The sequence below is a fragment of the Solanum dulcamara genome, chromosome 2, assembly GCF_947179165.1.
Source record: "Solanum dulcamara chromosome 2, daSolDulc1.2, whole genome shotgun sequence".
Classification (NCBI taxonomy): Eukaryota; Viridiplantae; Streptophyta; class Magnoliopsida; order Solanales; family Solanaceae; genus Solanum; species Solanum dulcamara.
In genome coordinates, this window is record NC_077238.1 from 77,971,245 (window position 1) to 78,086,857 (window position 115,613).

Sequence of the window (115,613 nt, forward strand, 5' to 3'; positions counted from 1 at the left end):
TTGGAGTTCCATTTTTGTATGTTGTGGTGGAGCAATTGGAACATATACTGCACATTCAAATATTCTAAGATGAGAAATGTTCGGCTCCTGAACAAAAGTCAATTGTAACGGAGAGACTTTATGATAACTTTTGGGTCTGATCCACACAAGACTTGCTGCATGCAAAATAGCATGACCCTATAATGAAATGGGAAGTTTTGTTCTCATAAATATTGGTCTAGCAATTAATTGGAAATGTTTAATCAATGATTCCGCTAGAGCATTTTGAGTATGAACATGAGCAACCGGATGCTCAACTGTTATCTTAGTGGACAAACAATAATCTTTAAATGCTTGAGATGTGAACTCGTCAGCATTATCAAGACGAATTGTCTTTATTGCATAAACTGAAAATTATGCTCTTAACTTGATTATTTGAGCAAGTAATCTCGCAAATGTCATATTGTGAGTTTATACTAAGCACACATGTGACCATCTTGTAGATGCATCTATTAAAATCATATAATAATTAAATGGTCCACATAATGGTGAATGAGCCCATATATATCACCCTGTATACGTTCCAGAAATGCTGGAGATTTATTTCCCACTTTGATTACTGATGGTCTAGTAATCAATTTACCTTGAGAACATACAACACAAAAGAATTCTTTAAATTGAAGAATCTTTTGGTTCTTCAAAGAGTGTCCATGTGAACTCTGAATTATTTTGCGCATCATATTAGAACCGGAATGGCCCAATCGGTCATGCCAAATAATACCAGATATTGTATTAACTTTAGCTTTTTTCATAATCAAATAAGAGAAATATTTTTATCTCTTAAAATAGTGTGTTGTGGCACTATCATTAAGACATATATCATCATAATTATTTTTGGATCCAACTGATGACTGAATTTCCATATTCTTCATAAACAAAAGATATATTAGAAGAACGTGAAAAACTAATAACATAAGAAACTTTAAGAAACTGTATTGCCTTAAGAAATATTTTACAAAGGATAACATAATATCAAACATAATAAAAAAATAATAACTATTTTTATCCCTAGTTAGATGATCAATTCTTCAGTTAACATTCATAAAATCTTCAGCTTCCAAATGAGTAATATTTGGTAGATCTTCGAAAGCATCATCTTTATAAGCAAGATTCGCCTCAATATCTTCATATTTATTTGAGGGAGTTTCTTCATTATCATCATTCCGAAAATTCAAGTGTGCCTCTATATTATTATCTCTTCTTTTGAGAGAGGCTTGAAAAAATTTCACAAAATAATCGAGCGTACGACATTCACGTGCCCAATGACCTTTCATACCACACCGGTGGCAAATATTGAATTTACCTCTGGAAGGATTATTTTGAGGAACTTTATTGTTCTCATGTTTATTTCCATCATGATGACGATAATTGCTTCTTCCTCTTCAACATCCTCGCCCACATCTACGATCGCGGCCGCGATAATTATTTTGTCTTCATTCAGACTGATTATTTGTTGCTACAATATTCGCTTTAGGAAATGGAGCAAACCCAGTGGGATGGGCTTCATGATTTTTTATCAGCAAAGTATTATTTTGTGCTAATAACTTCGCAAACGCCAAATTGCGAGATGATAAAAGGTACACATGAGACCATCTAGATGATGCATCTATTAGGACCATAAAATATCTAAACAATCCACTAGATGGATGAATAGGTCCACATATATCTCCATTTATACGCTCTAAAAAGCTAGGAGATTTTATGCCAACCTTCAAGGTCGATAGTCTGGAAATTAATTTGCCTTGATAACAAGCAGCACATGAAAATTCATCATTCGTAAGTATCTTCTGGTTCTTTAACGGATGTCCAGTTGAATTTTCAAGGATTCGTCTCATCATTATTGATCCAGGATGACCTATTCGATCATGTCATAGCACAAATGTATTTAGATCGGTAAACTTCTGGTTTACGATCATATGTGCTTCAATTGCACTAATTTTTGCATAATATAGGCCAGACGACAAAGTTGATAATTTTTTCAAAATATATTTCTGGCCTGAGACACTCTTGGTTATACCAAGATATTCAGTACTTATTTTATTTAGTGTCTCAACATGATATTCATTTTTGCGGATATCTTTAAAACTTAACAAGTTTCATGGGGATTTAGAAGAGAATAGTGAATCTTCTATAACAATTTTTGTCCCCTTAGGCAGAATTATAATAGCTCTTCCGGAGCCTTCAATCATTTTTGAATTACCAGAAATTGTAGTAACATTTGCTTTCATTCTAAGCAAGTTTAAAAACTATTTTATCGTCTTTAAAAATAGCACGAGTTGTTCCACTATCAATTACACAAATATCCTCGTAATTGATTATTGATCCAAACAAAATTTGAGGCATTTCTATATTTTTCTTCAAAAGAAAATAAAGTAAATATTATAATTAATACATGATTTATTACACAAATTTTATTTATTTACATGGACTAAGAAAATACAAACATAATATTTAGTACAGATAAAGTAAAAAAAATAAAAATGATTTAAATATTATTAGTTGTATCAATATTCATATTTTCTTCTGAAAAATTAAAGAAATCTGCTACATCCAGATGCATAGGCTCAATATTATCCTCAGAGATAAAATTTGTCTCTGGATTATTTTCTGCTCTTTTCAAGGACGTCTGATATAGCTGAACCAAGCGTTTTAATGACCGACAACTCCGCGATCAGTTCCCCATACCTCCACATCTATGACATACACTTTTTGAATTTTTCTTCGGTAAGGCTTCTGGCCTTTTACTCTGCCTTTTATATTGTTGATCATTTATCGGTGTCAGCCGAGCATCATGATTATAATTTCTTTTTCGATCATGACCACGATCACGACTGGGCCATGACCTCTTTCGCGTTGGTTATAATTTGTTTGATTCACTTCAGGGAATGGCAAAGAACCAATGGGCCGACTATCCTGATTTTTCATTAGCAACTCGTTGTGGTGTTCTGCAATAAGAAGGTGAGATAGTAATTCAGAATATTTTTTAAAACCCTTTTCGCGATATTGCTGCTGCAGGAGCATATTAACAGGTGGAAATGTGGAGTATATTTTTTTCGAGTTTATCGTGCTCAATTATTTCATCTCCGCATAAATTTAACTGAGCTACAATTCTAAACAAGGCAGAATTATATTCAGTTATATTTTTAAAATCCTTTAATCGCAAGTTTAGCCAATCCTGATGTGCTTGTGGAAGTATGACCAACTTCAGGTGGTCATATCTTTCTTTTAATTTTTTTCACAATTTTAGGGGGTCTTTTAATGTTGGATATTGTAATTTCAACCCCTCGTCAAGATGGTGGCGGAGAAATATCATGGCTTTGACACGGTCCTGATTAGATGTCGTATTGTCATCTTTGATGGTGTCTGTCAGAACCATCGATTCTATATGAATTTCGGCATCAAGTGTCCATGATCAGTAGCCTTTTCCAGAAATATCAAGAGCAACAAATTCAAGTTTTAAAATATTAGACATGTTAAAAAAATAAAATTCTTACCTCTTTTATTACCTTCTTAAAAATATAGCTCAAAGCGACGGAGGCTCATGCTGTTAACGTGTTATAAAATTAACTAACTTGACAATTTAATAAAGGAAAGAGAGTAAGAGAATATAGAAAGAGTAGAAAGGATTTTTCTTTAGTATGTTTCTCCGCTTCTGTATCTTTCATTGTACAGAAACTTGTACAAATTATATAGGCACAGAAAATTGTCAATTTGCCCAAATATCCAAGTGGGTGGGTCCCACCTGAATAGAGACATCCAATACCAATAATGTAACAATAGCAATAGAAATCTGTGTTTTATTCTCTCATTAAACAAAGTGAAACCCCTCAATAGAAGCTTCTACCAAGTTGAATTTTAATAATGTTTGCCTCGTGTTAAATTGCTAAATCATTATCGTTATTATTTTATTCCATTAAAACAAGAATAAAATCAATGAAATTTTGTAGTGGAAAACCAAGTGCTATGTTCACTAGGGAGGATTAAGAGTATAAATTGTTTCCATAAGAATCACTTTTGAATAGGGTAACCGTAGCATCGAAAAATAGAATTGATTAGATTTTATTAAGTTTTATTTATAGTGATCATTTATTAAAGATTGGTTCTGACAATCAAATGATTGAATAATTAAGAGTAATTTACTAAAAGTAACATTGTGTATAAAATATTTTATGTTCATGTTAAATTTGGAGGAAAAGAAACACCTCAAAGAACGTGATATAAATAATTTAATATTAATTGAAATATTAATAATTACTTATACAATTCAAATCCGTGACTTATTAATCACACGCGTAGATTATTGTAACATTGCTTCAAAGCTCTTCTCCATAATTGTCTGATGAAAAATGAAAATTGTATTTCCCTCTCATCCTTCTTTTTTCCTTTTCTTTTTTTACTTTTTTGGCGTGGGGGGGGGGGGGGGGGGGGGAGGGGAGGGGAGGAGAGGTGCGGGGTTAAAGTTTTTGACATATTTATTACTACAAAATTATAATTCAGAAATTGTCGGGGTTTTTTTGGTGTAAAATTTAAGAGTTTAGGTATATATATATATATATATATATATATACAATACAGTATTTGTGTAATATTTCTTGAATGTCTAGCTATTCTTCAACGATACCATAATAACATGTCATATATTGTTATGGTATTATTGAGGATTTAGAAGTTTCACATTAAAGATTGAGGATTGACTTTTTGAAATAGTGATTGTAGGCGAGCATCAGTAGATATGAAGTAATTTCAGGCTTCTTCTTTTTCAACTCAATATAGTTATTCACGCTCATATTATTAGATATTTTCAACGGCAGAAATTCAGATGTATTTGCATATTTGATCTTCGTGTTTTCAGAAGCAATAATTTTAATTTGATTTGAGATTTGTGTGGAATCGAGTGTTGATTTGAATTGGGGAAGAAGAAGCATTGAGGAAGTAGGAGAACTGAATAAGAAGAAGAAGAAGAATTAGGAAGAAGGCAAATTAGGAAAGAAGGAGTGAATCGGAGAAGAAGGAGCACTGGGAAGAAGAAACGAACTTGAGAAGAAGAAGAATTGGGATATGAATTGTATTGAGATATTTATCAGTAATTATTTTATTTTTATGAAGCATGAGCTTAATTTTTTCAAAATAATATTATATCCTATTTGCTTTTCCGTGGAAGAGGCAGGGTGACTAGTTTCCTCTACCCATCATTTCCTTAGTTATTTAGCAACATTAGTTAGTATTTTTCTATTATCTTATTCTTCAATTTTTACTATTCTTGTTGCTTCTTTTGCTTTGTTCTTCTTGCTATTTTAGTATCATTATTTTTTTTCAATCCTACTTTAAATGTCACTTCTATGTAGGAATAAGTTTTACTTATATATTCTGTGTTGCTATTTTAGTATCATTATTTCTTTTAAATCCTACTTTAAATGTCACTTCTATGTAGGAATAAGTTTTACTTATATATTCTGTGTTGATATTAGTGGGTGCATGTTAGGGGGAATTTATGGTATACTAGAGGATCTTATACTTTGTTCTTTTCCTGCTATTAAAATTTATAACGTGTAAAATAATTATAAAATGTTATCTACGAAGTATTGTGTAAAAACTTTTGAGCTTACTTTATTTTTGTCAAAGTGTCTTTTCTAAACGGCTTTGACTACTTTGCAAATCTTCACTGTTTTATTAATAACTTTTCTTCTTTCGTCCATTCACGAGGTCCTTTTTAAGAAAATTAAAGAGAAAAATATAATTATCTAGCGAGAATCGTTTCGATTATATGTTACAATGTCATTATAGATGGAGACTAGTGAACGTAGGAAAGTTTTAGCTTAAACGCATTTGAAATAAGTCAATTCAAATAGACTCTTAGTCATATTTATCTTTATAATAGATCACTTATCTTATTTTTGATATTATATATTCATGTTCCACATGTTAAGGAGATTTACCTGCAGTATTATTTAGATAAATCCATAGTGTAAAACAAAATTATATTTACGTGTATATAACATACTATCAGGGGCGGATCAAGATTGTTGGCAGCTAGTTATAAATGGGTTCGCGTAAATTCAGTAACTTTTGTTCATACTTTATATACTGTATAACAAAATTAACTAAATATTTATAAATATTTAAATGTGAAACTATTTTTTGTTATAATATTAACTTGAAATCGTCATAACCTATAAACTCAAAATCCTCACTCCGCAACAAACATAAACCCTTTTTGAAACACTTATAAATAGAAGCTTACTCCCCAATTGAGCTAAACCAAAGATCTTTTCATAGTGGATCTTGACCTCTGTCTTATCTCTCTATTCTCCTTTTTTCATAAGAAACAATAATCTTGAACAAACATCATTACTCTTTTCATTTTCTTAATATTTTTTTGAAAATATGGTGAAGTTTGTGGAGTGTACCAATTGCCACACAACCTTACAACTCCCTAATGGTGCTCAGTCAATACGCTGCGCAGTCTGCTCCGCAGTGATGACTGACACAACCGGACCTCGGAGGAGGACCCAATTATCATCGTACATGAATAACTATTTCCTTATGTCCGGCCACGGGAGACCCGCGGCCGAACAGAGGATTCAACCCCCTCCAGCTTTTGGCCGGAAGAGGGCTTTGATTATTGGAATTACATATAAAAAAACTAAATATGAGCTCAAGGGATGCATCAATGATGCTAAATGTATGAAGTATTTGCTTGTCAATCGATTCAAGTTTCCTCAAGAATCTGTTATCATGCTCACTGGTAAAATATTTTCTCTTTTATTACTACTTTTTTGACAAATATTCAGATATAGGCGAAGTCAGAATTTTAACTTTATAGGTTCTGAATTTTAGAACGACGACTTCAATCGTTAATAATTGAGCTTAAACTTAATATTTGTAACATATTTTAATGAATTTCTTAACACAAATATACCGTTTGAACAAAAGCTACTTGGTTTGGCCGAACCCGTATCCGTAACGCAATAGATATATATAAAAGCATGTATATGCTATATGGACAGACAGTTTAGTGTTATTTAACATGAATGTTTATTACATGTAGAGAATTATGAAATAAATTTCTTATAACTGATCTGGTCGTGCAAATACTTTTTCATCATATTGTCCTCGATCAGTTCATAGAACTTAAACTCTATCGTTCTGGACGAATATTACTACTTGTGCTGTTAATAATGACCAAATCTTAGTATCTTAGTTGTCACTGTCAGCAGAAGTAGGTCTTGTTTGTTTGAGATATGATGTTTCGAAGCGTTTAATGTCATAATTTATAGTTAATGATCAAAACACATCTAAAGTATCTCGAATTTTCGAGTTTCATACATGAACTATTAGATGTCCAAGTTTTCTATCTGAACTATCACCAACTATTCATCAGAACACATCTTAACTATCCGTTGTTCTTTTTTCCGGCATGAAATATAATAAGATATGAAGTGTTAGCATACATAACTAAAATTCTAAGTGCAAAATAGGATTCCTTGATGCACCTTTCCACTATTTGGTCTGAACTAAGCATCTGATGCATAGAGTACTTAATATGTTAATCTACTTTAGAATTTCATTGAGTTGTCAATTAGCACATTTTAGAATATTTTCCCTCTCAAAATATTACTTTAAAGTTGCCTATAGCTTTCTTCAATCACACAGCTTTAAAGAAAATGAACCACTTTAAAATTTCACATTACTTTGTTCTTCTTCCATGCTTTATATGACTTATCATAGCTTTCTCCCAAAAAGGGAATTGCTTCCAAAGGAGTTGTTAATTCCTTAGACAGACTTCTCTTTTAACAATCATTCGTTATAACAACATTTCACTATAACAGCTAGTTATTTTTTATGTTATGTCATATTATACGTTTCTTATAACAACATTTCTCTATAGCAAGCAAACAATATTCAGACAATGATGTCGTTTTAAGGAGATTTGATTGTATAACCTGTGGAAATGAGATAAGTAGATAACTATGTTGGAGAAGCAACCGTTGATATTTATGAGCTTTAACCGACGTATAACTTTAACACTAAGAGCTATATTAGAAAGATTTCAGTTATATACACTGACAATACTTTTACCATTAGTATAATGAGCTTAAATAGAGTGACATTATCGGCGAGAATTCACATATAACCAACCTCAGTTTATTTGTCATCACTAAGAGCCTGTTTGGATGACTTATTTTAAGTAACTTATAAGTTGAAAACTGCTTATAAGTTATAAAAAAAAAGTAGGTGTAGCCCAACTTAAAATACATCCAAAAAAACCCAATTATTTATTGAAACTTATTTTAAGCACAAAATGACTTTAAGTTGGTCATCCAAACACTAAAAAAAGGTGATGAAAACAGCTTATAAGTAACTTATAAGCCAATCCAAACGGACTCTAAGTGGTTTCTTCCCATTTGCCTTAGCCTTAACTTGGTGGATAGGGTTACCTGGTATTTGTGTTGGTGAGAGATAGCACACACCCCATGTGTTAGTCAAGATGCGTGCAAGATAGCTCGAACACAACGATCATCACAACAACAAAAAAAGAACTTACCTGTGATTATTGATGTTGGCAAAACCTTTTTTTCCATCTTCTTGTCCTATCTATTCCACCAAAACTCATATTAACCAATCCTAACTTCTAATCTTCCATTTTCTTACTTACAGAAGAAGAAAGAGATTCACACAGAATTCCAACTATACAAAACATAAGGCAGGCAATTTACTGGCTTATGCAAGGTGTTCAAGCAGGGGATTCTCTGGTGTTCCATTTTTCTGGTCATGGCTTACAAAAAAGGAGCTACACTTCAGATGAAATTGATGGTTATGATGAAACACTTTGCCCCTTGGACTATGAAACAAAAGGAATGATTGTTGATGATGAACTAAATGCAACACTTGTTAGGCCTCTTCCTCGCGGTGCTAAGCTTCACGCCATCATAGATGCCTGTCACAGTGGTACTATGCTAGATTTACCATTTTTTTGTAGGATGGACAGGTCTGTGACACTACTACTTTTTGTTCTACTTAATGCTCAAATTTCTAGTAGGAAACCCCCTCTTGTCCGAAATATTAGTAGTCGTTTTATGTTTACTCTTATGATTAAGGCTATCAAACATCTTTCTTAAAAAAAAACTTATGCAGAACTGGACGATATGTGTGGGAAGACCATCGTCCTCGATCAGGAGTATGGAAAGGAACAAGTGGAGGAGAGGCTATATCTTTCAGTGGTTGTGATGATCATCAAAAATCAGCAGATACAAATGTAAAATTCACTTTTCCATCTAAAGTTTTAGATCTTCTTGAAATGGAACTTAGTGTAAATCAACCTAAGCAAAGCCAATTGAATGACTTACTACTTGATGACAGAGTTTGTCTAAGGTCATGTCAACTGGTGCAATGACCTTCTCTTTCATCCAAGCAATTGAGCGCGGACAAGGAACTACTTATGGAAGTATTCTGAATGCAATCAGATCTTCCATCCGCAGTTCTGATAGTGATTTAGGAAGCAACATCACCAGTTCTCTTCTCACAATGCTAATTACCGGGGGAAGCTCTGGCTTTGGGATGAGACAGGTAATTTTAACTTAAGAATACATTTACTGATATTGAATTGGTCTTCCAGTGTAAATGGATCATGTCTAAGTTAATTGATCGCTACAAATAGATATTTCCAGGAACAATATACCCAATGTAATCCCACAAAGTAGGGTCTCCCCATCTGGAGAAGGTAGAGTGTATAGAGTGGTATAGAGACTGTTTCTGATAGACCCTCGGCTCAAGAAAAACTGTTCATATTACTCAAAATGATGTTTGAAGTATATATATATCATTGTTTACCTTTTGGTTGCAGGAGCCCCAGTTGACTGCTAATGAGCCATTTGATGTGTACACCAGAAAGTTTTCACTATAACATCTTAAGCAATCTTACACACCTCCTGCTTTCATATAGTTTGGGTGCATAGATACCGATTGAAGTTATCGGAGAGAGAAATAAAGTCTTACTATCAATTCCTTTTGAATAAGGCTACACGCTGCTTCAAGCGTTTGAAACTAAAATCTTTGTTAGCATCTCTTTTAGATTTCCAGTTCTTCAACCTCTGTATTGCTAAATTTACTTAAATTTTCTTGCCTTCTCTTTTCTCTGTCCTGTTTCCTATTCAGAGAACAAATATAACGCTTCTTGGCATAACCTCCTAGAGAATATTTGTGTTTCCATGTAGTGAAAAGTTTTGATACAAGAAATACTTGTATGAACGCACTTCAGTATGGACTACGCGTTTATTCAATGTCGGACAACATTATGTCTATTTCTTTAGCAGACAGCATGACAGGGATAATGTAATAGCATTATTAAATTGAAGTTTAGTGAACTGCTAATTCACTGAGATTTGGTGCTTTACGCAACGATAGGAGACTCTTAAAAATGGTGCTACCACTAATAGAAAAAGAAAAGGAAATCAGTAAACAAAGGCCTCTTTTTGACCTTCAAGTTCACATTGGACGTAGGCAATACTGCTAATTGCTAGCTTTCAACGATAGCGTCATGAGTTCTTATTTACAAGGCAAAACTTGGTTCACGTAACATCAACTCGAGCTAAAATGTTTTTTTTTTTACATTTCTCAAGCCTACAAAAAGGTATATAACTATATATTGTAAATGAAATGCTGTTCAAGGCAATGATTCAAGTAATGCTGGGTTCTGAAACAGATATTAAATGTATGTAAACCAAGGACTACGAAAAGCTCTGTAACGGCAACTACAGAGACATGGAGTGAGAACTGGAAACCCACCCAAAAAGTGCACCCCAAGCTAGAAATTAGGGAGCATGAGAATGCAGGATAATTCTTTTTGAACAATCTATTCTCATTACTGCAGTTTAGCATACAGCTTATATAGCAGCAAATAAGATATGTAAAGAAACCTTGTCCGGAGCATTTATTCAAGTAATGCAGGACTTAAAATAGAAATCATCATCATCATCAGCTTATGCAAAAAGGATGAAGTAGTTTTATCAATCAGACACAAAGGAAAACAGAAAGTTCACCAAGGACAAAGACTGTATTGCTGTTTGCTTAACCAGTGAGGGCAGCATTAAGGGCGCTGTGTACATCAACTCCTATCTGGGCTTCAGCTTTTTCTACATCGGTTGATGCCGTGCTTAGCTTCTGAGTGAACTCAGTGAGGCCCTTTTGAACCAAATTGGGGTCGATGCGATCAAGTGGTACAGCTTCAATAGCAATTATATCCGCAAAAGAATTTGCATGAACAAATGCAAATCCACCACTCACAAAGTACTTGTTCACATCGTTGCCCTCGTGAACTGATAAGATACCAGGCTTCAGCTCAGCAATTGTCGCTACATGCCCAGGTAAAACACCCATCTGTCCTGTCGTTGCAGGGATTATAACCATGTCAACCTGGATATAATGCAAAATGGAGGAGCAGCTTGAATCAGATTTTCAGAGCCATTTGATGCACATTCATCATAAGCATACTATTAAACCTCACACAAGTATTCCCACATAATTGACAAATGTTGAAACATTGAGCTAGAAAATGTTTCTCTGGTTTATTAATAGTCAGCATACAATGTAAACTTAATGAGACTACAGTAAGAAACTGAAATAAATCAGCAGTTTGTGGAGCACCCTCGGAAATTAACAAAATTTTAATAATGACAAGTTTGTCAAAAGACAACAAACTCCACACTGACCAGATTCTTGAGAAATTCAATACCAATTGAACTGCTATATTAAGGTTGTTGCGTTATTGCCTTGTAGCATAAACTGATCATTTAAACCAAGCAAAACCAAATTTAAATATACAAATTGAAGAGCATATTATTAGTTGTTTTTCCCACAACAATGACTGCTAAGTGCTAACTAATTCACTCCTAGAAAAGAAGATTTCATAAGGATTTCTGCATGAAATTACTACTCCCTCTGTCCAAAATAAGTGTCACTTTAGCTTATTCATACTTACAACAACAACAACAACAACAACCCAGTGAAATCCCACAACATGGGGTCTGGGGAGGGTAGAATGTACGCAGACCTTACTCCTACCAAGGTAGGACGGCTGTTTCCTGGAGACCCTCGGCTCAGTAAAAGCATAAATGCATAAAAAAATGTTAGATAAGAATAGAAAATTAAAAGCTTTATGAGAAAAACAACAAACAAATAACGAATAAATGACAAATAAATACAAATAAATAAAGACTAATAACAAATAACGATTAAATAAATAATGAAAGCGTCACAGGTAAAATTGAGTAATCAAAGCATAGAAAGTAATAAATAATAACAGAAATAACAGAAATAACAGAAATCAGAAGTCAAAGCGCAAGAGATCGTAATGCACTACTACACCTATGAATAGAGAAGAATAACGAGACTATGAACTAGCCTTCTATCCTAATGTGGGTCCTCCACACCCTCCTATCTAAGGTCATGTCCTCCGTAAGCTGTAACTGCGTCATGTCCTGTCTAATCACCTCTCCCCAATACTTCTTCGGCCTACCCCTACCTCTTCTGTAACCATCCATGGCCAGCCTCTCACACCTCCGCACTGGGGCATCTGTGTCTCTCCTCTTCACATGTCCATACCATCTCAGTCGTATTTCCCGCATCTTGTCTTCCACCGAGGCCACTCCTACCTTGTCCCGAATAGCCTCATTTCTAATCCTGTCGCTCCTGGTGTGCCCACACATCCATCTCAGCATTCTCATCTCAGCAACTTTCATCTTTTGAATGTGAGAAGTCTTAACTGGCCAACACTCCGCCCCATACAGCATAGCCGGTCTAACCACCACTTTGTAGAACTTGCCCTTAAGTTTTGGTGGCACATTCTTGTCACATAGCACTCCGGAAGCGAGCCTCCATTTCATCCACCCTACCCCAATACGATGTGTGACATCATCGTCAATCTCCCCGCTGCCTTGCATGATAGACCCAAGATACTTGCAACTACTTCTCTTTTGGATGACCTGAGCACCAAGCCTAACTTCAACATCAACCTCTTGAGGTGTCTCACTGAACTTGCACTCTAAGTACTCTGTCTTTGTCCTACTCAACTTAAACCCTTTAGACTCCAAGGTATGTCTCCAATCCTCCAGCTTAGCGTTAACTCCGTGGCGAGTCTCATCGATCAGGACTATGTCATCCGCGAAGAGCATACACCATGGCACCGCACCTTATAAAGAAGGTATAGTTTACTAAATTATACCTATTTATTAGATGTTTCTTGAGAATTGAGCACGATTAAAAAGTAGTTCTTTAGTACAAGGGTATACTTGGAAAAAACATACTAATTTTTGTCTTAAGTTCCTAAGATGACATTTATTTTGGGACAAATATTTATTGCTAAAGCGGCACTTATTTTGGGACGGAGGGAGTAATTAGCAAGAATAACAGCCTGTTTGGATGGGCTTTTAGCTTTTGGCGTATCTTTGTCTTTTTGGCTTAAAAACGAGTGCTTAAAAACACTTTTTTATTTTGCCCAAAAACTTCAAAAGTGCTTAAAAGCTATTTTAACTTAAAACACTTAAAATAAGTCAATCCAAACAAGCTCTAAGATGCAAAAGGCTTCAGTTTGAAAAAACCTTCATGAAGCTTAGATTTGATTCACTTGTCACTGCCAACAAAAATTCCTTTGATTCAATTGATCCCTTAGGAAACGGTATAAAAACAACATCCAGAGTGGGTACTCCTATTGTCCCACTTGACCTACTTAACATTTTAGAATGTCTCCCAAAATGTAAATTATAAATACATCCCATCTCCTATACTCAAACTAGTAAGAGTAGTTTTATTTGTTGTGTGGTCACCCATTTAAAAGCTTAAATTGTTAGAATGGTTGCACTTTGATTTATTTAATTATATCTTCAACAAACTTATGCATGCAGGCCTGATTCTTTTTGATGAACCAAGCACAAAGAGATATTTTTTACGACGGTGATACTTGAACATAGAACCTCTAACTACTCTGATGTAATATTGAGGTGTGTGATCACCATCTAAAAACTTAGGGGTCGTTTGGTATGAATGATAACACCAAATAGTCCCGGGATCAAATTATAGTGCCACTTAATTTGTTGTTTGGTTGGCAAATCCAGGATAACTTGCTCCGGGATTAATAATTAGTACCGGAATAAGTATCCTCCTCTTGGGTGGAATAGTAATCCCGAGATAACTTATCTCGAGATAAAATAGGGGAAATGACAAAAATATATCTTTAAACCCGTTTTATACATCCCTTTTCACATTCAACGTATATTCATATTATTTTTAATACCATGTATCCCACTTGTGGGATTTCACTAGGTATGTTATTGTCGTTTTTGTTTTAATACCATGTTTAATAACATTCACAATCTTTACTACTTATTTTTATGATAATTCTTCATATTTTTCTATTAAGAAATTACACTATATAAATATAATTTTTATTTATTAATTTATTTGATTAATTCTTATGTTTATTTATATTTCTCCACTACTAAATTACATATTATATATTCTTTTAGTATATTCTTTTAGTCTAAAAGAATATATTCTTTTAGTATATTCTTTTAGTTGAAGGGGAGCCTTGGAGTAACTGGTAAAGTTGCTGCCATGTGACCAGGAGGTCACGGGTTCAAGCCTTGAAAATAGCCTCTGGCAGAAATGCAAGGTAAGGCTGCGTACAACAGACCCTTGTGGTCGGGCCCTTCCCCGGACCCTGCGCATAGCGGGAGCTTAAGTGCACCGGGCTGCCCTTTTATATTCTTTTAGTCACTAGAAAGCTTGTATTTTATATATCAATTAAAATGAAAAGTTTAATATTTTACAATTTAAGAGTGATATGTGCTTAAATGAAGAGATTAAAATAATAAATCATCTATTACTTTAACAAATTTAAGATGGAAGTTCTAGTTTTAAGCAATTGGAACATATACTGCACATCCAAATATTCTAAGATGGGAAGTGTTTGGCTCCTGACCAAAAGTCAATTGTAATGGGGAGACTTTATGATAACTTGTGGGTCTGATCCGCACAAGACTTGCTACATGCAAAATAGGATAACCCTATAATGAAATGAGAAGTTTTGTTCTCATAAGTATTTGTCTAGCAATTAATTGGAAACGTTTAATCAATGATTCCGCTAGACCATTTTGAGTATGAACATGAGCAACCGGATGCTCAATTGTTATTTCAGTGGACAAACAATAATCTTTAAATGCTTGAGATGTGAACTCGTCAGCATTATCAAGACGAATTGTCTTTATTGCATAATCTGAAAATTGTACTCTTAATTTGATTATTTGAGCAAGTAATCTCGCAAATGTCATATTATGAGTTTATAATAAGCACACATGTGACCATCTTGTAGATGCATCTATTAAAATTATATAATATTTAAATGATCCACATAATGGTGAATGGGCCCACATATATCACCTTGTATATGTTCCGAAAATGCTGGAGATTCATTTTCCACTTTGATTATTGATGGTCTATGGTCTAGTAATCAATTTACCTTGAGAACATGCAACACAAAAGAATTCTTTAAATTGAACAATCTTTTAGTTCTTCAAAGAGTATTCATGTGAACTCTCAATTATTTTGCACATCATATTAGAGTACTTCAACGGCTCATGGGTGGAATCTTAGCTGTTGTGCTAAGACCCAGAGAAGCGCAAAGTCCCTTGGTTCGATGTATTGCCAGAGAACTATTAACTTCTTTAGTTATACAGCCTCTTCTGAATTTTGCAAGCCCTGCGTGAGTTAATCTCTTACAAATGTGTACCATCAAAATTTAGTTTCTCAGTTTACATAACTTTATCTATATCTGTGATGCTTTCAGCAGCTAGGTTTATACCATGGAATTAGAAGGTTGTATGTTTGGTTATGCATTACTTTGAGAAGAAAGAGCCTTATAGTATAGCTGCTAATTGGTTGTAAGGATCTAAAGTTGTTGATTACTGCCTTACTGTTCAGTAATTGTTACTAGTGAGAACTAAGACTCATTGTACTGCCTCCGCAGTTGGGGGTATTGAGTATATTTTTTGTTTTTTTCATGTGGAATATATTAGATTCAGAGTGGTTGTTTTTGCCTTTTTAGTCATGATATTAAGGTCTGCATAGCTATGAAGTTCTAGTATTTATGTTTAGGATGTCATCAATACATTACACTTGAGCGACATAGACAGCTAGTCCAAAGCTTAGATTGTTCTTTGGTGATTCTTTATGGTTAAGAAAGTTCTTGATGGTTCTTTTTTTCCCGTTCGTGATTCTATTTGTTATTTTCTTTTGAGTACTAAGATGATTGGAAAGAAACAAGAAAGAGGATCTTGATCCCCTCCACCCAAACACCCCGGGAAAAAAATATGAAAAGGAAGAGCGCTGGGAGAGAGGAAAAATGGCTTCTTCTATAGATAGAAGTATGCTTACACTGAGGAAAGTTACTTTTTTTCTCCTCACCTTTTTCCCTTCCTGCCTCAGCATATTTTGACTTTTGCTCTGCTTTTGTTTTCTTTTTCCATTTTTTGTTATTGCAGTTGGTGTTTGATGACGAGGAAGATAGGCACACTGTATATGTTTTCAGCTAATATAGAAAAGTTATTTGAAATGAAAGTTGAAACAATGGCATAAGGCTCAAAGGACTAGTACAATTTACAGAATAATTTTTTAGTCAAGTAGTTAAAATGAACTGTATTTACAATTTATTTTTTAGTGTAAAGAGTCTTTTGTCGAGGATGCTGAATCCATTTTGAAATTTTTGGAAGCCTTGTAAAGCACACAGGGGCCTTTTTTTGTAAATATTGTTGCCAATTGAGTCGTCCTACCTTGATAAGAGTAAGGTCTACATACACTTTACCCTCTCCAGACCCCACATTGTGAGATTTCACTAGGTTGTTGTTGTTATTGTATCATATTAGAACCGGGATGGCCCAACTGGTCATGCCAAATAATAAAATCAATTGAGTTAATAAACCTTTGGTTTACTATGACATGCGTTTCAACCATGCTAATACTTGTGAAGTATAAGTCGGATGAAAGAACAGGTAACTTTTTAAGTATAAACTTTTTTCCCAACGTCATTGTAGTAATGTAAAGATATTCATTCTTTTCATCATTTGTAGTCTTAATATGATAACTATTTTGATGAATGTCTTTGCAACTTAATAAGTTTCAAAGAAACTTATTACAATATAATGCTTCATTAATTGTTAAATTTGTTCCTCCGACAAGTACAATTTTAGCTTTTTCGTATCTTTCAATTAATCTTGTACTACCAGATATTGTATTAACTTTAGCTTCTTTCATAATCAAATAAGAGAAATATTTATTATCTCTTAAAATAGTGTGTTGTGGCACTATCAATAAGACATATATCATCATAATTGTTTTTGAATCCAACTGATGACTGGAATTTCCATATTCTTCATAAACAAAAGATGCATTAGAAGAACGTGAAAAAAACTAATAACATAAGAAACTTTAAGAAACTATACTGCCTTAAGAAACATTTTACGAAGGATAACATAATATCAAACATAATAAAAAAATAATAACTATTTTTATCCCTAGTTAGATGATCAATTCTTCAGTCAACATTCATAAAATCTTCAGCTTCCAAATGAGTAATATTTGGTAGATCTTTGAAAGCATCATCTTTATAATCAAGATTCGCCTCAATATCTTCATATTTATTTGAGGGAGTTTCTTCATTATCATCATTCCGAAAATTCAAGTGTGCCTCTACATTATTATCTCTTCTTTTGAGAGAGGCTTGATAAAGTTTCACAAAATAATCGAGCGTACGACATTCACGTGCCCAATGACCTTTCATACCACATCGGTGGCAAATATTGGATTTACCTCTAGAAGAATTATTTTGAGGAACTTTATTGTTCTCGTGTTTATTTCCATCATGATGAAGATAATTGTTTCTTCATCATCCACGTCCTCGCCCACATCCACGGCTGCGGCCGCGATAATTATTTTATCTTGATTCAGACTGATTATTTATTGCTACAACATTCGTTTCAGGAAATGGAGCAGCCCTAGTGGGACGGGCTTCATGATTTTTTATCAGCAAAGCATTATTTTTCTCAGCCACAAGTAGGCATGTAATTAATTCAGAATACTTCTTAAACCTTTTTTCATGATATTGTTGTTGTAGCAACACATTTGAAGAGTGAAAAGTGGAAAGAGTTTTCTCAAGTAAGTCATCATCAGTGATAGTATCTCCACATAATTTTAACATGGAACTTACCTTGTGGATAGCAGAATTATACTCTGTCACAGTTTTAAAATCTTGAAATCGAAGGTGCATCCAGTCATATCGGGCTTTTGGTAACACTATAAGTTTTAGTTGGTGATATCGATCCTTCAAATTAGTCAATAATTTAAGGGGGTCTTTCACAGTTAAATATTCATTTTTTAATCCTTAATGAATATGATGACGGAGAAAAATTATGGCCTTTGTTTTTCTTGGTTTGATGCTTTATTTTCTTGTTTAATAGTATCACCAAGACCTTTAGCGTCAAGGTGAATTTTAGCATCAAGGATTCATGATAAATAATTTGACGTGATGACAACTGATATAGAAATTAATTTAGAAATAACAAAGACAACTAAAATAAAATTTCTTCAGTAGATATACCTGATATAGAAGTTAATTTGTTTGAAGAAAATTAGAGTTTCGTGCTCATAACGTGTTATAAAATACAGTAACTTAACAAAATAAGAAGGAGAGACTAAGAGAAAAGAAAGAGAAAATTAAGAGATGTATTCGTCATTTTTTCTTTGTGTATCATATTTTTACATTGCAAAGTATGTAATTTATAGACAAAACAAATAATGGACACAAGTGGACAACCACCCCACTTGTTCTTTAACCGGAAACAATTTTATCTCAGAAAAATTAGAAAACATTTTGTGTGCAAAAAGTTATAGCTGTTATAAAATTAATTAACTTGACAATTTAATAGAGGAAAGAGAGTAAGAGAATATAGAGAGACTAGAAAGGATTTTTCTTTCATATGTTTCTCTACTTCTATATCTTTCATTGTGCACAAACTTGTGCAAATTATATAGGCACAAAAAGTTGGCAATTTGCCCAAATATCCAAGTGGATGGGTCCCACTTGGATAGAGACATCCAATACCAATAATGTAACTGTCACGCCCCGGGAGGGTACCCTAGACGTAACCGGCACTCAGAAATTATTTCTGGCTCCCAAGCGAACCACATAGCCTGATCACACATCCGTTCCTTCATTCAATCAGCGGAAGATAAAAAAAATAAAGAGAATATTCGGCGGGCAACTCAAAACATCAATCTAACTCAAAGAATAAAGGTCGTGGGCCAACATTCAACTAAAATATTTGTCATTTAAAGATAGTTTGACAAGAATAACTCAAGGATAGAAATACACAATCGACCCATCACTATCTAGTCTATGAAGCCTCTATCACTGCTATCTAATTGGTGTCAATGACATGTTCATGGCTACCTCAAATAAAAATGGAAAGGGCTAACTTAACGCAAGAATAACAAAAGCGGTGTCCTCCGAATGTAGGGGAGGACTCACCAATACGCTGAGTGTGAATAGATCCCCAATGGTGCTCCTATTGACAATCTTTTAAACCTGTCTCTACATCATGAAATGATGCAGGTCCAAATGGACGTCAGTACGTGGAATGTACGAGTATGTAATAGGGCAGAATGAAACAAATCTCAAGGAAGACTAGCATCGATCCGAATATTTTAGATCAGAAGATAAGAGAGACTCACATAAGACGTCATAAGTCTAAAGTAAGAATACATTTCTAGACAAAGACCAATCACACATCATACAATCCAATCCAATCATACACAATACAGTTCAATCAAATCATATATCATCCGATTCAATCCAATCATATACAATCGGTTCAACCCGATCATATACGATCCGATCCAATCCAATCGTATATCCTTCCATTAAACCCAATCAACATATCATCTAATCCAATCCAAGTCCAATCGTACACTATCAAATCACAATTCATCTAATCTAATCTGATCAATGTAATTAACTCACAATCAACTCAAGGGGCTCAACTCAATAAATATGAAAATTAAGTTATGCAATGTCTTATAACTCAACTCAATCATCTACAATCACAATCAAACTAATCAGATCAAGCACAATCCATTCAATTGGGAGTTTTTCTAACCGACAACCATCACCATATGAGCGAGTGATAGTACAACAAGCCGACATTATTGTCGCATCCGTTCATACCTTGCCAGGGTATGAACGTATCAACCAATCATAGATTCAATCCAACCAAGTCCTATAATGTTAGGACAAACATTTTGGGGAAGCATCCGACTTTAACGGTTCAATCCCCTCCTACGTTTGGCGACGTAGTTATTGGGTTCGAGTATGGACTTTACTCTTACCCAATTAGGTGCTCGATACTCCTCCCAAGACTCAATATGCTCATATCTATCAGGTGAGTAAGATACTCATTTAGTCTCATTGGACTCTTTTCAAAACTCAACTCAAATCTGGTATCATTGGACCTTTTTTTAAATCGACTCATCTCAAATCATCAAACTCTTCCTTTAAAATTTATGCAACCTCAACTCAATCTCAAAATCGATATTTTTAAAGTAAAAATGCTCAACTCATTTATAATCAAAATACTCGTGTTCAAAAATAATTAAAAGACTCCTCAAACTCCACTCATGCTTAAACCTTTTTTAAATCATAGATGAAAATAATCATTTCTTAAACTCAAAAATAGTGTATAAATAGTTTATGCAAAAATGCTCACAAATCATTTATTTAAAACTCCTTCTCAAAAGATCCTTTATTTTCAAAATACTCATAAGACTCCAATCAACTCAGATTATGCAAATCACATATCACATAATCACATTAGACTCCAATCCGCTTCATCACATAACATCCTCATCAACATACATCTTCATCAATCATTCAAGTCATATTAAATAATCACCATTCACATCATCACTCACACCATCATGTGAATGAAACATGAATCCATACTCTCAACAAAACTCAACTCAAGAATATCGTCAATACCTATAAATCTATTACAAAGATACATTTGTAGTCAATAATATGAAAATTAACTATTTAGTAACTCAAGTCATTAAAATCATCAATCAACCATTAGTATCTAAAAACATTCCATAGTTTAGGGAAAACTTTCAAGGAAACCTTCCTAGAAGGTGCAACTCTTTCACAACTCCTAACCAACATATCTATGGGCATATGGAAGAACTCAATCCATATTTTAGGTTAGCCTTACATACCTTGTGAAGGCTTTGAAGAGACCTTGATGTTAGACCTTCAATGGGAGGCTTGAATCCTTGAAACCCTTGAAGGCACCCTTTGTTGGAGATGGATTTGGAGAAGAAGAAGAAGAAGAAGAGAGCGAAATTTTTAGGGCTTTTTAGAGAGAGGGGGGACTGAAAAATAGTCCCAAAATGTTCAAGTATAGGGTATATATAATTAGGGAAAAGTCCAAGTTGCCCCTCTTTAAAAATCTAAAAAATTGGGCAAAAACCTTACTGGTGCTATAGTGGCGTGTCGCGCCACTGCAGCGCCAAGCCAAAATAGGCTTAAAACCCTGCACATCTAATAGTGGCGCATCGCGCCAAGCCCCAAACTACTGAGGATATTTTCTGGCGCTATAATGGCGTGGGGCGCCATTGGAGCGCCAAGCCTAAATTTCGCCCAGGCCTGAAATTCCTGCAGTACTAGTCTGTAGTAAAATGGCCATAACTTTTGACTCCGAACTCCAAAAATTACAATCTTGGTGGCGTTGGAAAGAAGACTCAAAGAAATTTAATTTGGTAGGTTGTGGGCCACAAATTCTTTATATCCTAGGAGATATGGTCGTTTGAAGTTGACCCTTATACTAACTCGTCCAAAAACTTAATCGATTGGAGTTCTTTGCACTCGACTTGGTGTTAGAGATCCCTTATGACCCCTAAACACATCTAACACACTTCAAATACTTAGGAATTAATCCTAACTCATGTGTAGAATTACAAGTCCTCCTATCTGAGTCTATCCACACGTGAAGAAATATTCGAGTCTTTGCGAAAAAAATTCCAGGGTGTCACAGTAACACTCCCCTTTGGATGTCAAATTTTTTTTTTACAAGAAATAATATACATAGTTATTGTAAACATCCATAAATATTGTGCCTCATTAAAACCTTACTAAAAAAACTCAGTGGGAAAAAGCCTAGTGAAGGAAAAAGAGTACACAAATTTGGTAATACGCCTTGAGTGCTGCCTCATTAAACATCTTATGTAACACCCTTAAAATCTTCCCTAAGATTTTGACCCTTCTTGTATATAGATAGGGTTAAACTCGAGTATTGAGGAGTGTATGCATGAGCTAGGATGAGTCCCCGAGAAATTTAAGGGTGTTAGAGGTGATGGGGGGTCATAAAGGACCCCTAGGACCAAGCTAAGTCCAAAAGATCCGTCGTGGCTAAGTGTTAGGATGAGTTTGTATAAGGGATTGACTTTTAACGGCCTTATCTTTTGAAAGACGACAATCTGGGTGGCCCACGACCTATCAAATTAAAGGTCGTCGAGTCTTCTTTCCAATGCCACCAAGAATGTAAATTTTGGAGTTCGGAGTCAAAAAATATGGTGATCCTAAGATAAACTGTCACGGCGGGGATTTCAGGCCTGGGTTGAAATTCTAGGAAAAGGCTTGGCGCCCGAGTGGCGCGATGCGCCACTATCGCGCCAGAAACATGCCTCAATAGTTTGGTCCCTGGCGCGGCACACCACTACGAGGTGTGCAGGGTTTTTCAAGCCAAATTTCCAGAACCCAGAAAATATGGCCTTGGCGCCGTAAGGGCGCGACGCGCCACTATCGCGCCAAGAACATGCCTCAGTAGTTTGGTCCTTGGCGCGGCGCGCCACTACGAGATGTGCAGGTTTTAGGCGTAATCAGCCTGGCGCTGCAATGGCGCGATGCGCCACTATCGCGCCAGAAGCATTTTTCCCTATTTTTAGAACGTTTTGAGAAGGGGCAATTTGGGAACTTACCCAAATTATATATGTATCACCCTAGGCCAATTTGGGATCATATTTTGTAGCCCTCACTCTCTCTCTAAAAGCCCTAGGAGTTTTCCTCTCTCTCTCTCTCTCTTCTTCTTCTTCTCCATTTCCAACAAGAAGAGTTCCAAGAGCTTCAAGATTTGAGTTCTCCATTGAAGACCCAACATTAAGGTTTTCTTCAAATATTCATTAAGGTATGTAAGGCTATCGAAAATATGGGTTGAGTCCACCCATGTGCCCTACTCTTGCTTTGAGGTTAGAGGTCCATGAGACTGGAGTTTCTTGGTATGGCTTGTGTTTGAATGAGTTTTGTCTCCTATTAATTTGACTTTATTTGTGTTGATGTTGTTGAGCTAAGAGTTTCTAAAACCTTCATATTAGTATGAGTTGATGGAGATGAGTTATTACTATATTTTGTTGATCTCTTTAACCATGTGATTATGTTGCATAAGTCAATTACCTTAAATATGCTATTTTATTTGAATTGTGGGCTAAAGCCATAGAGTTGTAATGAGTCTCAAGGAGATGTCATAAATATTTATCTAAAAGAGGCTTGATTGAGTTAATTAGAGGATAGAATTGACGAGTGGACAAGGTCCTAAAAGAGACTTGCCATTATGACTTAATTGAGTTGAAATGAGAACAGAATTGATGAGGTGGCAATGTTCCACATGAAACTAGCCATGAAGGCTTGTTTGAGATGATTGGAGAGAGTTTTATGAGCATGGAGTCATGGGAGGAGTATCGAGCATCGAAGCGGGTGAGAGTACAGTCCATACTCGAACCCCAGAAACTACGCCGCCAATCTAGGTGGGGATGGAACCGTTAAAGTCGGATGCTTCCCATGGGATCGAACCATTAAAGTTGGATGTTTCCCATTTTTATTATCCTAAAATGATAGGACTTGACTAATCGATGGTATCCATGATTAGGGAGATGTTCATACCTTGGCAAGGTATGGACGGATGTGGCAACGACGTCTAATTATTATACTATCACTGGCTTTAGGTCTTGATAGTGCTCCGAGTCAGTTGAGTTGAGTGGCTTATGAGTTGGTCCTGTCTAAACTACTTCTTATTAGACTTAGGATACTTGACTGAGTTGCTATATGCTTATGAGTTGGTCCTGTCTAAACTACTTCTTGTTAGACTTAGGACACTTGATTGAGTTGCTATATAATTATGAGTTGAGATCCTGAGTTGATATTGATGTTTTTTGATGTTTGTTTCATCCGGCCATATTACATAATCGTACATTCCACGTACTGATGTCATTTGGCCTGCATCATTTCATAATGTAGAGACAGGTACTAGAGATCATCAACAGGTGCATCGTTGATTTATCTACACACTTCCAGTTACGTGGTGAGTCCTCCTAGTTTCCGGAGGATCTTGAGTTCTGTATATAGCTCTATATTATCTTCCTTATGTTGATTGTTGGTAGCTATGGACTTGTCATTGGCACCTTCTAGACTTTGATAGAGGCTTTATAGACTAGAGTGTGGGGAGGTTGGACCGTTATTTTGAGGAGTCCTATTGTACCTATTTTGTTGAGTTGAATATGTTTGGCCTTCGGCCCCATATTGTAAATGACATGTTATGATTGAGCTTTCCCTTGAGTGTATATGACTAAATGATAGAGTGATTGAATCAGGTGGTTCGCTTGAAGGTCAGAAATGGCTTTTAAGTACCGGTCACGTCTAGGGTACCCTCCCGGGGCGTGACACCTTACCAGGAAAACCCAGTGAGACAAAACTTTGGTTAAGGAAAAAAGAGTGCATCGCTTATCTTACTCCCCCTGATGAAAACTTCATTTTATATTTTGGAGATGACGCATTCCAATATTATATCTTAGTTTCTCAAATGTTGATGTTGATAATGCCTTTGTGAAGAATAATTTTGGTGAAATATGTTTCGTTTTGTCTCTTTTTATGAAGCCACCTTTCAATTGAGTTATGCACGCGGCATTGTCTTTGAATATAATTGAGCTATGCACGCGGCATTCTCTACTTGCTTCATGATTTGCTATTATTTCAACATGATTTGAAGAAGTAGCAACAATAGACTGCTTTGTAGACCGTGATCATGTAGCAGTTCCTCCGTGTGTAAATAGATAGCATGTCTAAGATAGAATTTTATGTGGGTCTGATAAATAACCTACATCTTCATAACCAATAAGGTCATGACAATCTTTGTTAGTATAAAACAAACTCATATCAATAGTACCTTTTAGGTATCGCAAAATATGTTTGATAACGTGTCAATGCCTTCGCGTTGGGAATGAACTATACCTTGCAAGCAAATTAACAGAAAATGTTATATCAGGTCCGTTAGTAAGATACATAAGTGCACCAATTGCACTAAGATATGGTACTTCAGGACCAAGAAGTTCCTCATCCTCTTCTGCAGGTCGAAATGGATCTTTTTTCACTTCAAGTGATCGAACAACTATTAGAGTACTTAATGGATGTATTTTTTCCATGTAAAACCATTTTAAAATTTTCTCAGTGTAGGCAGATTGGTGGACAAAAACTCGTCTGCTAAATGTTCAATTTGCAGACCCAGACAAAGTTTTGTTGTTCCGAGATCTTTCATCTTAAATTCTTTCTTTAGCTATTCAATCGCCTTTTGGACCTCTTCAGGGGTTCCAATGAGATTTATGTCATCAACATAAACGACGAATATAACAAACTGTGATTTCATTTTCTTAATAAAAATACATGGACAAATAATATCATTTATATAGCTTTCATTTATTAAGTACTCAGTAAGGCGATTATACCACATACGCCCTGATTGTTTCAGACCATATAATGATCTTTGTAGTTTTATTGAGTACATCTCCCAAGACTTATCACATGCTTCAGGAAATTTTAATCCTTTTAAGATTTTCATGTAAATTTCATTATCAAGTGAACCATAAAGGTAAACTGTAACTACATCCATTAGATGTATTTTAAGATTTTTATGTACAGCTAGACTGATGAGATATCGAAATGTTATTCCATCCATATTAGGTGAATATATTTCTTCATAGTTGACCCCGGGTCTTTGAGAGAATCCTTGTGCAACAAGGCGTGACTTGTATCTTACAATTTCATTTCTCTCATTTCGTTGTTGCACAAAAACTCATTTATAGCCAACTGATTTCACACCTTCAGGGGTTTGGATTATAGGTCCAAAAACCCCATGTTTAGCAAGTGAGTCTAATTCTAATTGAATTGCCTTTTAATATTCTGGTCAATCATATCTACGTCGACATTCTTCGACAGATTTAGGCTCAAGACTTTTACTATCTTGCTTGAGGTTAATTGCAACATTATATGCAAGAACATTATCCACAATAATTTTCGATCGATCTAAATTTATCTCATCACCGATAGAATTTATTGACAGTTCTTCATTCACTTGAGTCTCGGGTTCACTGATTTCTTCAAGAATATCAGGATTACTCAAATGTGACCTTTTTTAGGAGGTTCTTGTGTAGTATCATCTTTGTTATTCCTCATACTTCTCTTTCTAGGATTTTTATCCTTTGAGTCCAACGGTCTACCATGTTTCAGATGTGTTTGGGATTTAGAAGCTATGATACTAGTAGATGGTCCTTTGGGGACATCAATTCGGATAGGCACATTCACTGCAGGGATATGTGACTTAGTTATCCATTTTAAATCAATAAATACACCTGGCATTTGATTTTCTATTTTCTGTAAGAGGATGATCTTCTGGACCTCCTGCTCACATGTGCAGGTACGTGGATCAAAATGAGATAGTGATGCAATTTCTTTTTCGGGTTCCTTTTTCTCTCTCCCTAATGGAGGGAAAGTTGTTTAATCAAACTAATAATTTGCAAATCGAGCAGTGAATAAGTCTCCAGTCAACAGTTCAAGGTATCGAATTATGGAGGGTGAGTCAAATCCAACATATATGCCCAACCTTCATTGAGGTCCCATCTTTGTACGTTGTGGTGGTGCTACAGCCATGTATACCGCACAACTAAAAATTCTTAGATGGATATATTTGGCTCATGTCCAAATATTAATTACGATGGAAAGTATTTATTATAATGCGTCGGTCGGAGCCGTACAAGTGTTGTTTCATATAAGATAGCATGACCCTAAACAGTAATTGGCAATTTTATTTTCTTTAGTAGAGGTCTCGCTATCAATTGTAGGTGCTTTATAAATGACTCTTCAAGGCCATTTTGAGTATGAACATAAACAACAAGATGTTCAATTTTTTTCCCAATTGATAAGCAATAATCATTAAAAACTTGGGATGTAAATTCTCCAGCATTATCAAGACGAATAACCTTAATTGGATAATCTGGAAATTGCGCTCTCAATCTTATTATTTGTGCTAACAACTTTGCAAATGCCAAATTGCAAGATGATAAGAGGTACACATGAGATCATCTAGATGATGCATCTATTAGGATCATAAAATATCTAAACAATTCACTAGGTGGATGAATACGTCCACATATATCTCCATTTATATGCTCTAAAAAGCTAGGAGATTCGATGCCAACCTTCAAGGTCGATGGTCTGGAAATTAATTTTCCTTGATAACAAGCAGCATATGAAAATTCATCATTCGTAAAAATCTTCTGGTTCTTTAACGGATGTCCAGTTGAATTTTCAAGGATTCGTCTCATCATTATTGATCCAGGATGACTTATTCGATCATGTCATACCACAAATGTATTTAGATCAGTAAACTTCTGGTTTACGATCATATGTGCTTTAATTGCACTAATTTCTGCATAATATAGGTCAGACGACAAAGTTGATAATTTTTTCAAAACATATTTCTGGCCTGAGACACTCTTGGTTATACCAAGATATTCAGTATTTATTTAATTTAGTATCTCAATGTGATATTCATTTCTACGGATATCTTTAAAACTTAACAAATTTTATGGGGATTTAGAAGAGAGTAGTGAATCTTCTATAATAATTTTTTTCCCTTTAGGCAGAATTATAATAACTCTTTCGGAGCATTCAATCATTTTTGAATTACCAAAAATTATAGTAACATTTGTTTTCATTCTAAGCAAGTTGAAAAACTATTTCTCGTCTTTAAAAATAGCATGAATTGTTCCACTATCAATTACACAAATATCCTCGTGATTGATTATTGATCCAAATAAAATTTGAGGCATATCTGTATTTTTCTTCCAAAGGAAATAAAGTAAATATTATAATTAATACATGATTTATTACATAAATTTTATTTATTTACATGGACTAGGAAAATACAAACATAATATTTAGTACAGATAAAGTAAAAAAATTTAAAAAATAATTTAAATATTATTAGTCATATCAATATTCATATTTTCTTCTGAAAAATTAAAAAAATCAGCTACATCCAGATTCATAGGCTGAATATTATCCTCAGAGGTAAAATTTGTCTCTGGATTATTTTCTGCTCTTTTCAAGGACGCCTGATATAGATGAACCAAGCATTTTGATGACTGGCAAGTCCGCGATCAGTGCCTCATACATCCACATCTATGACATACACTTTCTGATTTTTTTCTTTGGTAAAGCTTCTGGCCTTTTACTCTGCCTTTTATATTGCTGATCATTTATCGGTGTCAGCCGAGCATCATGATTATAATTTCTTCTTCGACCATGACTACGACCACGACTGGGGTCTTGGCCTCTTTCGCGTTGATTATAATTTGTCTGATTCACTTCAGGGAATGGCAAAGAACCAACGGGCCGACTATCATGATTTTTCATTAATAGTTCATTGTGGCGTTCAGCAATAAGAAGGTGAGATAGTAATTCAGAATATTTTTTAAAATTCTTTTCGCGATATTGCTGCTGCAGGAGCATATTCGCAGGTGGAAATGTGGAGTATGTTTTTTTCGAGTTTATCTTGCTCAATTATTTTATCTCCGCATTAATTTAACTGAGCTACAATTCTAAACAAGGCAAAATTATATTCAGTTATATTTTTAAAATTCATTAATCGCAAGTTTAGCCAATCATGATGTGCTTGTGGAAGTATGACCAACTTCAGGTGGTCATATCTTTCTTTTAAATTTTTTCACAATTTAAGGGGGTCTTTTAATGTTAGATATTGTAATTTCAACCCCTCGTCAAGATGGTGGTGGAGAAATATCATGGCTTTGGCACGGTCTTGATTAGATGTCGTATTGTCATCTTTGATGGTGTCTGTCAGAACCATCGATTCTATATGAATTTCGGCATCAAGTATCCATGATGAGTAGCCTTTTTCAGAAATATCAAGAGCAACAAATTCAAGTTTTAAAATATTAGACATGTTAAGAAAATAAAATTCTTACCCCTTTTATTAACTTCTTAAAAATATAGCTCAAAGCGACGGAGGTTCATGCTGATAACGTGTTATAAAATTAACTAACTTGACAATTTAATAAAGGAAAGAGAGTAAGAGAATATAAAAAGAGTAGAAAGGATTTTTCTTTCGTATGTTTCTCTGCTTCTGTATCTTTCATTGTACATAAACTTGTACAAATTATATAGGCACAGAAAATTGTCAATTTGCCCAAACATCCAAGTGGGTGGGTCCCACTTGAATAGAGACATCCAATACCAATAATGCAACAATAGCAATAGAAATCTGTGTTTTATTCTCTCATCAAACAAAGTGAAACCCCTCAATAGAAGCTTCTACCAAGTTGAATTTTAATAATGTTTGCCTCATGTTAAATTGCTAAATCATTATCGTTATTATTTTATTCCATTAAAACAAGAATAAAATCAATGAAAGTTTGTAGTGGAAAACCAAGTGCTATGTTCAGGGAGTATTAAGAGTATAAATTGTTTCCATAAGAATCACTTTTGAATAGGGTAACTGTAGCATCCAAAAATAGAATTGATTAAATTTTATTAAGTTTTATTTATAGTGATCATTTATTAAAGATTGGTTTTGATAATTAAATGATTGAATAATTAAGAGTAATTTACTAAAAGTAACATTGTATATAAAATATTTTATGTTCATGTTAAATTTGGAGGAAAAGAAACACCTCAAAGAACGTGATATAAATAATCTAATATTAAATGAAATATTAATAATTACTTATACAATTCAAATCTGTGACTTATTAATCACACGCGTAGATTATTGTAACATTGCTTCAAAGCTCTTCTCCTTAATTGTCTGATGAAAAATGAAAATTGTATTTCCCTCTCATCCTTCTTTTTTTCTTTTCTTTTTTTATTTTTTTGGCGTGGGTGGGGGGGAGGGGAGGAGAGGTGCGGGATTAAAGTTTTTGACATATCTATTACTACGAAATTATAACTCAGAAATTGTCGGGGGGTTTTTTGGTGTAAAATTTAAGAGTTTGGGTATATATATATATATACACACAATACAGTATTTGTGTAATATTTCTTGAATGTCTAGCTATTCTTCAACGATACCATAATAACATGTCATATATTGTTATGGTATTATTGAGGATTTAGAAGTTTCACATTAAAGATTGAGGATTGACTTTTTGAAATAGTGATTGTAGACGAGCACCAGTAGATATGAAGTAATTTCAGACTTCTTCTTTTTCAACTCAATATAGTTATTCACGCTCATATTATTAAATATTTTCAACGGCAGAAATCCAGATATATTTGCATAGTTGATCTTCGTGTTTTCAGAAGCAACAATTTTGATTTGATTTGAGATTTATGTGGAATCGAGTGTTGATTTGAATTGGAGAAGAAGAAGCATTGAGGAAGTAGGAGAACTGAATAATAAGAAGAAGAAGAATTAGGAAGAAGGCAAATTAGGAAAGAAGGAATGAATGGAGAAGAAGGAGAATTGGGAAAAAGAAACAAACTTGAAAAGAAGAAGAATTGGGGTATGAATTGTAATGAAATATTTGTCAGTAAGTATTTTACTTTTATGGAGCATGAGCTTAATTTTTTCAAAATAATATTATATCCTATTTGCTTTTCTGTGGAAGAGGCAGGGTGACTAGTTTCCTCTACCCATCATTTCCTTAGTTATTTAGCAACATTAGTTAGTATTTTTGTACTATCTTATTCTTCAATTTTTACTATTCTTGTTGCTAAAACTATTTAGCGCAACCTTCCAAGCTTTCCATCCTGTTCTCGGGCGCTTGCATTATTTATCTTTGTTTTGTTCTTCTTGCTATTTTAGTATCATTATTTTTTTTCAATCCTACTTTAAATGTCACTTCTATGTAGGAATAAGTTTTACTTATATTTTCTGTGTTGATATTAGTGGGTGCATGTTAGGGGGAATTTATGGTATACTAGAGGATCTTATACTTTGTTCATTTCCTACTATTAAAATTTATAACGTGTAAAATAATTATAAAATGTTATCTACGGAGTATTGTGTAAAAACTTTTGAGCTTACTTTATTTTTGTCAAAGTGTCTTTTCTAAACGGCTTTGTCTACTTTGCAAATCTTCACTGTTTTATTAATAACTTTTCTTCTTTCGTCCATTCACGAGGTCCTTTTTAAGAAAATTACAGAGAAAAGGATAATTATCTAGCGAGAATCGTTTTGATTATATGTTACAATGTCATTATAGATGGAGACTAGTGAACCTAGGGAAGTTTTACACTATTTAGAGCACGTTTGAATGGGCTTATAACTTGGGTTATTTTTGTCTTTTTGGCTTAAAGACTTTTTTTTCGCTTTATCTAAACATTATAAAAATGCTTTAAAATTATTTTAGCTTAAATGCATTTGAAATAAGTCAATCCAAACGGACTCTTAGTCATATTTATCTTTATAATAGATCACTTATCTTATTTTTGATATTATATATTCATGTTCCACATGTTAAGGAGATTTACCTGCAGTATTATTTAGATAAATCCATAGTGTAAAACAAAATTATATTTACGTGTATATAACATACTATCAGGGGCGGATCAAGATTGTTGGCAGCTAGTTATAAATGAGTTCGCGTAAATTCAGTAACTTTTGTTCATACTTTATATACTGTATTACAAAATTAACTAAATATTTATAAATATTTAAATGTGAAACTATTTTTTGTTATAATATTAACTTGAAATCGTCATAACTTATAAACTCAAAATCCTCGCTCCGCAAACATAAACCCTTTTTGAAAACACTTATAAATAGAAGCTTACTCCCCAATTGAGCTAAACCAAAGATCTTTTCATAGTGGATCTTGACCTCTGTCTTATCTCTCTATTCTCCTTTTTTTCATAAGAAACAATAATCTTGCACAAACATCATTACTCTTTTCATTTTCTTAATATTTTTTTGAAAATATGGTGAAGTTTGTGGAGTGTACCAATTGCCACACAACCTTACAACTCCCTAATGGTGCTCAGTCAATACGCTGCGCACTCTGCTCCGCAGTGATGACTGACACAATCGGACCTCGGAGGAGGACCCAATTATCATCGTACATGAATAACTATTTCCTTATGTCCGGCCACGGGAGACCCGCGGCCGAACAGAGGATTCAACCCCCTCCAGCTTTTGGTCGGAAGAGGGCTTTGATTATTGGAATTACATATAAAAAAACTAAATATGAGCTCAAGGGATGCATCAATGATGCTAAATGTATGAAGTATTTGCTTGTCAATCGATTCAAGTTTCCTCAAGAATCTGTTATCATGCTCACTGGTAAAATATTCTCTCTTTTATTACTACTTTTTTGACAAATATTCACTTGTACAGTTAGAGGCGAAGTCAGAATTTTAACTTTATAGGTTCTGAATTTTAGAACGACGACTTCAATCGTTAATAATTGAGCTTAAACTTAATATTTGTAACATATTTTAATGAATTTCTTAACACAAATATACCGTTTGAACAAAAGCTATTTGGATTGGCCGAACCCGTATCCATAACGCAATAGATATATATAAAAACATGTATATGCTATATGGACAGACAGTTTAGTGTTATTTAACATGAATGTTTATTACATGTAGAGAATTATGAAATAAATTTCTTATAACTGATCTGGTCGTGCAAATACTTTTTCATCATATTGTCCTCGATCAGTTCATAGAACTTAAACTCTATCGTTCTGGACGAATATTACTACTTGTGCTGTTAATAATGACCAAATCTTAGCATCTTAGTTGTCACTGTCAGCAGAAGTAAGTCTTGTTTGTTTGAGATATGATGCTTCGAAGCATTTAATGTCATAATTTATAGTTAATGATCAAAACACATCTAAAGTATCTCGAATTTTCGAGTCTCATACATGAACTATTTTTTTTTACTTATAAGTTAATTTCAATTTATAAGCTGATTAAAATAAGTACATCCAAACAAACTCAATTATTTATTGAAGCTTATTTTAAGCACAAAATGACTTTAAGTTGGTCATCCAAACACTGAAAAAAGGTGATGAAAACAGCTTATAAGTAACTTATAAGTCAATCCAAACGGACTCTAAGTGGTTTCTTCCCATTTGCCTTAGCCTTAACTTGGTGGATAGGGTTAGCTGGTATTTGTGTTGGTGAGAGATAGCACACACCCCATGTGTTAGTCAAGATGCGTGCAAGATAGTTCGAACACAACGATCATCACAACAACAAAAAAAGAACTTACCTGTGATTATTGATGTTGGCAAAACCTTTTTTTCCATCTTCTTGTCCTATCTATTCCACCAAAACTCATATTAACCAATCCTAACTTCTAATCTTCCATTTTCTTACTTATAGAAGAAGAAAGAGATACACACAGAATTCCAACTATACAAAACATAAGGCAGGCAATTTACTGGCTTATGCAAGGTGTTCAAGCAGGGGATTCTCTGGTGTTCCATTTTTCTGGTCATGGCTTACAAAAAAGGAGCTACACTTCAGATGAAATTGATGGTTATGATGAAACACTTTGCCCCTTGGACTATGAAACAAAAGGAATGATTGTTGATGATGAACTAAATGCAACACTTGTTAGGCCTCTTCCTCGCGGTGCTAAGCTTCACGCCATCATAGATGCCTGTCACAGTGGTACTATGCTAGATTTACCATTTTTTTGTAGGATGGACAGGTCTGTGACACTACTACTTTTTGTTCTACTTAATGTTCAAATTTCTAGTAGGAAACCCCCTCTTGTCCGAAATATTAGTAGTCGTTTTATGTTTACTCTTATGATTAAGGCTATCAAACGTCTTTCTTAAAAAAAAACTTATGCAGAACTGGACGATATGTGTGGGAAGACCATCGTCCTCGATCAGGAGTATGGAAAGGAACAAGTGGAGGAGAGGCTATATCTTTCAGTGGTTGTGATGATCATCAAAAATCAGCAGATACAAATGTAAAATTCACTTTTCCATCTAAAGTTTTAGATCTTCTTGAAATGGAACTTAGTGTAAATCAACCTAAGCAAAGCCAATTGAATGACTTACTTGTTGATGACAGAGTTTGTCTAAGGTCATTTCAACTGGTGCAATGACCTTCTCTTTCATCCAAGCAATTGAGCGCGGACAAGGAACTACTTATGGAAGTATTCTGAATGCAATCAGATCTTCCATCCGCAGTTCTGATAGTGATTTAGGAAGCAACATCACCAGTTCTCTTCTCACAATGCTAATTACCGGGGGAAACTCTGGCTTTGGGATGAGACAGGTAATTTTAACTTAAGAATACATTTACTGATATTGAATTGGTCTTCCAGTGTAAATGGATCATGTCTAAGTTAATTGATCGCTACAAATAGATATTTCCAGGAACAATATACCCAATGTAATCCCACAAAGTAGGGTCTCCCCATCTGGAGAAGGTAGAGTGTATAGAGTGGTATAGAGACTGTTTCTAATAGACCCTCTGCTCAAGAAAAACTGTTCATATTACTCAGAATGATGTTTGAAGTATATATATATCATTGTTTACCTTTTGGTTGCAGGAGCCCCAGTTGACTGCTAATGAGCCATTTGATGTGAACACCAGAAAGTTTTCACTATAACATCTTAAGCAATCTTACACACCTCCTGCTTTCATATAGTTTGGGTGCATAGATACCGATTGAAGTTATCGGAGAGAGAAATAAAGTCTTACTATCAATTCCTTTTGAATAAGGCTACGCTGCTCAAGCGTTTGAAACTAAAATCTTTGTTAGCATCTCTTTCAGATTTCCAGTTCTTCAACCTCTGTATTGCTAAATTTACTTAAATTTTCTTACCTTCTCTTTTCTCTGTCCTGTTTCCTATTCAGAGAACAAATATAACGCTTCTTGGCATAACCTCCTAGAGAATATTTGTGTTTCCATGTAGTGAAAAGTTTTGATACAAGAAATACTTGTATGAACGCACTTCAGTATGGATTACTCGTTTATTCAATGTCGGACAACATTATGTCTATTTCTTTAGCAGACAGCATGACAGGGATAATGTAATAGCATTATTAAATTGAGGTTTAGTGAACTGCTAATTCACTGAGATTTGGTGCTTTACGCAACGATAGGAGACTCTTAAAAATGGTGTTACCACTAATAGAAAAAGAAAAGGAAATCAGTAAACAAAGGCCTCTTTTGACCTTCAAGTTCACATTGGACGTAGGCAATACTGCTAATTGCTAGTCTTCAACGATAGCATCATGAGTTCTTATTTACAAGGCAAAACTTGGTTCACGTAACATCAACTCAAGCTAAAATGTTTTTTTTTATATTTCTCAAGCCTACAAAAAGGTATATAACTATATATTGTAAATGAAATGCTGTTCAAGGCAATGATTCAAGTAATGCTGCGTTCTGAAACAGCTATTAAATGTATGTAAACCAAGGACTACGAAAAGCTCTGTAACGGCAACTACAGAGACATGGAGTGAGAACTGGAAACCCACACAAAAAGTGCACCCCAAGCTAGAAATTAGGGAGCATGAGAATACAGGATAATTCTTTTTGAACAATCTATTCTCATTACTGCAGTTTAGCGTAAAGCTTATATAGCAGCAAATAAGATATATAAAGAAACCTTGTCCGAAGCATTTATTCAAGTAATGCAGGACTTAAAATAGAAATCATCAGCAGCAGCAGCTTATGCAAAAAGGATGAAGTAGTTTATCAATCAGACACAAAGGAAAACAGAAAGTTCACCAAGGACAAAGATTGTATTGCTGTTTGCTTAACCACTGAGGGCAGCATTAAGGGCGCTGTGTACATCAACTCCTATCTGGGATTCAGCTTTTTCTACATCGGTTGATGCCGTGCTTAGCTTCTGAGTGGACTCAGTGAGGCCCTTTTGAACCAAATTGGGGTCGATGCGATCAAGTGGTACAGCTTCAATAGCAATTATATCCGCAAAAGAATTTGCATGAACAAATGCAAATCCACCACTCACAAAGTACTTGTTCACATCGTTGCCCTCGTGAACTGATAAGATACCAGACTTCAGCTCAGCAATTGTCGCTACATGCCCAGGTAAAACACCCATCTGTCCTGTTGTTGCAGGGATTATAACCATGTCAACCTGGATATAATGCAAAATGGAGGAGCAGCTTGAATCAGATTTTCAGAGCCATTTGATGCACATTCATCATAAGCATACTATTAAACCTCACACAAGTATTCCCACATAATTGACAAATGTTGAAACATTGAGCTAGAAAATGTTTCTCTGGTTTATTAATAGTCAGCATACAATGTAAACTTAATGAGACTACAGTAAGAAACTGAAATAAATCAGCAGTTTGTGGAGCACCCTCGGAAATTAACAAAATTTTAATAATGACAAGTTTGTCAAAAGACAACAAACTCCACACTGATCAGATTCTTGAGAAATTCAATACCAATTGAACTGCTATATTAAGGTTGTTGTGTTATTGCCTTGTAGCATAAAGTGATCTTTTAAACCAAGCAAAACCAAATTTAAATATACAAATTGAAGAGCATATTATTAGTTGTTTTTCCCACAACAATGACTGCTAAGTGCTAACTAATTCACTCCTAGAAAAGAAGATTTCATAAGGATTTCTGCATGAAATTACTACTCCCTCCGTCCCAAAATAAGTGTTACTTTAGCTTATTCATACTTATTAAGAAAAATAATAAATAGAAGGTATAGTTTACTAAATTACCCCTATTTATTAGATGTTTCTTGAGAATTGAGCACGATTAAAAAGTAGTTCTTTAGTACTAGGTATACTTGGAAAAAACATACTAATTTTTGTCTTAAGTCCTAAGGTGACATTTATTTTGGGACAAATGTTTATTGCTAAAGCGACACTTATTTTGGGACGGAGGGAGTATTTAGCAAGAATAACAGCCTGTTTGGATGGGCTTTTAGCTTTTGGCTTATCTTTGTCTTTTTGGCTTAAAAACGAGGGCTTAAAAACACTTTTTTATTTTGCCCAAAAACTTCAAAAGTGCTTAAAAGCTATTTTAGCTTAAAACACTTAAAATAAGTCAATCCAAACAAGCTCTAAGATGCAAAAGGCTTCAGTTTGAAAAAACCTTCATGAAGCTTAGATTTGATTCACTTGTCACTGCCAACAAAAATTCCTTTGATTCAATTGATCCCTTAGGAAACGGTATAAAAACAACATCCAGAGTGGGTACTCCTATTGTCCCACTTGACCTACTTGACATTTTAGAATGTCTCCCAAAATGTAAATTATAAATACACCCCATCTCCTATACTCAAACTAGTAAGAGTAGTTTTATTTGTTGTGTGGTCACCCATTTAAAAGCTTAAATTGTTAGAATGGTTGCACTTTGATTTATTTAATTACATCTTCAACAAACTTATGCATGCGGGCCTGATTCTTTTTGATGAGCCAAGCACATCGAGATATTTTTTACGACAGTGATACTTGAACATAGAACCTCTAACTACTCTGATGTAATATTGAGGTGTGTGATCACCATCTAAAAACTTAGGGGTCGTTTGGTATGAAGGATAACACCAAATAGTCTCGGGATTAAATTAAAGTGCCACTTAATTTGTTGTTTGGTTGGCAAGTCCAGGATAACTTGTCCCGGGATTAATAATTAGTACTGGAATAAGTATCCTCCTCTTGGGTGGAATAGTAATCCCGGGATAACTTATCTCGAAATAAAATAGGGGAAATGACAAAAATATCTCTGTTATCATGCTCACTGGTAAAATATTCTCTCTTTTATTACTACTTTTTTGACAAATATTCACTTGTACAGTTAGAGGCGAAGTCAGAATTTTAACTTTATAGGTTCTGAATTTTAGAACGACGACTTCAATCGTTAATAATTGAGCTTAAACTTAATATTTGTAACATATTTTAATGAATTTCTTAACACAAATATACCGTTTGAAAAAAGCTAATTGGTTTGGCCGAAACCGTATCCGTAACGCAATAGATATATATAAAAGCATGTATATGCTATATGGACAGACAGTTTAGTGTTATTTAACATGAATGTTTATTACATGTAGAGAATTATGAAATAAATTTCTTATAACTGATCTGGTCGTGCAAATACTTTTTCATCATATTGTCCTCGATCAGTTCATAGAACTTAAACTCTATCGTTCTGGACGAATATTACTACTTGTGCTGTTAATAATGACCAAATCTTAGTATCTTAGTTGTCACTGTCAGCAGAAGTAAGTCTTGTTTGTTTGAGATATGATGTTTCGAAGCGTTTAATGTCATAATTTATAGTTAATGATCAAAACACATCTAAAGTATCTCGAATTTTCGAGTTTCATACTTGAACTATTAGATGTCCAAGTTTTCTATCTGAACTATCACCAACTATTCATCAGAACACATCTTAACTATCCGTTGTTCTTTTTTCCGGCATGAAATATAATAAGATATGAAGTGTTAGCATACATAACTAAAATTCTAAGTGCAAAATAGGATTCCTTGATGCACCTTTCCACTATTTGGTCTGAACTAAGCATCTGATGCATAGAGTACTTAATATGTTAATCTACTTTAGAATTTCATTGAGTTGTCAATTAGCACATTTTAGAATATTTTCCCTCTCAAAATATTACTTTAAAGTTGCCTATAGCTTTCTTCAATCACACAGCTTTAAAGAAAATGAACCACTTTAAAATTTCACATTACTTTGTTCTTCTTCCATGCTTTATATGACTTATCATAACTTTCTCCCAAAAAGGGAATTGCTTCCAAAGGAGTTGTTAATTCCTTAGACAGACTTCTCTTTTAACAATCATTCGTTATAACAACATTTCACTATAACAGCTAGTTATTTTTTATGTTATGTCATATTATACGTTTCTTATAACAACATTTCTCTATAGCAAGCAAACAATATTCAGACAATGATGTCGTTTTAAAGAGATTTGATTGTATAACCTGTGGAAATGAGATAAGTAGATAACTATGTTGGAGAAGCAACCGTTGATATTTATGAGCTTTAACCGACATATAACTTTAACACTAAGAGCTATATTAGAAAGATTTTAGTTATATACACTGACAATACTTTTACCATTAGTATAATGAGCTTAAATAGAGTGACATTATCGGCGAGAATTCACATATAACCAACCTCAGTTTATTTGTGATCACTAAGAGCCTGTTTGGATGACTTATTTTAAGTAACTTATAAGTTGAAAACTGCTTATAAGTTATAAAAAAAAAGTAGGTGTAGCCCAACTTATTTTTTTTGACTTATAAGCTGATTTCAACTTATAAGTTGCTTAAAATAAGTACATCCAAACAAACCCAATTATTTATTGAAAGTTATTTTAAGCACAAAATGACTTTAAGTTGGTCATCCAAACACTGAAAATGGTGATGAAAACAGCTTATAAGTAACTTATAAGCCAATCCAAACGTATTCTAAGTGGTTTCTTCCCATTTGCCTTAGCCTTAACTTGGTGGATAGGGTTACCGGGTATTTGTGTTGGTGAGAGATAGCACACACCCCATGTGTTAGTCAAGATGCGTGCAAGATAGCTCGAACACAACGATCATCACAACAACAAAAAAAAGAACTTACCTGTGATTATTGATGTTGGCAAAACCTTTTTTTCCATCTTCTTGTCCTATCTATTCCACCAAAACTCATATTAACCAATCCTAACTTCTAATCTTCCATTTTCTTACTTACAGAAGAAGAAAGAGATACACACAGAATTCCAACTATCCAAAACATAAGGCAGGCAATTTACTGGCTTATGCAAGGTGTTCAAGCAGGGGATTCTCTGGTGTTCCATTTTTCTGGTCATGGCTTACAAAAAAGGAGCTACACTTCAGATGAAATTGATGGTTATGATGAAACACTTTGCCCATTGGACTATGAAACAAAAGGAATGATTGTTGATGATGAACTAAATGCAACACTTGTTAGGCCTCTTCCTCGCGGTGCTAAGCTTCACGCCATCATAGATGCCTGTCACAGTGGTACTATGCTAGATTTACCATTTTTTTGTAGGATGGACAGGTCTGTGACACTACTACTTTTTGTTCTACTTAATGCTCAGATTTCTAGTAGGAAACCCCCTCTTGTCCGAAATATTAGTAGTCGTTTTATGTTTACTCTTATGATTAAGGCTATCAAACGTCTTTCTTAAAAAAAAACTTATGCAGAACTGGACGATATGTGTGGGAAGACCATCGTCCTCGATCAGGAGTATGGAAAGGAACAAGTGGAGGAGAGGCTATATCTTTCAGTGGTTGTGATGATCATCAAAAATCAGCAGATACAAATGTAAAATTCACTTTTCCATCTAAAGTTTTAGATCTTCTTGAAATGGAACTTAGTGTAAATCAACCTAAGCAAAGCCAATTGAATGACTTACTACTTGATGACAGAGTTTGTCTAAGGTCATGTCAACTGGTGCAATGACCTTCTCTTTCATCCAAGCAATTGAGCGCGGACAAGGAACTACTTATGGAAGTATTCTGAATGCAATCAGATCTTCCATCCGCAGTTCTGATAGTGATTTAGGAAGCAACATCACCAGTTCTCTTCTCACAATGCTAATTACCGGGGGAAGCTCTGGCTTTGGGATGAGACGGGTAATTTTAACTTAAGAATACATTTACTGATATTGAATTGGTCTTCCAGTGTAAATGGATCATGTCTAAGTTAATTGATCGCTACAAATAGATATTTCCAGGAACAATATACCCAATGTAATCCCACAAAGTAGGGTCTCCCCATCTGGAGAAGGTAGAGTGTATAGAGTGGTATAGAGACTGTTTCTAATAGACCCTCGGCTCAAGAAAAACTGTTCATATTACTCAAAATGATGTTTGAAGTATACATATATCATTGTTTACCTTTTGGTTGCAGGAGCCCCAGTTGACTGCTAATGAGCCATTTGATGTGAACACCAGAAAGTTTTCACTATAACATCTTAAGCAATCTTACACACCTCCTGCTTTCATATAGTTTGGGTGCATAGATACCGATTGAAGTTATCGGAGAGAGAAATAAAGTCTTACTATCAATTCCTTTTGAATAAGGCTACGCTGCTTCAAGCGTTTGAAACTAAAATCTTTGTTAGCATCTCTTTCAGATTTCCAGTTCTTCAACCTCTGTATTGCTAAATTTACTTAAATTTTCTTACCTTCTCTTTTCTCTGTCCTGTTTCCTATGCAGAGAACAAATATAACGCTTCTTGGCATAACCTCCTAGAGAATATTTGTGTTTCCATGTAGTGAAAAGTTTTGATACAAGAAATACTTGTATGAACGCACTTCAGTATGGATTACTCGTTTATTCAATGTCGGACAACATTATGTCTATTTCTTTAGCAGACAGCATGACAGGGATAATGTAATAGCATTATTAAATTGAAGTTTAGTGAACTGCTAATTCACTGAGATTTGGTGCTTTACGCAACGATAGGAGACTCTTAAAAATGGTGTTACCACTAATAGAAAAAGAAAAGGAAATCAGTAAACAAAGGCCTCTTTTGACCTTCAAGTTCACATTGGACGTAGGCAATACTGCTAATTGCTAGTCTTCAACGATAGCATCATGAGTTCTTATTTACAAGGCAAAACTTGGTTCACGTAACATCAACTCAAGCTAAAATGTTTTTTTTTATATTTCTCAAGCCTACAAAAAGGTATATAACTATATATTGTAAATGAAATGCTGTTCAAGGCAATGATTCAAGTAATGCTGCGTTCTGAAACAGCTATTAAATGTATGTAAACCAAGGACTACGAAAAGCTCTGTAACGGCAACTACAGAGACATGGAGTGAGAACTGGAAACCCACACAAAAAGTGCACCCCAAGCTAGAAATTAGGGAGCATGAGAATACAGGATAATTTTTTTTGAACAATCTATTCTCATTACTGCAGTTTAGCGTACAGCTTATATAGCAGCAAATAAGATTTGTAAAGAAACCTTGTCCGAAGCATTTATTCAAGTAATGCAGGACTTAAAATAGAAATCAGCAGCAGCAGCAGCTTATGCAAAAAGGATGAAGTAGTTTATCAATCAGACACAAAGGAAAACAGAAAGTTCACCAAGGACAAAGATTGTATTGCTGTTTGCTTAACCAGTGAGGACAGCATTAAGGGCGCTGTGTACATCAACTCCTATCTGGGCTTCAGCTTTCTCTACATCGGTTGATGCCGTGCTTAGCTTCTGAGTGAACTCAGTGAGGCCCTTTTGAACCAAATTGGGGTCGATGCGATCAAGTGGTACAGCTTCAATAGCAATTATATCCGCAAAAGAATTTGCATGAACAAATGCAAATCCACCACTCACAAAGTACTTGTTCACATCGTTGCCCTCGTGAACTGATAAGATACCAGGCTTCAGCTCAGCAATTGTCGCTACATGCCCAGGTAAAACACCCATCTGTCCTGTTGTTGCAGGGATTATAACCATGTCAACCTGGATATAATGCAAAATGGAGGAGCAGCTTGAATCAGATTTTCAGAGCCATTTGATGCACATTCATCATAAGCATACTATTAAACCTCACACAAGTATTCCCACATAATTGACAAATGTTGAAACCTTGAGCTAGAAAATGTTTCTCTGGTTTATTAATAGTCAGCATACAATGTAAACTTAATGAGACTACAGTAAGAAACTGAAATAAATCAGCAGTTTGTGGAGCACCCTCGGAAATTAACAAAATTTTAATAATGACAAGTTTGTCAAAAGACAGCAAACTCCACACTGATCAGATTCTTGAGAAATTCAATACCAATTGAACTGCTATATTAAGGTTGTTGCGTTATTGCCTTGTAGCATAAATTGATCATTTAAACCAAGCAAAACCAAATTTAAATATACAAATTGAAGAGCATATTATTAGTTGTTTTTCCCACAACAATGACTGCTAAGTGCTAACTAATTCACTCCTAGAAAAGAAGATTTCATAAGGATTTCTGCATGAAATTACTACTCCCTCCGTCCCAAAATAAGTGTTACTTTAGCTTATTCATACTTATTAAGAAAAATAATAAATAGAAGGTATAGTTTACTAAATTACCCCTATTTATTAGATGTTTCTTGAGAATTGAGCACGATTAAAAAGTAGTTCTTTAGTACAAGGGTATACTTGGAAAAAACATACTAATTTTTGTCTTAAGTTCCTAAGATGACATTTATTTTGGGACAAATATTTATTGCTAAAGAAATGGGAAGTTTATTCTCACAAGTATTGGTCTAGCAATTAATTGGAAACGTTTAATCAATGATTCCGCTAGACTATTTTGAGTATGAACATGAGCAACCGGATGCTCAATTGTTATTTCAGTGGACAAACAATAATCTTTAAATGCTTGAGATGTGAACTCGCCAGCATTATCAAAACGAATTGTCTTTATTGCATAATATGAAAATTGTACTCTTAACTTGATTATTTGAGCAAGTAATCTCGCAAATGTCATATTATGAGTTTATAATAAGCACACATGTGACCATCTTGTAGATGCATCTATTAAAATTATATAATATTTAAATGATCCACATAATGGTGAATGGGCCCACATATATCACCTTGTATATGTTCCGAAAATGCTGGAGATTCATTTTCCACTTTGATTATTGATGGTCTATGGTCTAGTAATCAATTTACCTTGAGAACATGCAACACAAAAGAATTCTTTAAATTGAACAATCTTTTGGTTCTTCAAAGAGTATCCATGTGAACTCTCAATTATTTTGCGCATCATATTAGAGTACTTCAACGGCTCATGGGTGGAATCTTAGCTGTTGTGCTAAGACCCAGAGAAGCGCAAAGCCCCTTGGTTCGATGTATTGCCAGAGAACTATTAACTTCTTTAGTTATACAGCCTCTTCTGAATTTTGCAAGCCCTGCGTGAGTTAATCTCTTACAAATGTGTACCATCAAAATTTAGTTTCTCAGTTTACATAACTTTATCTATATCTGTGATGCTTTCAGCAGCTAGGTTTATACCCTGGAATTAGAAGGTTGTATGTTTGGTTATGCATTACTTTGAGAAGAAAGAGCCTTATAGTATAGCTGCTAATTGGTTGTAAGGATCTAAAGTTGTTGATTACTGCCTTACTGTTCAGTAATTGTTACTAGTGAGAACTAAGACGCATTGTGCTGCCTCCGCAGTTGGGGGTATTGAGTATATTTTTTATTTTTTTCATGTGGAATATATTAGATTCAGAGTGGTTGTTTTTGCCTTTTTGGTCATGATATTAAGGTCTGCATAGCTATGAAGTTCTAGTATTTATGTTTAGGATGTCATCAATACATTACACTTGAGCGACATAGACAGCTAGTCCAAAGCTTAGATTGTTCTTTGGTGATTCTTTATGGTTAAGAAAGTTCTTGATGGTTCTTTTTTTCCCGTTCGTGATTCTATTTGTTATTTTCTTTTGAGTACTAAGATGATTGGAAAGAAACAAGAAAGAGGATCTTGATCCCCTCCACCCAAACACCCCGGGAAAAAAATATGAAAAGGAAGAGCGCTGGGAGAGAGGAAAAATGGCTTCTTCTATAGATAGAAGTATGCTTACACTGAGGAAAGTTACTTTTTTTCTCCTCACCTTTTTCCCTTCCTGCCTCAGCATATTTTGACTTTTGCTCTGCTTTTGTTTTCTTTTTCCATTTTTTGCTATTGCAGTTGGTGTTTGATGACGAGGAAGATAGGCACACTGTATATGTTTTCAGCTAATATAGAAAAGTTATTTGAAATGAAAGTTGAAACAATGGCATAAGGCTCAAAGGACTAGTACAATTTACAGAATAATTTTTTAGTCAAGTAGTTAAAATGAACTGTATTTACAATTTATTTTTTAGTGTAAAGAGTCTTTTGTCGAGGATGCTGAATCCATTTTGAAATTTTTGGAAGCCTTGTAAAGCACACAGGGGCCTTTTTTTGTAAATATTGTTGCCAGCATTGAGCCGTCCTATCTTGGTAAGAGTAAGGTCTGCGTACACTTTACCCTCTCCAGACCCCACATTATGAGATTTCACTAGGTTGTTGTTGTTGTTGTATCATATTAGAACCGGGATGGCCCAACTGGTCATGCCAAATAATAAAATCAATTGAGTTAATAAACCTTTGGTTTACTATGGCATGCGTTTCAACCATGCTAATACTTGTGAAGTATAAGCCGGATGAAAGAACGAGTAACTTTTTAAGTATAAACTTTTTTCCCAACGTCATTGTAGTAATGTAAAGATATTCATTCTTTTCATCATTTGTAGTCTTAATATGATAACTATTTTGATGAATGTCTTTGAAACTTAATAAGTTTCTTTGAAACTTAATAAGTTTCTTTATATAATGCTTCATTAATTGTTAAATTTGTTCCTCCGACAAGTACAACTTTAGTTTTTTCGTATCTTTCAATTAATCTTGTAATACCAGATATTGTATTAACTTTAGCTTTTTTCATAATCAAATAAGAGAAATATTTTTATCTCTTAAAATAGTGTGTTGTGGCACTATCAATAAGACATATATCATCATAATTATTTTTGAATCCAACTGATGACTGGAATTTCCATATTCTTTATAAACAAAAGATACATTAGAAGAACGTGAAAAAAACTAATAACATAAGAAACTTTAAAAAACTATACTGCCTTAAGAAACATTTTACGAAGGATAACATAATATCAAACATAATTAAAAAAAAAACTATTTTTATCCCTAGTTAGATGATCAATTCTTCAGTCAACATTCATAAAATCTTCAGCTTCCAAATGAGTAATATTTGGTAGATCTTCGAAAGCATCATCTTTATAATCAAGATTCGCATCAATATCTTCATATTTATTTGAGGGAGTTTCTTCATTATCATCATTCCGAAAATTCAAGTGTGCCTCTACATTATTATCTCTTCTTTTGAGAGAGGCTTGATAAAGTTTCACAAAATAATCGAGCGTACGACATTCACGTGCCCAATGACCTTTCATACCACATCGGTGGCAAATATTGGATTTACCTCTGGAAGAATTATTTTGAGAAACTTTATTGTTCTCATGTTTATTTCCATCATGATGACGATAATTGTTTCGTCATCATCCACGCCCTCGCCCACATCCACGGCCGCGGCCGCAATAATTATTTTATCTTAATTCAGACTGATTATTTATTGCTACAACATTCGCTTCAGGAAATGGAGCATCTCCAGTGGGACGGGCTTCATAATTTTTTATCAGCAAAGTATTATTTTGCTCAGCCACAAGTAGGCATGTAATTAATTCAGAATACTTCTTAAACCTTTTTTCACGATATTGTTGTTGTAGCAACACATTTGAAGAGTGAATAATAGAAAGAGTTTTCTCAAGTAAGTCATCATCAGTGATAGTATCTCCATATAATTTTAACATGGAACTTACCTTGTGGATAGCAGAATTATACTCTGTCACAGTTTTAAAATCTTGAAATCGAAGGTGCATCCAGTTATATCGAGCTTTTGGTAACACTGTAAGTTTTAGTTGGTGATATCGATCATTCAAATTAGTCCATAATTCAAGGGGGCCTTTCACAGTTAAATATTCATTTTTTAATCCTTCATGAATATGATGATGGAGAAAAATTATGGCCTTTGTTTTTCTTGGTTTGATGTTTTATTTTCTTGTTTAATAGTATCACTAAGACCTTTAGCGTCAAGGTGAATTTCAGCATCAAGGATTCATGATAAATAATTTTTTTCTGGAAATGTCAAGTGCCACAAACTCGAGTTTTGATAAATTTGACGTGATGACAACTCATATAGAAATTAATTCAGAAATAACAAAAAAACTAAAATAAAATTTCTTCAGTAGATATACCTGATATAGAAGTTAATTTGTTTGAAGAAAATTAGAGTTTCGTGCTGATAACGTATTATAAAATACAGTAACTTAACAAAATAAGGAGGAGAGACTAAGAGAAAAGAAAGAGAAAATTAAGATATGTATTCGTCCTTTTTTCTTTGTGTATCATATTTTTACATTACAAAGTATATAATTTATAGACAAAACAAATAATGGACACAAGTGGAGAACCACCCCACTTGTTCTTTAACCGGAAACAATTTTATCTCAGAAAAATTAGAAAACATTTTGTGTGCAAAAAGTTATAGCTGTTATAAAATTAATTAACTTGACAATTTAATAGAGGAAAGAGAGTAAGAGAATATAGAGAGAGTAGAAAGGATTTTTCTTTCATATGTTTCTCTACTTCTGTATCTTTCATTGTGCACAAACTTGTGCAAATTATATAGGCACAGAAAGTTGGCAATTTTCCCAAATATCCAAGTGGGTAGGTCCCACTTGGATAGATACATCCAATACCAATAATGTAACACTCCCCTTTGGATGTCAAAATTTTTTTTTTACAAGAAACAATATACATAGTTATTGTAAACATCCATAAATATTGTGCCTTGTTAAAACCTTACTAGAAAAAACTCAGTGGGAAAAAGCCTAGTGAAGAAAAAAGAGTACACAAATCTGGTAATACGCCTTGAATGCTGCCTCATTAAACACCTTACCAGGAAAACCCAGCGAGACAAAACCTTGGTTAAGGAAAAAAGAGTCCAGCGCTTATCTTACTCCCCCTGATGAAAACTTCATTTTATATTTTGGAGATGACGCATTCCAATATTATATCTTAGTTTCTCAAATGTTGATGTTGGTAATGCCTTTGTGAAGAATAATTTTGGTGAAATATGTTTCGTTTTGTCTCCTTTTATGAAGTCACCTTTCAATTGAGCTATGCATGCGGCATTGTCTTTGAATATAATTGAGTTATGCACGCGGCATTCTCTACTTGCTTCATGATTTGCTATTATTTCAACATGATTTGAAGAAGTAGCAACAATAGACTGCTTTGTAGACCGTCATGATATAGCAATTCCTCCGTGTGTAAATAGATAGCATGTCTGAGATCGAGTTTTTATGTGGGTCTGATAAATAACATGCATCTTCATAACCAATAAGGTCAGCACAATCTTTGTTAGTATAAAACAAACTCATATCAATAGTACCTTTTAGGTATCGCAAAATATGTTTGATAACGTTTCAATGCCTTCGCGTTGGGAATGAACTATACCTTGCAAGCAAATTAACAGAAAATGTTATATCAGGTCCGTTAGCAAGATACATAAGTGCACCAATTACACTAAGATATGGTACTTCAGGATCAAGAAGTTCCTCATCCTCTTCTAGAGGTCGAAATGGATCTTTTTCCACTTCAAGCGATCGAACAACCATTAGAGTACTTAATGGATGTGTTTTGTCCATGTAAAATCATTTTAAAATTTTATCAGTGTAGGCAAATTGGTGGACAAAAACTCGTCTGCTAAATGTTCAATTTGCAGATTCAGACAAAGTTTTGTCTTTCCGATATCTTTCATCTTAAATTCTTTCTTTAGATATTCAATCGCCTTTTGCACCTCTTCAGGTGTTCCAATGAGATTTATATCATCAACATAAACGGCGAGTATAACAAACTCTAATTCCATTTTCTTAATAAAAATACATGGACAAATAACATCATTTATATAGTCTTCATTTATTAAGTACTAAGTAAGGCGATTATATCACATACGCCTTAATTGTTTCAGACCATATAATGATTTTTGCAGTTTTATTGAGTACATCTCCCAAGACTTATTACATGCTTCAGGAAATTTTAATCCTTCTAAGATTTTCATGTAAATTTCATTATCAAGTGAACCATAAAGGTAAGTTGTAACTACATCTATTAGATGTATTTTAAAATTTTTATGTACAGCTAGACTGATGAGATATCGAAATGCTATTCCATCCATAATATGTGAATATATTTCTTCATAGTTGACCCTAGGTTTTTGAGAGAATCCTTGTGCAACAAGGCGTGACTTGTATCTTACAATTTCATTTCTCTCATTTCGTTTTCGCACAAAAACTCATTTATAGCCAACTGATTTCACACCTTCAGGGTTTGGATTACAGGTCCAAAAACCTCACGTTTAGCAAGTGAGTCTAATTCTAATTGAATTGCCTTTTGCCATTCTGGCCAATCACATCTACGTCGACATTCTTCGACAGATTTAGGCTCAAGACTTTCACTATCTTGCATAAGGTTAATTGCAATATTATATGCAAGAACATTATCCACCATAATTTTCGATCGATCTAAATTCATCTCATCACCGGTAGAATTTATTGACAGCTCTTCATTCACTTGAGTTTCGGGTTCACTGATTTCTTCAAGAATATCAGGATTACTCAAATGTGACCTTCTTCAGGAGGTTCTTGTGTAGTATCATCTTTGTTATTCCTCACACTTCTCTTTCTAGGATTTTAATTCTTTGAGTCCAACGGTCTACCAAGTTTCAGATGTGTTTGGGATTTAGAAGCTATGATACTAGTAGATGGTCCTTTGGGGACATCAATTTGGATAGGCACATTCACTGCAGGGATATGTGACTTAGTTATCCATTTCAAATCAATAAATGCACCTGGCATTTGATTTTCTATTTTCTGTAAGAGGATGATCTTCTGGACCTCCTGCTCACATGTGCGGGTACGTGAATCAAAATGAGATAGTGACGTAATTTCTTTTTCGAGTTCCTTTTTCTCTCTCCCTAATGGAGGGAAAGTTGTTTAAGCAAACCAATAATCTGCAAATTGAGCAGTGAATAAGTCTCCAGTCAACAGTTCAAGGTATCGAATTGTGGAGGGTGAGTCAAACCCAACATATATGCCCAACCTTCATTGAGGTCCCATCTTTATACGTTGTGGTGGTGCTACAGCCATGTATACCGCACAACCAAAAATTCTGAGATGGGCTATATTTGGCTCATGTCCAAATATTAATTGCGACGGAGAGTATTTATTATAATGTGTCGGTCGAAGACGTACAAGTGCTGTTATATGTAAGATAGCATGACCCCAAACAGTAATTGGCAATTTTATTTTCATTAGTAGAGGTCTTGCTATCAATTGTAGGCGCTTTATAAATGACTTTACAAGGCCATTTTGAGTATGAACATGAGTAACAGGATGTTTAATTTTTATCTCAATTGATAAGTAATAATCATTAAAAACTTGGGATGTAAATTCTCCAACATTATCAAGGCGAATGGCCTTAATTGGATAATCTGAGAATTGCGCTCTCAATATTATTATTTGTGCTAACAATTTTGTAAACGCTAAATTGCGAGATGATAAGAGGTACACATGAGACCATCTAGATGATGCATCTATTAAGATCATAAAATATCTAAACAATCCACTAGGTGGATGAATAGGTCCACATATACCTCCATTTATATGCTCTAAAAAGCTACCAGATTCGATGTCAACCTTATAGGTCGATGGTCTGGAAATTAATTTTCCTTGATAACAAATAGCACATGAAAATTCATCATTCGTAAGAATCTTCTGGTTTTTTAACGGATGTCCAGTTGAATTTTTAAGGATTCGTCTCATCATTATTGATCCAAGATGACCTATTCGATCATCCATAGCACAAATATATTTAGATCAGTAAACTTCTGGTTTACGATCATATGTGTTTCAATTGCACTAATTTTTGCATAATATAAGCCAGACGACAAAGTTGATAAGTTTTTCAATTCTGGCCTGAGACACTCTTGGTTATACCAAGATATTCATTATTTATTTCATTTAGTGTCTCAACATGATATCCATTTCTGCGGATATCTTTAAAACTTAACAAGTTTCATGGGGATTTAGAAGAGAATAGTGAATCTTCTATAATATTTTTTGTCCCCTTAGACAGAATTATAATAGCTCTTTCGGAGCATTCAATCATTTTTGAATTACCAAAAATTGTAGTAATATTTGTTTTTATTCTAAGCAAGTTGAAAAACTATTTTTCGTCTTTAAAAATAGCATGAATTGTTCCACTATCAATTACACAAATATCCTCGTAATTGATTATTGATCCAAATAAAATTTGAGGCATATCTATATTTTTCTTCCAAAGGAAATAAAGTAAATATTATAATTAATACATGATTTATTACATAAATTTTATTTATTTACATGGATTAGGAAAATACAAACATAATATTTAGTACAGATAAAGTAAAAAAATTTAAAAAATGATTTAAATATTATTAGTCGTATCAATATTCATATTTTCTTCTGAAAAATTAAAGAAATCAGCTACATCCAGATGCATAGGCTCAATATTATCCTCAGAGATAAAATTTGTCTCTGAAATTATTTTTTGCTCTTTTCAAGGACGCCTGATATAGCTGAATCAAGCGTTTTGATGACGGGCAGGTCCGCGATCAGTGCCCCATACATCCACATCTATGACATACACTTTCTGATTTTTTCTTTGGTAAAGCTTCTGGCCTTTTACTCTGCCTTTTATATTGTTGATCATTTATCGGTATTAGCCGAGCATTATGATTATAATTTTTTCTTCGACCATGACTACGACCACGACTGGGGACTTGGCCTCTTTTGCGTTGGTTATAATTTGTCTGATTTACTTCAGGGAATAGCAAAAAACCAACAGGCCGACTATCATGATTTTTCATTAGCAACTCGCTGTGGCGTTCAGCAATGAGAAGGAGAGAAAGTAATTCAGAATATTTTTTAAAACCCTTTTCGCGATATTGCTGCTGCAGGAGCATATTAGCAGGTGGAAATGTGGAGTATATTTTTTTTGAGTTTATCGTGCTCAATTATTTCATCTCCGCATTAATTTAACTGAGCTACAATTCTAAACAAGCAAAATTATATTCAGTTATATTTTTGAAATCCTTTAATCGCAAGTTTAGTCAATCATGATGTGCTTGTGGAAGTATGACCAACTTCAGGTGGTCATATCTTTCATTTAAATTTTTTCACAATTTAAAGGGTCTTTTAATGTTGGATATTGTAATTTCAACCCCTCGTCAAGATGGTGGTGGAGAAATATCATGGCTTTGGCACGGTCCTGATTAGATGTCGTATTGTCATCTTTGATGGTGTCTGTCAGAACCATCGATTCTATATGAATTTCGGCATCAAGTGTCCATGATGAGTAGCCTTTTCGAGAAATATCAAGAGCAACAAATTCAAGTTTGAAATATTAGACATGTTAAGAAAATAAAATTCTTACCTCTTTTATTACCTTCTTAAAAATATAGCTCAAAGCGACGGAGGCTCATGCTGATAACGTGTTATAAAATTAACTAACTTGACAATTTAATAAAGAAAAGAAAGTAAGAGAATATAGAAAGAGTAGAAAGGATTTTTTTTTCGTATGTTTCTCCGCTTCTGTATCTTTCATTGTACACAAACTTGTACAAATTATATACACAGAAAATTGTCAATTTGCCCAAATATCCAAGTGGGTGGGTCCCACTTGAATAGAGACATCCAATACCAATAATGTAACAATAGCAATAGAAATCTGTGTTTTATCCTCTCATTAAACAAAGTGAAACCCCTCAATAGAAGCTTCTACCAAGTTGAATTTTAATGATGTTTGCCTCGTGTTAAATTGCTAAATCATTATCGTTATTATTTTATTCCATTAAAACAAGAATAAAATCAATGAAAGTTTGTAGTGGAAAACCAAGTGCTATGTTCACTGTTCAGGGAGTATTAAGAGTATAAATTGTTTCCATAAGAATCACTTTTGAATAGGGTAACCGTAGCATCGAAAAATAGAATTGATTAAATTTTATTAAGTTTTATTTACAGTAATCATTTATTAAAGATTGGTTCTGATAATCAAATGATTGAATAATTAACTAAAAGTAACATTATATATAAAATATTTTATGTTCATGTTAAATTTGGAGGAAAAGAAACACCTCAAAGAACGTGATATAAATAATCTAATATTAATTGAAATATTAATAATTACTTATACAATTTAAATCCGTGACTTATTAATCACACGCGTAGATTATTGTAACATTGCTTCAAAGCTCTTCTCCTTAATTGTCTGATGAAAAATGAAAATTGTATTTCCCTCTCATCCTTCTTTTTTTCTTTTCTTTTTTTATTTTTTTGGCGTGGGGGGAGGAGAGGTGCGGGGTTAAAGTTTTTGACATATCTATTACTACGAAATTATAATTCAGAAATTGTCGGGATTTTTTTGGTGTAACATTTAAGAGTTTGGGTATATATATATATATACACAATATAGTATTTGTGTAATATTTCACAAATATTGTTATGGTATTATTGAGGATTTAGAAGTTTCACATTAAAGATTGAGGATTGGCTTTTTGAAATAGTGATTGTAGGCGAGCACTAGTAGATATGAAGTAATTTCAGGCTTCTTCTTTTTCAACTCAATATAGTTATTCACGCTCATATTATTAAATATTTTCAACAGCAGAAATCCAGATGTATTTGCATATTTGATCTTCGTGTTTTCAGAAGCAACAATTTTTATTTGATTTGAGATTTATGTGGAATCGAGTGTTGATTTAAATTGGAGAAGAAGAAGCATTGAGGAAGTAGGAGAACTGAATAAGAAGAAGAAGAAGAATTAGGAAGAAGGCAAATTAGGAAAGAAGGAGTGAATCGGAGAAGAAGGAGAATTGGGAAAAAGACACAAACTTGAGAAGAAGAAGAATTGGGGTATGAATTGTAATGAGATATTTGTCAGTAAATTTTTTACTTTTATGGAGCATGAGCTTAATTTTTCCAAAATAATATTATATCCTATTTGCTTTTCCGTGGAAGAGGCAGGGTTACTAGTTTCCTCTACCCATCATTTCCTTAGTTATTTAGCAATATTAGTTAGTATTTTTGTATTATCTTATTCTTCAATTTTTACTATTCTTGTTATTTCTTTGCTTTGTTCTTCTTGCTATTTTAGTATCATTATTTTTTTTCAATCCTACTTCAAATGTCACTTCTATGTAGGAATAAGTTTTACTTATATTTTCTGTGTTGATATTAGTGGGTGCATGTTAGGGGGAATTTATGGTATACTAGAGGGGATCTTATACTTTGTTCTTTTCCTACTATTAAAATTTATAACGTGTAAAATAATTATAAAATGTTATCTACGAAGTATTGTGTAAAAACTTTTGAGCTTACTTTATTTTTGTCAAAGTGTCTTTTCTAAACGGCTTTGTCTACTTTGCAAATCTTCACTGTTTTATTAATAACTTTTCTTCTTTCGTCCATTCACAAGGTCCTTTTTAAGAAAATTAAAGAGAAAAAAATAATTATCTAGCAAAAATCGTTTCGATTATATGTTACAATGTCATTATAGATGGAGACTAGTGAACTTAGGAAAGTTTTACACTATTTAGAGCATGTTTGAATGGGCTTATAGCTTGGGTTATTTTTGCCTTTTTGGCTTAAAGCATTTTTTCCCTTTATCTAAACATAATAAAAATGCTTAAAAATTATTTTAGCTTAAACGCATTTGAAATAAGTCAATCCAAACGGCAAACGGGCTCTTAGTCATATTTATCTTTATAATAGATCACTTATCTTATTTTTGATATTATATATTCATGTTCCACATGTTAAGGAGATTTACCTGCAGTATTATTTAGATAAATCCATAGTGTAAAACAAAATTATATTTACGTGTATATAACATACTATCAGGGGCGGATCAAGATTGTTGGCAGCTAGTTATAAATGGTTTCGCATAAATTCAGTAACTTTTGTTCATACTTTATATACTGTATTACAAAATTAACTAAATATTTATAAATATTTAAATGTAAAACTATTTTTTGTTATAATATTAACTTGAAATCGTCATAACCTATAAACTCAAAATCCTCGCTCCGCAATAGACATAAACCCTTTTTGAAACACTTATAAATAGAAGCTTACTCCCCAATTGAGCTAAACCAAAGATCTTTTCATAGTGGATCTTGACCTCTGTCTTATCTCTCTATTCTCCTTTTTTCATAAGAAACAATAATCTTGCACAAACATCATTACTCTTTTCATTTTCTTAATATTTTTTTGAAAATATGGTGAAGTTTGTGGAGTGTACCAATTGCCACACAACCTTACAACTCCCTAATGGTGCTCAGTCAATACGCTGCGCAGTCTGCTCCGCAGTGATGACTGACACAACCGGACCTCGGAGGAGGACCCAATTATCATCGTACATGAATAACTATTTCCTTATGTCCGGCCACGGGAGACCCGCGGCCGAACAGAGGATTCAACCCCCTCCAGCTTTTGGCCGGAAGAGGGCTTTGATTATTGGAATTACATATAAAAAAACTAAATATGAGCTCAAGGGATGCATCAATGATGCTAAATGTATGAAGTATTTGCTTGTCAATCGATTCAAGTTTCCTCAAGAAACTTTTTGACAAATATTCACTTGTACAGTTAGAGGCGAAGTCAGAATTTTAACTTTATAGGTTCTGAATTTTAGAACGACGACTTCAATCGTTAATAATTGAGCTTAAACTTAATATTTTTAACATATTTTAATGAATTTCTTAACACAAATATACCGTTTGAAAAAGCTAATTGGTTTGGCCGAAACCGTATCCGTAACGCAATAGATATATATAAAAGCATGTATATGCTATATGGACAGACAGTTTAGTGTTATTTAACATGAATGTTTATTACATGTAGAGAATTATGAAATAAATTTCTTATAACTGATCTGGTCGTGCAAATACTTTTTCATCATATTGTCCTCGATCAGTTCATAGAACTTAAACTCTATCGTTCTGGACGAATATTACTACTTGTGCTGTTAATAATGACCAAATCTTAGTATCTTAGTTGTCACTGTCAGCAGAAGTAAGTCTTGTTTGTTTGAGATATGATGTTTCGAAGCGTTTAATGTCATAATTTATAGTTAATGATCAAAACACATCTAAAGTATCTCGAATTTTCGAGTTTCATACATGAACTATTAGATGTCCAAGTTTTCTATCTGAACTATCACCAACTATTCATCAGAACATATCTTAACTATCCGTTGTTCTTTTTTCCGGCATGAAATATAATAAGATATGAAGTGTTAGCATACATAACTAAAATTCTAAGTGCAAAATAGGATTCCTTGATGCACCTTTCCACTATTTGGTCTGAACTAAGCATCTGATGCATAGAGTACTTAATATGTTAATCTACTCTAGAATTTCATTGAGTTGTCAATTAGCACATTTTAGAATATTTTCCCTCTCAAAATATTACTTTAAAGTTGCCTATAGCTTTCTTCAATCACACAGCTTTAAAGAAATGAACCACTTTAAAATTTCACATTACTTTGTTCTTTTTCCATGCTTTATATGACTTATCATAGCTTTCTCCCAAAAAGGGAATTGCTTCCAAAGGAGTTGTTAATTCCTTAGACAGACTTCTCTTTTAACAATCATTCGTTATAACAACATTTCACTATAACAGCTAGTTATTTTTTATGTTATGTCATATTATACGTTTCTTATAACAACATTTCTCTATAGCAAGCAAACAATATTCAGACAATGATGTCGTTTTAAAGAGATTTGATTGTATAACCTGTGGAAATGAGATAAGTAGATAACTATGTTGGAGAAGCAACCGATGATATTTATGAGCTTTAACCAACGTATAACTTTAACACTAAGAGCTATATTAGAAAGATTTCAGTTATATACACTGACAATACTTTTACCATTAGTATAATGAGCTTAAATAGAGTGACATTATCGGCACCAACCTCAGTTTATTTGTGATCACTAAGAGCCTGTTTGGATGACTTATTTTAAGTAACTTATAGCGGGAGCATTAGTGCACCGGGCTGCCCTTTTTTTTTTATAAGTTGAAAACTGCTTACAAGTTATAAAAAAAACGTAGGTGTAGCCTAACTTTTTTTTTTTGACTTATAAGTTAATTTCAACTTATAAGCTGCTTAAAATAAGTACATCCAAACAAACCCAATTATTTATTGGAGCTTGTTTTAAGCACAAAGTGACTTTAAGTTGGTCATCCAAACACTGAAAAAGGTGATGAAAACAGCTTATAAGTAACTTATAAGTCAATCCAAACGGACTCTAAGTGGTTTCTTCCCATTTGCCTTAGCCTTAACTTGGTGGATAGGATTACCTGGTATTTGTGTTGGTGAGAGATAGCACACACCCCATGTGTTAGTCAAGATGAGTGCAAGATAGCTCGAACACAACGATCATCACAACAACAAAAAAAGAACTTACCTGTGATTATTGATGTTGGCAAAACCTTTTTTTCCATCTTCTTGTCCTATCTATTCCACCAAAACTCATATTAACCAATCCTAACTTCTAATCTTCCATTTTCTTACTTACAGAAGAAGGAAGAGATTCACACAGAATTCCAACTATACCAAACATAAGGCGGGCAATTTACTGGCTTATGCAAGGTGTTCAAGCAGGGGATTCTCTGGTGTTCCATTTTTCTGGTCATGGCTTACAAAAAAGGAGCTACACTTCAGATGAAATTGATGGTTATGATGAAACACTTTGCCCCTTGGACTATGAAACAAAAGGAATGATTGTTGATGATGAACTAAATGCAACACTTGTTAGGCCTCTTCCTCGCGGTGCTAAGCTTCACGCCATCATAGATGCCTGTCACAGTGGTACTATGCTAGATTTACCATTTTTTTGTAGGATGGACAGGTCTGTGACACTACTACTTTTTGTTCTACTTAATGCTCAAATTTCTAGTAGGAAACCCCCTCTTGTCCGAAATATTAGTAGTCGTTTTATGTTTACTCTTATGATTAAGGCTATCAAACGTCTTTCTTAAAAAAAATACTTATGCAGAACTGGACGATATGTGTGGGAAGACCATCGTCCTCGATCAGGAGTATGGAAAGGAACAAGTGGAGGAGAGGCTATATCTTTCAGTGGTTGTGATGATCATCAAAAATCAGCAGATACAGATGTAAAATTCACTTTTCCATCTAAAGTTTTAGATCTTCTTGAAATGGAACTTAGTGTAAATCAACCTAAGCAAAGCCAATTGAATGACTTGCTACTTGATGACAGAGTTTGTCTAAGGTCATTTCAACTGGTGCAATGACCTTCTCTTTCATCCAAGCAATTGAGCGTGGACAAGGAACTACTTATGGAAGTATTCTGAATGCAATCAGATCTTCCATCCGCAGTTCTGATAGTGATTTAGGAAGCAACATCACCAGTTCTCTTCTCACAATGCTAATTACCGGGGGAAGCTCTGGCTTTGGGATGAGACAGGTAATTTTAACTTAAGAATACATTTACTGATATTGAATTGGTCTTCCAGTGTAAATGGATCATGTCTAAGTTGATTGATCGCTACAAATAGATATTTCCAGGAACAATATACTCAATGTAATCCCACAAAGTAGGGTCTCCCCATCTGGAGAAGATAGAGTGTATAGAGTGGTATAAAGACTGTTTCTGATAGACCCTCGGCTCAAGAAAAACTGTTCATATTACTCAAAATGATGTTTGAAGTGTATATATATATATATCATTGTTTACCTTTTGGTTGCAGGAGCCCCAGTTGACTGCTAATGAGCCATTTGATGTGAACACCAGAAAGTTTTCACTATAACATCTTAAGCAATCTTACACACCTCCTGCTTTCATATAGTTTGGGTGCATAGATACCGATTGAAGTTATCGGAGAGAGAAATAAAGTCTTACTATCAATTCCTTTTGAATAAGGCTACGCTGCTTCAAGCGTTTGAAACTAAAATCTTTGTTAGCATCTCTTTCAGATTTCCAGTTCTTCAACCTCTGTATTGCTAAATTTACTTAAATTTTCTTACCTTCTCTTTTCTCTGTCCTGTTTCCTATTCAGAGAACAAATATAACGCTTCTTGGCATAACCTCCTAGAGAATATTTGTGTTTCCATGTAGTGAAAAGTTTTGATACAAGAAATACTTGTATGAACGCACTTCAGTATGGATTACTCGTTTATTCAATGTCGGACAACATTATGTCTATTTCTTTAGCAGACAGCATGACAGGGATAATGTAATAGCATTATTAAATTGAGGTTTAGTGAACTGCTAATTCACTGAGATTTGGTGCTTTACGCAACGATAGGAGACTCTTAAAAATGGTGTTACCACTAATAGAAAAAGAAAAGGAAATCAGTAAACAAAGGCCTCTTTTGACCTTCAAGTTCACATTGGACGTAGGCAATACTGCTAATTGCTAGTCTTCAACGATAGCATCATGAGTTCTTATTTACAAGGCAAAACTTGGTTCACGTAACATCAACTCAAGCTAAAATGTTTTTTTTTTATATTTCTCAAGCCTACAAAAAGGTATATAACTATATATTGTAAATGAAATGCTGTTCAAGGCAATGATTCAAGTAATGCTGCGTTCTGAAACAGCTATTAAATGTATGTAAACCAAGGACTACGAAAAGCTCTGTAACGGCAACTACAGAGACATGGAGTGAGAACTGGAAACCCACACAAAAAGTGCACCCCAAGCTAGAAATTAGGGAGCATGAGAATACAGGATAATTCTTTTTGAACAATCTATTCTCATTACTGCAGTTTAGCGTAAAGCTTATATAGCAGCAAATAAGATATATAAAGAAACCTTGTCCGAAGCATTTATTCAAGTAATGCAGGACTTAAAATAGAAATCAGCAGCAGCAGCAGCTTATGCAAAAAGGATGAAGTAGTTTATCAATCAGACACAAAGGAAAACAGAAAGTTCACCAAGGACAAAGATTGTATTGCTGTTTGCTTAACCAGTGAGGGCAGCATTAAGGGCGCTGTGTACATCAACTCCTATTTGGGCTTCAGCTTTTTCTACATCGGTTGATGCCGTGCTTAGCTTCTGAGTGGACTCAGTGAGGCCCTTTTGAACCAAATTGGGGTCGATGCGATCAAGTGGTACAGCTTCAATAGCAATTATATCCGCAAAAGAATTTGCATGAACAAATGCAAATCCACCACTCACAAAGTACTTGTTCACATCGTTGCCCTCGTGAACTGATAAGATACCAGGCTTCAGCTCAGCAATTGTCGCTACATGCCCAGGTAAAACACCCATCTGTCCTGTTGTTGCAGGGATTATAACCATGTCAACCTGGATATAATGCAAAATGGAGGAGCAGCTTGAATCAGATTTTCAGAGCCATTTGATGCACATTCATCATAAGCATACTATTAAACCTCACACAAGTATTCCCACATAATTGACAAATGTTGAAACATTGAGCTAGAAAATGTTTCTCTGGTTTATTAATAGTCAGCATACAATGTAAACTTAATGAGACTACAGTAAGAAACTGAAATAAATCAGCAGTTTGTGGAGCACCCTCGGAAATTAACAAAATTTTAATAATGACAAGTTTGTCAAAAGACAACAAACTCCACACTGATCAGATTCTTGAGAAATTCAATACCAATTGAACTGCTATATTAAGGTTGTTGTGTTATTGCCTTGTAGCATAAACTGATCATTTAAACCAAGCAAATCCAAATTTAAATATACAAATTGAAGAGCATATTATTAGTTGTTTTTCCCACAACAATGACTGCTAAGTGCTAACTAATTCACTCCTAGAAAAGAAGATTTCATAAGGATTTCTGCATGAAATTACTACTCCCTCCGTCCCAAAATAAGTGTCACTTTAGCTTATTCATACTTATTAAGAAAAATAATAAATAGAAGGTATAGTTTACTAAATTACCCCTATTTATTAGATGTTTCTTGAGAATTGAGCACGATTAAAAAGTAGTTCTTTAGTACTAGGTATACTTGGAAAAAACATACTAATTTTTGTCTTAAGTTCCTAAGGTGACATTTATTTTGGGACAAATGTTTATTGCTAAAGCGACACTTATTTTGGGACGGAGGGAGTATTTAGCAAGAATAACAGCCTGTTTGGATGGGCTTTTAGCTTTTGGCTTATCTTTGTCTTTTTGGCTTAAAAACGAGGGCTTAAAAACACTTTTTTATTTTGCCCAAAAACTTCAAAAGTGCTTAAAAGCTATTTTAGCTTAAAACACTTAAAATAAGTCAATCCAAACAAGCTCTAAGATGCAAAAGGCTTCAGTTTGAAAAAACCTTCATGAAGCTTAGATTTGATTCACTTGTCACTGCCAACAAAAATTCCTTTGATTCAATTGATCCCTTAGGAAACGGTATAAAAACAACATCCAGAGTGGGTACTCCTATTGTCCCACTTGACCTACTTGACATTTTAGAGTGTCTCCCAAAATGTAAATTATAAATACACCCCATCTCCTATACTCAAACTAGTAAGAGTAGTTTTATTTGTTGTGTGGTCACCCATTTAAAAGCTTAAATTGTTAGAATGGTTGCACTTTGATTTATTTAATTACATCTTCAACAAACTTATGCATGCGGGCCTGATTCTTTTTGATGAGCCAAGCACATCGAGATATTTTTTACGACAGTGATACTTGAACATAGAACCTCTAACTACTCTGATGTAATATTGAGGTGTGTGATCACCATCTAAAAACTTAGGGGTCGTTTGGTATGAAGGATAACACCAAATAGTCTCGGGATTAAATTATAGTGTCAATTAATTTGTTGTTTGGTTGGCAAGTCCAGGATAACTTGTCCCGGAATTAATAATTAGTACCGGAATAAGTATCCTCCTCTTGGGTGGAATAGTAATCCTGAGATAACTTATCTCGAGATAAAATAGGGGAAATGACAAAAATATCTCTGTAAACCCTTTTTATACATCCCTTTTCACATTCAACGTATATTCATATTATTTTTAATACCATGTATCCCACTTGTGCGATTTCACTAGGTATGTTGTTGTCGTTTTTGTTTTAATACCATGTATAATAACATTCACAATCTTTACTACTTATTTTTATGATAATTCTTCATATTTTTCTATTAAGAAATTACACTATATAAATATAATTTTTATTTATTAATTTATTTGATTAATTCTTATGTTTATTTATATTTCTCCACTACTAAATTACATATTATATATTCTTTTAGTATATTCTTTTAGTCACTAGAAAGCTTGTATTTTATATATCAATTAAAATGAAAATTTTAATATTTTACAATTTAAGAGTGATATGTGCTTAAATGAAGAGATTAAAATAATAAATCATCTATTACTTTAACAAATTTAAGATGGAAGTTCTAGTTTTAAGCAAAATAAGATATAAGTTTTATTTTTAAAATACAAATGGTACCATCATGGGAATGCACACACAAAAATATTTGTAATCTCCTTTATTTTTCTTCTCTACCATCATGCACCATTGTTGTTAAACAAAATTCCAATTCCAGCAGCAGCATCCTCTTCCTCCTCATCACCCTATGAGAGGCTGGTGCTTATCCTTCTTGCTCTTCTCCTCCTAAGAGTCACCCACCCTACACCTTTTTATTGAAGGTAAGATTTTAAAAACCAAAAACCAGCACTAAACTAGTTTTGTACAGAGCACTAAAGGTAAGAAAAAAAGCAAAAGTATATCCCTTTTCGAATCTTGCAGGCATTCTATGAGTTGTAACACAGATTCTGTCTCATTTAAAAGTATTATTTTACAAAACAAAAGACGCAGATGAATGTATATCTTCCAAGTGGAATTGGAATTGGATTTGGCTTTAAAATATCTTAATCAAGGATTGTAAAAGTTGCCTTATTGAATAGGCAATATGAGCTATTCAAGATGAATGAAGGAGAACCGCTTCAAGAGATGTTTAATAGATTCTGATATCACCAATATTCCACCCAATAAACTTTCTTTTGCTTGTCACCTTTCTTTTCCAACATCTTAAAATGTCTGCAGCAGTGTCAGGCATTGCCCAACAAGGGCATAAAAAATGGAAAAACGTGTCATAGCTAGTATGTTACTTGACAGTGTAGAAACAAATGAATGAGTTTCTGGTTGTTCTTCACATAAGTAACATCAAACAGCAGCAAATGTCTTCTTTTAAGGTTGCTCCATGTTAAACAAGCTTCCTTAGCAAAAATCCATGGAAACAAGCCACCCTATCTTGTAAGGCGCTTTTGTCTACAGTAGTTGCTTCCGATAACATGATCTAATTTATTGATCTTTTCTTGTCAGCATCCTGTAGCAAGAATAAACTGTACAACAGCTTTTGTTTTGTATTATCCAATCTCCATAGTAACTTGTCTTCACTACTAGAGAAAACCTTGCGAAGAAACCAGTGAACTATAGATTCAGCTACTGGGTTCATCACCCAGTCATTCAAATTTCCTCTATATGTTATGTTCCAAGCTTCATTTGTTCTACAATCTTCCAAAAAAACTTCAGTTAACTACACCTATCTGAAAAGATCTTGAAACTGTTACTTCAAAGGCTCATGCCCAATAAGATCATCCTACCATCACCTACTTTGAAACTAATTTTCTCCAAAACTATAGGCTGCACGGATCTTTTTTTAATCAGTACGCAAGAATCTTATACTCTTTTAGATTGCCACCACCCCATGAGTGGTTCTAGCTTTCTTGGCACACCAGTAGCCATCTATCTCATAGTAAAAACTTAAAATTTATTTGGATTAGTTTTTAAGTCTGATTACATGGATGAAACTTACATCCAGCTTCATTTTGGTTGAACAATTTATTTGACTTTATACATTAAATAAGTCAATTTCATTAGTTTCAAGGTGAAGACCTACTTCTTTCGGACATCCAAACTCAAGCACGTATTCAACAACATGACATGTAAGTCAAATCATAGGCCAATGAAACAATACCACATGCTCAAATGATATGGCATGACAAGTCAACATAAAGACCAATCAAAGGCGGCTAAGTGTACAAATAACATGGCTCAACCAATAAAATACAATACTATTACATAGCTTTTGTGATAGATTTGATGATTCAAGCCAACCAATCAAATTGAAGAATTTATCACGAACTAACTTCTTGTGCAACTATAAATAGGAGTCCTCTTAAAGCCAAAGAAATTTGAAAATACATCAACCAAGCCAAGGGAAAGCTGGAGGAGCTCTAAAGAAAAGCATTCAAAATCTTCTTCTACATCCGCAATCTTAGTCAGAGATAAATCCAACAAAGTTCAAGTCAAGATTTCGAGCAGGCGTTTTCAAATCTGTTGTTCATGAAAGTTAATCTTAAATCCTAGTTTGTGGTAGATCTCGTCCTTCCCACAATAAGCCAAGATCCCTTGAATCAATGTTCGTGAGAAGAATCAGAAGAGCTGTAATTTGTAGATCCAGTACTATCCTAGAGATTGTAGCTCGTATCGTCTCTATATAATACTAAATATTGTAATCTGTAACCTTTTCTTGCCTTGAATATTTTGAATTTGTGTTCAACACAAATTTTTGGCATGCCTGGTGGGACAAATTTCTTTTTCCTTTTTTTCTTTTGATGCTTACTTAAGAATGTTGAAAGAGTTTCCCATCCCAGCTTATGGCAAAGTGGTACATGGCATGTTTCGACCTATCCAATCTTTAACAAAAGATGTAAATTGTATGTCTGACATTTCAACTAGTAACAGACAAGTATGTTGAGCATCCATTTCTTGCATTAGCGAATCAGTGTATGAAATGTCCTCTTCTCGCGACTCAGAAAAAAAAGTACACAAGGCATCTGATCCTTCGATATTTGATGGAAAAGTATGTGAGCATCACATTAATCAAGATTTGGCAAAGAAATACGTCAATGGAACAACCTTCGCTTGCAACTTGACAATAAAGTGCATGCGCATGGAGCACCATTTTAGCATGGCTTGACGAAGGAAAATATGGAGCACTCCATTCTTCAAACATTCACCAAGAAGTCGTGAAGGGTTCCATATTTCAAGCTTTGAGGTGAGATGTGCAGAAGTACATAGCATGTCCCTTATTCAAGCTTTCAAGGAAAAAGTACACAAAGCACTCTCTTCTTGAAGCTTGACGGAGAAGTATATAACTGTCTCCTCCATAGGACTTGCCAAGAGACACTTAGGCACCGTTTGATATGGGGATAAGGGATAATAATATTAAGATAAAATATAGGATTATTTTATCCAGCGTCTGATTAGAGGCATTAATTAGTTCCGAAATTATTTATCCCACTATTTGTACTAAATGATGGGATTAGTTATCTCATATCAATGGTGGGACAACTAATCTCAAGGGATAATCCCATCCGTGGGATAACAATATAAAGAGGCGATATGAGTTATGATTCCTAGAATGTCACTAGATCTACAAATGATGTTCTTTGATCTTTTACTCTAGAAAAAAGATTCAAAGGCTTTTGGCTTCTCTTGACTATAACTTTGTTGTTGGATTTGATCACGGATGAAAAGGCATGTTCTTATTTGGAACTTATGTGGCTTTCATTCAGCTTGCTTGATGCATATTTGTTTTTTTTGGCCTTGTGGAGACCCTATTTATAGTTGTAGGACAAAGGAATTTTTGACGAGTAAAATCTTTTTTCTTCAATTTGATTGGTTCAAATGAGTCATCAAACCTATCACAAATGTTATGTGATAAGATTGTATTTGATTGGATGAACCATGTTATCTGAACACTTGGCATTCTTTGATTAATCTTTATGTTGACTTGTCATGCCACATCACTTGCACACTTGGCATTATTTTATTGGCATGTGACTTGATTGGAATGTCATGTCATTAGATACATGCATGAGCTTGGTTCTCCACGTGAAGTGGACACTGAGCTTAAAACTAATAAATTGAACTTATTTAATTTGTAAAGCCCAAATTAAGTGTTCAATCCAAAGATTAAGTTAGACTTAATCCACATATTTGGACTTAAATAATCAAGGTAGACTTATAGCAATATTTCACAAACTTAAGAATGAGCCCATTTGTATGGACTAGTATCCGATCTAGCCAAGTAGACAAGCTTCTGAAAGTCAGGATTCCTTTATTTATTGGCCAACTAAATGGATAGACACTTTAAACTTAGCTTATTTTTTGGCCAACTAGATGAACATAGCCTCAAATTTGGATCCAACTGCTAGTTTGATATTTAAACTTAACCTGTGACAAACTAGACGATTCAACTTGACATGGGTATGTCTCGTGGACACCTAGTGCAAACATGGCAGAATGTTAGTAATTCACCCAAATTTGAGTGTGTGAACCTTTAAAGTTTGTGTTTTACTTCTTTTTTTTGTTCTTGTACATTTCTCTAGCATGCCTCTTTTTCAAATTGAATCCCCATAGCCACTTCATTAATAAACCCTTAGATCTTTCATATACAATCCTCAATTTTTCTTATTCTTGATGAGTGTGTTCCATTTGACCAAGTTAAAGGACTTCCATTTATTATTACGTTGCCATAAGAAATCTCCTCACTTTATTAATTATCTTTGGCAAAGGAAACAAGGAAATCACATAAGTTAGTAAATAATTTAGCACACTGTTAAGTGTTAACTACTAATCTTCCCCAAAGGATATGTATGATTTCTTCCGGCTTTCAAGCCACTTTTCATATCTTTCCAACCCTCTTCGCTATATCCCTTCAACTTTGTGCCTAGAACCTAAAGGAGACCCAAATGCATAGTGGGCAAAGTATCAGACAACCGAGAATTCCAACAAAACTAGCATTGTTTGGCACCTTATTGACCGATAACAGGTTTCTCTTCCATTTAATATGAAGATCATAGTTTGCTTCAAAAACCACTAGAATCAATTGTAAATGACTTAATTGATCTTCTACATCATCACAAAGGGCGAGAGTATCATCCGCATACTATAGGTGAGAGACTTTTCAAGTGGCTTAATTGATCTTCTACATAATCACAAAGGGCGAGGGTATCCGCATACTATAGGTGAGAGACTTTTATACTACATTAGTTGTTTGTTACACTGAATCCCCGTAACCATCCACTTATGTTGTCCACTCTCAACATTCTGCTGAAACTTTCCATCACTAAAATGAATAGGGAGAGGAAATTGGAATCTCCTTGTTTCAGGCCTCTTTAACCAAAATGAATTCTATTTATGATTATAGAGCACTTAACAATGCTCACATAAAAATTCACCCAGCTAATCTACATGCTATCGAATCCCATTTCCTTAAGCATATTGGTAATAACACTCTAATTATAGCCTTCTCAATTTTTAACTTATAAGGACTCCCGGTGTTTTCCCTTATTGTCTTGTGTCTAGGCACTCATTGGCTATTACTTATTGGTGCAACATCCATGTTTCGCCTTCCCCTTATAAATCCATATGTGCATTATCAACCAGCATGTACACCAGGACACCACCTTTTTGAGTCTCTCTGTTGATATCTTTGAGATAATCTCGTAGATGCTCCCAATCAAACTTATAGGCCAGAAATCCCTAAAACTCCACAGCTTCAATCTTCTTGGGAGTTGAGAGCCTTAAGGCTATGAAGGTGGCATTGAACCTCTTTCCAAACCTCTCTTGCTTCAACATCAACGATGGAGTTGGAATCCATCTAAATTTAAGCATGCAAAATCACATTTTTGTACACTTTATGAACTAGAAATCAGTTGAATCTAGATGGAGTATAGTACTCCTTTAATCTATTTAATACTACACTATCACCATTGGAAAGCCCAAACAGCTCTTCTTTTCACTCCAATCTTTTCAAACATTTTCTACATATTTGTAATTTTCAAATCACTAAAATTCTATAAATCCAAATCCAAATTCAAATCGAAAATCAGATGCTTTACCGTCATTCCTCAAGGACTAGTACAGCTCCGATGTTGAGAACGCGTATCACATATCATAAATCACGAAATTCAAAAGGAAGAGTTTACTGTCCATATTACCTCTTTACCAGAGAGTTCAGAAGTATAAGGAAGGACAAAGTTGACAGTGAGCTTAGACGGAATCGACGATGGAGTAGCCGGTCTACGAGCCATGTATGCAGATGGAGTTTTCGGTGGATCCACATTGGGAATTGCTTTCTTCCAAGCTTCCGCAAAGTTGGAATCTACAACGTACTCCGCCTGCAGGTCGGTTGCAAATCGACGGCTCCACCTCATCGTGGTGGCTCTAGCTAGGAATCGAGAACCGTGTCGGAACATTGTTGGGCGAGATTACGCGACGGAGATCGACGGCGATTGTAGAAAGTTATCGGAGTTTAGCTGAAGCACGAGGGTTTGATGGAAGGGCTGACCTTTTGGATCCTATACCGGCCCAAATGCAAGGGAATTTCTAATATTATTTGTTATTTAAAATTTTAAGATAATTTTTTAAAAAAAATCTTCGTACTAATTATTCTTAAAAAATTTCAAACATTTCAATAAAGTAAATACTTAGTAATAAGATTATATCATGAAAAATAATAAAAATAAAATAATCAAAAAAATTCTCCTAATTAATATTTTCTTGAAAAATATGTAAAATGCAAATATATCAGATAATTTAAGACAAAGAAATTAATAAAAATTGATATTATTTCATCCTTTTTATGTGACTATTTTAGTTGGTATAGTGTTTAAGATGTTAATTTTGACTTATGTTAATAAGATAATTAGTGGGAAAAAAACTTCAACAACAACAACAATCCAGTGAAATTTCACAACGTGGAATTTGGAGAGGATAGAGTGTACGCAGACCTTACTCCTACCAAGATAGGACGGCTGTTTCCATGAAGATTTATTTTTATTTTCATAGAAATAGATTATGCCAAAATTTAAAAGTTGAATTGTTTATAATGAATTTAACTAAATTCATAAAAGTGGTAGGCTGGTAGCATAAAAATCGAATCAAGTCAAACATCATTGAACATTCCAAAATGGAAAAGATTGTTAAATAAAATTAAAGAATAATGTCAATACTTTTATATATGACGTCAATGCAAATTTATCTTTCTTTTGAGTTGTTTTTACATTAAAAAAAAGACAACTTGATGAACATATAAAAGTTGATGTATGTTATAAAATAAATTTATAACAAAATTAGTTGACAATTTATGAAGGAGAGGGTAAGCGAAAAGAAAGGAGAACAGAAAAGAGAGGAAAATTAGGTGTGTATTTTTCTTCTCCGTGTATGGCTATTTATAGCCTGAATGAGGAGAAGAGGGAGTAATTTTTTCTACGGTGGATCCCATAATGTGGACAGCAACTACTTCTAACACTCTCCCTTGGATGTCCATGCGTAAAAAAAAAATCTACTGAAAGAACAAATATACATAGTTATTCTGAACATCCATAGACGTTGTGCCTCGTTAAAGCCTTACTAGGAAAAATCCAGTGGAAAAAAACCTAATGAAGGAAAAAGAGTACACACATCTGGTAATACGCTTTGATTGCTGCCTCATTAAAAACCTTACCAGGAAAACTCAGTGGAACAAAACCATGATTAAGGGAAAAAGAGTACAGCGCATATTTTACTCCCTCTGATGAAAGCTTCATTTGATATTTTGGAGATGACGCATTCCAATCTTATATCTTAGCTTCTCAAAAGTTGACGTTGGTAATGTCTTTGTGAATAAATCTGCAAGATTATCACTCAAACGAACTTGTTGTACATCAATATCACCATTCTTTTGGAGATCATGTGTAAAGAATAATTTTGGTGAAATATGTTTCGTTTTGTCTCCTTTTATGAAGTCACCTTTCAATTGAGCTATGCACGCGGCATTGTCTTTAAATAAAATTGTGGGTACTTTTAACATCACTTTTCAGGCCACATCTTTCTTTGATGAACTATATCATTGATCTCAACCACACACATTCTCTACTTGCTTCATGAATTGCTATTATTTCAGCATGATTTGGAGAAGTAGCAACAATAGACTGTTTTGTAGATCGTCATGATATAGCAGTTCCTCCGTATGTAAATAGATAACCTATTTGAGATCGAGTTTTTTGTGGGTCTGATAAATAACCTACATCTGCATAACCAATAAGGTCTACACAACCTTTGTTAGTATACAACAAACCCATATCAATAGTACCCTTTAGGTATCGCAAAATATGTTTGATACCGTTCCAATGCATTCGCGTTAAGGATGAACTATACCTTGCCAGCAAATTAACAGAAAATGTTATATCAGGTCTAGTTGCATTAGCAAGATACATAAGTGCACCAATTGCACTGAGATATGGTACGTCAGGACCAAGAAGTTCTTTATCCTTTTCTAGAGGTCAAAATTGATCTTTTTCCACTTCAAGTGATCGAACAACCATTAGAGTACTTAATGGATGTGTTTAGTCCATGTAAAATTATTTTAAAAATTTCTCAGTGTAGGAAGATTGGTGGACAAAAACTCGTCTGCTAAATGTTCAATTTGCAGATTCGGACAAACTTTTGTCTTTCCGAGATTTTTCATCTCAAATTCTTTCTTTAGATATTCAATCGTCTTTTGGACCTCTTCAGGGGTTCCAATGAAATTTATGTCATCAACATAAACGATGAGTATAACAAACTCTGATTCCGTTTTCTTAATAAAAATACATGAAAAAATGACACCATTTATATAGTCTTTATTTATTAAGTACTCACTAAGGAGATTATACCACATGCGCCCTGATTATTTCAGACCATATAATGATCTTTGCAATTTTATTGAGTATATTTCTCGAGACTTATTACATGCTTCAGGTAATTTTAATCCTTCTCGGATTTTCATGTAAATTTCATTATCAAGTGAACCATAAAGGTAAGCTGTAACTACATCCACTAGATGTATTTCAAGATTTTTATGTACAACTAGACTGATGAGATATCGAAAAGTTATTACATCCATAACAAGTGAATATGTTTCTTCATAGTTGACCCCGGGTCTTTAAGAGAATCATTGTGCAACAAGGCGTGTCTTGTATCTTACAATTTCATTTCTCTCATTTCATTTTCGAACAAAAACCCATTTATAGCCAACTGGTTTCACATCTTCAGAGATTTGGACTACAGGTCCAAAAATCTCACGTTTAGCAAGTGAATCTAATTCAGATTGAATTGTCTTTTGTCATTCTTGTCAATCACATCTACGTCGACATTCTTCGACGAATTTAGACTCAAGACTTTCACTATCTTGCATGAGGTTAATTGCAACATTATATGCAAAAACATTATCCACCGTAATTTTTGATCGATCTAAATTTATCTCATCACCGGTAGAACTTATTAAAAGTTCTTCATTAACTTGAGTCTCGGGCTTACTGATTTCTTCAGGAATATCAGGATTACTCAAATTTTAACCTTCTTCAGGAGGTTCTTTCGTAGTATCATCTTTATTATTTCTCACGTTTCTCTTTCTAGGACTTTTATCCTTTGAACCCAATGATTTACCACGCTTGAGGTGTGTTTGGGATTCAGAAGCTATGATACTAGTAGATGGTCCTTTGGGGACATCAATTCGGATAGACACATTCACTGCAAGGATATGTGACTTAGTTATCCGTTGCAAATCAGTAAATACATTTGGCATTTGATTTACTATTTTCTGTAAGTGGATGCTCTTTTGGACCTCCTGCTCACATGTGCGGGTACGTGGATCAAAATGAGATAGTGATGAAACTTTTCACGTAATTTCTCTTTTGGATTTCTTTTTATCTCCCCCTAATTGCGAAAAAGTTGTTTCATCAAACCTACAATCTGCAAATCGAGCAGTATATAAGTCTCCTGTCAACGATTCAAGGTAGCGAATTATAAAGGGTGAGTCAAACCCAACATAGATACCCAACCTTCGTTGAGGGTCCATTTTTGTACGTTGTGGTGGTGCTACAGGCATATATACCGCACAACCAAAAATTTGTAGATGGGCTATATTTGGCTCGTGACCAAATACTAATTGTGACGGAGAATATTTATTATAATGTGTCGGTCTGAGGCGTACAAGTGCTGCTGCATGTAAGATAGCATGACCCCAAACAATAATTGACAATTTTATTTTCATTAGCAGAGGTCTGGCTATCAATTGTAGGCGCTTAATAAATGACTCTGCAAGGCCATTTTGAGTATGAACATAAGCAACATGATGTTTAATTTTATCCCAATCGATAAGCAATAATTATCAAAAGCTTGGGATATAAATTCTCCAGCATTATCAAGGCGAATAACCTTAATTGGATAATCTGAAAATTGTGCCCTTAATCTTATTATTTGTGCCAATAACTTCGCAAACGCCAGGTTGCGAGATGATAAAAGGCACACATGAGACCATCTAGATGATGCATCTATTAGGACCATAAAATATCTAAACAATCCACTAGGTGGATGAATAGGTCCACATATATCTCCATGTATACGCTCTAAAAAGTCAGAAGATTCAATGCCAATCTTCAGGGTCGATGGTCTGGCAATTAATTTGCCTTGATGACAAGCAGCACATGAAAATTCATCATTCGTAAGAATCTTCTGGTTCTTTAACGGATGTCCAGTTGAATTTTCAAGGATTCGTCTCATCATTATTGATTCAGGATGACCTATTCGATCATCCCATAGCATAAATGTATTTAGATCAGTAAACTTTTGGTTTACGATCAGATGTGCTTCAATTGCACTAATTTTTGCATAATATAGGCCAAACGACAAAATTGGTAATTTTTCCAAAATATATTTCTGGCCTGGGACACTCTTGGTTATACCAAGGTATTCAATATTCATTTCATTTAGTGTCTCAACATGATATCCATTTCTGCGAATATCTTTAAAATTTAACAAGTTTCTTGGGAATTTAGAAGAGAATAGTGCATCTTTTATATTAATTTTTGTCCCTTTAGGCAGAATTATAGTAGCTCTTTCGGAGCCTTCAATCATTTTTGAATAACAGAAATTGTAGTAACATTTGCCTTTTTTTCTAAACAAGTTGGAAAAATATTTCTCGTCTTTAAAAATTGCATGAGTTGTTCCACTATCAATTACACAAATATCCTCGTAATTGATCATTGATCCAAATAAAATTTGAGGGATATCCATATTTTTCTTCAAAAGGAAATAAAGTAAATATTATAATTCAAACATAGTCCATTACACAAATTTTATTTATTTACACGGATAAAAAAGATATAAACATATCATTTAGTACTGACAAATAAAGAGAAAATTATTTAAATATTATTAGGCTTATCAATATTCATATTATCTTCTGGAAAATTAAAGAAATCAGCTACATCCAGATGCATAGAATCAATATTATCTTCAGAGATAAAGTTTGTCTCTGGATTATTTTTTGCCCTCTTTAATGATACCTGATATAGCTGAACCAGACGTTTTGACGATCGGCAAGTCCGCAATCAGTGCCCCACACCTCCATATCTATGACATATGCTTTCTGAATTTTTTTTGGGTAAAGCTTCTAGCTTTTCACTCTTCTTTTTGTATTGCTGATTATTTCTCGGTGTCAGCCGAGCATCATGATTATAATTTCTTCTTTGACCACGACCACGACTGGGGTCATGACCTCTTTCTCGTTGATTACAATTTGTTTGATTCACTTCAGGGAGTGGCAAAGAACCAACAGGTCGACTATCATGATTTTTCATTAGCAACTCGTTGTGGCGTTCAGCAATAAGAAGGTGAGAAAGTAATTCAGAATATTTTTTAAAATCATTTTCACGATATTGCTGCTGCAGGAGCATATTTGCGGGTGGAAAAGTGTAGTATCTTTTTTCCAGTTTATCTTACTCAGTGATTTCTTCTCCACATAAATTTAACTAAACTATAATTCTGAATAAGGCAGAACTATATTCAGTTATATTTTTAAAATCCATTAATCTTAGATTTAACCAATCATGATGTGCTTGTGGGAGCATGACCAACTTCAGGTGGTCATATTTTTTTTTTAAGTTTTTCCACAATTTAAGGAGATCTTTTAATGCGAGATATTGTAATTTTAGCCCCTCGTCAAGATGATAGCGAAGAAAAATCATGGCTTTGGCACGGTCTTGATTATATGCTATATTGTCATCTTTGATGGTGTCTGCCAGACCCATCGATTCTAGATGAATTTCGGCATCAAGTACTCATGATGAATAACTTTTTCCAAAAATATCAAGAGCAACAAATTCTAGTTTTGAAATATTAGACATTTTAAGAAAATAAAATCTTACCCCTTTTATTACCTTCTAAAAATATAGCTCAAAGCGACGGAGACTCGTGCTGATAACATGTTATAAAATAAATTTATAACAAAATTAGTTGACAATTTATGAAGGAGAGAGTACGCGAAAAGAAAGGAGAATAGAAAAAAGAGGAAAATTGGGTGTGTATTTTTCTTCTCCGTGTATGGCTATTTATAGCCTGAATGAGGAGAAGAGATAAGGAAGAGGGAGTAATTTTTCCTACAGGGGTCCCATAATGTGGACAGCCACTACTTCTAACAATGTGGGTTTTTATCTCCTTGTAAAATTCCCTTGCCCCTTCCATATGTGAGGGCAAGAAAAGGAAAAGTAGAACTTTGAGCATAAAAAATATTCTTTGCATATTTATATTTTATAAGATGCAAGATACCAAGAAGAAATAGAAATTCATTTGGTGCATACAACTAATATCGCTGACTACAACTGCTAAAATATTAACAAAAACACTTAACTGCTACGATATTACCAAAAATGAATAAAACTGATGACAAGGAAAATTCGAAGTACTACAGAGAACCAGAAGGGAAATTAAGTTTGTTGTTGGATTAACAAGGCTCATCCAGATGAGTTTGCTTACGCCCATGAAGGTCTGTTCTCTCTCGCAATATCATTCTTGATCCACTTCTGGATCCTTTTCACAATAAACAAATACTGCCAGAGATACAAAGCCAGGGGAGGGAGGGAGGGAATGTTAGTCAAGACAAGAATCACGTGTTTATTAAGGAGATGACTTAAACTGAAAGCTCACCTGGAATGTTGCGATAAGAGGAATCAGCAATTGGCCCTTATTGTTGGGATTTGGTCCTTCGATCAATTTTTGATCAACCAAGATACCCTTGCTTTCAGTTATGACAACTTCGGTAATAGTTTGGAGTAACCTGGGTATCCAAGCAGTTCCATTCGGCACAATCTGTTGAACAATGCATACCATGTTAAAACAACAACAATGTACCCAGTGTAATCACACAAGTAGGTCTGAGGAGGATAGAGTATACGCAGACCTTACCCCTACCTTTGTGGGGTAGAGAGGTTGTCTCCAATAGACCCTCGGATGCATACCATGTTAACAAACATAATATATAAGAAAAACTTAAGAAGCCAATGCCACACATATCTAACCTTTTCGTCAAGTTCATTCTTGTTACATCTCCCACTGTTCTCAACGCAAACAACAGGAATTGAAGAAGCCTAAAACCAACGAAAGTGTGATAAGTAAAATGAAGGATACTTCTATTAATAGCATCATCAAAAAACAAAACAAGAAGAAGATATAAACATTGTTCCAAGTAGGGTGCTAAGCAAGATGGCATGTTTGCCAGCTGACTGCTCTACTACATCCTCTCTCTCACTAAAACAAACAGTAAAAAAGAAGGCAAAAGATAGCTTTTCACCACTATCATGGTTCCTCTGGTGGCTTCTGAAACTGAAGTTCACGTTATCTTTGCAAATGCAAGTTTATACAATATGTATCTAACACACACACAACACACTGAAAGTCAAAACTTAAACTAGGGTATGCACAGTACACTTTTCCAGAGTGTTTAACAATCCAGTATAGAGACCAAGGTGCTATTCTTGGAGGGGAAAAAACCAATACTAATGATCCATCACCACTCACGGACGCACACACACAAAAGGATGCCACACACATACCATAGGAACACGATGTGCAAAGGTGGAGACGTGATGAGTTCAGAAGATATCATGTAGCAAAGTTGAATGAAACACGAACAAAAAGATGGAATAAGCTCTGGATAATCTGCATAGCTGCTTAACCAGCAGCACCAACTGATATGTAAACATTTTAAATAGACAAATCTTCTCTCGATCTTATTCGTGTTCAATTGAGTTATGCAGCTCTATTGGCACAGAAAGGAAGTAAGTGGAGTGAAATGAAGTGAGATTATCCTAATATGGGGGCCAGGAACAGGGATCTTCGAGTGAAGGGAACTCAAGAGAGGCTCCAGTATCCATATACCATTCCCTTTAACCTGACTAGATAAACTCCAGCTGTTCTTTTGCAAACAGAAACCAATAGAGCACAAAAATGTAAGGTAGATACCAAATGCAATTATGTTGTGCCAAAGAAAATTAGACTCAGGAAAGTGGAACAAGATAGTAAGAACCCTCAAAATCTGCTTCAAGCAAGGAAGAAAGTAGTGATTCTGACACACCTTAATGTCTTGTTTCCTAATTCGAGCTCCCAGGCGAACAATTTTTGAAAGAGCCTCTGATCTTCTCGAAGTGAACTCGTCATGACTCAATCCATCAGGAGGGGAGACTTGAGCATGTGTGAGGACCACAAGTCCTCTATGCCATATTTCCTTGCCGAAACTATCTGTTATGGCCTTCACAATCTGCCTATCCAAATTGTCCACCCTATATGTATCAAGACGATCCACATAAAGCAAAACATCAATTGTTTTGTTCAGGAGGAACCTGCTTGGATCCAGTTACCAAAAGAATTCATTAGTTAGACAGAAGGTGTGTTGAGAGTCAGACAAAGGACCAGACATACCTACCTGACAACTGGAGTAAGAGAAGTTCCGAAATATTTCAGCATGTAAATACTTACCTCTTTATGAGATCAAGAGCCTGGTCATTGACATATCCTCCTTCAACCAGCCCGGGCGTGTCGATAATGTTCAATGTAAATTCTGCCCATGAACGTGAAACCATCACTGGTCTTGGAGTTTCTGACTGAAAAAACAAGAAACCTTATTTCAATGTCCCAAACAGCAAGAAAGCATCTAAGGTTTCATTTTCAACTAAATTCTGTAGCAATATGTACCTGAAATGCACTGACAGCAACTGCTCTTTCCCCTAAAATTGAGTTAACAGTAGAAGATTTTCCAACACCACCTTTCCCCATTACTAGGACTGTCAATGTACTTGCACTCTACAGCAATTGAATATAAAGTAATTGAAAAACATAAAATTTCGATTGCAGAAGGATAATCCACACGTCAGCAGAATAATTGCGCATAAGTCGCATCTGGACTAGAAATAAAAAACATAGATTCAACTGTTCACTCCAGAAAAGAAAGATAGAAATTAGCATATCGGGTAACGAGAAAGACTCTAACCTCCTGCTTCAATTTACTTATCAATTCAAGTAACTTTGATTGAGTGGCCGAAGGAAACTGCTGAAATCCGACCCATTCTCTTATCACCTGAGATGCCATTGATAGCTAGCATGCGAAACAATTCCAGGTTACAACTAAAATCTGATGAAATTAAAGAAGGTACAGTAAGAAGACATGTAGATTGAGCCAAGGAATATCTAAATTAGGGAAATAACTCCAATCAAAAATAAAACCAACCAACTTCGCCTCAATTCCAAACTATTGGGATCCTCATACGAATCCTCTACTTCTAGGCCACTCTAGTTAGACATAATCATTCCAATACCACATAATTTGCCTAGTCGATTGAACAAAGAAGCATCTAAATGTTTTTGATAATCGTGGTGTCTGGGCCAGCTTGCACACACTTTGATTAATTCCACTAGGTACTTGCTACCTCCCACCAGCACATATAAAGGAACAACTAAAGTTAGGGAACTAACTCCAATCAAAAACAAAAAACTAATCTACTATGCTCAATCCCAAACTTGTTGGGGTCCTAATATGATCCTCTACTTTTTGTCTCTTTATTTAGACACATATTGATATCATTCTAACCTTAAATAATTTGCTTATTACCACAAATTATTGTTCCCGAAAACTCACATTTAACCTACTGACATACAAGTCACTAACTAAACTAAACCTTAGTCCCAATAAGTTAGTACAACCTATATGAACCAGTCAAGCATGCAACAAGAATAACTAGGTTTCAGCCCCAAGAAGGTCTGTTCGGCTATATGATTCCCACTTTTTCATATAAACTCATTTTATATAATAATCATAGGTTTGATTTCTAAGTTAAACTATAATCATTATATCAGAAAGTCACCTTTCATTTTTATTCCAACTTTCTTCAACAAAGAAAGTGACTTTACGAGAATATAATTATTAGTTGAGTGACCATCTGAAAATCAACTCCATCATCATACTAAATAAAACAAAAATAAACAACAAATAACAAGAATTTATTCATTTTTATTGATAATCGTGGTGTCCCAGCCAACTTGTGCCAACTCCATTATCGTACTAAATAAAAAATAATTAAACAATAACAAGATTTCATTTTATTTATAACCACAGTATTCAAGCCAGCTTGTGCCAACTCCATCATCGTACTGAATAAAAAAAATTAACAAGATTTCATTTTATTTTATAACTATAATCCCCCGATGTCTGATGTTTGTTATTATCTATTACTTCCACTACTTTCTCTACTTTGATTGCTCTATCTTATTTGGGTTGCTTTCGATACTTGCTTTTCCATAGCGCTTTGAACTTCTTATTCTTCTCTGACTTTTTTTTTGATTTTACTGAGCCGAAGGTCTTTCGAAAACAACCGTCCTACCTTGGTAGGAGTCAGGTCTGCGTACACTTTACCCTCCCCAGACCCCACGTTGTGGGATTTCACTGGGTCGTTGTTGTTGTTGTTGCAGTGTCCGAGCCAAATTACACAAAATACTTGTCACCTCCAACCAATAATATATATAACTCTGTCTACCTAGAGGATGCCTACCACCTACCACCAACAACACATATCATATAACTTTGTTCTACTTAGGAGATACCTACAATCTCCTACCAACTACAATCTCCTACCAACAATAGATATCAGATGATTTTGTCCACCATTATTAGGACATATAGAAAGAAAGCACCTGATATTTTTATCAACCTGACATCTCGTAGTTCTTAACCCACTCCATTGACCACTAGACCACGTCCGTGTGGATGCACAAATAACGAGAATTAGCTCTAGATACACCTAAAATGTTAGTCTTGTGGGATACCATGAAAACAAGTAAAGCTGCAACAAATTACAGGACCCCTTTAAGCAAACTCCTCACCCTAAATCATTAGCAGTACTATATTTAACGAAACATGAGTAATTACAAAATGTTGTGATACAGAAAAGAACAAGAATAAGATAAAATGAAATTTGGGGGATAAAAATGAAAAGCTTTAGAGATCTGAACTCACCAATAGGATTAGGAAAATAGCTATTTGTTTGGGAGTCGGTGTTCTCAGTGTAGTTGTGAATGAAGGGTTTAAGGAAAGAGACTGCTCTACGACGGCCTTATCATTTTCATGTATTGGACCTGTCGTTAGACCCCTACCCACTCCCTTAAGGTGCCACTTTTTTCTCTTTTATCAATCCCCATTAGGTGCACCAACACTTTTAACTTATCAAATAATTATTTAAATATTTTTAAAATTTATATGTCATACAGCATCGTTATAAAACATAATAAGGATGAATTGAAATATTTGATTGTCGATTGATATCAAATTAAAGTGTCAAAATGTGTACTCTCATAATTAAAACTAAATTTAAAATTATTTGTTCATGTATTATATTTTTTAAATTATCATATTTGTGGAGACAAACCAAACAAATGAATGGCCATACCTAAGTATTGGATAGAGTTATTCAAAATCAAACCGAAATTGATAATTTAAATAAAAAAAAGTTATTAATTTTTCGATAATAGATTATTGATTTATCGATAATGATTTTGATTTTTTTTGTTATCCGGTTATCTGTTCTTAACGATTTGAGAAAATTTTTTTAACTGATTAATTGATAACATGACAGTGGATTAATAAATCATATTTATACCATTCAATATATAAAGTTCTTGACTTATGGTTTACTTTTATACTTTTATTTTCGGTTGTCCCAAACTCTCAGTTATTATACAATGTGAGTGTTTGTTTTTGAACAAAATGCAATCCGTCAACTCATGTGCACGATTCATTTGATTTGTTAACTTATTTTTGAGTGATTTTCAATAAATAAAAAAGTGTGTCAAATTTTAATAGTTAAATCAATAATCGATCAAATAGCGATCAATAATTGATAAATTGTTAGCTGATAATCCAATATCTTAATAATTTTATAACAGTCTAACATGTCTATAAATCAATAAATAGATAAACTTCAAAATCAAATCGAACCAATCAATATGCCTAGTATTTGAGGACTTAATTGTCAACAAACTTGAAGGAGGAGGAGGAGGAGATTTTGGATGATGTTAAAAACTGCAAGGGAGTAACGTATTTTCTCTAGTTACCGAAGTTTCACGGTAGGTAGTTGAAATTATCCAAAGGCCAAAATAGATAAAAGGGTAGAAAAGGAAGACAAAAACAAAAAATACAAAAAAGCATGGCAGTTGCAGCCGCCGTGCACGGCGGTTATCTTCCCTCCAAATTCCGCCGCTTCACTCAGCCAACATTCTCTCAAATCAGACCAACGCCGCCACCGCCGCCAATATTCATCTCCACAAACCCTAACGATGTAAACCCAATTCACGTTAGAGACCTCTATTCTGTATGCAACCACTCTTGCCACCGTTTTCCGAAACTGAACTCAGAAGGTAGAGTTGAGCCGGTGGATATCGACAAGCTCAGAAAAGCTTTACTTCATAGCTACGTCGTCGTTTCTGTGTTTACAAGACCCGAATTTGTATCCGATTTGGCGCCGGGTCGGGTATCCGGGTCGGGTGTAACGGGTATTGGTGGAGATTGGATCGGAAAGGTGGTGCCTGTGACGCCGGGAAATGGAGAATTGGTTGGTTTCGGACGTGCTGTTTCTGATTCCGGTTTGACTGCTGCAATTTATGATGTTATGGTAAAATTAAAAGTTGATACACAATTGTGTTTTTTTTTTCTTTTTATGTGAATTGGTTGAATTTTTTGCTTGTAGTTTAATAAAAAGAACGTCTTTATGTGGAATATGATTGTTTTATCGGAAAAGGGTCAAAAATGTGTTTGAACTATGAGAAATACAACAAAAACGAACTCAGTTAGGGGTCATTTGGTTGGTAGAGTGTATTAAAAGAAATAATGCATGCATTAGCTTTGTGTAGCAGTAGTACCTTGTTTGGTAAACTTTTTCAGTCATGGTACACCCTATTGTGTATTGATTAGTGTATTACTAATATATGAAAATTCACGATATTAATGCAGGGAGATTTAATGCATGCATTAGCATGGTTAAAGTCTCATTGCCCTCGGAACATTTTTTACATTTTTCTACCATATTTGTGGAGGGTATTTTGTAAATAATTTTTTTTTAAAAAATTATGCAATGCATTACTAATACACTCTATTAAGCATTATTCTTATACACCCTACCAAACGACCCCTTAATGTATTGTCTAGATACATAAACAATAATCATATTTAGGTCAATTAAGATTAAACAATAAGCATATCTGCTCCTTGTTTGGAGTGTACTTGGGGATGTTTCAAGGTTCACTGCAAAAGTAGCAATAATTAAGTACATTTGAGATTCTTGATTAAATATTATCTTGTAAGGAAATTAAAAAAAAAGAGATCTTTTCAATGTGGGATTTGTCTAACATTTCCCATTTACCTCTTTTTGTACATATATAATCTGATACCATGGGATATTTGTAATCTATGGAGTATTCATGTGATTGTGCTTCAGTAATTTGCAGGTCATCCCTTCACTACGAAAAAGAGGCATTGGCAGGAAGATAGTTCAAAGGATACTAAGGTTGCCATGTTGTCTTCTTTTCGTTATATTCTTATAAGCACATACAGGCAGAGGCTGATACAACCTATAAGTTCTTTACATATAATGTTTTGAAATTTTATAGTGGAACATTAACCCCTCTCTCACTCCCCACCCGAAAAAGGAAAAAAAAAACAATCTCGCTCCATCTTCAGTCTAGCCATGGTTATTGAAGCTTATTTGGCTGTTTACAAGCTAGATTTTGTAGATGTATAATGCTTTTACGAGTTCTCCTTTGACCTTCTTGCTCGATGTTCATAAAGCTCAATTTGCTGGCAGGATTCTTGTGAGCAGAGACATATATGACATAGCAGCTCTCTGTTCTGATCAACAGAAGTGAGTTCATTACTTTTCAGGCAATAAAACTTTACTTGTTGGCAGTTTTTTGTTTGTTCCTTTCCTTAAAATTTGTTATGCTGAAATAAGATGCTTTGCCTTTTGACTCATCCAAGCAACCACTAGAATGGACTAAGAGATATTTGTGTTGATCTAATCATTAGTTTCTTTTTGGCATGCTCTTTATGTCTTTGTTGCGTGAATATATGTTAGCTAACAATTCTGGCATACAACGCAGACATCCTTGTGAAACTGATCCTTGAAACTTTAAACTAAAACTATTTAGCTCAAGAGTGAATTGATTAAAATTCCTAATAGACATTCTTCCATGTTGGAGCTTTTTATCTGATAAATTGTCATATAAGTTCATGTATAATCAAGAAAATTTCCCTTCTGTTATTTTGAAGGAGAAACTTCTATGCTTGTAACTTTTTTTACCATATATTCCCCTAGGCCGTTTTTCAGAGCATGCGGATTTGGAGATGATGTACTAGCATCTACTACAATGATGTATACTAGGTCTGCTTCTACCCACTCAGACGGTGAGCAGATGGTAAAATGTGCTGGTAGAAAGCTTTTGCTGGTTCCATCACTAAGATGGGACCTTAAAATATAATCTCTATTTTCGTGATCAAATAATGCCAACAGAGCTGAAATTTCTTCATGTAACTTCCACGAGACTTCACAACTGCAATTGTCACTGGAATGTTGTATATCAGTTTCTTTTGGGGAGCTTCCTTGTCCTCCCTCGTTTTGTGTTATTATTAGGAATTTATCATTTAAAATATCTGAAGGAAAACATCATAAAGGCCGTGAAGGCAAAACATTAAGATTGTCTTCTACCCAAGAGGGCCAAGACAAAGTTGGACAGAAGAAAGGGTGGAGAAGCTAAAGCTGGAAGGTCATGCATGCTTATATCTGTCATTTTTCAGATGTTATCAATGTGTACAGTGAAGGGGAGCCTTGGAGTAACTGGTAAAGTTGCTGCCATGTGACCAGGAGGTCACGGGTTCAAGCCTTGGAAACAGCCTCTGGCAGAAATGCAAGGCAAGGCTGCGTACAATAGACCCTTGTGGTCAGGCCCTTCCCCGGACCCCGCGCATAGCGGGAGCTTTAGTGCACCGGGCTGCCCTTTTTTATCAATGTGTACAGTAAAATCTCTATTCTTAGGTGTACTATGGAGTATTATTGTAATTGCAGTACAAACATTGAAATCGACCATACTTGTGTATAATTTCATGTACAGACGCCCCCACTTTGTGGGATTACACTAGGTATGTTGTTGATTTCATGCACGGACACAGTTCCAAGGATGAAGTTTTATTCTATAAAGAGCTTAACATCTTCCTTCATGCGCAAGTGGATACAATACTTGACTATTGATCGGTCTTTCCTATGTGCTAATGCACATCACATCACGAGTTAATTTCAAACAGAAAAACGCGCAACCTTCATAGTTGAGATATGTATGAGAAGCAGACTGTTATTTTCAAGATGAAGTAAACAAAAGATCATACATAGCATATTAGGAAACAAAAACTGCAAAAATCAAAACGAATTTACAAATTGCTTGGCATATCAACAATCTTCTTACAGATTCCAAAATTTTAATAGCGCCTTCAAACACAACAATGTTTTCACTCTTAGTCGTTTTATCCACAAAAAGAAGGTATCAATTATAATGCCATGATCAAGAATCAGTATCTGAATCAGATTCCGTCTCCAGCTGAAAAGGATTTACTCTGTTTGTATTGGCTTCTAGTGGAGGAAGTCCATCATCATCACTTGAGTCTTCATTCTCTTCGATTTGTGACACTAGATCTTGCTTTGAGCTCTCTACTGCTATGGATTTGAAGATCTCCGGCCTGCGTAAGAAAGTTTACTGAGCATTAAGCTATTTAAAAATAGTAAGTTCTCTTCATCCTTTTTCTTTTTCTTTTTGGGGTGTTGCAGGGGAGGGGGAGTGAGAACACTAAGCAGTGGTATGACCTTCCAAAAGAGCATATTGTCTTCAAAGACAAGACTCTTTTGCATATATAAAAACTAGGGACTGTCAAGTATGGTCGTACTTGTATCTGGACTCCCGAGAGCCTTTGTGTTGTAATCCGAATGACAACTACTATAACATAACGAACTGAATGGCTTGGTGAAAAAAAGTTCAATATCACCCAAAAAGATGGATGTGAACATACACATTCAAAATTAATTGGATTCTAAAGCTCATGTTTCAGTGAAATAGAGAGTCTATGGAAGAAACAAAACATTGCTTCAAATCAGCAAAATCTGAGTTTTTTCCCAGGTCTGCACATCAATGATCAACAACAACATACCCAGTGTAATCTCACAAGTGAAAATTGGGGAGGATGGTGTATACAGACCTTACCCCTATCTTTGTGGGGTAGAGAGGTTGTTTCCGATAGACCCTGAGTTCAAATCAATGATCCACAATAACATACCCAGTGTGATCCTACAAGTGAAGTCTAGGGAGGGTTGTGTATACAGACCTTACCCCTACCTTTGTGGGGTAGAGAGGTTGTTTGCGATAGACCCTAAGCTCAAATCAATGATCAATCTTTAAAATTCAATATGTGATCAGAAGGTAAGATTAAAAATAGCACTCTCGGAGCAGCTCTTTGAAGTCATTTTTAAAAGAGACCGTGTTAGCAAGACCATTTCATTCTGATCTAAAGAGCAAATATTAAACCAAAAATGAAGGGTGGAAGAAACAGTTCTTTGAATATTAGGTTCTCACCATTCTGCAGACTTCTGAAGCACGCGAACTTGTTCATAATAGAGTACTTTCGTAACAACACATCCTACTTTTCTGCCTGATTCAACAGCTTCCTCTCGCCCGCTCTCATCAACCACAACAAAGTTGCCTATTCATTTAGTTGAAAATAAAATAAAATAGTGAACTGAGAAAACTACTTCACATCATCCACACATATTGAATGACAAAAATGAGCAACACTAAATCAACACATAGATGAATAAATTCCCAAATTCTAGAGGATTATATGTTCAAACCTCGTTTTATCCACATGCTCTTCTGGAATTTAGCTGGAAATATTGCTAAGGAATTTTCACCTTTAGCGTCCATTACCTTCACAATAAGAAAAAATTGAATTTTGAGAACAAGAAGCTCATACCCGTATAAAATATGAAATCTTAAACAGATATCAAAGAGTGAAAGCGATCTGACAATAGAAAAAACTGAAATTTGAGACAAAATGGCTCAAACCCAAATCAAAATAATGCATCGTAAAGCAGATATTAAAGAAAGAACATGAATTTACAATAGGAAAAATTGAATATTAAGACCGGAAAGCTCATACCCAGATTTTAAAAAATGACTTCTTCACAGATACCAAAGAATGAACACGAACTTACAGTAGAATATATTGGAACTCTAAACCAGAAATCTCAAACCAAAATCAAAACAATGCACTGTAACACAGATTTAAAGAAAGAACATGAATTTACCCATGGAAAAATTGAATCTTGAGACCGGAAAGCTTAACAACAAAACAATGTAATCCCTCAAGTGGGGTCTAAGGAGGGTGGTTTGTACGAACCCTTACCCTACCTTGTGAAAGTGGAGAGATTATCTCCAATAGACCCTCGGGTTGAGTAAGTGAAATCATACAAGTGGGGTCGAAATAGGGTATAGTGTACGCAGACCTTACCACTGCCTCACTCGAGTGAGCATATCCAAAATCAAGCATGTAAAGCAGGCCCGGAAAGCTCAAACCCAGATTTAAAAAAAAATGAATTCTTAAACAGATACTTAAGAATGAACTCAAACATACAGTAGTATATACTGAAAATCTAGACCGAAAATCTCAAAGCCAAATCACAATGATGCATTATAACGTAGATATCAAAGAAGAACACGAGCTTTTAAAATAGGGAAAAATTGAATCTTGAGACCAGAAAGCTCGTACCCAGATCAAAAAAATGATTTGTAAAACAGATAATCAAAGAAATAAGAAGAATTTTTACAATGAATTATTTTTTTCATACTTGAATAAGATTGGAACCTCGAAGGTCCACAACCTGCATAACGCTTTGACCTAGTTCAAGGGTAAAATTCTCTTCCTCAATAGCCCTTTTCAAATTCTTCCTCCCTCCTCCTCTCATGGCTACCTTCAATTGAAATTTCCCCTTTTTAGCCTTCTTCTTCTTCTTCCCCAAATTGAAACCACTCTGTAAACCCTAAAACCCTTAGCTTCAAATTGATCTTCTTTTAACCAATTAGTTTGCGATTAATGTACTTATAAATGATTAAATGACCAGAATACCCTCGAAGCCTTTAATCCAATTTTTATTTTTATTTTTAAAAATAAATTAATCGTGTTGTTTGGGTCCATTTTTGCACACTTTAACTAATTTCACGTGAATATTTGTCACCTCCTGCCGGCACCGGCGACTGTTATCAGGTAACTATGTTCATACCTCAACTAATCCCAATGGATGTCTGTTACCTCTCACCATCAACCAAATACTAGAAAATTTTATCCACCAAAATTAGGACAAATGAAAGAAATCATATAGTATTTTTATTTTTTTTAGCATTTGAACTTAAGATTTCATGGTTCTCAATCCATGTCATTACTCATTAATCACAGAGCCATATTTTTAGATATACTTGATCCAATTTTTTCATGTGCGATTGGTTAAAGTTATTGAAAAAATATTTTTTCTTTTAAAAAATTTTTTCTTAAAAATGAAATAAATGACTTTCTTTGATATTAGGAAAATAAGTTTTACAAATGACATTTCACATTAATTATATCATTCTCATCCCCTTCAGCACAAATCATCTTCACCCACTCCCTGAGTCCCATCCCTATTTCCACCCCACCTCTTGAAAATTTTATCTAGATTATATGCAAATAATTCTAAGATAATATTTTTTTTATTTATGTATCAAACACAAAAAAAAATCACAAATTTCCTCAAAAAAAAAATCAAGAAAACATTTTTTTAATAAAAAGATATCTTCCTTAATACAAACAAACCCAAGTACGATAGAGATGAGAGTGTGAGAAAAATTAAGTACGAGAGTCAAATTTTTTAATTGTTGATTCTAATTCGTACATTATTTTTAAATGAAATTTATAATTAATAAAAACATACATAAAAAGTAACAATAATTTCATAGACCTCCCCCGATTTAGCTTCTAATCACTAATCTCTCTTATTATTAACAATATATTATGATATTTTGATTTAAATGTAATACTAGTTATATTATTATTGAAATTTTAACGGATTTTCATTTTATACATCTTTATTCTTACTTTAAAATTTATGAGTATATATTTATTAATAAAAAAAAAATCTTTAAATTTTAATGCATTTCCACAGTATTCTACATTTATGTGCCGTGCTTTCAAAAAATTGCCAGATTTAAATAAATATGTTGTCTAAATTTTTTCTTTTATTTTTACTGATAAAATAATTATTTGATATTCGAAATTGATTGATGAATTAATTTTAAATTTTTATCGTATAATTGAAAATTCTTTGAAGAAAGGTTAATAGGGCCTAGTTTGTTTTTTTTAAATGATTTTCATGGAAAAATTGGCATAGCATAACAACCTTTAGACTAAATTGGCATTAAATAGCCCTCTTTTATTTTTTTGGCATTAAAACGCTTTTTAATATTTATTTTGGCATGAATTAGCCCATTTTATATTCTTAAAAGGTGGAACTAATTTTCTGATATTTTCTCTTTAAATTTGAGAAACGGTTTTCCATTTTTCTCTCATTTTTCTCTTTCTTAAATCTTTCATATGTAGTTCAAATTTTTTCTTTCCTAGATTTTCTCTTCTATTCCTAAATTTGCTTTGTGTTTTCATTTCTAATATAACAATTTGGTTATCCATTGCTATTTTCTCCTCAATTTTTGAATTTGTTCTGTTTATGCATATCTAATGTAACAATTTGGATATCCACTATTATCTACTTAAATTTCTCTTTCATACATAATCTTGCAACTTCTCGTACCTATTAAATTAGAAATTTCGTTATTTGTGGAATTAGAATTTTCAATTTTTTTGGGTGGAAATTTAGGTTCTAACTTTTTTTGTGCCTGATTTTTCTCATCCACATTTGAATTCACTCAATGTATGATGATGTCAAACCGTTGTTTTCTTATTGCGATAACTTGTATTTACTCCACATTCTAAAAATCTTGCATCGTCATTGTCAAAAAAAATGGGGATACTTAATTTGTGGAATTGAAGAATTGTACAAACAAAATTGATAACTATACACATGATTATCCATACATTTGTGCAAAAATCAATCAACTCAATATATTCAAACTCTAAGTGAATTAATACATGAATGCATACACGAATATGTATACATTGAATACATAAATATGTATACATATTTTAATGCATACATGTATACATATATATTGCAGTTCACACCATAAATTTAAATGTATAGAAATAATAATTTAATGAATACTTAATATATTATATATACACAATTGACAATGTATACATGATTGTTTATACATTCGTACAACTGATAGCATAAATTTACATGTATACAATTAATAATCAAATGATTACTCAATACTTTACCTATACACAATCGACAATTATACAATGGAAAAAAAATTGATTCATTAGCTAACAAAATTGAATTTAATTAAATAAATCCGTTGAAATCAATATCTGTTGTAATAATCACCCTTTCCATGAAATAATTGACAAAATTATTTTACTCTCACATTCTCCGCTAATAAAATTGAGTTTGAGAATTTTAAGGATACTAAAAAGTTAACTTCCTTAATTACAGGAGCTAAAAACAAGGAAGAAAAACTAATTCCACGTCTCGTTAATTAATGTTGATTGGTTGCACGTTGTTTAAAAAGCTGAATCTATAAAAATGTTGTTAATTACTTTTAGGCTATTTAGTGCTATGTTTTTGCTCTATAAATGCTAAACAAAATTGGGCTATAAATTGCTAATAATTTATAGGAAAAATTATTTGATTGAGTGTTTTTTAAAAATTAATTATTGATTTTAGCGATATTTTTTATTTATTACCATTTATAGCAATATATAGCAATATTGTGATAAATCTACACTTGTATTAAAAGTGAATTATACATACAATATAAATGTATTATAAGTGTTTTAAAATATATATTATATTTGTGTAGTAAGAAACTAACATAATATATTATAAGTCTATTAAAATATGTGATAAATGTATTATCCATCTATAAAACTTGTATTATATATGTTTTATAAATAGTTCTCTGCAATATGTATTAAAACTCTATTATAAATGTATTATAAGTGTTCAGTAAAATTATTTTTTATTGCTATAAATAATAAATATTTTCTTAATATTGTATATTTACGTAAGTTTCCCTAATTTGTAACAGTTGCCCCGTCTATGATATTTACTTTGGCCCGACTAATTTGTATCAAATTTTTGCACCGCTCTTTTTTTTTATGACCTTTCAATTTTTATCTTCAAATATAATGATTTCAATTTTTTTTTTCATGTTATTTATTTAATAAAAATTAATATGCTAAAATATTTTTAATTATGATTTAATTTCACAAGACAAAGTTTAGAGAACTTTTATTTTTCCGGCATAAATTGTGTAAATTTACAAAACATAAGTTTAGAGAATTTTTGTTAGTTTCGGCTTCGACAAATATTGTGTAGTATCTAATTTGATAGCATAAGTTTAGATAACTTTTTTCTTGTCCGTCACAAGTTTAGAATACTTTTGTTGGAAACTGAAGCTAAACTTTTACCTCCATTGTCAGTTCTGTACGAACTAAGTTACACCTTATAAGACATAATTTATAGGTTATCAGAACTAAGCTTATGCTTTTTAATGTCATAATTTCTGAAAAATTAAGCGGGTTATGCTTTGCAACGCATACCTTTTGTTATATTATGATATAAAAATATAGACCTTTGCCTTGCAGATTTGTTTTTGACTTTTCAATGTCAAAACTATTTCCAATCACTTTTTTATTATTTAAAATACCAAAATACAAAATTTAAAGATCACCATAAAAATTAGGCCATCCATTTACTTGCTGGTAAGTACCCATTATAATCTTTAAAGAGCCAAAAGAAATTGGTTGATAAGGGTGTCATCACATATCCATGGAATGATGTCTTCATTAGTTATACTAGCAGGGGCCAGGGGGATGGTCCAATGTTCTAAGTTGGAGGAGCTGTTTCTAGTTTTATTATAATTATTGGATTATGTGATTTGATTAGTTGTGATTATCTCTGAGTTGCTATAAAATTCTAGAAAGAATAAAGTGATATCAAGCTAAATGTAGAGAACTTTGTATACAAATTACTTCACATATAATATTTACATGCATCTAAGAGTGAAACTTCTATTTATGAAATGTTGTGTAGTAAATAAATGATAAAAAAAATTAACATCAATAAAATATCATTTATATATCAATACTGGATGACGCATTTCACTATGTTGATAGTAGTGTTCACAAGTGATGGTCTTGACATCTGTAGATATTGCAAGTGATGGTAAAAATTTTTACTCATATGACGTATTAAGTTGCCTTATCTAATATGGCAATTACAGAATGCCACAGGACATTATGGGAAAGATCCTTAAGTGTTGGTTTGAAGGAAATATCATAGCCGTATGAGTTCTTTTTTTGTATAAAGCCAAATTGAACCAGCTTATGCTAGTATATTATCCCACATTAATTAGAAAAGAAAAGCTTGCATACACAGCTTCAAAGAAATGGAATAACTATATTAAAAGCTTCCCGCAAAGCCCAAGTTTTCACAAATTTCTTTACTGATAATTCACAACATTATCGTTTCAGCTACATCTCTCAAGCAAAGCTCCATCCCGTCTGGGGCAAAAATAAAATACGTAGTTTGGCTAATATTCCACATAGCAACTCTCTTCTAATCACGTCAACTCAGGATTATGGATAGTAAAACATTGAAATTCAAAGGGAAGTTATTTCTTTTGGTTTATGGTTGTAGTTTTACCTTCTTCTATCTATTTTAGATTTATCGGTCCATCATCTACAGTTTGATAGGTTCAAATGGAACACTGCATGAAATCACTCACGACATGAGCTAGTGTTACTAATTTATCATGTCAATATCAACTAACCTCAACGTATAGAAAATTCTGTAATATTTTCGAATATTTAAGAAAAGTTTGGTCTTGCTTTATGCAAAGTTTCTCCAAACAAAGGGTAATTGACAACTCGAATTTTAGTTGCCACAACCTATTAGAAGATCAATCACAGGACCTTTGGCTGACTCTCGAGTCCTTTAAAGAAATGCTAGTAAGTAGCAACATTAATTCAATGAAGGGCAAAATTAGTAGTTCATGTTCAAGCAGGGGTATCGGAGATCCCATCCTATAATCCTTGCGCATCTTCACCCATTCCTATGCAACAACAATAACAACATACCAAGTAGGATCCCACAATATGGGGTGTGGGGAGTGTAGAGCATACACAGGCCTTACGTCTACCTTAAGGTAGAAAGATTGTTTCCAATAGACCCTCGGTTCAAGAGAACAACAGTCCAAAGCAGAGACCCATTCCCAAGATCGAACAGAAATATAATCCAACTCCGAAAAAGGCAAATCTAAAAGTTAAATGGAAAAAAGATTTCTTTGAAAAAATTTATCAACCATCTATGTGCAAATAGTTTTACCTAAAAAGTTAATAATAGCAAATTCTTGCGCAAAAAATTCTTACATGCTAAAAGAAGTGGTGTCAACTTTTGGGTAACGACGCCCAATTTATATAACCACCACAATCAAAATACCTTCCTTTTTCAATTGTGAACAGTAGATCAAATTAAACTGAGAAATTAAACTATACAATTGGATACAACAATCAAAGATGATTACCAAATCGCCAAATATCAAAAAAAAAAACTACAGTGGTGAACTAACTTCTAATTCAACAAACATAGAAAGCAAACAGTACAAAAAGAAGATACATTACAGATCCAAGTAAACAGAAAGAAGAAAACAAAATATATAACAAAAAGAAAATACAGGAGAAAAGCATAGAAACTTGGGGAAAAATTAAGCAAAAACAGCTAACCTGAACTGTGTAACGCCAAGGGAGATGCCAATTCATTAAACATAGAACCGTAGAGGTAGAACTGTACCTCACAGTAACCAGTTAATCTTTTTTACTGGCCAAAAACCTGTCTCATTGGCAGACTTAAGGAAATTCATTTCACATTGTATTCATTTAATAAAGTATCTTTCTGCTAGTCTTCACCAAGAGAGGGAAATATCTTACGAGCACCAATATAATTCAATGTTTCTGCTGACTCAACAATTGCTCAATGGTAATGTGTAGAGAAGAAAAGATTTAAGCATAATAATGAGAATAATAATGTTTCAGAAGAACAAACAATTGTTACCTTGTCCAAAATTGAAGCTTTCAGCATAGGTCATAGGATGAGCATTTCTTTCCCGTAAAATCGATTTTGTTGCGAATGTCACAAGCAAAAGTAATCCGTTTCTGCAAATCAAAATTAAATGGAGGAACCCAATTATATACAAACCAGAAGCAGCAAAAATCATAAATAAAAGGGAAAAGAAACAGAACTTATGTAATATCTTGTAAAAATTGCTACATAGAACGCTTGAGAACAAACTATATCAAAATTGGGACTCAATCTAAAGTAGTATACTACACCACTGAAACTGAACCCAAATGATCAGTTCGCAACCAAGAAGAACAAAAAAAAGAAAATCCCGAATAGAAAAATGGTCGAAGTGAACATACCAGAACAGTGACCAGCAAATTCCTTCCTTATCTCAGCTTATTAGCTGCGAAACTCAGATCTCCTACAGCATAAATAACAACACCAAATCATACTCAATTGAGTCTAACCGTAAAAATACAAGAAACTGAACAACACCCACTTGAGAAAAACGAAGGAAAAACTCAATTTTCTTAATAAATCTATAAATTTCGATAGAATGCATTGGATAAAGTATTATACTCCTCCACTAAAACCGAACCCAAATTGGCGATACTAAATAAGAACAACAAAAATAGTACTTTGAACGAAGAAAGATTAAACAAAATTCTACAATCTATGAAGAAGAAATTAACTCACCAGAATTGAAAAACAGAGATAATTGCAACCGAATAGAAATACCTTGAATTGAAACCCAGCTTCTATTACCAAAGAGAAAGGAGGAATTTCCGGATGTTTTGTTGCGGTGTCTCTTCAATTCTAGGGTAAATGACACATAGCAATTTGGTATAGTTGAAAAGGCTAGAATACCCTCAAATAAACCTAAATTATCTTCAAGCAAACATGTTGATACCAAATGTGTAACCCACTCTTCTATAATAGTAGAAATATCAGCGGATTTGACAATATAATACAATACAATACAATTTCATTTTTCTTTTCCACTTGTGTCTGGAGCCGTATTGGAGTTCCGACTAAATTCGGATACCTTTGGTCAAGGATGGAGCAGTCCCACCACTGAACCTAGCTTTCCAGGAAATTTAAGTGATAATAATGTACCAAAAGAAAACAACAATAGTTGCTCAGAACTGCATCTAATAATTTTATTGTTTCTTTCAAATACATTGCATTTTCTGTAGAGCAAATTTCTATCCTAGGAATGAGAAAAACACAATGTCATAACATCTTGTAACAATAAAATAGCTCGGCGATCATTCGCATGCATATTGAGATCGCCTTCAAGAAGAAAAATGAAAAAATGTACTAGGAACTACATCATGTCTAAGAGAAGGTACCTATGAAGCTCACTAAATGGACACACTGACTTAAATTTAACAGAACTTCCAGCGATTCTGGCAGTTCACACATGTCACATATGTGGTCATAGGTTCATCCGCACTCCGTGTTTGCATCTGATAGTAGGTGCATTGACTCTTCCTACACCTACCACACTTGAACTTATCAGTACTAGCCTGCACAGGAGCTCCACGTTCACTATTGAATAACGCTTTTTCTTTGATTTTCTCATTCTGCTTTTGCCTTTCTTCGCTTGCCATTTCTTCTGGCGTCAGTTCAGTAATAGTTCGAGGAGGGAACTTCCCTAAAAGGACTTTTCTACGGAAGTCTTGATTGTTTTGATCCTTAATGTTGAACATTATAGACCTGTACTTGAACTTTTGGGCACCATTAGACCTACCCCACTTCTCAAACATTGCAGTCTCTACCTGAACAGCAACTCTATATGGATCACATGCATTTACCTCATTCCTCAAATCCTCGTCCACTTCACCTGAGACTTTGCATAAAGCCTCTGCAAGGAGTTCCCGAACTTTGTCCCTCGCAGAATCCTTGCAATAAATTAGAGCACCCAACTTTGGCGGAGCAGCACTTGCCACATTAGAGCTACTCGTTTCAGTCTTCACAAGATTAACACGTTCAGCCCTTTTCTCAGCAGAGGAACTTTCTGTCTTTAACACATTCATTGTTTCAACTTTAACATCATCAACCCTAGACACCTTTTCAACCTTCACTGACTCTACTCTCTGAGATTTAGTGGCTCCATTAGCAGTAGCACCAGCACATTCATCTTTTACAGACTCCCCATTCACTCCATTGTTCTTATTTTTCAGAGTTTCTCTTACAATTATATTCTTCCAGTTCTGAACCACATCAGATGCCAAAGTCTGGATCTTCTCCCTTGGATGTTTTGTCAATTGTCGAAGACGCTTTCCCACCTGAAACATGTTTCCTTGTGTCAAATAGAGAAAAGGGATCATATGCTTCTCACTAGCATCAAGTGACAATAAGCCTGGACCAAAAACATATAATTGTGTAAAAATCATGTAACGTTAATCAACAGATGTCCAGAAAACCTTCTGAGGAAGCTCTCTTTCTATGGAGGAGCATGACATATATCCCAACTTGAACCCCCTCCCAAACAAAAAACAAACTAGAAAGGAGAAAAGATGACACAAACTACAAAGCATAATTGGAAAGTGATGCAGAAAACATATCTGAAAAAGATCTCTCCCTGTATGGTCGTCGAGAGGATTATCTTTATCAAATTTGTTCCGCTCCTATTTAATTCAAGCGGTTGAAAAATTTCTTAAAAATTTACTTTTTCAGTTTTCAAACTTGATTTTTTTTTCTGAAAGAAAAAGAGAACTTTTCCTACAAAAGTTAAAAAAAATTAGCTTCTTTGAGAAACAAGCAATTTTCCAACCAAACGCCACACAACTCATCTCTTCAGACTTTAACAATGTGTATGTTACCAACTTGAGCGCACATCAATTAATCTATCTCTGCTACCTCACTCTCCCACCAGCAAAGGTTCTGGTAACTCTATTCACCGATTTGGCAGCACCTCAATTAAATCTATCTCTGCTACCTCCCGACTCAAATCAGCAGAGTTTCTGGTAACTCTAATTCACTTAGACCTAGATAAATGGAAGAAACCACCTAGCGTTTTTGCTTCCGCTAGGATTTCAACCCTAATCTCCCATAAACCCTTGCAACTTAATCGTCACACGACATCTTTATTAGGCATTTATCAGTTCAATTTTTTTCGAAGTTCGAAACTTTATAACTGCAACCCTTCTAATCCAGAATCGTTGAATATATACACGATACGCAGAACCTTGTGTATCCGAAATTACGTATCACATTCTAGCTCAAAAATTCAAAAAAAACAAACGTTAAGGAAGAATGTATCATTACCTGTGAAGATACGAGGACTTGATAATTGACAGGAAACTTCTTAAGCTGTTTCAATACATCAAGACACCTACTCTCCTCCGGCGACGAATCCGAGTCACCGGCGACAGCAGCTGCATCAGCGGCTCGCTTCACCGTCTCGAACAGCTCAATCAGCTCCTTCTCCATACTTATATCTCCACTATACAATCAACCGAAAATTCAACAACAAAAAAAAATTAGTAAAATTCCAGAGACATATACACAGAAATTGCAAAAAAATGAAATAACCAATTGATAATTTCACGTACAATTCGTTAAATTTGAAGACGGAATTGAACCCCCCCGCCGCGAAATTTGACAGCCGAGTGAAGCCCTAGCTTTGATTACAGTATTTCTTAATTTATTTTTTTGAAGAGGGGAGGATATAAAACAGATTGTTGGCGGCACGTATGAGTGATCGACGGCTGTAAAGGGAGATTGATGTATGATCTGATGATGGAGGATTGACGGGCGTGGTTTTCAATTTGGGAAAAAATGGGAATAGGTTGACGTGAGAGATTTTGGTCGAAAATATCCTTAAAATATATTTTTTACCACAAGATGTCTTGCAAGTAAATAAAAGTTAATAATTTATATCCTTGTGTTAAATATTATCAAAAAACTAAGAGATATTACAAAAATATGTACATTTCATGTGATTATCATAAAAAAAATTATATATCATTTCATTACCTGCTATAAAAAGTTCTTAAAGAAAAAAGAATATTAAAAATCTTGGACACTAAACAAAAAATATTAGAAAGGTGTGAGGATACATGATTTTATCTTCTTCTCATTTACCAATGGAAAGAAATCGGAGCTTAATTATCTTCACCATTTTCAAAGTCAAATTATAGTTAGATCAATAATTTTTTGAGGCAATCTCATATTGAGGTGATCAAAATTCAGATTATGCCTCGTATTCAAGTTTCATTCTTCATTATTAGAAGTGAAAGTCTCCAACAAACACCGTTTCTAGCAAGTTCAATTGAGAAGAAACATATTTCAACTAACATGCTTTTTAATATTAAATAAGAAGAAAAATAAATGAAAAAAAAACTGTTAATTAAAAGATTTTGCATAATGCTAAACTCAATTGCCGAAAAAGTTCACAATAATATTTTTGGCGTATCTCAAAATAATAAATACGAAGGGGTGACTTAATTTTTGTGGGACTGGTTAGTTTCATGACAAATTCTAGTAGAAGAATGAAAGTTGGTAACTTTTAAATAGTTGGAGGATGTTTTCTGCTAAAAATAATATTTTAAGGATTTAATCTAAGTGTGGAGTATATTTTAAGGATTATTTTGGCCAAAAACTCGTCTACAAGGATAAGAGGGAGTTGCTCGAATGTTAAGAACTCTCACTTTCAACTCAAAAGGACTCGAAGTTATTAGGGAGGGATAAAATAAATAAAATAATGAGGAAAGTATTATGATTTCTGAACGAATTTGGAGAAACAATAGGCACTTGATATTGAAAAGGTTTCGACTTCTAAGTGATGAGAGTTCTTTCAGTTCTTTCATGTTGTCTCGATTAATCTGCATCTTGATCATTTTATTGAATAATTAGATTCCGATTAGTGAGAGCTCTTTCACTTTCTTTGTGTCATCCCAATTGATCTGTATCTCGACCATTTTATTGAATAACTAGATTCTGACTAACGATAGCTCTTTCAGTTCTTTCATGTGTGACTAGTATTTTATTGAATAACTCGTCTTCCAACCAACCAGAGCTCTTTCAGTTCCTCTGTGCCGTCCCTATTGATTTGCATATGAACAATTCTATTGAATAACTAGATTTCGATCAATGAGAGCTTTTTCAGTTCCTTTCTATTGTCCCGAATGATCTCCTTCTCGACTATTCTATTGAATAACTCGTCTACTTAGGTCATTATATATAAGTACAATGAGATAATTTGATTTAATGACCATGTACATTTCTATATTTTGATAATTCTAATTAATTTTTCAACGCGTATGTTGCACGTGTGTGTTGAATTTTTTAGAAAATTTTGAATATTGAAAATTCAAATCTATAGTTTACATATAAGCATAAAGAAGTCAAAGTCAGTCAATGACTTTTCAATACCAATTGTATTCACAATCTACTAGATGAATTCTTCCATCATTCTTAAGTTTTTGATACTTGAATTAATGGGGTATTTTTTATTTTTAAGCGACTAAATTTATTTATCACATTTTCAATATAATTAGATTGACTAATATAAGTTTACATGAACAATTTATTTAGCACTTTCAATTTTGATATTTAGTAGGATATCAATTTTTATAAAATTAATTTTTTTTCAAATGTAATAAATAGAGACCTTTTTCTTTCGATCTTTATTTTTTTTCAAATGTGGTAAATAGAAACCTTTTTCTTTCAATTATTCCTTTCATTTTTCTCTTTTTTAAGCCTACAAAATGATCAATATGGACTAAAGCTTATTTTATGTTATAAAATAAACTTACATAGCAAATTAATTAGAAAGAGAGACAGAAAAAGAAAGAGAGAGTTGAGAGAATTCTGTGTCAGAAGAAAGAAGTAGAAGAGTTGTGTATTATTTCTTCTTCAGTCTGTCTACATTCTCCAATCTCCAAGGCTATTTATAGTCAAGGAGATAAAGAAGATAAGTAATAGATAAATAGCAATATGTCATTTAGTGGGTCCCACTAATGAAAGTGGAACATCCACTGCATTTTGTTCTATCATAACACTCCCTCTTTGATATCCACGTGTAATGTGCCTTATTAAAAACTCTATAAGAAACAATATACATAGTTATCCTGAACACCCATAGATGTTGTTCCTCGTTAAAACCTTACTAGAAAAAAATCAGCGGGAAAAAGCCTAATAAAGGAAAAAGAATACACACATCTGATAATATGCATGAATGTCGCCTCATTAAAAACCTTACCAGGAAAATTCAATGGAACAAAACCTTATTTAAGGGAAAAAATGTACAACGCGTATGTTACTCCCCCTGATGAAAAAACTTCATTTGATATTTTGGAGACAATGCATTCCAATCTTATACCTTAGCTTCTCAAAAGTTAATGCTGGTATGCCTTTGTGAATAAATCTGCAAGATTATCACTTGAACGAACTTGTTGTACATCAATATCACCATTCTTCTAGAGATCATGTGTGAAGAATAATTTTGGTGAAATATGTTTCGTTCTGTCTTTTTTTTTGAAGTTACCTTTCAATTGAGCTATGCACGCGGCATTGTCTTCGAATATAACTGAGGGTACTTTGACATCATTTTTCAGGCCGCATCTTTCTACTATATCATCGATCTCAACCACACACATTCTCTACTTGCTTCACAAATTGTTATTATTTCACGTGATTTGAAAAAGTAGCAACAATAGACTGCTTTGTAGATCGTCATGATATAGCAGTTCCTCCGTATGTAAATAAATAGCCTATTTGAGATCGAGCTTTATATGGTTTTGATAAATAATATGCATCTGCATAACTAATAAGGTATGAACAACCTTTATCAGTATAAAACAAACCCATATCAATGGTATTCTTTAGGTATCGCAAAATATGCTTGATACCGTTTCAATGTCTTCGCGTTGAGGATCAACTATACCTTGCCAGTAAATTAACAGAAAATATTATATCAAGCCTGATTGCATTACCAAAATATATAAGTGCACCAATAACACTGAGATATGGTACTTCAAGACCACGAAGATGTTTATTTTATTCTGGAGGTCGAAATGGATCTTTGTCCATTTCAAGTGATAGAACAACCATTGCAGTACTTAATGGATGTGCTTTGTCCATGTAAAATTATTTTAAGATTTTCTTAGTATAGGCAAATTGGTGGACAAAGACCCCGTCTGTTAAATATTCAGTATGCACACCCAAACAAAATTTTGTCTTTCCAAGATCTTTCATCTCAAATTCTTTCTTTACATATTCAATCGTCTTTTGAACCTCTTCAGGGGTTCCAATGAGATTTATGTCATCAATATAAATGGCGAGTATAACAAACTTTGATTTTGTTTTCTTAAAAAAACACATGGACAAATGACATCATTTATATAACCTTCATTTATTAAGTACTCACTAAGACGATTATACCACATACGCCCTGATTATTTTAGACCATATAATGATCTTTGCAATTTGATTGAGTATATTTCTCGAGACTTAGTACATGCTTCAGACAATTTTAATCCTTCTAGGATTTTTATGTAAATTTCATTATCAAGTGAACCAGAAAGGTAAGCTGTAACTACATTCATTAGATTTATTTCAATATTTTTATGTACAATTAAACTAATGAGATATCGAAAAGTCATTCAATCCATAATAGGTGAATATGTTTCTTCATAGTTGACCCCAAGTCTTTGAGAGAATCCTTGTGCAACAAGGCGTGCCTTGTATCTTACAATTTCATTTCTCTCATTATTTTCTAACAAAAACTCATTTATAGCCAACTGATTTTACACCTTCAGGATTTGGACTACAAATCCAAAAACCTCACGTTTACCAAGTAAGTCTAATTCTGATTGAATTGTCTTTTGCCATTCTACCCAATCACATCTACGTCAGTATTCTTCGACGGATTTAGGCTCAAGACTTTCACTATCTTACATGAGGTTAATTACAACATTATATGCAAAAATATTATCAATCGTGATTTTTGATCAATCTAAATTTATCTCATCACCGGTAGAACTTATTGAAAGTTTTTCATTCACTTGAGTGTCGGGTTCACTGATTTCTTCAAGAATATTAAGATTGCTCAATTCTTGACCTTCTTAAGGAGGTTCTTTTGTAGTATGATCTTTATTATTTCTCACGCTTCTCTTTATAGAATTTTTATCCTTTGAACCGAATGGTCCACCACGCTTCATGCTGTTTGGGATTTAGAATCTATGATACTAGTAAATAGTCCTTTTGGGACATCAATCCGGATAGGCACATTCACTGCAGGGATATGTGACTTAATTATTTGTTTCAAATTAGTAAATGCATCTTGCATTTAATTTGTTATTTTTTGTAAGTGGATGATCTTCTGGACCTCTTGCTCACATGTGTAGGTACGTGAATCAAAATGAGATAGTGATGAAACTTTCCACATAATTTCTCTTTCGCATTTCTTTTTCTCTCCCCCTAATTGCGGGAAAGTTGTTTCATCAAACCGATAATCTACAAATCGAGCAGTAAATAAGTCTTCTGTCAACAATTCAAGATATCGAATTTTAGAAGGTGACTCAAACCCAACATATATGCTGAGGGCCCATCTTTGTACGTTTTGATGGTGATACAGGCACGTATATCGCACAATCAAAAATTCGAAGATGGGTTATATTTGGTTCATGACCGAATATTAATTGTGATGGAGAGTATTTTTATTATAATTTATCGATTTAAAACGTACAAGTGCTGTTGCATTTAAGATAGTATGACCCTAAATAATAATTGACAATTTTATTTTCATAAGTAGAGGTCTTGCTATCAATTATATGCGCTTAATAAATGACTCTGCAAGACAATTTTGAGTATGAACATGAGCAACAGAATGTTCAATTTTTATCCCAATTGAAAGCAATAATCATCAAAAACTTGGGATGTAAATTCTCCAGCATTATCAAGACTAATAACTTTAATTGGATAATTTGGGAATTGCGCCCTTAATCTTATTATTTGTGCCAATAACTTCTCAAACGTTAGGTTGCAAGATGATAAGAGGCACACATGAGACCATTTTGATGATGCATCTATTAGGACCATAAAATATCTAAACAATCCATTAGGTTGATGAATAGGTCCACATATATCGTCATGTATACGCTCTAAAAATCAGGAGATCGATGTCAATCTTCAAGGTTGATAGTCTGGCAATTAATTTGCCTTGATAACAAGCAACACATGAAAATTCATCATTTGTAAGAATCTTTAGATTCTTTAATGGATGTCCAATTGGATTTTCAAAAATTCGTCTCATCATTATTGATCTAGGATGACCTATTTGACTACAAAAATGTATTTAGATCAGTAAACTTCTGGTTTAAGATAAAATGTGCTTCAGTTGCACTAATTTTTATATAATATAGGTCAGGCGACAAAGTTGATAATTTTTCCAAAATATATTTCTAGCCTGAGACACTCTTAGTTATACCAAGGTATTCAGTATTAATTTAATTTAGTGTCTCAACATGATATCTATTTCTGTTGATATCTTTAAAACTTAACAAGTTTTTTGAGATTTAGAAGACAATAGTGCATCTTCTATAAAAATCTTTGTCCCCTTAGACAGAAATATAGTAGCTCTTACGGAGCTTTCAATAATATTTGAATTACCATAAATTGTAGTAACATTTGCTTTTCTACTAAGCAAATAGAAAAATATTTCTCATCTTTAAAAATGGCACATATCCTCGTGATTGATTATTGATCCAAACAAAATTTGATACATATTCATATTTTTCTTCAAAAAAAAATAAAGTAAACATTATAATTTAATTATGGCTCATTATAGTAATTTTAAATATTATCAAGCTTATCAATATTCATATTTTCTTTTGAGAAATTAAAGAAATCAGCTATATCCTGATGCATAGGTTCAATATTATCTTCAGAGATAAAGTTTGTCTCTAGATTATTTTTTGCTCTCTTCAATGATGTCTGATATAGCTGAACCAGATTTTTTGATGACAAGAAGGTCCGTGACCAGTGCCCCATGCCTCTACATCTATAATACATACTTTCTGAATTTTTCTTTGGTATAACTTCTTGCTTTTCACTATTCTTTTTATATTGCTGATAATTTCTTGGTATCAGACGAGCATCATAATTATAATTTCTTCTTCACCACGACTACGACCATGACTGGGCCATGACCTTTTTCTCGCTGTTTATAGTTTGCTTGATTCATTTCAGGTAGTGTCAAAGAACCAATGGACCAACTATCATGCTTTTTCATTAACAGTTCATCGTGCGTTCAACAATAAGAAGGTGAGAAAGTAATTCAGAATATTTTTTAAAATATTATTTGCGATATTGCTGTTGCAAGAACATATTCACGGATGGAAATATGGAGTATATTTTCTTAAGTTTATCTTGCGTAGTGATTTCTTCTCCGAATAAATTTAACTGTGCTATAATTCTAAACGATGCAGAATTATATTTAGTTATATTTTAAAATCCATTAATCTCAAATTGAGCCAATAATGACGTGTCTGTGGAAGAATGATCAGCTTAAGATGGTCATATCTTTCTTTTAGATTCTTCCATAGTTTAAAGGGATCTTTTAATGTGAGGTACTGCAATTTTAACCCTCGTCAAGATAGTGACAGAGAAATATCATAGCTTTAGCATGGTCTTGACTAGATGTCAAATTATCATCTTTGATGGTGTCTGCCAGAACCAAGCCTTTTTCAGATATATTAAGAGCAACAAATTCAAGTTTAGATATATTTGATATTTTAAGAAAATAAAATTCTTATCCTTTTGTTACTATCTTTAAATAGCTTAAACTGATGGAGGCTCGCGCTGATAACGTGTTATAAAATAAATTAACTTAGCAAATTAATAAGAAGGAGAGACAGTAAAAGAAAGAGAGAGATGAGAGAATTTTGTGTTAGAAGAAAGAAAAGGAAGAGTTCAGACTGTCTACATTCTCTAATCTCCAAAACTATTTATAGCCAAGGAAATCAGAGGATAAGTAATGGAGAAATGACAATATGTCATTTAGTGAGTCCCACCAATAAAAGTGGAACATCCGCTACATTTTGTTCTTTCATAACACTTTATAGTTAGTTTAATATTAATTTTGGTCCATACACTTTATAGAGATGAAATAATGTTATTTAGAAATACAACATACACTCAATAAAAATTCAAGGCAAACCCTCTAAAGGCAGGTCTCAATTAACGGCAGCTAAAAAAGATACATCTGTTTGTTGTACAGACTGCAGCACCAAAAATAGTTGTACATTGCAAAACATAGATGAAAAAGATGAAGAGTATTTAGAACAATCATACTTAGAAGATATAGAAAAGGACTATACCTTAATAAATGTAGAAACAGATTTCTATAATTTTCAAAAAGGAATACATGCTCTAGGAACAATAAAAAAATCCTACGTATTTAGACAATATAATATCAATACTAGATTAAATAAAAATAATTGGTGAAAAACCATTAGTACATTGGGAAAATAATAAGATCATGTGTAAACTAGACATAATTAACCCAAAATACACTATAAAAACAGCAGTTATTGAAGCCAATGACGAAAATACAGAAGAATTTAGTAAACAGATTAAAGAATTATTAAAACTAGAAGTAATAAGACGATCTACATCCAAACATAGATCTGCTGCATTTATGATAAGAAATCAGAGTGAGCAGATAAAAGGAAAAACTAGAATGGTAATAAATTAGAAAAGATTAAATGATAATACAAAAACTGATGCATATAAACAACTATACAAAAATGAATTAATAAATAGAATACAAGGTAAAAAATTATTTAGTAAATTTGATTGTAAATCTGGATACTGGCAGGTAAAAATGCACCCTGAAAGTATAGAATGGACGACATTCACTTGTCATGAAGGACATTTTGAATGACTAGCCATGCATTTTGGGTTAAAAATATTACCACCAATCTTTCAAAGAAAAATGAATAATATATTTGGAGATTATAAATATTTTGTATTAGTTTATGTAGACGATGTTCTAGTATTTAGTAAAAGTATACAAGAACATTTAGGATACTTACAAATGGTCTTTAGGTTATTTGTTAGACATGAAATAATAATTACTAAAAAGAAAATAGAATTGAGTAAAACCCATATTAATTTCTTAAGCGTAACGATAGGCGAAACAAAAATAAAATTACAACTACATATAACTAAAAAAGTACTAGACATGCCAGATAAATTAGATAATACAAATGATTTTAAATTTTTTCTAGAATTAGTAAATTATGTTAGAAATTTTATCCAAAACTTAAAAAAAATAGCAGGACCTTTATATGCTAAAACAGGTAGTAAAGGACATAAATATTTTAATATAGAAGACATTAAATTAATTAAGCAAATAAAAAAAAGGTTAAAAATATACCAGACTTACGAATTCCCCCTGAAATCGATTATTTAATAGTACAAACTGATGGAAGTTAGCTGGGATGAGGAGCTGTTTCAAAAACTAGACCTAATAAATATAGTAGTAAAATAAAGAAAAAAATGTGCCTATCAGAGTGGTAAATATAAAGAAAAAAGAAATATGAGTAGTATAGTTGCAGAATTCTTAACAGTAATATATAGATTAAATAGTTTTAAATTATACATATTAAATAAAGAAGAAATATTAGTAAAGAACAAATTGTGAAACAATAGTTAAATTTTACCAAATAATAAATAGTAAAAAATAAACAGTAAAAGAAGATGGTTGACTTGGTATCAGAGTATCTTAGCTCTGATACCAAAAGGTACCTATATGTTACATTCCATATTTTTGCATTTTGGATTATTCGTAAGCTAACGATTATAAATTCAAGGACTTTTAATTTTGAATTTTAAAAGGACATGATTTGTTGTAGATGCCAAGTTATATGAATAATTTATGTGTAGTAAAATACATCTCAAAAAGACCCTTAAGCCAAATCAAAATAGAAGCCATCAAATATGTTTTTCTTAAAGTCACGTTTCGGGTAAGCTGACTTTGGAGGCCATAACATCTTTATAATTTGGGAATTTGGAAAAACTCTCTAAATGCAAGTTGTAGGTAATTAAAATATCTTTCCAACCATAGGTCGTGGGACGAAATGTGATATCGGAGTAATAAGATTTAGACGTTTTAAGTCTTACACGCCAAACTAAATAGTGAATTCGGCCCAACCCAATTCTAATTTGGGTCAGGCCCAATACCCATGAAATTAATCTAATTTTTATCTCTTCCTTCATACTTTAGACTAAGAAAATATTCAGAAAAATTTCTAGAGAGATAGAGAGGGGAAGTTCTTGAGAGAAAAACCAAATCCGACCAAAATTAAAGCCCCGAATCTCAAAGCTCTTGAAGAGAAAATTGTTGTACGTCGCATTGGCTTCAATTTGAGCTAGATATCATCCAATAAGGAGAAGATTTTATGTGGTGCTGTAAATTTAAGGTAATATTAAAGTCTCCTTTTCATTGTTAACAAGTTTAGTTAGAGTTTTAACGGATTAGAACGGAGAAAATAGTGTTATAAACTAGTTTGGTGATTTGTTGAGATTTATAGGTTAAAGGGTTGTTTTAGATAGATTAAATGGATGGAATTAGCTTAGTGATGATGTATAATAATGGTTGATATTGTTTTGATGTTGTTGATGAGTTGTTGTTCTTGAATTTGGAGGAAAAAGGTGTATGAAGATTGTGAATGTTCAAACCCGTTTTTGGAATTGAGTAGCTGGTAGTAATTCTGGAATATCTCATTGTGTAGACCTTCGATTTTAGATATTAAACATGTTTTGGAAAGCTAATGTTCGTACCTACAACGCTTATGTTTATGTCTTAGTCTATATCTGTTGTTATTATGTCGAAAACTGAGGATGAATCATAAGACAAATTCTGTCCAGATTCTGGATTGAAAAATCCTTCATGTATAGTTGTTCGTATTTTGATGATATCTCTTTGTAGAAAATGATTTTTGAGTTGATTTCTTTTGCATTGGAAACTTAAGACATAGATCTAAATGCTTTGGTAACATGAGTCGGGTGAAAATATTCTAGGCTTATTGTCAATAATAAATCTTATTTTGTGTCAATATTTTGGATTGTTGATGTTGATTGATGATTATATGGATGGTTTGAAAGTGGGAAAAGTGAGCGGTATAGGGGAGGTGCTGTTCAATTTTTTTTAGAAATAACCTACTAACGATAGACTACATTTTATTCTTGTCCATAGCTTAACCATAGTGCTTAACGTTTTAATATAGGTTGAGACAATATTGGACAGCATATACGTTTAAACGCTAAAGGTATGTAAAGTTAACATTTTCTTCTTTTGGCATGATCCATATGAAACGAACGAATGGCGTATGCTTAAATTCCAAAGAAACTCTTATTCGTAGATATACTCGGATGGCTACCGTTCTTGATTTTCAAAATTTATATTGTTATGTCTTGACTCATGTGAATGATTCCAGCCATCCTAGTTGGTATAACTCATGTTGTGGTATAATTCATATTTTAGTATAATCCATAATTGATGTGATTCATAATGACTATTTTCTTGGTTTTCAAATGATGAACTGTTTTGCTTATTCTATTAAGTCTCCGATAATGATTAAATTTCACAAGGTTGCTAATGATACCTTATTCGTGCATATTGTTATGATATTATTCACCGACTCCTATGATAGGCCGGGTATGTTATCATGTATGGATTCCACTACATTATTCACCAAGTCTCTTACTAGAGGGCCGGGTACGTGATATGATAATATGATATTATGATGATATGACGATATGATTATGGCACCGAGTCCCATAATGGGCCGGGTACGGTATTAGTGTACACTACTCTATTCACCGAGTCCCTTGCTAGAGGGCCGGGTATGGTATATATATATACATATGACGATATATTGATATAATTGTGACACCGAGTCCCATAACCGGCCAGGTACGATATATGATGATGATATGCATGTCTTCATTTTATAAGACACATGTACAGTGATTTATTGATTATGATACTTGACTCCTGAATCTTTATTTCAGATGTGATCTCCTTTACGATATTTTATGCTTTATATACTCGGTACATATTTCGTACTGACCCCCTTCTTTGGGGGGCTGCGTTTCGTGCCCGCAGGTATAGATACTCATTTTGGAGAGCCGCCACCTTAGGATTCTACTCAACGGGTTGAAGTGCTCCATTGTCTCGGAGCCTAAACGTTTGGTACTAATCCTTATAATGTATATATTTGTGTATTTAGGGGTACGGCGGGGCCCTGTTCCGTCATATGCTATTGTTAATCCTCTTAGAGGTCTGTAGACACATGAGTGAGTTGTATATAGATATTGTCCGGTGTACTAGTATGGCTTATGTTTTTGGACGTTTACATTTGGAGTGGAAGCCTTGTCGGCTTACATATTCTGTTATCTTATTTTTGACAATTAAGACTCCCCAAGAAATAGCTAATTTTGATATATATATAAGTGACCGTTTGAGACGACGTGCTACCCATATAAATTCTATATCGTGTTTAATTGTCGATTGACAATAGATAATATGTGTGTCTACGAGTGTCCAATTCGGACACTATTCACGGCCCACGGGGCTAGGTTGTGACACTATACCAGTCCAATAAGAACACCAAGTTTAGAAGAAGACTATGGGAACAATAATTATCAAGATACCCAAGACCCATATGAAGACAATGATTCAGACATGAGTTTTGACTCTATTGCATTACATAATCTTGATACTTATATTAAGAATATATCAAAAAAGATGATGACAGAGATGATACAGCTAATCTAGACGGAAAAACATAAAAATGAGTAGACTACCAATAATGAATGTACATAGTGTGTCATGTGGATATGCCCACAATTATTTTGTAAGTGCTGTCACTTTATCACTATCCTCCAAAAAAGAGAAAAATTATTGACGAGCATGCGTCTGTCCGTATCAATAGTTAGTCAAAAAAAAAAACTAATAATGCATGTGACGATGGGGCCCACTTAGCACCTGACACGCATTATTAAGAAATTTTATCAAGATGTCAGTCATTTCTAATAAGGCCGCGTCGAAGTATTTCAAATATTTCGTTTGCTATCTCTACCTCTATATAAGAGATAGGTGTGTGAGTTACAAAGAAAAGATGCTTAGAGAGAGATGCTCCGAATCTAGTGAGAGAAAATCCAAAAGCCTCCAACATTTTCCCCTTCCCTTCATGTACAAAGATTCTACCGTTTCTTAAACTCTGGTTGTACAAAAGTTTGAAATAATAATAAGTGTTGTGGCTTTGGTTGTGTGAAGTTTTTCTGTTCAAAGTTCATCGGGGTTCCCGAAAGGAAAACCTCTCTCAATTAAGTCATGTAAGTCTCATACAGTTTTATATCCTATTCCTACAAAAATATGTCTTTAATTTTTCTTTTAACTATGTTACTTATGCATGCATAAACTGTATAGTTCTACAAATTTTTTCCTTAGTATATGGTTAGCTTATTAATTATTTAACAACACTTATGGATTAATCTGTAAATTCGTAGGATTAATGGCTTTCAGTTTGCGGCCAGATTTATGTTCAGGGTGTGGTTAAAGACGAAAATGTTAAAAACATAGATTAAGAAGAAGAGATGAACAGGGAAAAATAAAAAAAATCAAAGATATATTGGCTGGAAATCAGAACTGTCAACCGAAAAAGTCCTTTGGGAGACTCACAGATCTGGTGTAACAACGCCCCGTACCTAAAATTATAAAAATTGGGAAAATAGGAAAAAACTTTGAGACAAACATGATGAAATAAAGTGATAAAAGGGAGTACTGAGTAGGATTTACAATGTATTGGCTAAAAATACATATTGAAACATCTCTATCTAAATCATCTTAACTTGGCATCAGAGCAAGAAGTTTCTATAGACCTTTAAATGCGAGAAACATGATGAAACAAAGTGAGAAGAGAGAGTACTAAGTAAGATTTACTGAGTACTGAGAAGTTATATCTAATTGGAGAAAGTACTGAGTACTGAGAAGTTATATCTAATTAGAGGGAATACTGAGAAGTTAGTGTTAGATAGTGTGTGGAATGGATATCCACTAAGACATTATTTAATACACATGGAGCCCACTGAAAGTGGGCAACCCACCAATTTTCTTTCTTTTTCTAGGCTATTTATAGCCTTATTTTGGCATGGCAAAATGTGACGAATAACATTGATACTAATACTGCAAATTTCCTCTATTTCTTTCTTCTGTTATCTTTTATTTTCTTACTTTCTTTAGCTAATTCATTGTTAAGGTTGTATATTTTCAATAGTTAGCTTTTAGTGCTTAATTATCACAAGATGGAACTAATTTAAGCTGCTGCCTACTTTAAAAATACAGGCAACGATAATTTTAGAAATCATTTCTAAACTGAAACATTTTAAATCATATTAACAGCTTAAACTGCTCTTATTAGGTGTGTAGCTTCAACAACGATGACATATTCGGTATAATCCCACAGATAGAGTCAGGAGAGGATAGGTGGGTAACTTCGTAATAGATTAAACATTGCTTGCTGGAAGAGTAAACAATATCAAGCATCACTGTTAACACTGAAATGAAAAGACGTATGATCTATGAAGAGAGACCATCAACAAAGAGAAATTGATTGAACCAAAAGTTAACTCTTAACTTTCATGATTTATATTTTAAAATAACATAAGAACGACGAAATAAAAAAATACATTATTTAACTTAACCCTGCTTAACCATTTTCTTCAACATTTTTGTTCACTTCTCTTCTTCTGGCTTCTCAATAAATGTCTTCCTCAACCAGTCCCACGGCTGCTTAGATATGAAAATAACATAACACGGTCAGAGATGTCGTTATTAGATTCATATACCACCATAAAATCAAGTTTATATATCCAACACAACAGTACAGGGAAGGGAGAAGCAGGGCTCGGAGATGAGCCGAGCCGAGCCGAGCAAGTACGTGAGGATATGGCAGGTAAGCACAAGGTTCTCGAAATAGAACTGAGTTTGCACAACCTAAAGGAAGTCAAGAAGTCAATAGAAGTAAAAAAGAACACCAAATACCTATTTAAAGCTTTATTTAATCTATAACTAGAGCTTATACATGAGAATATCCTATTAAAGGAAATCAAACATTCAAATGAAAAATTGCTTCAACAGATGCCCCATAGATTCATCAAAAGTTTAGGAAGCCTCCAATCTAATATCTTATAACAGCCACATAAATCAGTCACAGCTAATAGCAATATATTGCACATAAGCTGAACATGCAACTTTAATGTTATACCTAAGTTGATAACATGGTCATAGTTAAAAATATGAAACCAATGTCATCACCGAAGGCAAAATTCAGAAGGAAAATAGATTTACAGGAAAATAAATGGCCAACAAACCTGCAAAACAAAACGAAGTGACTGAAGCAATGTTGAACAAGAATGGCGATCATTATCATATTAGCAATTTGCAATAGCGTATATCTAATTGTAATAGTTTGCAATCCTTAATGCTAATCAAATTTCCAACTCAAGCTGATAGTGATCCAACAATTATTCATAATTACTATGAAGATCACCAATCATGACAACTAAAAAGAGGTAGATAAGATGTTTGACATGATATGCTCCTCTTCCATAATCATAACCAGTGGTGGAGACAGAATTTTTATTTAGGGGATTCAAAATAGGAAGAAGCAAACACACAAAGAAGTCAAAGGGAGTTCAACATTTACTATATATACATTAAAAAAAAATTAACCATGTATAAACAGTGAAAATTTCTGCCGACGGAGGTTCGGATGAATCGTCTGGGTCCTTGCTAGCTCCTCCGTTGATCATAACATTAGGTCTGGGTGTCGAAGTAAGCTTAAGGCTCTCAACTCACCAAGCTTTTGAGTTGAAGTCATAAGTTTCGTTAAATCTTTAGAAGACCATTCAAGGGTCTAAGTTTATGATAACTGAATAAGAGCCTAGTATCTATAATTCAAAATTATAGTTTCAGAAAAATATGTTTTGCATATCAGAGTATATAAAAATAAATAATTTTAAAAAAGAAATGAATCAATAGATTAAATAGTGAATTAGTTTTCAAATTACTTGGTAATTTCTTTCCGTTTGTCCAAGTCTAGGTGGTGAGAGATACCAGGTATCCACAAACTGGCCTAGACAAAACAATTATAGAAAAAACTAGTGAATTAGTCCCCAGGGATTTGATCTAATGGTAAGAGCATAGGCGTGATTGGTAGGTTAGTGCACGTCACAGGTCTGAATGGTGGCGCAAACAAAGTCTAGTATTTAAGTAAAGAAGGATAGAGAGGCAAGCTCATTATACACCGAGTTTTGTACCATGCACCACTGACCTTCGGGGATTTCTCGGTTAAAAGAAAAATAGATTAAATAGCGAAATATGCCCAATGCACTTGTTCTGATCTAACAGTTATATTTAATGCATATATTCCTCTATCATTAAGACCATATCCGTCTAGTTCTATAAACAAAAATGCCTCCCCCTGTAACAAAATGCTTCACGATGAGCGAATCAAGGAGAATAACAACTGAGAAATAAAGGAACTAAATGAAAGATGTATAATTCTGAAGAGAAAGCAGGACTACAGCTATATATTACTCACAGTCTCCCTCTCCCTCCCCTTCCCTCAACTAGCTGCAATGATATGTTGACACAGCCAGACAACTTCTCTTGGAATGTGTTACTGAAGTTTGTCCTATTCAGTATCAAGAATTCCAAACAAATCGTGAAAGCTAGCAAAAATATCACATGGCAAAACCATTGCGATAATATGACAAAAGGCCTTAAATTTAACTAGTGAACTTATGTTCGGATAGAGCTTTAAATACACTCGAAACTCAGTTCAACTAAAATAAACAGTTCAAAACAAAATCATGATGAAATCATGTTGTGAACCAAGATAACTCTGTAAGGGTATATGGGCTAGACGTGCTAAATAAGACTGATCCAGTTGATATAATTGAGCCAAGTAAAATGTTGGAGAGTTTTATTTGGGATTCAGGCCCAATTAGCTATTGTTAAAAAGGTCTAGGGATAAGAAAGAACGGTTATGCAAATTATGTGGAAGCTTTAGCTATTAGTTACCTCTCATCTCTAGTCTCAGTTCTAGTATCACATCCCCTTCTAGTTCCCTTCTTCTATGCTAATCTCTCCGCTGTTGCTGTTGCTATTGCCATGTTGTTCGGATTCTAAGTTGTAAATTGAGTTCAGTGATTATAAATACATTCTGTGTTTGTGTTGAAAATTGGTTTGTTACATAGCATCACCCTAGGACATGGGCGAATGTAGTATCTAGGCAACAAATAATCCAGCTTGAACCATGTATATAATTGAACTATTACTAAGTTCATAAACATTGCAACAAAATACTAGTAGATGCATACCCTTCGGGGTGGCCCGGTGGTTTGGGCTTGAGACTTTCATGTTAGAGGTCTCAAGTTCAAAATCCTTGCCAGCGAAAGCAAGGGTTTGACTGGATTGAACTCATCGCACCGGGCTTGCCTAGTGAAGACTAACTCTCTTGTATCTGTGGTTTGCGAGCTATTGCATAGATACGAGGGTTTAAGATGTGGGCACCCAAATGCAGCGGTTGCGGATTTTCCTTGTCATAAAAAGAAAATACTAGTAGATGCAGTGGTACTCTGCACCCACTGAGTTCAAATCATTGACTCGTTCTGGCTAAGGATCTACGGAGAACTCAGCTATTCATTACTTGATCAACAATTTGACTCTCCATTTTCAAAAACTCTTCGAAATGATATCAAATTAGACAAAGAAACAAAGAAAATACAGAATCGAAATTGAAATCCAAATGAATAGGCCGGATTCCATCGAAAAGAAGAAAGTGACCTGGACAATCCAGAGGGCGGTGGTAGTGGCGGCAACACCCCATGTAGCGGCGGCCTGGATATCGGTGGATTGTGGTCGCAATTTGGGCCGGATGAACTTAAAGAGTCCGTTTCCGGCTGCAGCTGGACTGGTCATCTTCGGCGTTGTTTCTCCGAGCAAAGTGAATCCCTAATAAAAATGGAACTGAAAATGGTGCAAATTTTGATTTTAATTTGATTTTCAATAATCACTTCTCATTGAGTTTTTTATAATTATAATTAATATACAAATTCAGTTATCTTTAAAAATATTGAATATGGATGTGACACAATTGTTAACATCCTAAACATGAAAAATTTGGTCAAGTAAATTTTGATAAATAAATTTTCAATCTGAGTTTGATGTCATGTTGCAACTTGTTAATATTAAATTAAATCTAGATGATTAAGATGGATTATTATTCAACATATGAATATTTAAAATATCATTTATAATTCGAATTACAAAAGTAATTTAATTTTTAAAATATAATAAAATAAAATTATTGTTTTGATATTAAAATTTATTTGTGTCCGTCCGTGATGGTAAAAATAATTTGTACTAATGGTAATAGTAGTTGATATTAATGTCTGATAAGGATGTTAATGATAATTGTGATTGTGAAGATAGAATAATGATAGTTGATGGTAATTGTGAAGATAGGATAATGATAGTTGATGGTAATTGTGAAATTGATCGGTGTTGATAGTTGATAGTGATGATTAGTGAGCGAGTGGTGATTGTCGATATAATTATATTAATAGTTGATATTAATATCAAATAAAAGTGGTGGTGATAATTGTGTTGGCGAAGGTAGTTAGTAATATAGTGACTAATGTAATGATGACAATTAATATTAATAGTGAAATTGATTTAGTTGATAGTATTGATTTAATGACCAGTGAGTGTGTGATGGTTAATAAAATGCTAATAATAATAGCTAGTAGTGTTAATGGTGATAATTGAAGAGTGTGAGATAATTGACGATGTATTGATGGTAGTTCACAATAGTGCTAGTTGTGTGACATCATTGAGCGTGGTTGATAATAACAATATTTTTAGTAATTACGATCAAAATTCTCTATAATCGACATCATTATATAACAACTAAATTTATAATATTTTGTAAAATAACTTTTTACCTATAACAAACATGCATTAGCAAAGTTTCTGCATTTTTTTTTTCAAAACAATTTTTAAATTTCGAGATGTTACAAGGTTTAACTTGAGGCCTTAGAATGTCGAGCTACAAATCTGTTTATAGAAAGATAGAGGATTTCAGAATTGATTTAATGTAATTAAAGTTGTTTGACCTCTATAATTTTCTCAATTTTTCATATTAAAAAATGCCAAATATAATTAATTATATTTATTTAAGAACCAAATCTGATAGAGCTTTAAAAGACATCTTCTATTCACAAGATCTTAGAGAGGAATATCATGTCAATTACAAAAAAATCAATAACAAAAGAAACATTCACTACCGCTGTCTCCCAATTTTGTAAAAAAAATAAAAGATACTAAATACCCTTTCAAAATCCCCCACTCAATCTACGAGTTTTAGCCGTCCCGATTTACCGTAGTATTATTTTAAACATATTACCCACTAGGTATTTGCACCAATAAATCAGAAATTCAATTTTTTTTTTTTAATAACTACGATCAAAATTCTTTATAAAGGACATCTCCATATAATAACACTTCACTAAAATAACATCCTTATATAATAGTAACTAAATTTACATTATATTTTATTTTATAAAATAATTTCTACTTATAACAACCATAGCTATATCTATAATAATATGTTGAAATTTATGTTGGATTTTAGTGTTAAAAGTGAATAAAAAATAAAGGGAAAGTGAAAAAAGTT

The 115,613-nt window shown here is 33.7% G+C and overlaps 11 protein-coding genes and 1 long non-coding RNA gene across 15 annotated transcripts; 6 read left to right on the top strand and 6 right to left on the bottom strand.

Moving 5' to 3' along the window:
• The first annotated feature begins 6,320 nt into the window (after nt 1-6,320).
• On the top strand, nt 6,321-10,058 carry LOC129877703 (metacaspase-1-like). Its single transcript, XM_055953235.1, has 5 exons — nt 6,321-6,784; nt 8,698-9,028; nt 9,175-9,295; nt 9,400-9,606; nt 9,884-10,058. The coding sequence occupies exons 1-5, from the start codon at nt 6,424-6,426 to the stop codon at nt 9,941-9,943; spliced, it is 1,080 nt and encodes a 359-aa protein (XP_055809210.1). The 5' UTR covers nt 6,321-6,423; the 3' UTR covers nt 9,944-10,058.
• An 818-nt stretch (nt 10,059-10,876) lies between these two features.
• Nucleotides 10,877-68,537, bottom strand: LOC129880840 (ATP synthase subunit delta', mitochondrial-like). 2 transcript variants are annotated; one of them, XM_055955065.1, is made up of 2 exons: nt 68,140-68,537; nt 10,877-11,451 (listed from the first exon to the last, which is right to left on the bottom strand). In XM_055955065.1, the coding sequence occupies exons 1-2, from the start codon at nt 68,395-68,397 to the stop codon at nt 11,107-11,109; spliced, it is 603 nt and encodes a 200-aa protein (XP_055811040.1). In that variant the 5' UTR covers nt 68,398-68,537; the 3' UTR covers nt 10,877-11,106. The 2 variants fall into 2 exon arrangements, with proteins under 2 accessions (XP_055811040.1, XP_055811039.1); XM_055955064.1 differs by lacking the exon at nt 10,877-11,451 and adding an exon at nt 59,881-60,464 and having other exon boundaries at nt 68,140-68,535.
• On the top strand, nt 32,324-35,169 carry LOC129880839 (metacaspase-1-like). The gene is made up of 5 exons (XM_055955063.1): nt 32,324-32,756; nt 33,809-34,139; nt 34,286-34,406; nt 34,511-34,717; nt 34,995-35,169. Exons 1-5 carry the CDS (start codon nt 32,396-32,398, stop codon nt 35,052-35,054), a joined length of 1,080 nt encoding a protein of 359 aa, XP_055811038.1. The 5' UTR covers nt 32,324-32,395; the 3' UTR covers nt 35,055-35,169.
• On the bottom strand, nt 35,972-36,597 carry LOC129879250 (ATP synthase subunit delta', mitochondrial-like; the record flags this gene model as incomplete). The annotated part of the gene is made up of 1 exon (XM_055953515.1): nt 35,972-36,597. A coding segment is annotated over one exon (387 nt), but the record flags the coding sequence as incomplete, so codon positions are not given.
• LOC129879265 (metacaspase-1-like) lies at nt 40,135-41,514 on the top strand (the record flags this gene model as incomplete). Its single annotated transcript, XM_055953516.1, has 4 exons — nt 40,135-40,484; nt 40,631-40,751; nt 40,856-41,062; nt 41,340-41,514. Coding segments are annotated over 4 exons (738 nt in total), but the record flags the coding sequence as incomplete, so codon positions are not given.
• Nucleotides 42,324-42,987, bottom strand: LOC129880841 (ATP synthase subunit delta', mitochondrial). The gene has a single exon (XM_055955067.1). The coding sequence runs from the start codon at nt 42,893-42,895 to the stop codon at nt 42,557-42,559; it is 339 nt and encodes a 112-aa protein (XP_055811042.1). The 5' UTR covers nt 42,896-42,987; the 3' UTR covers nt 42,324-42,556.
• Nucleotides 55,403-58,445, top strand: LOC129879281 (metacaspase-1-like). The gene is made up of 4 exons (XM_055953517.1): nt 55,403-55,700; nt 56,181-56,198; nt 57,709-58,039; nt 58,187-58,445. Exons 1-4 carry the CDS (start codon nt 55,403-55,405, stop codon nt 58,443-58,445), a joined length of 906 nt encoding a protein of 301 aa, XP_055809492.1.
• Nucleotides 58,478-59,076, top strand: LOC129880842 (uncharacterized). Its single transcript, XR_008765504.1, has 2 exons — nt 58,478-58,618; nt 58,902-59,076. It is a non-coding gene; the product is annotated as an uncharacterized LOC129880842 (long non-coding RNA).
• Nucleotides 68,538-74,767: 6,230 nt separating the features above from the next.
• Nucleotides 74,768-79,663, bottom strand: LOC129880843 (translocase of chloroplast 34, chloroplastic-like). 2 transcript variants are annotated; one of them, XM_055955069.1, is made up of 8 exons: nt 79,506-79,663; nt 77,487-77,591; nt 77,192-77,299; nt 76,976-77,100; nt 76,575-76,839; nt 75,520-75,588; nt 75,149-75,310; nt 74,768-75,051 (listed from the first exon to the last, which is right to left on the bottom strand). In XM_055955069.1, the coding sequence occupies exons 2-8, from the start codon at nt 77,583-77,585 to the stop codon at nt 74,974-74,976; spliced, it is 906 nt and encodes a 301-aa protein (XP_055811044.1). In that variant the 5' UTR covers nt 77,586-77,591; nt 79,506-79,663; the 3' UTR covers nt 74,768-74,973. The 2 variants fall into 2 exon arrangements, with proteins under 2 accessions (XP_055811044.1, XP_055811043.1); XM_055955068.1 differs by having other exon boundaries at nt 77,487-77,627.
• An 876-nt stretch (nt 79,664-80,539) lies between these two features.
• On the top strand, nt 80,540-83,753 carry LOC129880844 (uncharacterized). The gene is made up of 4 exons (XM_055955070.1): nt 80,540-81,156; nt 81,989-82,047; nt 82,345-82,401; nt 82,855-83,753. Exons 1-4 carry the CDS (start codon nt 80,692-80,694, stop codon nt 83,015-83,017), a joined length of 744 nt encoding a protein of 247 aa, XP_055811045.1. The 5' UTR covers nt 80,540-80,691; the 3' UTR covers nt 83,018-83,753.
• Nucleotides 83,754-83,864: 111 nt separating this feature from the next.
• Nucleotides 83,865-86,656, bottom strand: LOC129880845 (uncharacterized). Of its 2 annotated transcripts, none has more exons than XM_055955072.1 (4): nt 86,458-86,656; nt 85,429-85,504; nt 85,154-85,280; nt 83,865-84,266 (listed from the first exon to the last, which is right to left on the bottom strand). In XM_055955072.1, exons 1-4 carry the CDS (start codon nt 86,539-86,541, stop codon nt 84,092-84,094), a joined length of 462 nt encoding a protein of 153 aa, XP_055811047.1. In that variant the 5' UTR covers nt 86,542-86,656; the 3' UTR covers nt 83,865-84,091. The 2 variants fall into 2 exon arrangements, with proteins under 2 accessions (XP_055811047.1, XP_055811046.1); XM_055955071.1 differs by having other exon boundaries at nt 86,425-86,653.
• A 7,329-nt stretch (nt 86,657-93,985) lies between these two features.
• Nucleotides 93,986-96,508, bottom strand: LOC129880846 (transcription elongation factor TFIIS-like). The gene is made up of 3 exons (XM_055955073.1): nt 96,411-96,508; nt 96,124-96,301; nt 93,986-95,141 (listed from the first exon to the last, which is right to left on the bottom strand). The coding sequence occupies exons 2-3, from the start codon at nt 96,286-96,288 to the stop codon at nt 94,239-94,241; spliced, it is 1,068 nt and encodes a 355-aa protein (XP_055811048.1). The 5' UTR covers nt 96,289-96,301; nt 96,411-96,508; the 3' UTR covers nt 93,986-94,238.
• Nucleotides 96,509-115,613: the final 19,105 nt, after the last annotated feature.

Coding starts and splice junctions, on each gene's coding strand:
- LOC129880844 (XM_055955070.1), top strand. CDS start 80,692: ATGGCAGTTGCAGCCGCCGTGCACGGCGGTTATCTTCCCTCCAAATTC. Junction 81,157..81,988: donor CTGCAATTTATGATGTTATG/GTAAAATTAAAA, acceptor AGTAATTTGCAG/GTCATCCCTTCACTACGAAA. Junction 82,402..82,854: donor CTCTGTTCTGATCAACAGAA/GTGAGTTCATTA, acceptor ATATTCCCCTAG/GCCGTTTTTCAGAGCATGCG.
- LOC129880839 (XM_055955063.1), top strand. CDS start 32,396: ATGGTGAAGTTTGTGGAGTGTACCAATTGCCACACAACCTTACAACTC. Junction 32,757..33,808: donor ATCTGTTATCATGCTCACTG/GTAAAATATTCT, acceptor TCTTACTTATAG/AAGAAGAAAGAGATACACAC. Junction 34,140..34,285: donor TTTTTTTGTAGGATGGACAG/GTCTGTGACACT, acceptor AAACTTATGCAG/AACTGGACGATATGTGTGGG.
- LOC129879281 (XM_055953517.1), top strand. CDS start 55,403: ATGGTGAAGTTTGTGGAGTGTACCAATTGCCACACAACCTTACAACTC. Junction 58,040..58,186: donor TTTTTTTGTAGGATGGACAG/GTCTGTGACACT, acceptor ATACTTATGCAG/AACTGGACGATATGTGTGGG.
- LOC129880843 (XM_055955069.1), bottom strand. CDS start 77,585: ATGGCATCTCAGGTGATAAGAGAATGGGTCGGATTTCAGCAGTTTCCT. Junction 75,589..76,574: donor TTAGGAAACAAGACATTAAG/GTGTGTCAGAAT, acceptor CGTTGGTTTTAG/GCTTCTTCAATTCCTGTTGT. Junction 75,052..75,148: donor CTCTTATCGCAACATTCCAG/GTGAGCTTTCAG, acceptor TATCTCTGGCAG/TATTTGTTTATTGTGAAAAG.
- LOC129880840 (XM_055955065.1), bottom strand. CDS start 68,397: ATGTTCCGACACGGTTCTCGATTCCTAGCTAGAGCCACCACGATGAGG. Junction 11,452..68,139: donor CTGAACTCTCTGGTAAAGAG/GTAATATGGACA, acceptor CATTATATCCAG/GTTGACATGGTTATAATCCC.
- LOC129880845 (XM_055955071.1), bottom strand. CDS start 86,541: ATGAGAGGAGGAGGGAGGAAGAATTTGAAAAGGGCTATTGAGGAAGAG. Junction 85,281..85,428: donor GAGCATGTGGATAAAACGAG/GTTTGAACATAT, acceptor CTAAATGAATAG/GCAACTTTGTTGTGGTTGAT. Junction 84,267..85,153: donor CTTCAGAAGTCTGCAGAATG/GTGAGAACCTAA, acceptor TTTCTTACGCAG/GCCGGAGATCTTCAAATCCA.
- LOC129880841 (XM_055955067.1), bottom strand. CDS start 42,895: ATGGTTATAATCCCTGCAACAACAGGACAGATGGGTGTTTTACCTGGG.
- LOC129877703 (XM_055953235.1), top strand. CDS start 6,424: ATGGTGAAGTTTGTGGAGTGTACCAATTGCCACACAACCTTACAACTC. Junction 9,296..9,399: donor AAAAATCAGCAGATACAAAT/GTAAAATTCACT, acceptor ACTTGATGACAG/AGTTTGTCTAAGGTCATGTC. Junction 9,607..9,883: donor CTGGCTTTGGGATGAGACAG/GTAATTTTAACT, acceptor TTTTGGTTGCAG/GAGCCCCAGTTGACTGCTAA.
- LOC129880846 (XM_055955073.1), bottom strand. CDS start 96,288: ATGGAGAAGGAGCTGATTGAGCTGTTCGAGACGGTGAAGCGAGCCGCT. Junction 95,142..96,123: donor AAGTCCTCGTATCTTCACAG/GTAATGATACAT, acceptor AACATGTTTCAG/GTGGGAAAGCGTCTTCGACA.